Source organism: Anopheles ziemanni, chromosome X (assembly GCF_943734765.1).
Source record: "Anopheles ziemanni chromosome X, idAnoZiCoDA_A2_x.2, whole genome shotgun sequence".
NCBI lineage: Eukaryota > Metazoa > Arthropoda > Insecta > Diptera > Culicidae > Anopheles > Anopheles ziemanni.
This window is the reverse complement of record NC_080707.1, coordinates 12,714,610-12,858,788: the sequence shown is the minus strand read 5'-3', so window position 1 is coordinate 12,858,788 and position 144,179 is coordinate 12,714,610. Positions and strand designations below refer to the sequence as shown.

General features: G+C 46.7%; 3 protein-coding genes across 3 annotated transcripts in view; 1 reads left to right on the top strand and 2 right to left on the bottom strand.

The window, feature by feature from the left end:
• Nucleotides 1–40,424: 40,424 nt before the first annotated feature.
• On the bottom strand, nt 40,425–119,207 carry LOC131291096 (neurogenic locus Notch protein). Its single transcript, XM_058320286.1, has 12 exons — nt 119,114–119,207; nt 87,462–87,540; nt 69,067–69,338; nt 68,774–68,975; nt 60,074–60,207; nt 52,497–53,009; nt 52,243–52,425; nt 43,894–49,295; nt 43,585–43,821; nt 42,514–42,823; nt 42,110–42,442; nt 40,425–42,014 (listed from the first exon to the last, which is right to left on the bottom strand). Exons 1-12 carry the CDS (start codon nt 119,205–119,207, stop codon nt 41,488–41,490), a joined length of 8,286 nt encoding a protein of 2,761 aa, XP_058176269.1. The 3' UTR covers nt 40,425–41,487.
• A 7,314-nt stretch (nt 119,208–126,521) lies between these two features.
• LOC131291294 (outer dynein arm-docking complex subunit 3) lies at nt 126,522–129,729 on the top strand. The gene is made up of 2 exons (XM_058320488.1): nt 126,522–127,702; nt 128,979–129,729. Exons 1-2 carry the CDS (start codon nt 126,522–126,524, stop codon nt 129,727–129,729), a joined length of 1,932 nt encoding a protein of 643 aa, XP_058176471.1.
• Nucleotides 129,730–139,887: 10,158 nt separating this feature from the next.
• LOC131290867 (dihydropyrimidine dehydrogenase [NADP(+)]) overlaps nt 139,888–144,179 on the bottom strand; it is a 6,184-nt gene continuing 1,892 nt past the window's right edge. Inside the window, exons 2-5 of the mRNA XM_058320053.1 lie at nt 142,852–144,154; nt 140,318–141,846; nt 140,095–140,252; nt 139,888–140,024 (exon numbers count right to left, since the gene is read on the bottom strand). Coding sequence (XP_058176036.1) covers nt 139,934–140,024; nt 140,095–140,252; nt 140,318–141,846; nt 142,852–144,154 — 3,081 coding nt within the window. The 3' untranslated portion in view covers nt 139,888–139,933. The remainder of the gene's footprint in view (nt 140,025–140,094; nt 140,253–140,317; nt 141,847–142,851; nt 144,155–144,179) is intronic.

The window sequence follows — 144,179 nt, the reverse complement described above, 5'->3', positions numbered from 1 at the left end:
ATCATTTTCAATGTACAAAATTGAGGTGTAATTAAATGTGTTATATACGCCTATTACTTCTTATATAACTTGTAGGTCGTATCGAAACTGAAAACAGGTAGATTTCTTATTCAAGTGAAATGTTTAAAATGAGTAAAGGTAATACAACTGGACATGTTCAGGACATTTCTGTGACTAAATTAAGTATTTCCACTTTATCAACAAACTGTTCTGAGAATTTTATTTAATAAGTACTAAGCACTTAAATGTAAATTTACAACTGAGTTACATAATTCATCTTTTCCCTAAATACAGAAATATGAAAAAGCGATGTTGAGCGACCTTGTTCTTCATCGAAACGCAATTGAAACAGTTTAGTTGCGAGAAACTCCCATTTTTGAATACTTTAGTGGATGTTTTTTACGAACTAACTTATCACGCAGTTACTGAAACAAGTATTTTTGTGACAAAATAATAAAAACATTGGCTACAAGGATGAGGCCCTCGAAACCTCAGGACTCAAATCATTGCCAATGTCATGGCAGTAGATCTTAAAAAAATGTTTTGTTTCTACTAAAACGTAGAGGTTTTAAAAATTTTGCAAGTTCTGTTAAACCATAATGTCCTTTCAAAAAATTATTAAAAACATTCATTCACTAAACCTCGACCAGGTTCGGCTGTACTTAAATCCAACAGCTTATGTTTGGACACACATTTCCCTTCCCCGGCTGTCGAATCCACTCGAACCCCTATTCCAAACCAAGCCCTAACCCGGCTCCGGATGACTCATCGGTTCGTACGGCCCGCATCGAAACGGCTTCGCCAATCGTAGACGCATCGCGTCCGTTCCCCGACTCCGGAACCCGGCAATTGACATTAGGCAGTTGAGGCGCAGTCCAATCGCAAAACCGAGACGCCGGAGTACGGCCCCAAAAATAAAAACGCACGCACGAAAAATTGCCGAAAAAAGCCAATCCCAGCGAGGCAACGGTTGGTCGGGGGAGGGGGTTGACGAAACCGTCGTCGAGGGGTGGAAAGTCCACCGGTGCGGGTCGAGCGGGGCAGGGGGAAACTAGTCGGGTGGTTCGGAGAGCCCAGAGCCACTCCCCCTTTGCTCGGGCAGCGAATCATCGCGATCGGCTCGAAATTGTGTTATTCTGGCGGGAATTTGATGCTTCCAACCGGTTTGGTGCGACGTCACACGGCACATGTTGCGCGACATGTTGCTCGACATGTTGCGCGACATGTTGCACGAGTTGTCGCGCAACGGTGTGTGTCGCACCACCCCGCAACGTGCAACATTTCACCCTCGTCGCGCTACACTGCGACGCAACAGGACGTAACGACGTTGCGCCACGGGGCGAATTTGCATAATGCAACACAACATAACAATGCGCTTTGTGTTGATTGGGCCGGAAAACGGGCGCAAGGCGATTTAATAAAAACTAATCGAGTTGCTAACCAAATTTCTAGCTAGACGTTCTCTCCTTTTCACCTTCGCTTATCGCCATTTACGATCCACCATTACGTTCCCCCCCGGAATGGTAATTAATTTGCAAATACCTACTTTCCAACCGAAATACTAATTACCGTAAATATCCTGTCATACACACACACGTTCGCATACACCTTCATAAACACAAAGGAAAGATATCCTTTCGCGACAAAATTCCTACCGGTGGGGAAAGAGGCGAGAATTGCGGAAGTCCTTCTAATCACCGGCCATCATTAGCGGCTGTCAGTTAATAGTTAACTCGAGCACTTACGCCCGGAAGTGATAGGCCTACCAGACCCAGGCCCGAGCCCGTTTCAACGTCACCCGAAATGGGCGAAACAATTAAACATTAAATTTAATGTGTAAACATGACGCACGCACGCTAATAACGATAAATTGACAGCGATGCTCGGCGCCCGCCCCCGGGGGAAGAGATGCGAACGGTGTGGGATCTCGGGACTCATTTACAGCTGGTAGCACCTACGGCTATGCCTATCCGGACGAATCCACCACCAGCGAAGGATGCAACTTGACGCCAGGGATTGCCTTCGGTAATCTCTCCACGCAAAAAGAACTCAGGTTCCCCCCTCGGCGAGGTTCGCCTGAATGTAATCTGAAGGGTGATGACTGGCGGAACGACAACTGTGAGGTAATTTTAAGCGTTTCGACCGAGGCCCACGTGCCAGGCCACATCCCCACGACAGGTAGTGGTGGTAAGAACCTCGTACAGCATATGGGCTGTGCGTGCCTTTGCTCCGAAACGCGGTCCGATAATAAAGCAATTGCAACGGAGCCGGTAGGCAGCCACCCACCCAGCCAGGTACGGGGCACGAACCCTTCACCAAACGATGCACATGACACGGGTCCGCAGCTCCCGGCATCCGTATACAGCACACGTCAGCCGGGCAGGCTTTCCGATTCCCGATTTCACGCTTCACTGCACCAAATTACGTCAAATTAGAGACCGGGAGCGATTGTTTTGACAGATGGTACGCCACCCTGGTGAACGTCGAGGTGGGTGGACGCACGTTTTTGAGGTTGAATGTTTTTTTGGTAAGATATTGACCCTCCCCGTAGGTAAGCGAAACCCCAACAATGTCATCATTCTATGACAAACATACCCTCGGAAGGACTATATGGAAGAAGAACCAAATCCAATGTAAAACCAATGGGAACTAACATCGAAAATCTGGAAGAAACTAAGGATATAGCTATGTGCCGTCTACATCTCCATAAGAATATCGTGTACTCATCAAATCACGTCGAGGAACTGGAGTACCTCGGAGCTGGAGTTAAGGAACAGCCTAAGTCCTTTTCTATTCTTAGTAACAATGGCGACACGACGGTTCGGAGTTCCTTTCCAATTACCGGTTAGCCCTACGCTCAACCACGCAAAAACTCAATGCGTTAGTCCTCTGCGTTATATCGGATAGTATCAAGACTTATACGACGATAAACACGAAAACAACACTATAGACAGTATATTCAGAATAGTATGGAGAAGTTCGTTCGATTCTCTGTCTAGGTAGATTCTCGACTAACGTGATGAACACTACAACGACAGCATCAAATGTGCCAATACTAAAACCCTAGGGCTTGTATTCCAAATTATCAAATACTTCGATGATCCAATATGGTTGAAAGCAATCCTGTTTTCTGTAGTCAGAAAAACCTAAGAAACCAGCAGTGCTGGGTGGTCTCCATTATACGTGTGTTTTATGACTCGGAACAAAGAGATCTAGTAATAGTTCAGTGGAATCACACTTAACGATTGTTTGCTACTGCGTTTAGAAGCTCACGATAAATGCTGCAAAGATCCTCATCTTGGTCAAAGATATCCTAGATTTAAGAAATGGGGGTGTGTTTATAAAAAAATTCGCGCACAAATAAACAGTGACCATTGATTAAACAAAGCATCGAACATTAAAGCCTGACCAAATTACGAGTACATTTTTTCCCGAATCGCGACCCAGAGACCCACAAACGACTTTATCAATTCTGACACGACCGGTTCCCCGTTCAGGAATTTTGAATCTCCACCAAATAACCGGTACGAAATCAGGTTGAGCTTTAATATCCAGCACCAAACGCAGATCCTCAAAGCGAGGCTCTTGTTAAGAAATTATTTTTATGGAAACTAACGAACGAAGTCCCGGAGCGAGTCTTAAAGCATTAATTTCAGACTCCACCGGCGGAACCTGTTGGAAATCGGGTTGGAGTTTTAAAGTTCCAACTTTAGAAAAGGGTTCCCATGGGGGGAAATTCTCGTGATGTTTTATTCCGGCTCCCGCGCGGGTTAGGACAACCAGAATGGAGAATAAATATAAACGAACAGTTGTTGGCGCATGCATGTCAATAACAAGTCCTATCTCCGTCCACGCTTCGTTGGCCTTGCCGGAGATAGGGAACGGTTCAAGTGGCGGGCGCTTTTTAAACAGCGAGAGTTATCAAGTACCGGCAATGGGTATTCAGCAAAAAAACAAAGCGCCCCGCTCGGGAAGGTTTCCGAAGGCCTGATGAGCCCGGGCTCCAACTGCCGTCCCATCGAAGCGCCATCGTAATTGTCGGACTGATTAAGAACTTAGCGATGCCATAAAACCTCTTCCACTCCCATATTACACGCGCCCATAAACCGATTATCGACAGCGTCATTGAAACGGAACGAACGATTAACCGTTGCCGCCACCGCAGGACTACTTTCGCATCCCGAATGGGTTCAGCCGAGAGAATGCAGTGAGTGTGCATAAACACGGGCGTACACATACACACATTAAAGTCGTTATATGGCATGCACCGAGGGAGCAGATATAGCTCCGACTATCATAACCGTAAGCGTAACGCTTAAGGCCCTCCGCACCTCTTCTGGAGCTCCAACTCCTGGACAAATCGCTTCAAGTGGTTGTTAGTGAGGAGAGAATATCGTAAAACATAAAATAAAAATGGAATTCCATCGAAGATGTCAGGCATGGTGAAATATGCTTAAACAACTCAACTCCACACCGTCGGTAGTCCAGTGTTCCGGGCTTGGTCATCCAGAGGCATCGACTCACCAACACCTTCGAACATTCCAGCAGTCCACACAAACCGCTCCGCCTCCCTTCTCGGCCTCTTCTGGATGCTTCATAATTAATCCAGGATTCATGGTTTGCATGGATCGGCGTAAGGGAGGCACCAGAACAGCCATGGATTAGCATACCCCGCACCTGTGCCCGACCCTCTAGGTCCCTAACGCCATTCCTTTAATTTACTTTCGGATGAACGTTGTTTATATGGGAAGTATAAAAATCTCATCTCATCAATTTTTCGCCCACGGTAGAGAAACCGTGTTCGACCGATGGCTGATCGAACCCCGAATGCGGAGGTTTTATGGCTGCGAACGAGGTCGTAAACGCCGGGGCCTGACCTCGAAGCGGAGCGGGCGGCCGCGAATTGATTGCCAACCGAATGCAGCTCCACATGCAGAACCGATACCCTTGCACAGCTTAATTATGTGTCACATCTCCTTAATCGCCGGGCGCGCTACGGCCCGGCCTAAGTATGTTTGTCGTGTCGGATAGTTTTACGGCGTGTGCCATAACCGCTCCAGCGGCGGTTGGGTTTTTACTTTAACGGTCCTCCGGGCTGCATGGGAATTATTTTATTTTATTGAGTCGTTGAACCGACGCAATCAACAAATGCATAACGAAGCGCCGGCCTTTAAAAATGGTGTGCGCGAAATAATTGGCTGTTGGCAGGAGTGGAGCCAGCCTCACAATTTAAATCCCCATTTAGGACCTGGACTATGTTTCTACCTTGAGTTCAAACTGGTGACACTCTAGAAGAGTTCTCCAAATTCATGAAACTTGGCGAATGGTTAGCGAAAAAATGCTGATATTCCCAGAACTTCTTTTCACCCAAGAAAAAGGCGGCGACCTTTGTACTCCCTAAGGGAATTAGCTCCATTTTTAACAGCGTTCTACTGACATTTCTAAGGCAGTACAACAATTGCGTTTCCTCTGTTTGTAAATTTAAAAAAAAGTTCAATGAATTTTTGGGCTCTTCAAATTATATTGAGAACATGAACATGAACATATGCAAGAGAAGTTCAATACGCTCATAGTATTTTTTCAAGCAACCAAATTTTGGTTTCTTTCTTTTTGCAACCAATAAATTATTATTATCAACTATTTTTCTACTTCAATTAGTTGATTTATGTTCACTAGACCGAATTCCGTCCTACACTTCTTTTTCAGTTTTAAGTTAAATTACTAATGTTTACTGCCTTTTTCTATTCCATTGGATTTTATTCTATTCTATCTATTTTCAATTGATTCAATAAATTCATCAACAATATAAAGTGATAGGTTATCCACATTTCCTTATCCTCTGTTTGCTTGTTGTTTTATTTGTAACTTTAAAACTTCATCATATTCAACTGAGTAATTTAAACAAGTAAAAACCATTCTCTAACTATCCGAATCTTGCTGTTGATTACGTCGTCCAAATATCGTACCAACGTAGTAGTTTTCTATCTGTGATCATTTCATGATTTTCTACTTCTGTTATCGCCTCCAAATCTATTCTTTTGGTAAAAGAGAATATTTTGAGTAACGTGCAAATGATTATCATTATTATTTGGATTTTTCATGGTCGCACCAAACGTTTCAAATCACTTTACAATGATTAAATCCTTTGTTAAATTTGCACTGCGCTGAGGAAAATAATTTGGAATGCACACTTTTGTACGTGAATAACAGGCGCTATAGCAAAAAACAAATAGACCACAAGAAGGCAAAATAAAATATTTTGTACCAAGGATTTAAAGATGAAAATTAAAAATCATAAGACAATCAACCAAACAATTGAGTACAATATCAAAGTACACTAAAATTGGAACTATAAAAATTATGTTTGATGTCGCTCGCTGTCCATATCCAAAAATAAAAAAAAATAAATGAAAAACAGAAGTGAAAAATAAGAAAGTGAAAATAATATAACCAACCAACCAACAATTTTTAAATAGTTTTTGATTTAAGAAAAACATAATTGCAGTCAAATTACATCAAAATCACCCCTAAAACACAAAAAGAATAACATTTGTTAACCTTAAAATCTCAGGTGTTTTAACAAAATTCACAGATTTGAGTTGCACACATGCAAGAGATGCCACTTGAACAACTCGGTCATATCTGGTGCAATAGCAGCTGACAACCTGTCCCGGAACATGCCCTGCCCGTTCGTTTTCGGCGAACATAAATCACCAGGCTCCACCAGTCACAATCAGCCGTAATAAATCTATCATAATTGAACCGGGTTGATTTTATCAAAATCGCATTAAATTATCATTTTCCCTCGGGGGGGACTAAGCCACAGCAGGCATTTCATTCTCGAGCGGGGGCGTAGTGTATGTGTGCCTCCGAACCTGAAGATTTTGGCTTCCTGTTTTGTGGAGTTGGAGTGAATGTGTGGTGTTTTTTTTAGTTCCTTCTTGTCCTTTGCTTCCCGTTTATCATTTAGTGAATCGCGAAGCACCCAAAATCGACAATGATCATCGCCTTAAGGAAGAATTAAATGGACAGAAGGACACTTTATACCACTTTATGGTTTATTGTTTCATCTCAACGCGATCGTTAAGGTTTTTCGCAAAAAGCGCACGGACAAAAACATTGACCAAAGGGAAATGATGAATTAAATACCCTTAGTTTTCCCGCCGTTTGTTTTTTCGATCATAAATAAAACATATTTCTTTTTGAAACCCCATCTCACTCGCCGTTGGGTTTTTCCTTTCCGTTAATTCCCAGTGGTCAAATTTATCCCGAATCGACTCGGTGTCCTTGCGTGGGTGGATAATAAATACATCCAGCATGTGCGCGCGTGCTCATAAATCCACGTCCAAGACGGTAACGCATCAATTTTCCCCCGATCAATCGGACGATTACGCAAACTCCAAGAAAAACCGACCGACTTTTGCAATTCCAATTTGCAACACGTAAGTGGAAGCTGTTCCTTTACAAGGAGTTTCCATTTTTTTTATTTTTGCGGGCTCCCGAAAAGTACACCTTTCAACCGGGTGAAAGAAAATCGTACCGAAAACCAGTGGTGTAAGCTAAATTGACTTATGGACCGCTTAACGGGCCGACAGACCCTTGACAACACCCCCTGACCCGGAAAGGTTCGGAAGACTATCGAAGATCTATTAGTTTTTAAATCATCCTCCAGGGTGGGTTTCGATCCAGGACTGTCCAATGTTCGGTCAGTTTTCCGGGGCGGGAAAAACAATGGAAAGCGTCCAAAGGGCAAAGAAAGATAAAGAGGTAGTTATCAATAATTCATTAGCGGTCGTTCAATGAATACTAAATTCCTTGCCATCCATCTTTGGAGGGTACAAGGGGTGGGTGGGGGTGTGTAGTCCCACCTACACAGCGGGGACAGTGGGAGATTATTAAAGAAGACATAACTCACCGCTCGTTCTTGCTTAAGAAGGTGGCGAAGTCAAAGGTATTGAAGCATATCGATTCCATTGGAAGGGGAACGCCCTTCGCCGGGGTCGGGGGGAGGAAAGGGAACAGTGATAGGAAGATTATTATACGGTACATTATACAGGATGTGAACACAACAAAGTAGCGAAACCCACACAAACGTCCCGGGGGCTTGTGCGTAAACAATAAATCCTCGCACGTCCATTTTCTCGGAGTGATCCGCAAAGTGAGGAACCCAACCCATCACAGGAAGTTTACATTGTAACGGCAGGTCAACCCTCATATGGGAGGGAGAGAAAGGGTTTCGCTAGCCGCAAATAACGCCGCTGTGGTGCACGTGTTTCGGTTCATTAATCAACAATTACTCTGGGCCCGATGAATGCACCCACGAATACACACACACAGACACTCATCAAACACGCACGTAGATTGATGGATTCTTCCGGCTTCTTCTGCTGCTTCTTGAGCTGCGGTTTGGACCATCGTCCACGAGCAGCGACTCGAGCTGCAGCTTAATTAAGCGAAACCACAAACCAAAGCTGCCGAGATGCGACATTGTTTACGTTTATGGTATGGTGGGCAAAATATTGTCGAAGGCATTGCTTTGCATCGAGGATTAATGCATCATTTCATGTAGACTGTCTCGGCTTAAAGAGCTACCAGGTACATGAAATATTAAAAGAGGTCAGTAAACGATAGAGAGATACCACATTTGTATGATGGTTTTGTCACAAAACGTTAAAATTAAGTCATAGCAACATCTTGTAAGACGCAATAGGACACACAAAAATCTAGACGCGTGGAAAATAAAGACCAATCGTCCGACAATAGCTTAAAATTGATAAAAATGATCGTTTTCTCCCATCTCAGAAGGATAAAAAGAGACGAGTAGGAAACAGGTTCAATCGAATTGTTCTTCGGATCATTTTTCCTTCCTTTTCCTGAACGTTTTACCGCAAAGAGCAGTTTTTTCGCGTTTTTACTGCACTTTTTGTAGTTTCATACTTGTTAAGGACATCGGAAACTGCGGATCTGCTCAATCACTTGTTGAATAGCTCATGTTTTGAAATGGAAATAGAAAAATTAGAATTTTTATAAATCGGAATGAATGAATGCATATAAAATTCAATTGAGAAAAATTAAAGAAAATTAATAAATCCAACCCTTGAAGAGCTGGCTAAAACAACCTTTATCTGTAATAACAGGTAACAAATATCGAAGCTAGCTTCCAAACCACTTTAGCTGAAGACATAACTATGAAATCTAACTGTCCTACTTTTCGTTTAGCTTATAACATTTTTACCGCACTGGGTGATATGGTTTTGACCTGTTTTTATTACCCATATGTCGTTTCAAAGTGTACAAAAAGGTGCGATAAAAATTGTTAGGATTCGGCCAAATAAGCTCAAATAACAAACAATTTAAGGAAACAAATGTTATATTTTTAACTTCCGCTACCGACTTGTCTTTTTCTTTCTTTTCTTGGCATAAGTGACAGTTAGCGTTAGGAATAAAAAGTGTTTCCAATTCAGATTATTATTAAAAAGATTGTATCAATTCTAAGTTCTTCAAAATTAACTACAAAGTGTAAATATGTGTGTCCCAGTGTTAATACAAAAAAATTGTAGCTCGAGAAATCAGGATTGGTTTTCGCAAACAACAGTTCGTTTCCATGTTCAGTTTTGTTTTGATAAAAATGATTCGCAAGTATCGACTATAACTGAGAAAATAATGTAAAAAGACGTCGTTGTATAGAAAAATACGCTTCTGTCATTGAGTGAGATTAATCGTTAAGCAAACAGCTCAGAAGGAGAAAAATGGAAGGTTAACTATATTCTTCGGTAAGATTTGCAAATAAGATTTGCACTTTACTGATCATTAAAACCGTAAATCGAGAAACGACAACTTTTTCGCTTACTTCTCTCAAAACAAAACTCACACATACATTCTGTTACAAACGCTCTTTGTTGACTTAGAAAATTAAAAAAGCATAGAAATTACGGGGTAAAGTAAAGTAAAAAGTAGTAAAAGTAAAAGTAAAGTAAAACAAAAAAATTGCGCTTCTATTGCTTGTTACAGAGTAAATCCTGTAACGCTTGTACCAGTGTTAAAAGAGACATTTTCCCGCTTTCCACCAACAGTGTTAAAAGAGGCGTTTTCCGCTTTCCACCTCATTTTGTTCCATTTTCCTTTCATATATGCTGTTAGAGAAAGTCCGGCCTGGACTTCTAACACATTCTTACAACCCAAGTAAACTCTAAACACAACCAAAATGTCTTTGGAAAAACGGTGTGGAAATGTTTTAGCAAATATAATCTCACAGTTTTCTATGAAAGTTATGGTATGGGACAGTATCTGTATGCATTTGAGGGTTACAAAGGAGAAACAAATAACAAGGGTATAAAATCAACGCTATTAAGAAAATCACTCGAAAATGTAAAATCTTGCACGCATTTAGTACAGGATATGTAATGGGACATCTATGCAAGTAAATACAGTTCTAAAACATGGGCGAATCGAGTCGATCAAGACACTTGAAAAAGGATGTTTAATTTTGTGCCAAAACAAGGACTCAACGTAGATGGTTTAAAAGATTAGGATCCAAAATAAACCTTAAAATAAAAAGGGCTTAAACTAACCACATCAGATATAAAGACTGCGAACTTAAATATTAAAATTAGGGCTATTTGAGCTCGTTTTTCTCGTAATAAAATCTCGTTCTCATAAAAGAGTTACTTTTTCATAGTAAATAGAGTCATTTTTCGTGTTGTTTTTGGTTACGAACACCACAATGCATGATTGATGCCTAACACATTGGGTTTGTCGAAACAATGAACGGACGGTCTCCCTTCTTCGGAAGCGCCGAGTGACAGCAGGCGTTTGGTAAACACTCTCGCAACCGAGATGCATGGAACAAGGCATGTGAAAAAGTACCGGAGTAAGCCCTTGTTGCCATTGTGACCTCTCTAATGACTGGTTTGACAACGTGGAAAGAAGGAAGGAAGGAAGAAAAAAGAAACTAGAACCCACAGGAAAGCGGCACCGGTGGCGTAACATTATCCTGCTCCCGAAAGCACCGGCCCGTCGCTTTCCCATCCTGACCCCTCCGGGGTGATAAATCAATGTTTACGCAAGCAATTGAGCGGTCGGGGTCGGGCGGAACTACTTTCACTCTGTGCAGCAACAGGCCCAGGCGTCCGAGGAATGGGAAAAACGGACCTACAGGAGATGACCGACAAGCCACCGAAATTAATTCGCTTTTCAATTAATAAGTACCCACCGGGAAGTGGGCCCTGCCTGGTGCACGGGGTGATTTTCCGTGGAGGGGTTTTTTTTTCCACAGCCGGTCGGAACCATCGGAGTGGATTTTGCAATTGACCCTCGGCGATGCGTGAAATTTCCCGTGCCGCGTCCGGAAAACCAGCGTGGACACGTTGCGTGTCACCCATCATCGTTTCGGAGTGATAATGATATGGAGATTAATAAATATAAATTTTGTTTTATCTTCCGCGGCGAATCGGTAAATTGTAATTTATTGAATTACAATTCCCGCTCGTGCGGCCGGGAAATCCGGCATCGGGGTTTTCTTTTACCCTCCCCGTCCGCATCTGCATACCGAGCGCCAATGAGGCAGCGGATCGATTAGGCCCGCGGCATAATTCGCACAGATGCGTGTCGTGATGCGCCTCGCCGGGAGTGACATGTTAATTCCGGATTCCCGGAGCCGCCGCGGGCGCACTTTACGATCCGAATTTTGGGCCCGAGCGCTGACATCCGAGGGGCATCTGACGCCCCGACGGTGCCCTGACGAATCGGGGTTTGATGTGGCTTGATGCGCCCTCCCGCCTCCTTGTGCGCGGCGATGATGACGAGCGAGGTGTTACGATAACAACAACACGTACGGGAACCATATTGAATGCGCCACACTGGTAGGAGTTTCTGTAAGTGCACCGATGGTTGTGCAAAATATGCAAGCGTCAAACCCCAGATCTAATAATATCTTTAAAAAAACAAATGAGATTTTCTATGTGGTAAAATTTAACATGAAACTGCAAACACACATGTAAAATGTAAAAAACTTTACAAATAAATTATAAATAAGAAAGATGACAGCAACATTAATTCATCGAAAACTTTTACTCGTCTTTATTTCAGTTGACTGAAAGGCTCTGAACTCATCACACGTTTACACAACTCAAAAAACAAAATAACGCTAACTGACAACCGGTAATGATGCTAGGTAAACAAACTATGCAGAATTGGAAATGAGCTAAATTTGGTCAGAATACTAGTTTTATTACCTTTCAACTTGAATGTTTGACGAAGATTCAAAATGCAAAAAATTGAAGATAGATTACAATGAAAATAATCATATTTTATGGACGAAAAGCTGACGCCCACCCACTTGAACAAGTAACGCAGATAACAAATTTCGGACCCGATCATTTCCTCCTTACACTGAATTAACGAAGTGTCAAACAATTAAAAAAAAAAAAGAGGAAAGATAGTCTACAAAATGGCTGTTGGAAATATAAGTTAAGAAGGTGTCTGGCAGATTCTGGTGTTTAGGAATGCAAGGAAAACCAAAGTAGCGAACAAAGAACTAGAAACTAAATCAAGTGAATTGCTAGATAAGCCAAATGAATTATTTTGACAGATGAATACAAGCAAAACTAGCAAACTGAGGCTCGCTACATGAAGATCTTCCGAAAATTGCTACAAATGCACTAAATAGACTTAAAAAAACTAAAAGACCACTACTTGATTCAAGTTTCATTAACCAATTTACAGAAATTTCGTTAAAAATTGTTTCTCATCATCAATGTGAATGTCACGCGTATTTAAAATTTGGCCAAAAACTCTGTTTGTGCCTTCTTTTTTCCCCTTTCATGTAGTTTCCAAACATTGCAATCCAATATATTTCCTATTTTACCGGTAATAAATAGAAAAGTTAGGTTGTACTAGACTCTGGGAGCTAGGTTGTACTAGACTAGTGAAAACTAGCGTCATCACTACAAGACGTTACTTAGATCCCTTAAAGCAAGATGTGAAAATCGCCCAAAAAGGTTTTCTGAATGTGTAATCCGACAGTTAAAGTTGTTTCATAGTACCTCTTCTAATGTTGAAGTATTATGACCCACTTTGATTCATAAACTTACAACGATTTGCAGCACTGTAAACATGGAGGGGTAATTGTTTGACACCGATTAGGAATAGGATGCGGGATCGAAGTGCCACCGCGTCCGTTCGCTGACGACGAAAACAAAACCTACCGTATCCTCCGATCCTCCCCACCCCTCTCTCCATCAGGCTTTTCCGGAAGGTTGCATTTTCTGTAGTGTCATCTAAAATAATTGAACGCGGCAAATTGTGTGCGCGCACTGCACTTCCGCCTTCTGTAGCCTTCTGTTCGCCGGTGGATAAATTAATGTCGCTTCAGTCGCACACAGCGATAGTGATCGGGTCGAGTGTGGCCACGACATGATACTTTACCTTGGCCGGGGATGACCGACAAACCCCCTAGAGGGGGAGGCCCGCTAGCTCTGCTGCATCACCGTTGAGCCCCGAGGAGCTGGCGAACCAATGTGTCACACCAGGGCTTGGCGAGGAATTAACTTCTTCTCAAGCTGCTCCTGCCGCGAGATAATCCTGCCGGGGAAAAATCCGGCAAATCAGTGGAAAAGCGGTCAGGATTCGTGGCGATGATGTGGCAGAATTTTTATTCAACTCGGCATTAAAAAAATCAGTCACACACACACACACATAGACAAAGCCGTGCTCCGGACTCTATTAAGAGATAGTGGCTGTTTGGGTTACTTGTGCCGGCATCGTGCCGGATGTGAGGCGCAATAAATCATACAATCAAGCCGGTAGAATGATTATTCATGATCCCGGCTCCTGAGGGACCGGACGTATCTTGTTATTTTACTTTCAGCTCTATCTGCTTCCGATTCCGAAGCTGCTCTTCTGCCAATTTTTTTCTTTCTGCCTTTGCGGTTTTTCCGAGTAGCGTGGATTACGCTCGCACTCCTACATTTCTGGAGTCCTTCATGTGTGTTTGTGTGTGTCGTTCTTTAAACTTCCTTCCCTATCCACTATCCGAGTTCGCATGCCGACTGCTTCAGTAGCGGGTGGAAAAAACGCGGGGAATTGTGGAAAATTCGGTCAGAAGATAAATCATACTGAAAGATTGTCACAGACGCGGACTTCCAAACGAATGCTGGGAAGGGGGGGAGTGGAGTGGAAAAGGGTGGCCCGGGGAGGATGTTGTGAGACTGGCACTGCATTAGCCCGTCTTTAATCCATTTATAATCGATAAGGAATTTACATCTGAATGGGTTCCGCATGTCCAGCCGTGGCAGATGGATGAGCGCGTGAGGGGTTGGGTCCACGACCACAACGGTCCAACGGAGCTGGATCCAGTCCTGTCCAAGGGAGTGAATGTTCCATGCGCCCGCATCTGCCCGCATCCAGTAAGCCCGACGTGATTTATTGGTGGCCGGTGAATGACGTGTTCCACGCGTTCTCCCTCGCGCTCGCTGACGCAATTCTCTTTGCCGCCTTCCGGAGTTCCCTTTTTTTTTATATATCCCAGATCGGTACCACAGTGCCTCATGTTCCTCCGTCTTCGTAAGTCGATATACGTGTTGCGGTCAGTCGGGCGAATCTATTCTGGACCAAATCCAACCCCAAAAACTCGATGTTATTTTAAAGACGCATCTGATCACGCATTTGGAAATAAAAGGAACGAGTTAGCGGAAACTGTCCCGTCCAGGGTTCAGCCGACACCCGCGGCGGGGGGTACTAGAGGGCTCCGGGACTAATTTTTCTTTACCCACCCTCTAAACATGTCTCTCTAGGCCCCGATACCATTACCAGACCCAAACGTTGCAAACATCTCCCGAGGAAAACATGTCCCGGGGAAAGGAAAAGATGATTTATCGATTTTGAGTCGATTAGGGAAATTGGATTTGCAGCGTATAGCCACCGATAGGTACGGTCCAGTCCCTGGAACTAACTCTACCGCACTTGGGAAGCGCGTGCCCGAGCTAGTGGAGCTTATAATTTTATGTACATCTACAAACAGGTCCCAGTTTTTGGGAGGGGGACAAGCCACGCTTGCTCCGCCCTGTAAGAGACTCGCTTGCCGCACTCCTGAAGGCGAAACTGTGAAGTTTGCAAAACTTATTCTTCACCAAATACCTTCCGGTCAGTGAGTCTTCAAGAGGGGGTCGTCAACCACAAGACCAAAATCCGTAACCACCGCCAAGGAGTCTATTAATCAACACCTGGCGCTTGTCCGGGAGGCGATAAGGTAGGGTTCACCCATTGGTGGTTATTGACTTGAGGCTGAATGGTTGAATTGATAAAAAAAAACAAGACAAGCTCTCATTTAAATCCGATTAGCAGGATCTGTGCGAAATCAGCTTCCGTGCAGCTCTAACGTGACGGTATTTAGAGTTCATACCCCGAAATCCTTTAGTGCTTAAGCGAAACTAAAGACCGGCGGCGCTATATTTGCGCTATAAACCATTCCTTTTATTCCGATGTCCTCCAGCTTAAGGTGGGCATTTTTTAGTTCCTTAGTTCCACCTCTCCCGCAGCTGGTTGTATCAAACCGTACCATAACCTCCAAGCTCTAGGACGTGCGAAGCATCATAAATTACCAACACATCACACCGCAGCATCCGTTCCATCGACCCCGACATATCGTGTGTGTGTGTATTTACATACACCGTTTCTTTGTCTTGCAGCGCTTTCTTGGGCACGCAGGGAAGATTACTTCCTGTGTCCTTCTGATCGTGCCAACGCGTGTTTGTACAGCGTGGTGTACATAAGTTTTCTTTTTTTCCCTATTCCCATTTCGGTTTCGGCTCGAAAACCGTCATTGTCAGCTTACGCAACAGGGGCACGCATTATTTGCATACGCATGCAACCCCGGGGAACCGCGCTTATCTGTGTCCACCCCTCTCGGGGGTTTCCAACCTCCGTAAGTGGGTTAAGACGCAGCGGAATTGCAATAATGGTGCACTCTTGTTCCTTGCAAGACGTCCCTACTGAACTCGGTAAGCGCATTAAAAAGTGATGTCGTTGTCCCCGCATAAGATCTCCTTGTGTGCGTGTATGTGTGTGTATTCGATTGTTCTCCCTGATGAAATGCAGTCGGAAGTCCTGGAGGTAAAACCGTAAGGGACTCGTCCGCGTCCCCTCGTCGTAAACGCTATCGACGCGCTCAACCTCGTACCTGCGTTCTGTTAATACTCCTGCAGGAGCACGGACAGTATTGAGGACTCCTGCCTACCCTCCTGCCACCCGGCGTTTCCGGACGTTGTGTTCCGCTCGTCAGTTTAAAACTACACCGAACACTTTTACGAAAGTCCTGAACCTGCATTACCAACGGCCAAAGGAAGGGATGGTGATGAGGCCCGATGGGAGAGGGGAAGGTAGGCAAATGGGAGTTGAAGAGATGCTGACACTGATGCAAGGTGTTGATTACAGATCCGTTACAGAACAATTAATGTTCTATTTACCCATTTTAGACACGCAGGCAATTCCGCCATCCCAGGAACGTCATACATCTTCACCACACACACACACACACACACACACGCACACACACAATATAGCAACTTCTCATAGGGATGTATTTTTGCTAAAATACCGGGGGGGAAGGAATCATCGCATTCCATTGCACCTCCGGTGGAAACCTCTTCCCTCCGGAGTAACGATGGCGGAACTTCATCTAGAGAGACACTTCTGACGTTTGGAACTGGACACCCGGTTTGAAACCGAACAAATCAACAAGGATCCTGTCAAGAATATCAACTGCTGCCAAGGAATTCGAGCTCCACTTTAAAGGACTTCCAAAAACGAGCAATTCCTTTTCGATAGCCTACGCATTGGTAGGCCCCGCGGATATACGATGTTGCAATGCAGATGCAGTATTGCACTCCGGGGCTTAAAATGTGGGTGGTTATTAAACAAAAGACGAGGAGAAGAAATAAAGAAGTTCAAGCCAGGACCTCGAACGTAAGAGGAGGGGTCAGTTGCCGGGTAATGTGGATGGCGAGATGGCGAGAACAAAGAGGTCGGAACTCGGAAGAGTTGTACCAGTGGGCAGAGTTTCCCCCTTTTTTTTACCGAGTCCGAGTGTGTTCGATCTTGTTCGGAGGGGGGACTGCGTGAAATCCCAGTGATTGGAGGGAGGTGCCTCCTTCTTCCTCCCCCCCCTCTCCTTCCGGTCACCGATGTCCCAATGCCTTCGGTCATCCTGCAAACGCTGCAACGGATTGCGGAAGCGGTTCACCATGCCCACCAAGAAACCTCACCACCTCGCCAGCACTGCAGTTTTATGCAAATGCTCACTTTTACGAGGGCATTCACCCCTGCTGGCCCCTTGCTGCTGGTGGTGTAAGGTGCGGTGATGCAGCCGCCATTTGCGATCGGATAGATGGAAAGGGTGCGCCAGGAGTTTGATGATTCCGATTCCTGGCCCGGCGTACTCCAAGCCTGGCCGCCCAAAGGCAAACAGTGAGATGAGTAGCTCCTCCTTTCCCCCGCCTCGCACGGAGGGTTTCCCACCCTGGAAAGTGCAAGTGAGATGCACACCCAAGAAAGAGAAACGGGTGAGACTCCTGAAGAGGCGAGGGGTTGCATTGATGCAAATCCGGCGCTATTTTACCCCCGGAGTGCGTATGCGCTTAGGGGCCGACCGACTGCAGCGTGATGTAATTGAATGTTTCATTGTCAACACATCGAGACACACACACACACACACACACACACAGCCGAGTGCGACTATCCATGCGTGTCGAAACGTGCGTCGCTGCGTTGGGCAGAATGTGGCCTGGAGGGAGTTGTGCCGTATCCTTGTGCCGTCCGCTTTATCGCACCACACCCTTTAGGGATGCCGAAAGGCTCAACCGGTCGCTCCCGGCACGCTCCCATTGCCTCTCCGCAGCCTGAACGTCCCACCCACAACCGTTTCGCTATATTATCCTTTTCCCTGCAGAATGGCTTTTAGTGGATGAGAGCGAAAGAAACCCCCGGTGCGATTTGATCCGAAGAAAATTCCCCCCCATCTCTCCCTCGACTCCATGGCACGGGGGAGGTATGTTGGGGGGTTGGGGAGCAGCAGGGGAAGAAATTATGAGCTACGCTGCAACCAGTTGAAGCCATCGCTATCTTCTTCCGGATCGGCCAGGTGGTATTATTGAAACTCGTTTAATCACGCTCGTTCAAGGCATCCCCCACCCTCCCTCCCTTCCTCACTCTCCCATCTCTGCTAAGCACACAGACACGAAGGTAATGGGTATGTTGCCGCACACGACCGCACTGTGGCCAACCATCGTCCTCCCCTCCCACCACCGATGCAACAAAGAAAGCATTTAGTACACAAATCGACACAGTGCCGGAAGCATTTCGTCCTTTCCGGTGTCGCAATATTATCAAGTGAAGCTTAGTAAACCTCAGGTTGGTGAACTAATCCAAATTAATCGGTAGAATCCTAAAAAAATACTCACCAAAGGTTAGCATATGACTGCTTTGGCTGCCAAGCATTTAGAACTATTTTTAGTACAAAACAAATACTAAGGCTGCTCTTAGAACAAATAAGAAATAGGTCAAGCTTTAGAAAGAATACATTTTCACATTTACTGCAGCCTAATTCTACATTAGTACAATGCTATATTAGTTTCTTGGCGAGGTCAGAATTGCCTATCACCAACGCTGTGGATCATTTTCTGTCAATGTGGGAACTGGAAAGCTAATTTAGTACATGCTTTAGTATAATACATTATAATAAAACGTTATTATTAACACGATGACTGCCAAGCGTTTTTGGCAAACTTTTTTAGTACAATCTTTTTTAAATAAAAGTTTTCTATAACATTTAATAAACCAATGATTTTAAAAGGCTAAGCTAAAACTTAGCTTCCCGAAAAATCTATAAATTATAAAATTTAGCAAAGTGCGCTTCAAGTTGTACAATCTCATGTTGCACGCAATCTCAAGTTGCATGCAAGTGTGCTATGCAACCACTAACCTGCTGTTGGAATTGGAAAAACTATCGAAACCAACAATCCCGCAACAGAATAACTGAATTAGCGTCTTCATGATCGGTCCTAGTGAGCTTGGTTCTCGGTTTGAAGTCCATAACTTGCCACGAATGTTAAATTGAAGCATATGTGAAGCATGAACAAAAATGTCGAAGCGTATTTACTTTTGACAAATAGTACCGACAGTTACATAGCATTGATTGCTATAGCAACCAGCTTGATTTGGGAAAGAGTAAAGATACTTGAATTAACAAAAAAAATTTCATGTTGAAATTGTGTTTTGAAGCAATTTAAAATTTTCGCGCGGCACCGGGCCTGGGCCTTATGAAATACGTTCAATAGAGTCAAATAAAAAAAAATACTGAAATATTTAATTGATCCACATTTTTTAACAATAAATATTTCAAAGCTTCCTTAGATTAATATGAAGTCGTACAATACCGATTTAAATGGCTCGACAAGTGACTTGGACGACAAGTGAACAAGTGATAACTGGACTTGGAATAAAATTCCACCTCCTAGAAGATAGCTTTCACATACAAAAAACGCATAGTGCCCGTGTAACCGGGCAAATAAGCTAGTTAATATAAAATATTCTGATAAAATATTTCATTTCTGCTGTCACCCACTTTTGGATGGGACATGACAGTCAACGTATTAACACCATGGGAAAATAGGTATATTTGAACAATGAGCCTTGGTGTTGGCACCTCCAATAGAACGTGACAATAAATTTATCAATTATATATCTTGGTCATGGAGTTCTGAGGACAGGTTTCAGCAAAACCCATTAGCAGCGCTAAAGTTCAGTCAAGCAGTGTAGAGAATGCGTTACATTGCAGAAATGTCAACCGCTACCCTCGACCAGCTAGACCCACCGTTGCAAGATGGCAATTAAGCGGAGGGACGGCACTGCAAATCCGGTGAGATGACGCAGTGTAATTGTTTCAGAAAGTGCAGGAACGTTCCTCCAAGGGACCTGAGCGGGGAAGGAGGTCCGTACGTGCGTACCGAGGGGTTTCCCTCGGGGGTTGTGCGTTCGGATGCGTGTGTCCCCAGCCGGATATTGGTATCCCTGCAACTGACAGTTATTTACTTTCGTTCCGACAGCGCTTGTCATTCCGTGTTGGATGTACTGTCACGTTTTTAGCACGCCGCACGGTAGAAGAAAGAGGTTATCTTGACTGCTTGGGATGCGTCTTTTGGTTCAACTATTTTGAGTGTGATGCAGGTTTTGATTATCGTCTGTCAATGTCGGGGGCCAGAGTACCGTAACATCTACAGTCTTAAAGCCGCTAGCGTTCCTCCAACCCCGTCGGGCACACACTCTGCAGGAAAAGAATTATGCAACCCCAGAATTATGCATCCCTGACCTGACGCACGAATTCAGCATTGAAAACCAGTGGCACCAGCGCGAAACACCTGGCTTCAGAAGGCTCTGTTTTACCCCTTTTTATACCGTTTCGTCAAGAAGAAAAAACAAAGACGCACTCACACGCACACAAACACCAGGGTGGACCAGGTGTTAGTTAAGAAATGCAAATGCGGCGGTTGACAATTGTAAACTCCCGTTATGTTTGTCACCAACGGGTTTTCATTGTGTTCTGGCCTGTTCCTGGCCTGAAGGACACACACTCTTGGGTTCAATCACTTCTGCTCCTCCTGCGAAGGAAACCCTTTTTCTGCCGCAGATCAAGATGTTCTGTCACCATCTATACAAACCCCCGGGGTAGCCACTCTCGGGATTAGCAAATCCTGTGCGCCTACGAACCCAATGTTTCGATGCGACATTAGGACGCGCTTAGGAGATGCCAATCAGGAGTTGGCCAAAACCGATATCGGTAGGAAATAAAACTAGAACTTCGATCGGTAGAACTCGGCTCAGATGTCTGCCGCTACTGCCGCTTCACGGAAAGCCTCATTAATCCTACCAATAACGCCAACCCTCAGGTCCTCGCCATCGCAGGACCAAATACGGTGACAGTCACAACCCGAGTTGGAATCTCCGGAAAAGGGGTTCGAAGTGGAGGTTGAATCCAATTTTACTAAAATTCCACTGTACCCACGAAACTGTACGCCACCAGCTTCGGGGTGCAGGTAGCTGTGATTTGCAGCTGAAGACGTCACTCCAGTGCCTCCCAGCCCAGGGATTAGGTTGATTCGCTGCCGCAACCGCCATAAAGTGTGCTGCCAACAGATCCCCGGGGCAATTGCGGCCCAAATGGTCACTGTCAGTTCCTAAATCGATGCTCTGGTCAGAATGGCACAGAGCTCTCAGCTCGTTCGCAAAGGGATGACGATGACGATTCACTTTTACGACCCCGGCAGTGGGCCGGAGTGTCTGGATTCAATTTTCCACATTTATGATCCACTCTCCCTTCCCTACTTCTCCACCTCCCAACCGAATACCCCTGCTGTCTGTCTGTCCATATCCTCTATCTAGCTGAGGATATTCCCCGACCGAGGCGTGTTCCAGCTAGGCCCGCATGGCAAACTCCGGAACCATATTTTGACGATTTTTACGATAATGTTTGAAATTGATCCTCCGCCTCCACCTCCTCCTCCTCCTTCGGGGGAAAACACCCTCCACCGCACGGGGAAGGGTTGCTGGGATTGGATTTTTCACAGTTAATTCTTAATCCACCATCGAGCACGAGACACAAAAGAAAGGGAAAAACAGACAGACAGAGTCCTATATCGCGGTCGACCGAATCCCGTGGTTCGATTGTGGTTTCCCCCTCTCTGCCATTCCCTTCCTTACCCCGCTACAGGGGGAGGGGGGGAAATGAACCACCGTTTGTGCGAAGATTAAGTGTATGGTGCAAATGTCCAACGTGTGCCCGAGGGGGCGGGCAAAGGGGTGTTAGACACGTTTATAGTTAGAACAGCCATCGCGTGGCGTATGTTTGTGTGTGTGTGTGTGTGTGTATGTGCGTTGCAAAGCGAAATTTACGGTAATACGATTTGTAATATCACCTCACGATAAAAACTAATACCTATTCCATCCATTTCCAGCATCCTGTGGAAGGGCGATTTTTACAACTCCTTCCGTAGAATTGCGTATGTGTATGTGTGTGCGTGTGTGTGTGTGTGTGTGTGTTTTTGTGTGCCGCCTGGTGACATCGTAATTATTTAACGAGGGCTCGCAACTAGTGGTGCAAACGAGTCCTCGCTGTTGCTTGTCCTCACGTTAGATGCGTCTACTAAACATAAGGAAGTATGGGGCTACATGCACCAGAGGTTCATTTATGGAATTGGCTAATACACCATATAAGAATGTCACGACTCTACACGCAAAATTTCACAGAGAAAACAGAGGGGATTAAATCAGAAGTCTTGTAAGATTTTTCTACCTCAGTTTTAGGTGTGAACAACATTTGAAATGAAATTTTACAATCAAGTTATGTTGATGAAGTGCGTCTATGTAAATATTTGATTTTATTAAACGAATTCTGAAAAGAATTTGTTTCATAATCTTTGGTTATGAAAGTTGCTTCTGCTTATGGAGATAAAAACTAAACTAAACTAAAACTTAAATCCTCATTCCAGTGGTTTTATACATCGGTTAGTGTGGCGCAGAATGAACCTTTTTATATCTTAAACAAACATTTGGGCTTTACCAACAAAAAAAACTCCTAAATCAAACTGTTCCAACTCAAGGATAAACAAACTTTGTATCCACAACTAACAAATGATTACTTTTTGACATCTTATATCAACTTATAGAGTATTGCGACATATGTCCAGCATGAATAGTAGCGTCACTGATATATGAGTGACGGGCTACCGAACGTGTTAACCACCTTGTTTTGGTTTCAAAAACTATATAATCACTGTATTTGGCAGTTTTTTAATTAAAAAAGTATAGAAGTGGAGCATTCTGCCGATACGATTTGGGCCATTTAAACCTGCAATATGGTATGAAATGAGTACCACGTCCCCCAAAAGTGGGTGACAGAAGCAACTAGTTCTAAAAATTTTGCGACCCACAAATTAATGAAAATACAACATAAAAACTATAGTAATATTAAAAATTAGTTAGTTGGGAGGCTAAGTCTTTGCTTGGCCTTCGAAAACCATCGGTTTTACAAATGTAACAAACAAAATTTATTTAAAAAAGATTGTACTAAAAAAGTGTGCTAAAAACGCTTGGTATTCAACGTTTTAAATGTTGTTTTGGATTGTTTGTTTTCGAAATAGGAAAGGTGTTGGAGATCTGATCTATGGAAATTTACCTCTCGTGTAAGGAATGTTGCTACTTCACATCACCCTACATTTCCTGACTTAGTTGGTGTAAAACGATTTCACATTCCCAGAAGTGATAAGTGTATAGTGTTCAAAAATTCCTGGACGGATGATAGTGTGCTAAAAATTGCATAAATTTGATAATTTGGTAAATGTTCATCAGTAGTTTTCTAATTTAAATGAAATTACAAACAAGTTTTGAACTTGTGTGCCAACCCAAGAAAATGAAGTTTAACTGTAATAAAAGAACGCTCAGCTAGTTTGCAGCTCCATCAAAGCGAACCTCCTGTTCGGAAAAACCGAGCGTGATGAGAATGTGGCCGCCATTGATGAAACGTTGATGTAATGGATAACGAGAGCTTGGGGGAAGTTTATAGCTGGGCCAGTGCCACACGCCCAACACACATGTCTCCGTCGCTTACACACACGCGCATTTTAATAAAATTTAATTAAATTTAAAATTTTATGCTGCACCAAAATGCGCTTGTTAAACGATAGCGCGCGCAAGGTGACATTTTCTGGCGCAGCATTCCGGAATGCTGCTGAAGCGGTGGGATGGCATCCATTTTTCCCGTTTTTCCGGGCTGTTTTTCTTTAGTACTATTTTTCTGTCGCGGTACTGGTTCCGTTTTCCGATGCAGGGATCAACGCGACTCAACTTACAGAGTTTTGATCTATATAATGGAATGTTTCAAGTGGTAGAAGGGAAAGTTTCATCGACGTAGGGGAGGTTTACAGGTGCATCGGGAAATTTTGCAATCATACAGAAGAATATGACAAATCGAAAGAGGAATCTTACAAACACAATTTCGTAAAACTCAACGTTTGTTGTTAGCAAAGGATGTTCCTTTCGATAGTAAAACGTTTAAAAATCATTGTTTTCATCCAAGAAAGTTGTTTTCAATCAGGAAAGTTGTTTGCAATCAAAACTCAAAACATTCTCTTATTATTTACCTTCTTTATTTCGAGTTGTTATGGTTCTGTCAAACAACAATCCGTCGTGGTAAACAAGAAATGCCTTGTCGATGGGTACCATTCGAAGCGAGGTTCTCGAAGCGAGGATTCGAACGAGAGTAAATTAGTGGATGCAAAAATCAAAGCTAATTTTGTTTATTAAAAAAATACAAAGTAATTATTTAATTTTTCTTACGCGAAAATAGTTGATACCGGTTCAAAGTAAACAAACAAATTACACCAAACGAAAAATTTTGTGAAGTTGAAAACTTGCTCCCTTGACCGGTTGCAAAGCTCCCTGTTTGGTGTACACATCTCCCTTAGTTGTCTGACGTATTCCTCTATATGATTGCAATGTTCTCTCTAACGATTGAATTTATCCTCTATGCTTCCGTCTTATAGATCAAAACCCTGTAATGGAAGATGGGGTGATGTGTGAAGGCTAGGAACACCCCTCCCCTCGCCCTGCGTCTATCCCATCAGTCGCGGAGGTACATCGGAAAGCTCATAATTTTAATTATTTTACGAACAACTCCCCCGTGGTGGTAGCAATTCTCGCCGGGGTTGGCTTTCCGACGCTCAATTTTCGGGCGCCCAATGGACACCGACTGCTGTGACCGAGCGTTGCTCTCATTACCTGCTGCACCAACCAATTTCCTTGTTCAAAGGGTTACCAAGGGTGTTCAAGTTCATTGATGGGCAAGAAAAAGTCCGGATAAAACACGCAAAACCACAACAAGCAAGGGGTGGGAGAAGGGAGAAAACGGGGAGGGCCGCGGGGGTGGGGTAGTTTTCCGCCGAGTTTTGTACTATTTAATGTTCGCTTCTTTGTTCGTCTGTTGTTTTCGGGTTGTAACACCATTCCCCACGACGTCGGAATAAAAGCGAGTTGTAAAAACTTGTTTAATCATCCAACCCTTCACTTCACCTTCCGCTAACTAAGCCAAACCCTTTTCTCCACTCCAAGAACACCATACTTACATGGCAAATAAAGGTCATGAACCGGCACCGACACCACTTAAGACATGACGTTTCGATGTGGGAGGTTATGTTTTTTTTTACTGTATTGGTTGAATTTTTAACTGCCCGATACCAATATTCGCCCTTTTTCTGCGGAGAAGCTTTTTTCCTTTCTTACTTTTTTTTCCAGCACCATCATTGTGGGCTCCCCCATTCTTCCGCCCTCCCTTTAACCTAAGGATCGGGAAAAACGTTAAAAAGGGTTTTTAACCCCTGAAGAGTGGAGCTGTGAAACAAAAACCACATCCGACACACTCCGACTCCATTGAGATGTATTTCCCCCCCCCCCCCCCCCTTCTCTCCCTTTCCACCCCCTCTCCTCAGCAGGGGTGAAAGTTTTCCGCGCAAAAGAAAACCCGTAATAGAACGGATTATCTTTACATTATCGAAAACATCGAACGCCATTGAGACGGAGATTTTTCCCGTTACGGAGATGGTTCGCAGAGGGGTGGTTGGGGTGTGACTTTCCCAGGGGGTAGAAGTTTCCGCTAACTGTGTCATGTTTAGGTTGTTTTCAGTTCAGTTGTTTTTTGTTTAACTTCCCGTTCGCTGCACCAGAACGGATTTGATTACGTTTATGCAGGGAGTGCATTTTTCCGAAAGGAAATCGATACAACTTGCTCGTCTTTCCAGCAAACTGGTTTTCACTTTCCCCCACCCCCTCTACCTACTACTTGGTGGATCATAAATAACGAAAATGTCGCTTCGTCATCAACTCCTTCCACCGAACGTCTCCATTCTCCGGTTTGAATATTTCCACTCAACAACAAACGCCCTCGTTTTTCCTCGTAACCCGTGTTTTTGTTTCTTGTTTACCAATCCATTTAACCCTTTTTAGAGTGTGTTACTATTTAATTTTCAAAACTATCGCATCGCTCTCCCTTCCAAAGCACAGCGTGAAAGTTAAATCTCATCCAGCATCGGACGGAACAAACTGGACTGGAACTACTTTTAAGTTCTACCAAGGAGTGTTTTTCCCTTTTTTTCTCGGCCCGTTGGAACAAAGACCCGCGCGAAAACAGGGGACCAACAAATGAAACGAAGCGGGCACCATTTTGGCGCTGCTTGAACGATAAATCTTTCCATTCAGCTGGACGTCACTTGGTGCCATCCGAAGATACGTGCATGCAAGTGAAGACCTGATTCTTAACGGTCAACGGTCCCTTAGGATGCACGTAAACCACTATTCATGTGTGTGTGTATTTGAATCCTTTTCAAATTTCAACCAGTGCTCTTTTTTTCTTTCCTCAGAAAAATGAGCTATCTTACAATTTTCTTTTCTATTTAATTCCGTTATGCTCCTTTCTTTTCTGCCTCAATTCAATTTGCATTGGATCGAAAAAAACGTACCGCCATAAATTGCGCTGACTTAACACCGTTCCCGCTGGATTAACTCTTCCCTGTATCCAGCATCAAATAAACGTGCTTCAAAATAAATTTAAAAAAAACGAACAACTCATTCTTGCTCGCCAAACTCTAACCAAAACAAGTTAACTTTCCTTCCTCGTTGGCGCCAAGTGCATCCGGAAGAGCCCGCTCGCACTGTTGCAGCTCGCTGTTGCATCAACAAAGAAACCCCCTGGCTGCACGCACAGTGGGTGTTTCGGTGTGCAAACTCATGGAGTTTCTAGGAAACCCAACAATTTATTTTTTAAATTTGATTTTATTAATTTATTAGCAAGTACGTGTTTGAAGTTTGAGGCAGGCCCCGAAAAACCGATACAAAATGGAACATATGATAGCCACATAAAACCGAGTTTAATTTTCATGACGATCTTTTGTTTTTGTACGCCCTTTCGTAAAGCTTTTCTACATTTTCCACAGCACATATTTTCTTTTCTGGTATTTTTTCAACAAAAATCTCTTTTTTATCATAACTTTAAGAATAGCGTTAATAAAATTTATTGAATTTAAACATTTTCCCCACCATTTTATCTTTGGCTTGAAAGGTGTTTTAAGCGATTGAAACTTTTACCTAACAGTAACTGTCAAACGTTCATTTCACTCTTGTGAAACGCAACTTAGCATATCTAAACGCAAAATAAACAAGCAATTTAGATGCCCAACTAAAATTTCACAGGCTAAAAGTTTATCTCACAGCGAAAACGAAATTTGTTTGACAACTTGCTCGACTGACAGCAACACTGTCATCTATCTGCAACCTAACACATTGACTGCAATGAGTTTCTAAATATAAATTTCGTTTCTAAAATAATAAAATCACTTTTTTTGTAAAATTGATTGAATAAACGGTTTACAAAAACCAACTAAGCTTCCCATAGAATGCATTTTTAATTCGTTATAGCTTTTATGTAACATTTTTATTTATCGCACAGCTTTTTACAACAATGATAAAATGTTAAAAATTGAAATTCAATACCCCTTAAGTCTTAAATTAAAGTAAAACAGAAATTAAAAAAAACAGGATGAAATGATCTTTAAGATCCCAGTAGGTGAAAAACCACCGCATCGCACCACAGTGCATCGCCGGGCGCCCGAAGAGCGCGATGAGTTTGCAGGAAAAGCGCGCGTGCTTTTTCCTACTACCTTGCTGCTGACTTTAGCTAAATGGTTGATGTAATAAAGGGTGAAAAGGTTCACGCTCAAGCGAACCCGAGAACGATGCAACCTGTTAGTCATGGCAACCCTTGCCATTTTCTCGAACGCCGGAACGAAATGCCCTGCCGAATGCGGCGATTAGTAGTTGGAAAAACTGCTGCTGCACGCTTCGATCGCCGTTTGCGATGTTTTACCAGAGTTTTTGAGCGAGAAATTTGAAGCGTTCATCGGCAAAAATAAAGAAAAAGGCAGCATGAGGAGCATTTTCTTCAGCCGGCCAATGAAGCAAATCTAATTCAATTATTTATGACGCCCAGAAAAGGGAAACACACAGCATTCCGGTGTCTGCTGCAGCTACCACTACTACTTAGGCGAACAAAGGCGTTAGGATTTTGTGCCGGAAAACGGGGGAAAGGCACGGTCCGAAAAAGCTGGAGCCACGGAAATGTCCGGCGTGTCCAACACCACACTCGACTGGCTGCTTATCGCCCCGCACCCTGTCTTTCTGCGCAACAACTGACTGGTCAGTTTGTCGGTGGAAAAGCCACCGCCACCGTTTTTCCGATTGCACCGGAGGGAAACAAAATAAAAAAAAAACAAAACAAATGACCAAGCAGCAGAGGAACCGAGCGAAAGCTATCTTCGAGCAGCCGGAAGCGGATGGCAGCCCCGGTGACATTCTGTTAGTGATTTCCGTTTTCCGGCTGCTGACGCCATTCCGGCGCGTCGCTGGACACTTTCAGCCGCAGCGGAAAAACCTTAGGTGTCTTCGCACGCACGGTCGGTAGCGTGGGATGGGAGGTAGGGGGGCATTATTTATGGAGAAGATGCGGGGGGGGGGGGGGGGGGGGGGGGAGGGAAGGATCAGCGATGGTATCAGCAGGCCGTAACCGACAGCGTGACACTGTATAGCAAGGAGGTGAAGGAATAAAGAGGAAAAAACAAACGAGGACAAATGAACAGGATAAGAGCCAAGGCGGGGCGCGGTGTGGAACGAGTCAAGGAAGGTGAATAGAGATACATTTTCCAGTAATTGAATCAGCAACAAACAGCCGACTAGATTCGGCTGCGAAATGAATGGTGCCGGCAAAGTAATGTAAGAAACTTTCGGTACTCAATCGAGCAAGCGATAATTTATTGATTAATAAATAACTTCTGGTTAGAATCCAAACCGTTTGGAGATTCACGAACGAGGAAAAAACACCAATACAGACAAAAAAGGATATTCAATGCAGTTAGAAAATGGTGGTCTAATTTTAATTATATCAACAAACAAATGGAAGCTACAAATGGAAATGTTACCAAAAAATTTATTTGCAACAGATAAATGTTTAAATAAATAAATTTATCGAACCAACGGTTATTAAAAAGTAAGCAAAAACTAGGCTAAAAGGTTAGTTTTAGTTATTATTATAAGCTACAACTATATAAGTCAACTAACATATTAGTGTAAAAGGCTGATGTTGATTGCTGCTGTCCTTTGCTTTTTGGGTTAAAACAATTAAGCACCTCTTGTAAAAAGGCGAAAGAATGAAAACCATACAAGTAGTATACCGTAGTATAAATGTAGAGCATTTTTTATTCTATAGAACATGCGATCGTATATCGTCTTTTGTTTTCTTTAACTTCAGAGTTGTTTAGCTTTGTTAAACTGTAACTTTTATCCTCAAGGAGTTAAGCTTTGTATTTTTGTAAAAACGCTGCTATAAAAAGACAATAAGAAAAGTTTAATGATGGACATGTAAAGTTATTCCAAGAAATATATTCTTGTTCAATAAAAAAAACCAAACCAATCAAAAGGCAATGCCTTTATCGATTATGCATATTTGTTTGCTAGCTTTCGATGAGAAGAATAACCGTCACTATAATGTTATGGTTACAATCGAACACGTTAAACAGATGCTGACGTGGCATCGGGGAAATGTAATTGTGAATCATAACTGTAAGTGGTAATTACGACAATTATGTGCAAGGATACAACCACACACTCACACAAAGGAAGACAGTTTCAAGCACCCGAGCGAAAAATGGAACAACCGACAACTGACTCACTTTCGCCCGGTGGAAAATCTGCTGGAAAACGGAAACAAACGGGTAACCTCATCAAGTTTGACCATTTTCATAATAAATCGCTGTTGTTACGAGAGTTTTATCACTTCATTTTTCCGCTCCCCTCCCTCCCTTCCCTACCCACGGAATAAATTGACACGCGAAGCTCGAAGCGAACTGAAGTTTGTCGAAGCGCCGCGACGGGAAAATCGAATTGAACACCCACCCTTCCGCGTCCTGTTTTCCCTCCAACCCCAACCCGTCCTCGCGTGGACGCGTGTGTCAAACACAATGGTTCGTTTCATTACCGAACCGAAATCGAGCGACAAACTTCGAAAGCGAAAACGCTCTATCGAAATTCGATTATCCTCTGCTTCCTTTCCGCTTGGATCTTATATATATCATAAACCCACACACCCAGAGAGAAGGACGTCCAAAGGAAGGACAAGTTTGCAGTCGATTCCGATGGCGGAGTTTTCCTTTGATTTTTCTTTTCTGCCTTCCCCATCGACACCGTGCGGTCCGCCGAAGCAACAGCTCGGGCTGGGTTTATTATTGTTATTGCTATTTCGCTGCACGTCGAACCGTCGAGTTCTTTGTGTCGGGCGGACGCAAGTACGCTTCGGGTTTTCGGTTTTTCCCTTTTTCCCCCGTTTCCGGAAACGAACGATAACACTTGCTCGATGATTTCCCGCATTTCGACTGGTCAATAAGGAAATTCATCCTTCTGATGAAATTATGCTGGAGCACATTTTCCGTTGTTTTTTTTTTGCTTCTGCTCGACCGTTTCGTTGCGTCTTACCTTCTTTTTTCCCAACCACCGGCACAAACGGATGAGCACCGGTCAATGCCGTAACCAGCGACGTCCGGCGAAACAATAATAATATTCCCATTGATTTCGGAGCGAGGAAAATTGCGACCGACAGCCGGGGGGTTTTTCCTATATCCTGCTCGAGTGTCCTGTGTCCTGGCGTCTCAAGCACGTTACTTCAAGCACACACTTCGCTTCGGACACGGGACGCACCAAGGATAGTACATTGTTTGAAGATGAAAATATGGCACTGGAAAAACTTTCCCCAAACCGACCGGGTTATGAAAATCGAATCCTACCTCACCCAACGGCATTTGTTGCAAGCGATCAAGATGAAGGTAACAGATAAAAAAACAAAGATAAACAGTGAACGGTGAAACGGAACATAAAAAGGGTAAGAGGGTGGGTTGTGCGAGATCGGAGCACCACTTGAGTATACCAACCCAGCATAAAAGCGGACAAAGAATCTGTTGCTGGTAAATGGCGCCGGCTAAAGACGTCCCGCCCATATTTTAGTACAAAAAATAATAGTTTTAGAACAAACATTGGGCGAAAAGCGTTGTTGCAAAGTGTCATCAAGTTGGGTGGCAAGTTTTGAGTTGGGCGGTGGGTTAAACATATATGGCGGGGAGGGGCGGGAAGCATACGGGGACATTTGCATACGAGGATGGTTTTTACAACGCCAATGTCCCGTGGATGCGACTCTAAGCCGTAAAGTAAACAGTTTTAGATGGAGTTCTCGTTTGCTTACACGTCCAGAGTGTCCTTTCTGCGAGAGTGATGCTGTCTGTGAAGTTTAAGTTTTTATCGAACTCTTGAAGTTGCTCTTTAACCGTTTCAAAAATAAAATTCTTAAAAACACATTCCTTGCTCAACGGTTGTCTCGATTGTTAGTAAGTTCCGCGGGGATTGCCCTATTTTCAACACCCACTTCATCCAAAATTATTACAACACTAAGTAGGGATGCTCTTATACAGAGTCAATAGCAAACCTAAGATTGTTTACTAAAATTTCTATATATAATTTGGCAGCAATTAAAACTTCTGATCCATTAGCCATTCTAGGGTTGAGTATTGAAGGTTCCAGCGGCCCCAAGCATATTTAAGTTGAATGCCTCAAAAACATATACTATATCGGATTTATGTTTTCATTCTATAGTATCAAAAATTTTAATTTGGATTAAACCATAAATTTTTTATAATCAATCAAATTTAGTTATCTGAATTCAGTATTATTTCCTTCAAATGTTTTGATTTTGCTTATTTCATGTAAAACTATTACCTGTTATTTTTATTATTACTATCAATTTATGTTTTACTTTTAAATTAATCCATTTTTCAATTGTTTTAAAACTGAGAAAAGATAGTTTTGAAATTTTTTGAAAAGGAAATAACATTTCAAGCATTATTTCAATATTTTGAAATGTTTAGGACATTACTATGTCCATTATCGTCAATCTATTAGGAAGATATACCTCTTTTTGATAAAATCTTTATATTGTTATCTCTATAATGTACGTCAGTGCAATAATCTCATATTGTTACGTACAAAAACATGAAAGAAACCTAAAAGTTACTAAACAATGTAAAACTATTACCTGTTATTTTTATTATTACTATCAATTTATGTTTTACTTTTAAATTAATCCACTTTTCAACTGTTTTAAAACTGAGAAAAGATAGTTTTGAAATTTTTTGAAAAGGAAATTGTTGGGAGCCTGTGTGTGTATAGCGCCAATTGCCACTCACAGACGACACGCAATTGTCATCTTGTTGATGTGTGCGCCGGCTTCCCGGAAAGCTCCCATGAGCACTCATCCTCTTTGCTCCTCGACCGTTGGCCAGGACGGTATCGTTTTTAGCTAGACTAAGTTTTAACGTGTGTAATAATTTATTCATTGATGTTGTGTTTTAGATAATAAATTCAGAGCAACACCAAAGATACAAAAGAAATAAAATTTCAAGCATTATTTCAATATTTTGAAATGTTTAGGACATTACTATGTCCATTATCGGCAATCTATTAGGAAGATATACCTCTTCTTTGATAAAATCTTTATATTGTTATCTCTTTAATGTACGTCAGTGCAATAATCTAATATTTTTTGCGAACAAAAACACGAAAGTAACCTAAAAGTTACTAAACAAAACTTGCAGTTCCTAGTACTTCATACAGAAAACCACTCAAAAACAAAAATTGAATCCGAAATTCTTGTTTTAAGCAAAACGGATAAAAAAACACAAAAGAGAACTTAATTTTATTCTTCAAATAACAAAATATATCGAAATTCAAGATAAGAAATAAAACATTGAATAGTTGATGTTATGGTTATGTTACTTTCTGAAGAAGAAAATTGATACTCAATTAAAAAAGGACTTAAAATCATATTCAAATCATTTTGACATCGTTTAAGGTCTCTGGCCCGCAGTTTAAGGTTATTTTTCATCATCTGGACCCTTTCTGGAAACGTGTGTCGACTCCTGCATTAAACGCTTCATGCACTCTGGTGTTGCAGCATTGTTTAGGAGAAATGTTTCACCCATCTACCAATGATCACCACAGCAGATAGTCTTGACCACACTGTTCGGGCAATATAGGCCAGATGTTGTTTGGAATAAGTGATAATAGTAAAATTTAACCTTTTGTTAAACCACTCAGCGTACGTTCTGTACGTTGTAAACGACCAGCTCAAGCTACTAATACGTAGGCAGGGTGAATTAATGACAGTTTAGAATCGTGTCAGCCCTACCCGAACAGGATCATCGCAGTCCGGGGGTGCGTAATGTGGAAAATAAACTCCCAACAGCTAACCGTCGGAGTGGAAGTGGTTTTATGATGATGCAACATTGTGTTCCATCGCTTCACGGAGGGATAAACCTTTGTGATTTGTAAAAAAGTATTAATAAACGATTAAACCACCTATACACTACTCCTATGTGGAGTGGTCTCCGCTGTATGCAGTCTGCCTAACTTCCGGGCGCTTGTTTGAAGCTAGGAAAGGGATTTTTGCAACGCTTTGTCAACGCCATATTGGTGAACTAATTTCCATACGACACAAAACTACTCTCTAACACGACCGTGACACACACACACACATGTGTCCATGATGTAAAAGTAGTAAAAACGAGCATAAACGAAAATGCACCCGCACAGCCGGTGCATTAAAATGAATGTGCAAATAATTTACATAGAACAGCTAACCCCCCTCACTTTTCTCCAGGCCAAGGAGCTGGCGTATGGAAGGGGGGGGGGGGGGGGGGGGGGGGGGGGGGGGGGGGGGGGGGGGGAAAATGCAATTGCATTTGATGGACTCACCGCTCGCCAGCCATTTCTTTGCCGATTGCACTCGGCTGTCATCACCTGATTACATATCGAACCTTGCGTTTCACTCGTGAGTGGAGCAGGGAAAAAGGGTGTTAGGAAACGTCCACCATTAGAGGTGACAGGAGGGGTTCAACAGAGACATAGGGGGGGGGGCATTCGGAAATAAAATTTATGGCCCATATGCAGAATCACACCTACCGTTCGTTGGGGTTTTTCGGTAGGACGCGCCCGGGGTTTAATCCCATGAACATTTACAATCCATCGGGCGCGCGATTTGCAAATCGAGCGTTGACATAAAATAAATTCAAATTACTTTACATTTAAATCACTCCACCTGCCACCCCTGCATCAGCAGCGTGACGGTTTGCCCCGGTGGACTATAATTCCACACGGGATAGATTTACTCTGATGCCGTGATGTCAGAGAGTAAGCCATTCGCAATTGAACAGTATGACTATCACAATCTAAAATACTATAATTATAAAACAATACTAAAATAATAAATCGTTTTACCTAAATTTCGAGAAAAATGGTAATCATGCCAAAGTGAATTTTTTAATAGAGAGGTAAAAAATGTTTAAAAAAACTTGTTTAAAGGAAGAAAACTAACAGCGGTTAGGTTGTTCGCATACGATACAAATTTGTTAGAGAACAGGATTGGTTGTGGTAAAACCAAAACAAAACCATGCAAATCGAAGTTGTTAATCGATTGAAATGAAAAATAGAGCAAAATTGTTAAACAAATTAGTAGAAATCTTAAAGAGACGTAAAAAAGCAAAATTAGATAAGAATCGACGGTAGGAGTCTATAGGAAATGGGGTTTTAAAATCGATTATATAGTGGTTTATGAATGTTTTGGAATTGGTTGGATTTCTCTTTCTTGAGTTATTTTTTTCTGATTTTATATGTTTTCTGATTTAGAATTATAGTTGTATTATGTGGGTTGAGTTCTATTTGCCTAACATAGTGACCCTACATGTAAAACGAAGAACTAAATTTAGATCATAGTTCTAATATCACGTTGAAGCCTTCCATTTGTAAATTTCGGCGTAAAAAGTTAAATTTCCAACAAGTTATGGCGATGCGAACAAGTATAGAAAATAGTGATTGGTTCATGCCTTATAAAATCGATGCCCCCACACCTGATCAGCTCCGTCAATGAACTTAAATCCAGTAGATACCTTATGGAGGTATTCAAGAAGTGCAGCTAATGGCGTCTGTAAAAATATTGAAGAACGACAACCCAAAACCTGCTAGGTAGGGCTAGTTATAGGCCGTTTTGTGGCGAAAGGAGGTACCTTTCTGTGTTCTGCAGCTGACTGCATTTGTCAATTGCTGAGGATTTACAGCTCTACATCGCAACCGCAGGAACCTCCCTGGACTTGCTGGACAAACCAGCTTCCCAAAGGACAGGAAAGGGCTTTATGGGCATGTGGAACACTTGGCACGGCACGGGATTTGTTGAAAAGTCCCGATTTAAAAGCAATTATCCTTGCCACGAGGTTTCACACCCGTGCCTGAACGGGCGATGGCCTACAAGCGGTCAGTTTGGTTGTAATGACTCCTGGTAATTAGGCGCTTGTTAACGCGTTGCTTGGCCGTTTCCTTCTAGCCATCGCTCCCACGCTGGACCCAACCACGGACCGGCACGTGGCCTTCGGAACGTTCCGAACCGGTCGAGTGCGTGCGTGCGTGCGTGCGATTTCCACTACATGCCCCGATTGGATCCACTCCAAGGTCAAGCACCGTGCGACCGCATCCGGACGCCTTTTAATGGATGGGAAGGTTTGTAATTTAATTACTCTCAATCTTGCCGGCATTTGTTCGCTTCCCCCTGCCTGAATGGTCAGCTCTGGCGCTGTCCAGCGTGGACCATTTCGGACCCTCGCTGACCTTCCGGAACGAAATCCCTGTCACGCGGCCGCAGGTTTGCAGGAGTCTGCGACTGATTGATTTATCCACGATAATCGATACCCCGAGCAAGAAAATGCATTTTTGATGCACCGAACGTCCGGTCCCGGTGGTCAGTGGTTGCGTCCCTTCATCACCCTGGTGGGGGAAAAATGACCGGTGGGAACGAAACTGAAGCGACAAGAAGAAATCACGGACCCCTCTCCGGGAAGCGTTTGATGCGGTTGATGAAGCTGTCGAGCGTGAAAGTGTTGTCCGTTTCTACGCATGTACCTTTCGAACGCTGGAAGCGCACGTACCTTAACCTCACGCTTTGGAAAAGGGACGCCGCGCGCGCCGCCAGAGCTGTCAAGTGTTGGCTTTGATTAAACTGTCAAATTCATTTGTCAATGTTTCGGGATGATCCGGGTCGACGGCCGGTAGGAGTGACCATCCCAAGTGGGTCGGCGAGGTAAAGCAGCGCATTTCGCCCACAAGATAAATGAAGACACCAGCCACCGATGTCCCTTGTAGTCTTTGTTTCCACCCTGAAAACATATTTACTGGAGTGCATTCGGAAAACTACTTAGCAAAATTAGTCCCGGTTGGGAGTCCGGCAGCCGGTTCACCATCATCAACTAAGCACTGTGGCAGGGGAGAGGAGGTGAGGGTATTATTCTCCAATGGGTTGCCGTTCCTTCCGTGCCAAGCTGGCGTAGGCGGAACTAAAGGAAGATGGCTTCACCTATCTGGAAGCTAAAGGATAGCGTTTAACCACCAAATTGGTGACGATTAAATGGTGCACAATTGTGGTTTAGGTTTAGCTCCTCCGCTGGCATGGTGATGATCTGTTTTCGGGAGATTCTTGCACTCCTTTGGAAGGAAGTTACGGACAGTCCTTTTTCTGCTACACGTCGACTTTTTGACGGAACGATCATCAACATTTCGCGTTTCCACTGCACAACTCCCAAACTGGGTGTCCTCCCTTCCTCCAAAAGCAAGTCCCGATTGTTGTGGTTGTCATCGTGCCTCTCCCTCTTTTCTTCCTCCCTCACACCCTCCAACGCTGCTCGTCGACGGACATGATTATTGTTTCGTTTTTAGCTTTGCGCCCGAGGCGAACACATCGGGAAAAAACCATTTATCATACTCACTTAGCGGGCTGGCACGGGTTCGGTACCCTTTTTGCCCTCTCCCTCTACCTCCTCCTTCCCTCGCTACACTATTCCATACTGTTCTTCCGGTCAGGAGAGCATCATGTGTGACATGGGCGAACTTTTCATCGTGCTTCGAGTTTAGTGGCGGACGATTATTTATCTTTCCCGATTGTCTCCTCACTTTGACAAACCGTTTTTTCCCTCCCCCACCACACCCTCTCTATCTCTTCCCCACCACGGCGAGATGAATTGACTCGTTTCCTCTCGGACGAAAAACTATCGTGTCCTCGCTCCGGACACCCCTTCGGGCGTCCAATCCCATCGCATCCGTCGCCAATCGTACGTGGAAAATATAATCCATTATCGCTCATTAGACTAAAAGCATGCTCGGAATGGTGTCTCGCACTCCACACGGGGTACACAAGCTTCCCCCCCGCTCTCCTTTCCACACCCCGTTTTCAAGGGGAAATATTTCGTTGTCGATTATTAAATCCGCTCCTCGGATGGATCTTGCGTGGTGCAAAACCGGCACCGGCAAAACAGAAGTCAACTTCAGGCCATCAACACGGCTGGGCCATTGTCTGTTTGGAATGATTCGGTCCCGTGTGTCCAACCGGTGGCTGGCTAGGAAAACAATACACTCGGTCGTTGATTTTCGAAAACGATAACAAAGTCACGAATAACACAACTTGTCATTGGCATGCGTTGCTGAGTGTGGCAGGTGGCTCCACAATAGCTCTACCGGGAACTATCACTCGCACCCCGACAACGTGTAGTTAATATTCGCTGGAGATGTCTTTTTTTATCTACACATTCATGCTTTCGCTGGCAATATCTGGCGCTCCTTCTTGCACGCCCAAGCTCCTTACAAAACTTCGCTTTGTGTACGTATCTACCGTAGAAGTAAGCAGAGCCTTCCGAATCTTAATGCAATGTAGGCAAAATATAGGATGAAACTCTGATACATGTTTGATTCTGCTTTGTTAATTTTTTTCCATCTTAAAACTTGGGTACAAAATTTAGTTTACTTTTTTCAATATTCGCTCTAAAGGCACTTACCGTATGGCGTTTCGTTTCGTGCTGTTGTTACTTCAGGATCCGCGATATGGCCGAAGGATTCAACGAGTGATCACTCACAATAAAATCAATCACTGCACAACACTGATTAAGTTAGCGTGCACTACAACCACTCCGCTGCATTCCCAGACCAGACACTCGAACAACATGCCCCACTGCCCCAACGGAGGTATTTTTTCCCAGCTTAGAAAGTGAAACACCTCTTCACGATAAAACTATCGACAACGATCTGAGGATGCAAGTGTCAAGCGGGCTTACGCTAGGCACGAAGCGCCACGAGTGATAACGCATGCGAAGCCGAGAGTGAGCTAACGATACTAAAACAATAGCACGGTGCTCACGCGGGTGAGATAACGGTACTATGCTTCACTACGCAAGTGTCCTTGAGCGCGTTTTAAGCACGCTTAATCTCGGGAAGTGAAAGTCATGAAATTCAGCTTGATTTATTGAAGATGTTATTTGGTTAAACTTCATAAATGCATTAAACATATTAAGTATAGTACAAATGTAAAGAAACGCTACGGTATAACACTATTATTTACAAACAATTCTAATTTTGTTTTCTCTTAACTTCTTTCCTGTAACACCCATTTTCCAAGCATTTGATGTGAATCTCTCGATTTTATGCAGTGCGAAATTACAAGAAACTTTAGTTTAGTTTTTCCTATGTTCAGCAAAATGCGCAAACATTTGCGCAGAACAAATTGTAACACTCCAAGAAACACTCTCACTCCAACAGAAGGTAGACAATGTGGTAAAATTAGTAAAAATGAGATAAAATAACATTATGATGGCAAAAATATGTTAGGAAAAGAAGTTGTGTAAAGTTCAACAATTTAAATTGGAATTAAAAAGCTTTCGAGGGCAACCGGAAGCTCTCGTTGTTTGAGCTTTGCCGCTAGGTGGCGCTTTCTTTAAGCTGCCGCTAAGAGGTGCGTGTCTAGGGTAAACCCTTTTTGTTAGAAAAGGACCTGCTTCCCATTCCCAACCCTCGTATTTCTTTCAACTTTACAAACAATTCACATTCGGTTATGTTTTTATAAAATATTTTATTTAAAATTCCTGCATCTATTTCACGTTAAACTCCTTCTATTCAACTACGTCTGTCGCGCTTACACATCATGATTATCATCATCAGTTTTGCTAGCGTGTTTCGCTGTGGTGCTACACAAATGCCGTTTCCGGGTCGTTTTCGCAAGTAAAATCCCTTTCCTTTCCTTCTTTCGTCCCTCCCCGCAACCCCACGCTGAAATGAGTGTGCTTCCGGCAAATCCAGAATCGTAATTATGCTATGCTGTTGCTTTTGCACTTTTTCGTGTGCTTGTTGTATCCTGTGTTGCATATTTATGCAAAATGAACTTGAATGGTGAGTTGTATTCTTGCCGGGATTAGGGTTTTGAGTATGGGGGAGGAGAAAGTGGAACGGGTGTTACGTACTCTTTCTGTGCAGTTGCAGTTGATGAAATCGACTCGACCAAGACGTTTGATAAATGCTACTATACCTCACTCTCTCTCTCTCTCTTCGTTCACGAATCTCAGTACGCGAGAACAGACATTAAAATTCGCAATAAAACGAACCAAGCAACTACTAACAATGAGTTTGTGTGTGTGTGTTTGTTTTTAAAGAGATTACGACAAATTCGTTATTCTACACGTTGCTACTCGCTAGTTTTAAAATAGTAAAATGTTTGTAATAATTATTATGCTAGAGTGAAGTGATACGAAGTGTAGTACAAAAATTTAAAAAAAAGGAGGACAGTCGTGAACAAATCTCTTTCTGTATTTTTGTTGAAGGCAAAACTTACAAACCACGCGCGAGGCGAAGGGAAATACGATGGATCGAAACCCGATTCCTTTCGATTCCGACTCGACCTGCGGTGTGTTTTCCTTTCCAAATCCTTCGCCCATGTGCGTCCATCGTCTACCTCACTCCTGTCCTCCTCCGATCTCGTTTTTTCTTTATCTATATTTCCCTTCCAGTTTACATGTCGTCCATTTTGGCGTCTTTTAAGTGCTCCAGTGAAACATTCGTCGCGGAAGAAATGAAGGCAAAACTTGGTGGTTTGACTTGCTTTCTCCACTACCACCACCACTTCTAAAAAATTAGGATGTGGGGCGGGCGTTGTCGAAACGTAAGAAACGGGGGCCTACGATAGGGCGTCCTTAGGTGTCTAAAGGTACTTACTACTATTATATCATATGAGTGTATATGTATGGGTGTGTTTATATGCATGATCGAAAATCTACAGAGTAACTGATTGCTGCGTTTCGAAATGAAACTAATCAAACGCGGGCTGATGGCTTTCACTGCCTCGGACCTTGCTTTTCGAGTATCGTATCGCGCCGTACTAATGCACTAGTACCTGTATCGAAAGAGTCTGTGTGTAGAGAGTGGTTTTTTAAAATATCAAAAAAGTTAAAACATATCCTGGCAAAGGTATGAGAACGTGAGTTGTTGCCTACGAGTAGCCAAAGTACGGTACATAGAGAGAGTGGAGCTTACACAAACAATTAACAAACAGTATATATATGTACAAAAATCTTACATCGCAGTGATGCAGTCGGTGACGCGAGCACCGCCAACTCCTGCCCTTGCTCAGGGCAGGGCCTGAGCAGCTACGGGGAGCCGTGCGGGGTTGGACATACCACACCGCAGCACCGGGTTGTTAAAAAAACAAAGGATCAACGCGTCCTGCTTCCCTTAACTCGCTTCGGCTCGGCCCTTTCGGCTAACCCCGGGGGCTCTCTAACCAAATAAACATTCACTTTACGCTCTGAAGGGAGTGGTGTGGGGAAAAGGGGGCTCTGTTGGCTACACTATTCGCTAAAAGAAAAATAAAGGAGCTAAAACAGACGTCGTCCGAAGTTTCGCGCTTTTCTCTAATATTACATCGTTCTCCGCCTTTGTCGTATCTGGTTTTTGAGTTGTTTTCTCCTTCCTTTGCTCGTCCTGTTTTTACACAACACACCAGGCGCGCGTGGTCAAGTATATATCCAGGGTGATAACCCGCTCCACTTTTAATCACTACCAACCGCGGCTGGTTTTCCGCTTGCGTTGTGCGGATTAAAATATGAAAATATAAAAAAATAAAAAAGCTATTCTTCTAGTACCTAACAAGCATTAATCAGTTTTAAGACTGTCTTATCTCTGTGTGGGAGTGTTTTTGTGTTTGCTTCGAGTATAACTACCGGCGGTGGGTGCCGCCGTCATGAGGACATTTCGTTTAGTATTTTAAAAAAAAATGGGAGGAGAGGCTAGCTCGAGCTCGTGGAAGAAGCTCGGGACAAGCTGGGGCTGCTTCCACTCGAGCACAGCACCAACAAACGCATCATATAACGTGTCTCCTCCTTTGGCCTCGAGTGTGATAATGCTGTGTCATGTGAGCGGTGCTGTTCGGGGCTGGCGGATCTCTCAGATGTAGATCGCCTCGGAGCCCTTGTTGGCCTGGTGGCCGCCGGCGCTCGTCACGTACACGTTGTTCGCCGGCGACTGCACACCCTCGGACCAGTCGGACGTCGAGTGCGGCGAGGAACTTGACCAGTGGCCGGGCGACTCCGGCGAGGGCGTCGGGTAGCTGTCGAGCGTTGGCACCAGATGCTGCGGCGTCACGCCGCCACTGTGCTGACTCGGTGGCGTCAGGTATTGATAGAAGGACGGCTGCTGCTGCTGCTGCTGCTGTTGCTGCTGTTGCTGCTGCTGTACCTGCTGTACCTGCTGCTGTTGCTGCTGCTGCACCTGTTGCACCTGGTGCTGCTGCACCTGCTGTTGCTGCTGCTGAAGCTGCTGCTGCAGCTGCTGGTGCTGTTGATTGTTGAGCTGAGCTTGCTGCTGCTGCTGAACCATCACAAGTACTTGCTGCTGCTGCTGACTCAGCGGTGAAAGGTGGGCCGCGGCCGTGCCGGTATTGTTCTGAGAGGTCGATGCTTGAGATCCTTGACCTGTGTGGGGAGAAACATAAAGCAACAGTTAGACAAATGTGCTTCTTTCACACACAAACCACACAGAGAACGGAAAAAAGGTGGCGTATCCGTACCAGTTGGACTGCAGAATCCGGCCAGCTCGAGACCAGAGGAACCGTTGAAGTTCATCTGCAGACCGGCCAGCATTGCACTGTTGGATGTGTTGTTACCCCCGCCGCCATTGTTGCTGCCCAGCCCGGACAGCTGCTGCACCTGCTGCTGGCCTCCACCGTTGCAGCCTAAGCTGTTGCCGTTCTGCTGCTGGTGCTGCTGCTGCTGTTGCTGGAGGTTGCCGCTGGAGATCATCTGTATGTGTTGCTTCTGCTGCTGTTGCGCGTGCCGCATCGCCTGCATGTGCGTCGGGGACGTCGGCAGGCTGGGGCGCGTTTTCGCCGGCGAAGGCGAACCTGGAACAGGGAAACAAAACAGATGGTGTCAGTACGGCCCCATCTCGTTCGAAGTGTGATGCCTTGCTTACCTATATAGCCCTGAGGCGACAGCGCCATATTGCTCTGGACCGAATGCGGTGGCGATTGGTTGGAGTACGGCGGGCTCAACCCGCTCTCGCCCATTGTGTGCAGGGCCGCATGCATCAGGTTGCCGGTCGGAATCATACCGTTGCCGCCGCCGCCGGTCGCCATCGGGCCACCGTTGTTCAGCTGCGTTCGCTGCTGCTGCTGGCTCATCAGCAGATCGGAGAACTGGTTGCCACCGCCGACAGGGTTGCCCCCGAGCGCGTATCCATAATCGTGCTGGATGCTCTGCAGTGATTGTATCGATTGCGCACTCTGCACAGAGAGAAAGAGAGGATAAAAGAGGGAGTTAATTAGATATCTTTGCAACCCACACTAGTGATGTGCGTATTCTGCGTAGAAATCAATGAGTTAGTGGTATCTTTCTACTGAATTGTTAGACATTCACGAACTCTTTTATGACTTGAATCCTTAGTAATAGAACGACTTAACCATAACTGGTTGACTGGTTAAATAATGCGAGTGTAAACACAATTAAGAACAAAATAAAACTAGTAAAGAGGTTGTTTTTGCTTAAACAACACCTAATTATTCATTATACAATTCTTTTGTAAGAATTGACTGTGGAAAAATGACTCTTCATGAAGTTGACTCTGAGTTGATGCTCGCGTGGAGAGTCCGATTTTGTTGTAACAATAAATGCTTAAACAATTCGTTTCAGTTCCCTAATATCAAAACAACTCATTGAAACACATATTTAGCATATACCAGCTCTTTGATATGGTTCACGAATGCTGACTGATCGCAGTAAAGTTGCTCGCGTCCAAATCCTGATGTTAACAGGGATTCGGATCCCAAAGTAGTGAATAAGTAAGTTAGAAAGTTACGAGTGACTAGTCGTCTAAGATATTTGACTTCGTACAAGAATTACACACAGGGATATAAATCTCACAAGTGTAAATAAACTAGCGAAAAGTACGAAAGAGTAAACTAAAAGATCGGACTCATCGACTGATTCCAAATCAGCGATGAAAAGAGCTATTATTGCTATCACTAAAGTGAGAAAGGGAGCCTACCTTTATGCAGTCTTCGTAGCTGGGAGGTTTCTTTGGCATGAGGCCTCCACCGTTGGCACCGTTGCCGCCCCCACCTCCGGCACCGTTCGGGCTGATCACCTCGAGCTGATGCACCGTCATGGCGTTCGAGTAGAGGCTGACCGAGTCGTACGGGCTGTTGAGGTTGGCCAGCGGCGACTCGACCGAGCTGAGCTGATCGTCCGCCAGACCGAGGTCGGTGAGCGCACTCTGCTGCTGCTGCACCTGTTGCTGTACCTGCTGCTGTTGCACCTGTTGTTGCTGCTGCTGTTGCTGCTGCTGCTGGGTGACCTTCTTGCCACCGTTGGCAGCGTTCTGGGGCTTCTTGGCGACCGCCTTGCGTCGTATGCTGCCGGCGACGAGCTCGTTCACCAGCCCGTTGCTGGCGACGGAGCCGGCGTCCTGCGGGCTGTTCGGGTTCTGGCCGAGCGCCGACGGTCCACTGCCGCCCATGATGGCTGCCGCAGCTGCCGCCGCCGCTGCTGCCGCTGCCGCCGCCGATCCGGCCGCAGCGGACGCGTTCAGCTTCTGCTGGCGTTGCTTCTTCTGCTTGCTCTGCTTCGCCGACGCGATGATCGTCGGGTGGGTGATCATGTGTGCGTGCGTCGGGGACATGATCGTACCCGGGCCAATGCCGACACCTCCGAGGCCACCACCCCCGCCACCACCGCCTCCGCCACCACCACCGCCGGTCGTGCTGTTGCCGCTTCCGGTCGGGATGCTGGTGATCATCTGCGGCGACCGTGGCACATGCTCGTCGAGCAGACGCACGATGTCGTGATGAAGCCGCTCGCTGGCGACGTCGCGTGGCAGCCGGTCCATGTGGTCGGTGATGTCTCGGTTGGCAAAGTTGTCCAGCAGCGCCTTGCACGCCTCGAACGAACCCTCGCGGGCCGCCAGGAACAGAGGCGTCTCGTCCTTGTCGTCCTGCGCGTCCCTGTTGGCGCCGTGCGTGAGCAGGATGTTGACCGCGTCGACGTTGTTCACCGCAGCGGCCCAGTGTAGCGCCGTCTTGCCACTGTTGTCGGCCGCGTTGATGTCTGCATCGGCCGTGATCAGGTCCTCCACCATGCCCTCGATGGCGAGCCGGGCAGCGAGGATGAGCGGCGTGGTGCCGTCGTGCATGCGCGCGTTCAGGTTGGTCGCCCGGTTGCGCAGCAGTATCTGGAACACGCCCATCGCGTCAGCCGCCACCGCTGCGTGCAACGGCGTCCGGCCCGTGTTGTCCTGGCTGTTCGCCTCGGCGCCCGCGTCCAGCAGCCGCTTGGCGGCGTCGGCCCGCGCGTACCGCGCCGCCAGATGAAGCGACGTCTCGCCCGTCTTGTCCATGGTCGCGTTCAGTTCCGCACCCTGCGCCACCAGCTCCGAGATGATCTGTGCCGCCGAGTCGTCCGTCGTGTCGATGTCCTCGCCCGAGTCGAGCCCTCCGCCGCGCACCGCCGCCACCATTAGCGGGGTCATGCCGCACGGCCCACGGATGTCGACGTCCCGCACATCCCCGTCGTGGTGCGTCGGTGGCGTCATCATCGCCGGATGGTCCCGGATGTCAGCCGCCTCGAAGTGCTGTTGCGCCCAAACGCGCGGTTCCGTCTCCTCGTAGTCGGTGATGGCCGTGTGGTCGCTCGAGTAGCCCTGGTCGATCGCCCGCATACGCTTCCGTTGCGTCGGCATCTCCGACTCGTCGTCACTGTTGCACCACTGCTGCGAGTGCCCCATACCACCGTGCACCCCGCCGCCTCCATTCCCCACCACCATGTCCACCATGGATGGGTTCTTGTTGAGGTTGCGCATCTCCTGACCGTCCGGTCGGCGCCTCGACGGGCGCCGCACGTTCGTGTTGGCGGTGAAGAAACCCTCCGGGAACCAGGTGATGCCATGGGCGCGCTTCCGGTTCACCACCAGCACGGTGCAGAACGCGAGCGCCAGCAGGCCGAAGAACCCGCCCAGCACGTAGTTGACGTTCGTCGAGCCCGGCATACCCTCCGGATCGTCCGGGTTGACGCCCTTCACCTGGTAGATGGGGAACTGCTTCGACAGCGAGTGCTTGGAGGCGGTCGCCGCCAGGAACTCGGCCGCCTCGTTCGCCGTCCCGAAGCACTCCGCCCCGCTCATGCCGATGCACTTCCGGTTGTCCAGCTCGAGGTACACCTGGATGCCGGTCTGGCGCGTCTCCGTGTACACGACGTGGTGCTTCCGCCCGAACTCGCTATCGGTGAGGCCCTGCAGCGCGGTGCCGCCCTTCCACGGGTAAATCATCTCCATGCCGGCTGCGTTCCGCTTGATCCGCACGGTCGTGCGCAGCTGGTGGCCGAGGTCACGCAAAAACTGCACTGCCGTCGCGCGGAAGGTGGCCGCGTCCATCAGCAGGATGATCGAGATGGCACCCTCGGCCAGCTGCGCCGGTTCCTTCTCGCTCTCGCAGTCCAACCCGTCCCAGTTGCACTCGGCGTTGTTGCAGCCGTAGTCGCAGAAGCCGTTCGCGTAGTGCTTCTGGCAGTAGGCGTCGTAGATCGGATTGCACGGCTGCAGCTTCTTCTCGCAGTCGCGCCCATCGAACAGGCACTGCACGTTGTTGCACTCCTCGTTGCAGAAGCCGTCCATGAACACCTCCCAGCAGTTGATGCTGGCGGTGCAGTTGCGCCACGGGTTGATGCCGAGCGAGCAGTCGTTGCCGTCGAAGTCGCACGCGTACGTGTTGCACTCCTCGTCGCACCGATGGTTGCCCTGCTTCTCCCGGCAGCCCTTCTTCGCGCACTGCGCCCGCTGGTACTCGAGGTCGATCGCGTAGATGTTCGGCAGGGCCCCGCTGGTCGGCTTACCGCCGCCGACACCGCTGCCCCGCGGCACCTGCCCGCTCGTATCGTACCATCCGGTGTACTGCGTGTCGTACACGTTGCACGTCTTGCCGTTCCACTTCGGCGGGCAGAGGCACTCGAAGTCGCCGAGCTTGTTCTGGCACAGTGCCCCCTTCTCGCACGGGCCCGAGCCGCACTCGTCCAGGATGTCGATCTCGCAGTTGACGCCACTCGTGCCGAGCGGGCAGTCGCACCGGTACCCACCGTCGTCCGCGATCTGGCACAGTCCGTTGATGCACGGGTTCGAGTCGCAGTCGTGCCCGCTGAACTCGCAGTTCTTGCCGTAGTAACCTTCGGCGCACACGCAATGGTGGCCGGACTGGCGCGTCGAACACTGGCCCCCGTTCAGGCACGGGCTGTTGGCGCAGAAATCCACCTTGATCTCGCAGTGCCGGCCCATGTGGCCCGGCTTGCAGTTGCAGTGGTAGTCGTTCACGAGCTGCACGCAATCGAGCGTGCCCGGGTTGGAGCATGGGTTCGATAGGCACTCGTTGATGTCGCCCTCGCAGCGGGCACCGACGAAGCCGGGCGGGCAGCGGCACTCAAACCCGCCGACCTTGTCCACGCAGCTGCCGTTGTTGTGGCACGCGCCCGGCGTGCAGTCGTCCGTGTTGATCTCGCACAGCACGCCGATGGTGCCGGGCGGGCAGGAGCACTTGTACCCGTTCACCAGATCGTGGCAGATGCCGCCGTTGCGGCACGGGTTCGGCTTGCACTCGTCGATGTTCAGCTCGCAGTTCCGACCCTGGAACCCGGCCCGGCACATACACCGGTACGAGCCGACCCGGTTCTGGCACGTACCCCCGTTCCGGCACGGCTGCGACTCGCACTCGTTGATCTCCTGATGGCAGTACGAGCCGGTGTAGCCGTGATTGCACCGACACCGGTGCGAGTTGCCGAAGTCCTCGCACGTCCCATTGTGGCAGAGGTGCTTCACGTCGACGCCCTTGCGCGTGGCCGCGTCCTTGCACGACACCATCTCGACGTCGCACAGCTTCCCGGTCCAGCCGGCCGCACACTGGCACTGGTAGGTGTTGTCCTGCTGGCTGCACGTCGCCCCGTTCTCGCACGGTGTCTGCGCGCACCAGTCGACGTAGTCCATGCACTGCTTGCCGGTGTAGCCGTACGAGCAGTGGCAGGTGTAGTCGTTCTCGTAGTCGTGGCACGTCGCCCCGTTCCGGCACGGCTGCGAGTCGCACTTGTTGATGCGATACTGGCAGTTCGAGCCGGTGTAGCCGGTCTCGCACGAGCAGTTGTAGCTGTTGATGCCGTCGATGCAGGTGCCACCGTTCATGCACGAGCTCTCCGTGCAGTCCTCGTCGTTGGTCTGGCAGTTCATGCCGCTGAAGCCGAGCGGGCAGGTGCATGTGTACGAGTTGACGTACTGGTTGCAGGTGGCCCCGTTCTGGCACGGCATCGACAGGCACTCGTTGATGTCGACCTCGCAGTGCTTGCCCTCGAACCCGTCCACGCACAGGCACGTGTAGTCGCCGATCCCGTCCAGGCAGGTGCCACCGTTCTGGCACGGGAACGACGCGCAGTCGTCGGTGTTGATCGTGCAGTCGCGCCCCTCGTAGCCCTTCGCGCAGATGCAGTGGTATGAGCCGTTCGTGTTGCGGCAGGTCGCCCCGTGACGGCACGGCGATGACAGCGCACACTCGTTGATGTCCTCGTCGCACAGCCGGCCGGTGTAGCCGAGCGTGCACGAGCAGGCGAAGTCGAGATAGTTCGGGCTCGGCGAGCACTTGGCACCGTTGCGGCAGCGGTTCGGCAGGCACGGGTCCATCTTCGACTCGCAGTCGCGCCCGGTGTAGGGGCCACGGCACACGCACTTGTAGCCATTGACCAGATCGATGCAAGAGCCGCCGTTGCGACACGGGTTGGCCACGCAGTCGTCCACGTTGATCTCGCAGTTGCGCCCCGTGTAGCCGGGCATGCACTGGCAGGTGTACGAGTTGAGGCCATCGCGGCAGATACCACCGTGCTGGCACGGGTTCGAGCCGCACTCGTCGATGTCGATCTCGCAGCGCCGTCCACCGTAGCCTGGTGGGCAGTGGCAGATGAACTGGTTGACGCCGTCCTCACACCGACCACCGTTGATGCACGGGTTCGAGGCACACTCGTCCACGTCGCTGAGACAGCGCGCGTCGAAGTAGCCGCGCGGGCACTCGCACCGGAACCCATTCACCAGGTCCATGCACACACCTCCGTTGGCGCACGGGTCCGACGCGCACTCGTTGATGTTCGTCTCGCAGTGGAAGCCGGTGTAGCCCGGTACGCACTGACACGTGTAGCGGTTGATGCCGTCGATGCACTTCGCCCCATTCCGACACGGGTTGCTGTGGCACTCGTTCACGTTGACTTCGCAGTTCGGTCCGGACGTGCCCGGTTGGCAGCGGCAGACGTACGCACCGACCAGGTCCTCGCAGTGTCCGCCGAACAGGCACGGGTTGGACTCGCACTCGTTGATCTGGATCTGGCACAGGTAGCCGGTGTAGCCCGGGCTGCACAGGCAGGTGAACGAGTTGTCCCCGTCGATGCAGGCACCCCGGTGGCACGGGTTCGACTGGCAGTCGTTGATGTTCGTCTCGCACGACAGCCCCGTGTAGCCGGGTTGGCACTCGCACGTATAGCCGGCGATCGAGTCGTGGCAGATGCCTCCGTTCCGGCACGGCTGCGACATGCAGTCGTCGATGTTGATCTGACACCGCAGCCCCGAGAAGCCGATGGCGCACGTGCACTTGAACGAGTTCACCATATCGCGGCAGATGCCACCGTTCAGACACGGGTTCGTCGCGCACTCATCGATGTCAATCTCGCACTGCGTGCCGGTGTATCCTACAAAAAGAAGACAAGCAAAGCATCGATCAGAAAAAACGGCATCTCGAGGAGGAACAACACAAGTCCTCACGACTCCAAAGAAGTATCTGAATCCAACGCAAGTCTTTAACCTAACTAAGCTTTAGTCTACAGAACTTGGATCATTGTGGCTATTCGATACCAAAGCCGTTCTTCTACAACGTCATCTCGTGATCTAAACACGAGGAACAACATTCTCAACCTAGGCTCCAGCTGATCCGTTTCTTGTTACGCAATCCAATTCGTAACAAGGATTCTAATCAAGTGTCACTCTGTATTTGCCGAATCGATCTTCCACAATTGTAACCTCTGGAGCCACATAGCAATATCTGAATTTAGTCCTGATCCTCCCAAGTATGGACCTTCCCTAACTGATCCATGTGAGCGTATCTTTTCATCAACGATCTTAACCGATTGATTGAGAAACAAAGCCGTTCTTCTACAATCTTAACACCCCCAATCCAATTCTAGATAAGGATCTTAATCTAAATCGATTCTGGTACCTTATTAATTGGGTCACTGTGAGTTAGAAGCTATAGCCGTAGTTGTACTATCTTAACACAGGGAGCTAATAGAGCAAATCCTCTATCTAGTCCTGATCCTCACAAATGTGGGTCTTAATCCAAGTCGACTCTCTTATCTAGCTCGCTAAATTAGGTCAATGTGAGCATGTCTCTTTAGAAACTCAATAGAGATGAATGCACTTGTGAGCCACGAGCGACTACCAACTCGACATCAATTCGCTAGGCATACCAAACACTCAGCGATTAGAGATTCCCAAATCCTCTCCGGTATTTGGGATGAAATACCAAAGACTGCCGCTCGAAGACATTCTTCTTGTTTGTTCCTACACCCAAATGTGCGCCTGTCAAATATTGCGTTCTGCGGTTCCGTGAGAACACGAACGACGTTTGGCGGATCTAATACGGACGTTCTTATTCCGCGGAATTCGTCTCCATCGTCGGTCAAACATACTGGTCGTGGGCCTCTGGTACAAATAACTTTTTGCCCGTTCCATCATATCGCAAATAAGCTGGTGAAAATTGGAAGGGAAAAATCGCTGTCGCATCCTGGGCTGGGCATGGGAATGGGCCGCCCGGGGAATGCGACCGAGGCGGATTCCCGCCGGGTGCGTACATCGCCGTGGTATGTGCGCTATTTCCCTTCAGGCGAAGGTCCAGAACGTGCCACGGGTACGGACTTTGCGGGCAAGCGCAAGCCACACGCCCGAACCACACTCCCGCTTGTGGATGTGTGAGAGTATGTACACGAAAGCGAAAGAGAGCTCGATGGAGCGCACCGGAGATCATCATCATTAAAAGAAAGGCGAATCTTTGCGATTTTAGACATTCCGTCAACCAGCGGATCGGTGACACGGTGAGGAAAACAAACACACACACTCACACAAACTCGATGTGAGCGTCCAGCTTCCTGCTTCTAACGCACCCTCTGTATGTGTGTGTGTGTGTGTGTGGGTATGTGTTTTTCCCAAACGTTTCTTTAAACGGCAAACGTTTAAACGGATGCCAGTATCCTGCCTTGGTCAGTCGAAACGCATGACAAACGATGCAGAAGGTAAATGCACGAGAGACGATGACCAAGCACGGCAGGAAAGACAGAAACTTGCGCAAACGAACATACTGGAACATACAAACACACACACACACACACCTTCGGTACAATTATCTGCCAAAGAAGAGCATGGCAGCATAACAGGAATAAATCTCATTGCCGATGTCGTTCGTCGGGTTTGGCAGACATCCCGTGGATGGCAAGGCACGGCATGTTAGAGAACCGATGCAATTGACATGGGGGGAAAAAGAAGGTACAGATACCCAAACGCACGGCGCTCGGTGGTGAGAAAAATCTCCGCCCGCAAAAAGGGGGCTGCGTAGGTTCGCCACCATCGTTTAAACTGGAACGATGAGGCGGGAAAGGCGCTCGGGTAAGAGGGCGGAACGCATAAAATACATCCCAACGTGCCATCGTCGCTGACCGCAGCACATACGCCGTCGTCGCTCGGGATTGCGCCCGCGGTACGTGAGCTGTATGTAAATCCTCTCCGCCAGCGGACGTCTCGATGTTGTGCAGAACGTATTTAACGGCATATCTAGTGCGGAGGATCACCGACTCAAGGGGACAGTTGGCGAATAGATTCTGGAGGGTTTTTATCGCAAGATCTCCCCACCAGTGGCTATTCTCGGCCCTTATCGAGGTCCCGAACATGGATCCGGTGGCGAACCACCGATATGGAAGGCCGATCTGCTCTTACAAGAAGCACATCTAGAGCGATCTAAATTCTCGTTCGTCAAGCATGGATCCCTCAGGAGCAACAAAGTACTGGTGTTGAACCTTGGGGAGGCGGACCTGAGTGTGTTCTAGAACTGGGAGAAAAACCTGATTTCCACCAACCTAGCGCCCGGGACCTACTTAAGGGTGGAGTCGTTCGCGCCTCTCAACGTGACGCGATCATTTGTTAATATCCGACGCGAAGGCTGAGCTGGGCTCGACTCGGCTTGGCGAGTGGGTGGGTGGTTTGGGTGGGTTCAAATGCAAATGCAAAAACTGTCTATGTTGCGCGTAGGCGTCGGGTGGAGCGGAGTCTAACTGTCGCTCGCGCTGTACAGCAAACTCGGCCCCGGGGAAATAACCGGTTTAGTGCGATGGCGACTCCGTTCGCTCGAACGCTTGCTGAATTGGTGGTGTGTTTTCTTAGGGGTGTTTTGCTTTTGAGGTTTCTGCACGTGGCCTGCTGCTATGAGCCTGATTCTATCGAGTTCGGGGTGGGAGATAACCCGTTGCTAACCGTCGTTGTCGCTGATGGGACCGTTAGCTCGTTTTTAGTGGACTCGTTACAGATACGATTGGAAGCTACAGCAGCGGCGTGCTGTACCGGGTTTGAGGACGATAGAAATGGTGAACGTACCTGGCATGCACACGCAACGGAAGGTTCCTGGGTCGTCCAGGCAGCTGCCCTGGTTCTGGCACGGATGGGACTCGCACTCGTTGACGTTCGTCTCGCACCGCGGCCCGGTGAACCCTTGCGAGCAGTTGCAGGCGAACGAACCGGGCGTGTTGACGCAGATACCATTGTGCTCGCACGGGGAACCTGGGAAGAGAGAGAGGTTAGAAGCAGAGTTCCGGTGTGGTGCTGAGGAGGAGTCGCACCGGATACCGTACCTTGGTCGCACTCGTCGATGTCCTCCGAGCAGTCGATGCCCTTGTAGCCGACGGCGCACGAGCACGTGAAGGAGCCGTTGATCGGGCTGGTGTCGCAGATGGCGTCCGCGTGGCACGGGTTCGAGGTGCAGGCGTCATCCAGATGGCACAGCAGGCCCGTCTTGCCGGGCGTACAGCGGCAGTAGAAGCTGCCGACACCGTCGATGCAGGTCGCACCGTTGAAGCAGGCCGCATCGACGCAGTCGTCGATGTTGTTGCTGCAGTCCGGCCCGTTCCAGCCGTTCACGCAGATGCAGTTGTAGCTGCCGTGCGTGTTGGTGCAGGTCGCCCCGTTCTGGCAGATCGACGGCCGCAGCGCACACTCGTCCACGTCGTTCTCGCAGAACTCGCCGGTGAAGCTGGACGGGCAGCTGCAGTGGTAGGCGTTGATGCCGTCCACGCACGTGCCCCCGTTCTGGCACAGGTTGCCCGGGCAGTCGTCGGTGTTCTCCTCGCAGTTTTTACCCTGGAAGCCTGGTGGCGGAAGACACGGAGAAAGGAGACGTTTTAGATCACAACGATATATAGTACAAAAGACTTGGCTTACGTCAAGCGACGAACTTCCCCCCCAAAGCACTGTCAAACATCAAACAAACGCTCCAGCCTAGACCAGCTGAAGTAAGGAGTGACATTTTAATAACAGTACCCTGCCCGCCCTCTCCCCCTCACGAGCTCTTGTTTCGTCTCTTCATTGGATGCGCAAACATTCGGGGCACCTTTATTAGCTCAGCCGATGCGGATGGATGCCGACTCACAAACAGGACAAGCAAGGTTCCAAACCGATGCGGTTTCCCATATGCTTCAAGGCTAGATAAACACCCTAACTAGCGGCAAACAGTTCTAAAACCGAACACACAACCCGAACCCGTCACTTACGGGGTTTTTTTTTTCTTCCTCCCGCAACAACGGGTGTCTGTGTTCAAGCGAAGCATATTAGTGCATCTCTCGGGCTCATTTTACAGCGATGCCTGTCTCTCGGGAGTCCACAAGGGTCGTGTAAACCCACACCACCAATCGGGAACTATGATCTATTTTTTATTCGTTGCGCGTTTGTGTTTGTGTGTGTGGGAGACAACAGCACACCACACGCGTTTGCAAGATTATTACAGACATTCATGTTGGGAGAGGTGAAATGAAGAAAAGAAAACAACAACAACAACAACAACAACAACGATCCGATGTAGTATTAAATATTTCGACCACGCATTTGTTCACTTTTCGCACAGCGTAGATCGTTGATATTCACGTGTTTGTGTGTCTGTGTGTTTGGGAGAGAAGGGAAGAAGGAGAAACGGTGGTGGCTTCCCATCGTCCTTTTTTTTAAGGGGGTAAAAGTCGTAATAATGATAACGACAATATAGGACGAATCGTCATCGACATCGTCATCTGCATAGTGGCCTGGGTACCAACCTGGTTGGTTGGAAAGTGTCTGCAGATAAGCGCGCTGCACACGCACGCACGTTCGATTCCTTTCCAGGCGGGCCCGACAGTGAGAACGAAAGCCACCAACATACAATATCCGGCGCGAACATAGACGCGGAGAGAGCGGAGTAGGGTGGTGGAAATTAAACATAAAAAAGCATAGGAGAGCGAGAGAGAAGAAGAGATGTATAGAGAGAGAGAGAGAGTGAGAGAGAGAAAGGGGGTTAAAAACAATGCTAAGGTAAACGCAAACCGAGCCGAACCTCGATGGTAGGAGCATGCCGAACCGATTCACGGCATATAAACATAATCTCGCGTACAGACACACGCACACATGGACGCGCAAAGGAGCGGAGGGGTTGCAAAGGGAAGGGTGGGCAGCATAAAGCAACAGCATCAATAGCAGCAGCGTCGTTCAACAGTTTGTGCGCAGCCTGCGGAACAGTTTCCCACGGTTTCGTATCTGGCCGTATACGAGCGGCCTTCCTCTACTCTCTCCCTCTCTCTCTCTCTTGGTGTTTGCGTGTGTGTGTTTTTGTCTCCCTCGCACACCGTGTGGTCACTGGCGACGCCTTCCCCCGAAGAAGTGAAGTGATCTCGTTGCGTTCCTCCACCATCACCACCAGCGATTCGATCGAACGTTCACCAGGATCTCGCGAGCTGTTCCAGGAACAAGGGCCGCTTCATCCCCGAGAGCAAGGCAAGTCCAGGTCTCACCCCCGTCTTCAGCTGTGCCTAGGCAGTGGTTGGAGTTCATCCATCCGTTATAATCGCTTCCTCTCGCTGCGCACGTCATTCTAGCCATCACCTATCACGCACACAAACCCAAAATACCCTGGGAGAGGGGGAGAGGAAACAATGACGGGCATCGCCATTCATCCGTTAACGGATGAATCGCCCTCTGTTTGATACGAATGAACGCGCATGTTGATCCGCAACGGATCAATCGGATCGGAACTGTGTGTGAGAGAGTTGGTCCACTCTCTTCTCTGCCGACAAAAAAACATCAGACACACACACACACTCGGAAAAGAACCTCATGCGACCATTCGGAGACATATAACCGTTAATTCTATTGCGCTTGCTTGTTTTTTCCTCTTGCTATGGCATTTTTGATACCGAGCTGCAGTTGCGTTGAGAAGAAAGCAGGAAACGAACCCGATCAAATGATGGTAGGTTCCGCAAAATGAACCAAATAGAACCACCGAGGTCCAGAGAAGATGATTGCTGTGGACAGAACCAATACAGATGTTGAGGGATGCGTTCGGGGCGTCTTTTGATTGCAACATCGACCGTCTCCATTTGTAATTTCTGGTGCCGGGACTCCCTTCTCTATGTAAACTTCTCTGGCGTGAAGCAATGTTCCCTCACAACAATTAAGGTAACTGGGTAGCTCGTTCTAACCCTAACTGAGCGTCGGAATCCAGTGTTTTTCGGTCACACTCGGACTGACAACGCACACCAGAGACGTGACCAACTCCAGCACGCCAGGAATTATGTGCAGCTGCGTCGTTTGCGGGGTTGGCAAAGCGTATGCAAAAAGAAGTGAAAGAAGGTTAGAAGGGCCTCATCCTACAACTACTGGTGGTTGGTTGCTTGTTGAAGACTTGCAGGATGTGTGCCAGGGGTAAACAAATCTCTGCAGACAAAGCAGAACCCGGCCGAAAACCCGAAATACGCAAACTGGAAAAATCCTTTCCAAATCGCAAACAAACATCTATGAGCTGGACGGGTTGGGGGATGCAAAGGTTGGAAGCTCAGGTAGGAGACACACAAACGACACCCGATACACCGGTGCATCTTCGTCAACATCGCTACCTTCCACTTTCCAACGCACCTACCACAGAACCTTACGGGAAGAACACTTGCAAAAATGGGAATGGTGCGGGGTGCGGGTGAGGCATGGGCGAAGGATTAGGGATGCCTTTTTTCCCTTCCATTTGCCCTCAGCCTCAGTGCTATTGTGTCCATAACGCTTTCAAATGCACTCTGCTGCACTCTGCGAGATGATTTTAGTGCATTATTCCTTGTCTATTTTGTATCCTTTTGGAAGTTTTTTACATCTTTTTGTATTTTTTGATGACATCAAACATACAACCTAAACCTTTACAAACGTTTGCGGGGTTTAATTTCACCGTTTCGAGGGGATAAAAAATTAAAAACCAAAAATAAGGGTTCGTCGCTTGCTGACCGGGGCAAATCTTTCGTATAAAATATCGATAAACTCACTTCAAACGGGCGCCAGCGTGTACCAAACGCACGGTAAAGTGCACGGTTGATGTGTTTTCCTCCCTTCCCCCCCCATTCTGCCCCCTTTCCCCCCTCTTCCTTCCCTTTCCCCGGAGAAAAGAAGATAATGTTGCCCGCCAGCGTAATGGGTGTAATTGCACACGCTGGGTCCACTGGTTAAAAGTATGATTGAATTCTGCGGTTCTTCGTCCCCCTCCCCTCCCCCCTCTCCCATCACACCAATGCGGCAAGGGGAAAAGCAAGCAAGAAAAATCCGCCTTACGGATGACTAACCTTTTGGCCAGCATCGGATAGTCCTGCATCCCCATCCTGAGGGACGGGGGTGGGGGAGGACGTGTAGGGGCGGTAATCCACATAACCGATGGCGCACGTTTCCACCGCGGGCGTCTTTGGTGAAGAAAAATTCGAACTAAAACACAAACACACACAAACACACGAGTGGACAAGGGAACGAAATGCGGTCAGGATAATAAATGTGTCCACGGTGGGGGGGAGAGGAGGGGAGACTCTGGTTCTCGCTTCGTGACGCCCGGAAGGCAGCATCGTGTGTGCTTGTGTGTGTGTGTGTGTATGTTCTGGGGCGCGAGTTCACTGATCACTTCAAGCGAAAAACAAAAAAAACGTTCGGAATTCGACCGACGCTGGACCGGAGAGACTCCCGGAAGCTCCCGGAAGTTGCGCCATGGATCGGTTCCCTGAATCCGCGGAGGTAAAGAAGCCATTCTCACCGGAATCGGTTCGTGCTTCGTGAGGCACGATGTTGCCGGGAGCGCGCTAGGAAGAATCTTCGCACGGTTCGCAAACCACGGATCGGTGATCCTTCCCAGCCGCGCCATACCATTCCATCACTTCCGGTCCCAGAGCACCGCTCCGTACCAACAACAACGACAACACCCCGGTTGTAAATTGGGGTTGTAATCTTGGGATTCCCAATTGTTTGCACATCCTCCTAATAATGCCGAGAAGCTGAGCCGGGCCACAAGTCGCTCAACTCACAGATCCAATAAAACCAACCCCACTCGCCCTCCTCATTCCCCCCCCCCCCCCCCCCCCCCACCCATCTAAGCCAGCCGAATGACGAAGCTTGGGAAAAATGTTGCGGTGCCCAAAAACGGTCGCCCGGAAAAGATCCATAAAATGAGTTTTCCCGAGGCCCCGCCGGGAAGGCGATGAGGCGCACTACCAAACACAAAAAGAGAAGAAGAAGAAGAAGAAGAAATGAAAAACACAGACAGGCCAAACACCACATGTCGTCATATCGACGGGCAGGCCTGGAACAAACACCTCACCGTCGTGCTTCGTCGTCGTCCCCGGGGACTCTCGTGGGACTTTTCGGTGTGCAAGAGGGGGTTTGAGGGAAAGGGTGGAGGCTCTAGAGAGAGGCCTTAGAAAGCGCGGACAACCCCAACCATCAGCCGAGTGCTGCTGCTGCTGCGTGGACGCGAAAAAGGGCACACACGGATGGAAAAAAAGGGAGAGAAGGAAAAAAAATGAAAAATGCAGCGGGAACGGAGCGCCAAGGAAAGTGTAAGTGAGACGGGTGACTCTCTCTCTCCCACTCTCTCTCTCTCTCTCCGGTGGGAACCGAACGATTTTCGTTGCATGCAGACGAACAGGAAAAAATAAAAACCTAAAAAGAAAAAAAAACGCCACACGAACGAGGAACGTACAATCTCGGCACAAAGTCAATCAAAGCACGGGCTGGGGAGTGGGGAAGCGGAAGGGGGCTGCTGGATGCTGGACGGAGATGGATGGTTCGCTTTTGGGGACGGCCGGGACCGTAGTTTTTTTTTATTTCGGGACTGGGTGGGCCCAAGCTTTAACGGAGAGTTTCGGAATGAAAGTCGAATCGAATCGAATCGAAATATGTTGGGCAAGCAAATGAGCGGCCGAGCGGCCGAGGGGCAAAAAAAAAAGAAACAAAATACAACCGAGAGTGACGGTGATGATGATGATGATGATGATGATGATAATGATGACGACGACGATGAGCTGTTCGTGATTACCTCGGGCCATATTTCGATCTTTGCCAATTGTCTCGGACTTGGCTTCCCGGTTAAAACGTTCCGTGAAGCAAAGGAGGAAGAGGAAGAGCGGGAGGGAGGGCTTGGAGAACATGGGGGAAAATCCAACGAGATAGGGGGTGGGGGTGTGATTAGGGAGGCGAGGGTTGCGTGTGCGAAGCAAAATCTTTCTAAAGACGTGAATAACATTTAAAAACATTCAGCTCTTACAAACGACACGAGCACGGGGGAGGAGGGGTTGGTTACAAGAAAATCTTTCCCTCCCACATCCCTCCTCCCTTCCCCTAGGCCTAGGAAGAGGAAGATCCGTCTCCGGACACTCTTAAAAGAGAAATAAAAAGGGCTCCCAGTTTTTGATTGCATAAAACAAACCGAAAGCAAAAATGTCCGCGAAAGGAAAAAATCCATCACAATATCACTTTTCACACACACACACACGCACGTTACCGAACGGGGTTTTCTTTGACGTCACCACCTTAACGACACCTGGTTGATTGCCGAACTTTTCCGACGTGTTGAATTGTTGCTGTCACTCGTATTTAGCTCTTTTCCGGTTTTTGTGTTTTGTTTTTCCTTGCCATTTTTCACTCGTGCGGTTTAATCGTTGATGGGTGCGCAGGAGGGGGTTCCATTTTGTTTGGTGGTTGATTGCTGTTGTTGCTGCTGCTGCTGCTGCTAGGTTGATCGTGGTTTTGGTTGATTGTTGCCTGCTTTTCCCCCCCTTCGCTTTAATATTAGAATATTCCACCGCAAGGAATCACTGTTGAACATCGATCAATTTACAGGGTACAATGCAATGAGAGATGGACCCCTTCCCCCTCCCCTCTGCCTCCCTTCAACATCTTCTGACCCTCCCGATTTCCTTGCAACAAAATCAAAACGCGAAATGAAGCGCAACCGAACCCATCCATCCGGGATGAAAAAGGAACAACAACCACAATTGAAATGAGATTCACCAATGATGGATGATGATTTCATCGATTTGCAGCCAAAACCAGGGGGGGTGTGTGTGTGTGTGTGTGTAAGCGCGCGTGCGGGGGTGATTGTTCAATTAAAATGCAAAGTGCACAGCGCGAGCGACGAGAGATGAAAGGTTTTCGTGCAACAAACTTGCAAAAAGGTGGTGCGAAACCAAAGGATACAATGAAATCAACAGCAAGTTGATAGCCTCGGAGGGAGGGAGAGTGAGAGAGAGAGAGAAAAAAAAACCAAAGACACACACACACACAATGAGCAATGGGCAATGATCGCAGCATGAAGCCCAGTCTTTTCTTTTGTGTGGGCAGCGGACGGCTTAAAGAAAAGCTGCGGAAAGATTTATAAGCCACCACTCCCCCCCGCTGGCACCAGAGGATCTTCTAGATGGGTGCGCATGTGTGTGTGTGTGTGTGTGTGTGCTTTTTTATCGCCTTCTCATAATTCTTCCTCGGTTGAAATCTTTTGCCCGACGGATGATGAATCAAAAAATGAGACGCGGCTCCGAACGGGCGCACGCCAAAGACGATACGAGGCCGATGGCGGGGCGGAAGGGGGTGAACCGCGGGTGGTGAACCGCAATCACCTTGAATCCTTGAATGTGCCAAAGTAACCCCGCTCTCCGATGACGCCGCAACGCCCTGTCAGCGCTTTTCACACCCCGAGCGATCAATTAGGGGCAACAATGTTGCATTTGAATTGAATATTATACATCTCTCTCTCTATCTCTCTTTTGCTCTTTTTTTAAACACACACACACACACAGAATCGAACTTTCCTTCCAACGGGAAACATCTTTAGTTGCAGCGCGGGAAGGAATTTCCCAATTTGTTTTTTTTTCTTCCGCCCGGACGCTGGCGTACTTACCGGGAGGACATTTGCATTCGTAGGAGTACTTCGTCGACTGCTTGCAGGTGCCACCGTTCTGGCACGGCGACGGTGAGCACGGAATGTAGCCCGATTCGCAGTTCTTGCCGGTGTAGCCCGGTTCGCACATGCACCTGTGGAAGTAGAGGATGAGAATCGTTACTAAGCAAATAGTGGTAAAGTTTTTAACGAGGTCCTTGCTCATTCGAAACAGATTTTACGGCACGATAACGTTCACGACTACGTTATAAAGTAAATGAAGTCATAAATAAATAAGTACATAAAGTAATAAATAAATAAATAAATAAATAAAGAAGTCAATAAATTCATTAACAATTTAATGTGATAGGTAACTTACATTTCCTTTTGCACAATTTGAATGTTTCAGTCAATCAGATATTAAAACTTTATTATCTGAACATGATCAATCTGAATAAAGCAATCTGAACATGTTAAAAAGGCATTCGTTCTGTGAGTTATGGCCCTCCAAATCATAAACGAACCAGATAAATTGAAAATTACTCATTTTAATTCATTTCTGTGGTAAATTTGAAGGCCATGGTTTTTAAAGTCGCTCTCAAATTTATAAATCAATTTGAACAACGATGAGGAAAGTAATTTAAAAGGGTAATAATGCAGACTTTTGCTGGTGGCCCGTAAATTGAGAGCATTTAAAGCCAAACAGAAAGGAAACAAGACAGACGAAAACATATTCTGCCAAGGCTTTAAGGGTGAAAATTAACAACGGTTAAGTAAAATAAAGGATATCAAAAATAACTTAGATCAGAGTATACCACAGCGAAAATAAATAAAATCTGTGATTACTTTTTCGGCCGCACCCAGGGCAAATTAATTTATCGAAAAGAATAAACGAAAAGGTCTGCAAACGTAAAATAAGTATCTGAAGACGAGCACGAAGACAAAATTTATGACGAATTAACAACATGCGAAGGTTAGTAACTATGTGTCAAATTAAAAAAAGAATAAATACAACTCACAACATTGTGACACATGACAAGACAACAGTATCAACCATGAAATTTGTATAATTTATGTTGAGAATTGGTAACAGCATCAACAACAAGATATGTCATAGTTAGGCTCTTAAATATTGTGAATAAAAATGCACATCTATACCATGAATAAACTATTATATACATTTATTTCCACGACACATTAAATAATAACTAAAAAAAGACATTTACAACCAATAAGCGAAAACATTTAGTGTATATGTCGTAAAGCTCTACTGGTTTAGTTAGCAATAACGAAAATATTTTTTAATTTCGAACTTTTATCCCTCAACAGCTGTATTTGGCTGTAAAGAACAAAATAAAGGAAAATGAAAAGTAAGAGAGCCTATTTTAAAAACGATGATGATGCAATCTTGAGTCCCTTGTACAAATAAAGAAAAATAGTCGTTGGCTGACGAGAAGTTATAGAAAATTGCAAAAAGGAAAAAAAGATTGTGAAAGCAATTTAAAATGCGATCTTTCTACAACACTTGTTTGTTTGGGTTTGATAACTCACCTTTGGCAAACAAAACTAATCATGGTCAAAGTAAAAAAGCCAATTTGGGAAGCGGAAATTTAAGACAAATGATAAAAGATTGTTTTGTTTCGATGTCGATATTTCGTTAGAAATATTTTCTTCTCGGTTCATGAAGGTTCGCTTGTGAATCATATTTTCTTTGGTTCGTACGAGGACGACTCATTCACACGCGAAGAAGTGCCTCCGGTGGTAGAACATAAACACACACACACACACGAACCCGCAAACACATTCGACTCGGACAGAAGCTTGCAACGATGCTGAAAGGACGGGGAATCGAAATTTTATCACGTTTCCCAACCTCCCCGACCATCGGGCCCACATTCTACGACGTGCGCGCGCGCGTGAACGCACGCAGCCAAAGGGTTCACAACAGCGTAACGCTTGGTGGAGGAAGGAGAGAGAGAGAGAAAAAACGGGTGGCGTCGGCGGTGGCGGGGTCCATTTTCCCGCATAAGGGCAGGCGGACAGGCCGGGTCCGGGACAAACGGAAGCACTAAAAGGAAACTTGCTCCGCTGCGTCGGAGCCCGCTTGGCCGCAGCAGCAGCGCTTTTAAGCGACGTTTAGCGCACGCCAAACAAAACCGGGACGAAGAATCGATCGGATGGCAGGGCGACATATCTTCGGGCCCGCTTTTGCCATTTTAGGCACACACATAGTCGATGGTGAAGAAAAAACAGCGCAACGAGAAGGAAAACGCTGAGAAATGCATTCCCGGCCCGTGCACGCACTAATGCCCCGGGCGGTAGGCGCACACTGGGCCGGACCGGTGGCCAAATTGTGGTGGACAAAAGTAAACCATAATTAAAAATGATAAAAATTATTAAAACACCAAAAATATTTCATTCTAATACATGCGAACCGAACAACTTAAGGATCAATCCATCGTGCAAAGTAATTGATTTCCATCGATCAGGAAACCCAGCGCACCAGTGTGCACAGTGGCAAACACTCTCCGGCGAGTCCTATTTTGGACGCAAACGATCCGGTCGCCTTTTCTCCTTGGCCTCGAACCGGCGGACGGGCTCTTTTTTTCTCCATTCGCTTCCTCCTGTGCGCCAACCGAGCGAAGGTAGTATGGTTTCCAAACGTCCAAAACCACCGACGGGACGCGAAGACGGTGAAGAAAACGAGGATAGCAAAAAGGCAACACCATCTAAAGAAGTAGAGCTGCTGCTGCTACCGAAGAACGCCAAAGGGACGGAATTAATCAGACTGCTGAATTAGGAAACTTGCAGTGCGACGCAACGAACCGGGCGATATGGCGAGGACAACACACACACACACACACACACACACACACACACACACACACGGCATACTCCCAGGGTTTTCTGCTTCTCATTCTACCATGGGGAAAAGAGGGAAAAAGGGCAGAGGGACGTGAATGTCCTTAGAGACCGCAACCGTCCTGCGGGTCGAAGCTTAAGAACAATCTGTAGGAAAAACTCACGCACCTATGCTTTTACCTTCTTTTTCATTTTTCCCATCTCCGGTTTGTGCAAAATTCAACAACAGAAGATAAATACGGCTTGAAGAACCGTCAAACAATAAATACTTGAGGAAGAAATTCAACATTTTGATTTGATATGATCCAAAGCTCCGAATCGTTTTGATTGAGTTCTAGAACCAGAGTCCGGATTCCGATCTCTTGGCTTCCGGATCTAACATGAATACAATGCAGAGGGAGAATCCGTTTTCACATCGCATAAGATCAGCATAACTGTCATGATTTTATCCCTCTTCAATCCCGGATCTGATCAAGAATCGGATTCGTCAGGATTCGGAGCTATCTATCTCCAGAAATATTTGTTATTCTTTTTCTTAACATTTTGATACAAGTATTTTCTAGAGTTGTGTAAATCAGATTTAGATTCATAAATCTCTGCGTTTTAGGGATTCATGAATCTTTCGTCGACAGATTCACGAATCCCAAAGACACACAAACCGATTAAAAGTCATCAACCAAAAATGGATAGAGGGACCCCTTTGTTTTTTTTTTGTAGTCGCATGGTCCACGCCAATGGAAAGATCGTGGAGATTCGTGACAGATCCATGAAAGATTCATGGAGATTCATTACGGTTTCAAAAGGTTCATTAAGCTTCGAACATTCGAATTCGCATTCATGAATCCATCTGAATGAATCTTAGGTGAAAGATTTATATTAATGAATCTCGTTAAAAGATTCAATAAACTTGTAATTCGCTTAAGCATATCAATTCAGTATTCCTGTTTTCCAATTACGACAAAAAGTGCAGTAGTTTTTGGATGATTATCGAGTAAAAGTTATTTTTCATCATTTCTCAACACACAAGAGGACTAATGAAGGATTTTTGTGAATGGTTATTCGTTTTTATATGTACATTTTACTAGCTTTTTCGGCAACTGGTGCTTCTTTCTGGTCAGGGACGTCCCGTTTTTGCATTGTTTATTGACGTTCCCTGTTATTGCAAACACCTTCCAAGCGCGGGCGGTGTTATATATACAAAAAAATAAAACTTTTCAATTATGACTACGCACAGTGGGGTAAAAACTGGGTGAAGGAAAAAAAAGAAAGGAAAACCCAAAAAAGCAAGCCCAAAACATTGGGAACGCTAGAGGGGGAAAACAATTGGGAACGCACACATTTCTTATTTTTTGTTATCATTTGCCGAAAATGTGCCATCGTGCGGCGAAAAGGGTTTCGTTCAAATAGAAGCTTTTTTATTTTGTTTTTCAAGCACATTTATACAAATAAACTTAAGTGGGTACGGGAAATTCGTGTATGTGTGAGTGTGCAGAATGGATGCGTTTCTGTTGTGCGATAGAATTTTTGCTTTGTACGTATTTTTCATATTATTTTTTACGCAAACTGGTGGTAAAATAACATTTTGAAAGTTATAATGCAAAAAATTTTCCTATTTCGAACTATTTTTTCTCTAGCTTCATTAAAACTCGACCACAGCACAACAGTTGCGCAACGTTGCGTGAATGAAAAAAACATTCTACCACGGCCCGGCTGGGTGTGGAAAAGTGGCGAAAAGGAAAATATTTTTTCTGCACAACGCGCACAAAAAAGCTGCTTCCATCGATGTTGTTCTTTCAACCAGACAGCTCGGTTTGTTACGTCCAGCCAGCTTTTTTTTCGCAAACAAAAATGTGCACACATCGCAGTGGTGGTGACTGCGTCTAATAGGTTTCTAAATATAGACTTGCTCGATTCTTCCTCCTCCTGATGCCAGGAGGATGGAGGCCTGAAATTAGCGCTCCTTATCAGCCACCGATGGAAAGCAACCCTCTTTACTTTCCTTGTTGGGCGGTCGACTTTTTTTCGTTTGTCGCCCGATGTTTCCCAGCTCCACCAAGCTTATCGGTGCGATCTCGCGATCGAAAGTGAGATTCTTCGGCAAGCGGCCACGACAAGATGATTGGCGCGTTCGGCGTCGTTGCAGAGGCAATCCGCGCTGGTTTTGGGGCGGCCGGAGGTTGGAAAAATTTGTAGACCGATTTGTACCGACCGCAAACACCCCAATATGGAGGCTACGACCAAGGGCCTGAACGGTTTCGTGTCTTCCCAAGCGACACCCGGCGATCGAATCGTTACACCGTACGATGGCGATGCACGGTTGATTGTTTTCCGCCTCTCACCCGGACACCTGGTGCTCAGAACTCAGGTGCGCGCTTAGGCCGAGATTGATTTTCCAACACGGACAGGACCAACGGACACGGCAACTCTGCACTTACGGGGGAAAAAGCGGAAAACAAAACGAGACGGCCTTCGAACGGTAGCCGCGCAACAACGGTCGACATTTCGGACAGGCCGCGTATCATCGCATCTCACATCCGAGGAGAAGGACGGGAAGAGAACGAGGAGTCCCTCGAGAGGGGGTTTAATTGCACGGTACCATTTACAATTTTCAAATCTCAGCTGCCAGCTGCCCGGGTGTCGGTGTGTCCGGTGGTCAACCGGGATGACATGTAAATTGCTAGGACTCGATGGGTCCGGTGTGAGCAAGACCTGGGCGTCTCGTCCACGTCCAGGTCTCCTTCGGCACTAGGAAATGACTACCGTTTCTTCCCGCTTTCGTGCGGAGGAAATAGCTTAAGATTAAATTATAAACCGCGACGTGTAAAGTGTTGGATAACAGAGGCAGCGACCGGGGAAGCGGAGATGCCGAGGTTCGACACTCCAACTCGTAACACTTTCGGAATCCCAATCCGTTGATCTTGGACACTGTGACTAAACTTTCTTTTATGTTAAGTACGCGTAAATATATCAAAAGTTTCGGAGTAGCACAGAACTTACTATCCAGGTCCCAAACTTCAACTTCACTAGAGACCTTTAGACTTTTAAAAGAAGAAGATCCAGACTATGGCTAAACATTATTTTATATTGATTTTGGAGTGGGGTACAACTTCCAAATATCTAAATCAATATATAGCCTTAGACTATGACATTCCAAACTTCTGATCAAGTTGATCCAGGCTTTGGGTAAAGAATACTTCATATTAAGAACGCGTACATCAGAAGTTTTGGAGCCTTAGACTATCATCCTTTAAAATCGTAATCCAATATGATCTTGGAACTATCTTCAATGTTAACATAGAGTGCATCAGAAGTTCTACAGTGACAGTGAGAGAATTTTTCAAATTGGAGTACACCCTTATACTATGAGGAGGACTATAGTACCTTCCAGATCCAATGCTCTAACTCCGTTGAAAGCCTTTGAAATGCTAATTCAAGTTGATCCAGACATACACCAGAAATGCTGCAGAAGCGAACAACTTCTAAATTTCCCAAATTTAAATATACCCTTAGATCTGACTGGGACTATACGTTCCAGGTTCGACGGGTAATATTTTTGTCGTTGCTCAATGTTTAACAACCTCTTCCACTGGTCGAGGCTCGAGGCAGGGCCCGAATCGGACAGTGCAAACACTAGGCAGTAATAAAGGAAAAACGGTTTTCAAAAACATTAACATACACTCGGCAGTCGGAGACCCTGGCTTCGAGTGGTCCCGAGAGCGTCGAGTGGGGGCCCGACCCAAAAGGGTGCTCTTCTCCACTGATTGACAACTGCCCAAACACACACACACACACACACACACACACACACACACACACACACGCCTGGATTGAGCTGGGAATTTGTGTCCCAAAAGGAAACGGGACCCCGGGCGCACGAGGGATGAAAGCTAATAAAACACACATGTAGACGGGGCAGCGGATGGGGATTGGTGCGGGGCTGGGAAGGGTTGCTGAGTATGCTTCATCTCGCGCATCTGGGCAGAGGGAGGGTGGGTGGGGAGGGGGATTGGGAAGAGACAGAAGGGAGGAAAGCTACCCAACCCCTGAAACAACCTTAACCTCCCGAATCATAGGCCAAAACGCGTGGTGGTGGTGGCTTTTGGGAGTCGGAGATCATCGTCATCAGCATCGCAAGCAGCAGCAGCATCATCAGCGCCAGCGCAGGAGAGGTAAAACTCCTCGTGCGCGGCTACCTTTCACCGTGGTTCTTCTTCATCCTTTTTGCTTGTTCCATTCCTCGTGTTTTCCTTCGGTACTTTGGCTTTCAAACGCTTTTGCGATGCGATGATGGCAGCGAACAAGTCGAGAGCATACGGCGAATGGGTTTTACGTGTGCCTGGTTTGCCTGGACCTGGACGGGGGTAGTGATGGAGGGAGCATGAGGCGTGTGTAAACGCTCGCGCTCGAACGAATGGCCGTTTGTTTTTTTTTCTGTTTTTTCGGTGGAGAAGCTCTGGAAGCGTCAGACAGAATCCAGGAAGTCGAGGCGCAAGATAGGCGCGATAGGCGAGCGAGGTGCGCGCGTGAGGCGAACAGCGTACGTCAACACACATCTCCGCGCGTACTCCACCCGTCGCTTCCTCCTTCCATCGGCACGGACCAAGGATGATCAAGCAAGAAAACGGCGGTGGAAACGCTGAAAGCTTTGCAGCGCACCCGGGTGGGTAAATTGCTGTACACCCGAACCAAGCGGCATCCCCCACCTGAAGAGAGCACCAGCTGCCGATTGGGCCCGAGTCAATGAACTGGGCCGAAAACGGGGTGGAAGTTATGAATCTCTGCCGAATCTCTGGCCGCCGACCGAGCACTTAGCGCATTCTTGTGCCGAGCAAATCCATAATGGATAGGTGGCGGCGCACTACGGGACCGCTAGGCAGGCTATCAGTACAGGCGGAGTAAGTGGATCTATTCCGAACTGACCGCGGCAAAGCCTCCAGTAGCCGCGAAAGACCAGAGGCACGATTGGGATAGCTCCAACCATGCACGAATGGAACCTTGGAATGTCCATGTGGACAATAGTTCAAGTACCACAAAGTTCAGGAACCAACTCTAAGCCAGATCCCCCAAAAACCTAGCAAAACCAGCACCAAATGAGGTGGAAGGTGTTCAAATTTCAATCACAGAATGATTCTCCAAAGCTACTTCTCCCCCCTTTTTTCATTCCCTGTCCGTATACCTTTCTGTCCTCATGTCCTACGGCGCTGTCCACCTGTTGCCCATACGTTCGAGATGCAAACGCGTCCCTGCCATGAGCTGAGGGGAGGTTTGGCATGAAATCGTTTACAGCTTCTGCCAACCATTGGCCGTTCTAATTCGGCACAAGTACGCTGTAGCTGCGAAGACCGGTGGAGAGCGAACGATCTGATACCGATCGCTTCGTTTCATCTCTCCTCTGGAACCTGGAAACTCGGGTCGAGGATGATAATTGCAGCCCGTCGCGGGAAACAGGCCACCGGTTGCAATTTACGTGGCCAAGGAGGGGGGCATCAGAGAACTGCCTCAATAAAGCGGAACGCTGATGCTTTGCGCTTTGTGTGGAGAGAGCGCCATGGTTTCGCGTCCATGGTTAATATTTTATAGACTACCGATGATAAACATGTCATGTGGGTGAGCGGCGCAATTTATGGGTGGTTTAAAGTGCCTCCGTAGGATGCTACTGAACCGGCAGTCCTCGGGTATAGCGCTGCTGTATGTTAAAATGAGTCCCAACTCCAACGGGTTGTGCTACCCCGGTTCCCATTGGACCATCTGGTGTGGGGCTTAATTGATGTACAGCTCTGAACTGATGCTACTGACCCTCGTAGTCCGTGGACGTTATCGTGCCAGACGCTAGCTTTCTATCTAACCAATGCTACTTACTGGTAGGATCCGTGGGTGTTCACGCATTTGCCGTTGTTCTCGCATGGGTTCTTGACGCACTCGTCGATGTCGTCCGCGCAGTGGAGCCCTCGGAAGCCCTTCGGACAGAAGCACTTGACGTGACCGTTCGGTGAGAGCGTACAGGTGCCGCCATTCCGGCACGGTGACGACGCGCACAGGTTCTGCTTGTCGCAGTGTTTGCCTGCAAACGTTTCGGAAAGAGTTTAGGAAGTCAGTACCACAATCGGGAGCTGGGGGAGGAGGAGATGGGTTGGTTTCGCGTCGCAACTCACCCGAGTAGCCGGTCGCACACACGCAGGTATAGTCGTCCAGGGTCTTCAGCTTGCAGTTGCCACCGTTGTTGCACGGCGAGGAGTCGCACGCGTTCTTCACCGGTATCTCGCAGAGGCTCGCGGTGTAGCCGATCGGGCACCGGCACGAGAACGAGGGGATGCCGTCGCGGAAGGTGGTCTCGCAGCTGCCACCGTTCTGGCACCGCGGACCGGCCGCCGTGTGGCACGGGTTCGGGAAGTCGCAGAAGTCACCGGTATAGCGCGCCGTACAGCTGCAACGAAAGAGAGAGGGTAAAGGAAAGCAAACGGTTAGTGTATTGCACATAAAGTGATGCATTTTATGTCGGTCCCACGGTGTGAGCTACCCTTGAAGACATAGTCCATATCCCGAGCTCGATTATGGCGCCGCCGGAACCCCCTCCTCCCCAAAAAGGCTTAGCGTGGCAAGACCACACACGAGTACACATATAATTTCGTTCTCATTCTCCGCCACACTTTGGACAACATCCAATTTGTCTACACACAGGAGTCGGGGAGCAATGTCTACCGGTACCATCTTCTGAACCATGACGTAGTACGAGCCCAAATCTGACAGGTAAGTACCTCATAGAGAAGTGGGTTCTTTGTTGAAAGCGAAGAAGAAAAACATTCCTTCCGCTCTGAGGGCGTTAGGTCTTCTGGTGGAAAGGGAGAAGAGAGCTAAGTCCAAATTTATCATAGATCCTCCCCAGGCAAGAAAAAAATACCCCAAAGCGAATGGATGCAAGCGGCCGTAATGGCGACACCCCGGTTGTGAAGGATGGTTCAAATTTGTCAACCGCAGATCGAGATTGGTCAGGTTCTCACCATCTCTGCGATGGTCGCCGTGTGCCTGGGAAACCAAAAAACAAAAACGACGTTACCGATTATATTGTAACCGCTCCGCGCGTTGCGCAAAAACAGACAAATTAAACCAAACGACTTGCGCAGCCCGGGAAAATGTGGAAAAACACCCGGACAATTAGTCTGGTGCGCACTAACGCTTCGCACTAACAGAAGTGAAAGTGTACAGCTGGCGAACCCCGGTCGAGAATGGGCTTCCAATGTCGAAAGGTCTAAACGAAAACCCAATCCCAAGTGTGTGTGACCCTAAAGTGGCCGAGAAATTGGCATCCGCCGATGTCCGGGAGTCGCTGGGGCGACTCCTGAGAAAGCTGATTGTGTAAACACACGATTGCAATTTTCCCCGCGTGATGAGAACTGTAGGAACTCGACGTATCCAAATGCTTTTCCCAGGAACCCGAGCAGGTTCTACCACCCGTCGGAGTGAGGCGAATTGGAGAATTCCTTTGTCTTCGAGTTTGGCAAGATCGGCGAATCCCTTGGGAAAACCTTGGACGGAAAATATTCTCCCAGCCCGCGAGCGAGATTAAGCGCGCTTTTCCCATTACCTGAACATATTCGATCACCACCGATCATTACCCGCCGATGTGTCGCAGGTGAAACCACATTGTGTGCGCTGCAAGGAGAGGCGTGCTGACTAATCGAAAACTCTGCCGGCGCACCATTAGCGCACCGTCAGGGTTCCCTCTTTCTAGGGAAGAACCTAATCCGAAAACCAGCGCCGCCAGAGATTCGCTTTGTCTGTCGTCTGTCGATTCGTAGAAACCATCGCCTATTAGAGCAAACTCCAGCCGCTCGATGGGCGGTCAAGTACAGCCAGCAGATCGAGCGTGGCATCAGGCATCAGCATCAGCATCAGCTCGTCACTCTTCGGATGAGAACTGCTGCCTATTACACTTTTCACGAATTAACTCCCCACGCGGCGGATCCGATGATCCACGGCTCGGTACGGAAGCACTCGGAGAAAGGGGGCGGAAAAAAACAGCGGCGTGCAGCAGAAAAACTGAGGGGCGCGCGCTCGCACAAGTACAAAACAACATCTCGTGGGGAATTGGACACGGGCCCTCTTTCTGTTTCCGACACCATGGTGCCCCCCCTTCGGCCTTTTTTCTCCGTTCCTTCTCATTGCTCCCGTTCTTTTGCGCGTCCTCAGTCTTTTGCACGTTGGGTGGTATGGTATGTGTGTGTGTGTGTCCGGGTACGTGTATTATTAACCACCAGGGGGGCGCCACCGGAATCCGACGGGAATCTGGCCATGGATTGGGAAGTTCCTACAGGAGCACCACAGCGCTTATAGGCGTGATATGCCGTCGTTAGGGCCTACAGATGAAAGGCTGCTGGATGCTGAGCTATTCTAATGTTTCTTCCGTACGGCGGAACGGAAGCAGATTGAGTGGTACCCGGGTCGATAAGTAGAGTAGAATGCTTTAGACAGCGGGGGACTACGATAGAACAGGTAGTTAGTGCTTGTACATAATATCCCGCAACCGCAGGGGTTTGTATTCCCAGAGTTCAACATCGTCACCTGGCGCACCGTGTCACTACTTGAGGAGTAACCCTTCTGGACCCTTGAGGTCCCTCGATATTCCCTCATTTTGAATCTGGCAGGGGTGGTTCCTGCATTCGAACTCTTCTGAACGCTTGAGATCTCTGGGATCTGGGATCAGGAAGGAAACTACGCAACTGTAAACACCACCGAGATATAGAAGAAGCCATTGGGATGGTTCAAGAAAACCGAGCGACCAAACTTGTTCCACCTCGCATTGCTCGATTGTCGTCGTCGTCGTCGTCGCCGTATCCCAAAAAAGGGAGACAAGTGCACATCGTGCCAAAACTGGTGACAGCGTCATCGGAACCCCGGGACGCCTCCCTGGAGGATTCTCCGCAACCAGAACGGACAAGCGCACGGGAATTTCGGGCTGCATTTGTGGTTTTCCCTTCCCCCCGTTGGCGCACACCGTAAACACACGGAACACGATTTCCTTTCGAGCCGTCACACCGAAGCAAACGATATTCAATCTGTGTGGGACCCCCGGTAGGTCCGGCAAGGTTGGAAAAAGTTGCCCTTGATGTGATTTCTGGTGTACTCCAACGTTTTGTGTAATGTTGAATGATGTCACTCCTTTAGGATTGAAAAGGGAAGTCAACTTAAAATATTATTGATGACTCGTAGAATTATGCGTATTTGGTACTCGAGACGACCTTAACGGTCTCTTTCTCAAAACCATCGACTAAGTCATTCCTTCTAACCATGTACATTACATTCTTTAACACGAGTCCTATTCAGCATTTCAATTCTCGTTTAATTCGTTTTGCGAATTTGTGTCATTACTCCATGTTTTCAGTGTCAGTTCTTTGGGTAATTATAGCCTTTAACCTCTGGTATATTAGATTCAAATTTAAAATGATTACCTTCAAGTAATTCAACTTTCTAACCTTCGATTTGTTTGGAAAACGTAACATACTAAAATGTCCAACTGTTTTCCATCCAATCCTTCAACGGTATCTTAAATCGCAATGAGGCTTATTTTGTTCCCAACCCTTGAGAAGTTTCCCAAAAAAAAACAGTAGGGATCTCTCGAGGCACGTACCCGAATAAAAAAAAACAGGAAGCAAAACATCTGGTAAATCATCCCTTACCATCGCATCTCTCTAGCGGTCGTCGTTGCCTTCTAACGCCTGGATAATATAACGTCCGGCGCGGGTTTCGCGGATACGCCTGAGTCATCCACCCATCGGCAGGCGACGAATTGTCAACATCTGTACCGCACATTTCGCAGCCAAACCCTAACGCAACGGAGTAGTGCGCCGTCGGCAAGTGGCTGTCGAAGCAGTTGATGATCGGTTGGTGGCTGTCTCCAAACATCTCATTTTTTCTCATCTGCAGAAGGCGCGGGATACAACCGGGAATGGTTTTTATTTGGAAGATGAAGAAACGGGGAAGATGGGAAACATCAAAAGGCAAATGCAGGCGCGCACTTCCTTCGGAATTTTGTCGACACGATGCTGTGATGCCGCGTCTTTTTATTTCACCATCTCTCTCTCTCTCTCTCTTTCTCTCTCCCTTCGCAATCTCCTTTCTACCGTGGGCTAAGATTGTCTGCCCGAAGACAGCGGCGGGCTCCGGGCTCCGACGGACACAAACTAATTTTATGACTTTTCCGGTTGGATGCCATTCCGGTTCGGAGGTTGACTTTGGGGAGTTATTTTCTTCATGTCGACGAGTATAGACTGTGCCTTGTCTCTTCTCATTTGGTGGTGGTTTCGTATGGGAAAGTACTCTACACCGCCAGCGTCTGTGTTTTCCCCGCGTCGTTCTTTTTTCCCGCGTCGTCCGTTTTCCATTTTCAAAATCCATTAATTAAAAGCATGATTAACACTCCTGGTGACGGATGCCGTTCACACACGCGGTGTTTGCACATCGCTGCTGAGCGAAACAGGGAAAATTTGCTTAAATTGTACCATAACGCAAGTGGCATTATCAGTTTGTAATGTTCGTTTAACACGTTGACTGCCATGGCTATCATTTTTGAAAGCCAGCTGTCATTTGTTCTAAAAAGTTTTCGTCGCATGAATAAATGAAAATGTATCTTAAAAATTGTAGTAATATTTAATATCAATTCTTTGGGAACCCAAGATTTTGTTTAGCCTTTAAAACCCGTCGGTTTAAAAAATGTTATAAGCAAATTATATTAAAAACGGTTGTACTAAAAATTTGTGCTAAAAACGCTTGACAGTAAACGTGTTAAAGTTCAACATCGAGCGAATACGGCAGAGTCGGCGGTGAGAATCTTTTCGTGCGACTTCCGCAAGGGTTTCATGAAGAAGAAAAGCAAACAAAAAAAAGCAACACGGGGGGAAAGGAACCCCCGATGGCCACCAGGTTGAACAGCCATCGTTGCGAGCAGCAGAAACTCAACACCGCCGGACTCTCTTCAGCGTCAATCGATCGGAACCAATTTCCATCAACAGCCGATGACGGGGCAACAATATGCATCGAACCAGATTCGCTTCGCTTCCAGCAGAAAGAGCTCTCGAGATCTTGGCAACTGGAGCAACGGGGTTCTTGTCCAGGCGCTGTAAGAGGATACATTTGCACCCATCCCGGGATCGAACTCTGGGAAGGATTCCCTTGTTGCCGGACCTTCCTCGGCCGTCCAAAGCGAGTGTCATATTTCCCTACCTACGCTCGCAGGAGTGAGCTGCGATTAAAGGGTTCTTTATTAAATATTTAGCCAACATTAAGGCCACACGGGCAAAGCAACAGACAGGCATTCTCACACAGCGCTTTTCCTTCGTTTTTTATTGATTTCTTTACCTTCCACCTCGATGTCTTGTCGTCAACCCCGCACGCCCAAACGGAACGGAAGCCATACTTGCGTTCGGTTGGTCCGGTTTTTTTTTTTACTTACGGCCAAACTCCACCCTTCTTTACCCGTACATCAAGCTCAGGGTAAGGAGAAGCGAGCACGGAGGAAAACTCCTATGCATAAAAGATTGCAATCAGACAGCAGCGAAGTGCCGTTGCTGACCGGAGGCGTTTGAAATGTTTGGCCCTGAAGCGCTCTCCAGCCCAGTGTGTGGGCGATAGCAAATGCTGTTGGTGCCCCGCTGAAGGGATGCCCACCTTCCGGCGAATGGGTATGTGTCCGGGTCAGCGGTGTCTATCGCGAGCTACCGCGAAACGGCGCAGATAACATGCCCACGCCGAACAGCGGTTCATCGCATCGAGACAACACTTTTCATCGCAACCGATGGGATGTTCGAGGAAGGAAGGAAGAAAGGGGGTCGGGGAGGGGGTGAAATGGAGTGATAAATACGGTAGGCATTACAGGGACGTTCGGCGATACGATAACATTTAACACGCTGGCCAAGCTGTTTTAGTACACTTTTTAGTACAACTTTTTTTTTGTTTAAAATTGGTTATAAAATTCGTAAAAACTAACATTTTTCGAAAAACAAGCAAAAAGTTAAGCTATTTTCATTAAAAACCAAACTGTTTGTAATGCACTTAAATGGAAAATAAACAACAATAACAATTACAATACGGAACATCACGAATTTGAAACATCCCCTTCTTACCGTCTGCTTTCTAACTGTTTAATCATTTTGAGCACATAATTAGTTAATTAAAGAAATGTTTCTTTGATTCTTTAAGTCTAAAAACTAAACAGCTTGAAGTCCCAAAAGTGGGTGACAGCAGAAATTAGTTCTAAAAGGTTTTTGACCCATAAATGAATGAAAATGCAACACAAAAACTATAGTTATATTAAAAACAATTCCTCTGAGAAGTTCTTTGCTTGACCTTCGAAAATCGTCGATTTAACAAATGTTATGAACAAATTTTATTAAAAAAGATTGTACTAAAAAAGCGTGCTAAAAAGCTTGGCAGTCAATGTGAAGAGCTGAACTTTTTCAAAAGTTGTTTTCCAATTTGTTCTTGCAATTCTAAGTAATTGTAAAACGGTTTTGGCAGTAGATGAACACAAGAACACAATTAATTTTTTATTTTGTTACTAGACTTTGCCACTTCGTTTTACTTTTCTCTCAGACTTTAAAGCTTACTTTAAAACGAAGGTTAAAATGATTCCCGTGAAATAGCAAAATGGCGGACGGAACCATTGTAAAGGATAGGGTAAGGGAAAGGTGTGGTGGGGGTAAGGGAAGAGTCAGTTCCAAACGATGGCAGTGTCCGATAGCAATTAAGCTGATCCCGCAGCGCGCGCGCCAATAATAAAAACAATAACGATGACATGATTGCAGTGTGCGAGCGAGAAAAAAAACCGGGAAGCAAACACGGGAGGAAGACGGCGGACTTTAACGACCCCCGGGGGGAAGGGTTGTAAAACCCAGGCAATGGCATAGGCAATTTTCCTGGCCGCCACCGTTTCCTGGCGGCACGTTCGGTAGACGCGACGTGAAATTCTTCGTGCGTGATTTGGATGATCCTCCTTTAATCGATCGGACAAACGGTCACAGAAGTTAATAAAAAAGGGAAGGAGCGACTTTGGGCTTTGTGGTTCAAGCTATCGGATTTCGGCCGCCCGCACGAACCCTTTCACCTCGTGGCACAGAACGCCATTTTGCTTTTTGTATGCTTTGTAAAACCAAACTGTCAAAATTGGCAAAACCGCAATCAAGATGCGAGTTGGAAGTTAATTAAATGATTGGATTACGGTACCATCTCCCACCGACTCCCCGGCGGTCAATATTTACGGCCGAGCATAAATCAATGCACACCCCGAAAAGCGTTTTATTGCTCGGCGTTCACCCAACATATTCACTCGCGAGCGCGTATAATATACGCCGCCATATACGAGCGAATAATCATCAACAAATAATAATCCGTACGGCACCGGCATACCCTCAGGGTGGGGGGAGGTATTAAGCGGATATGCAACGAATCGACTAAGCCCGGTGTATGTTCCCTTGTATGCCCCCGGGAGGGAAGCGAATCGGGAGTGAGAAAGCCGTGAATAAAAACGCTCACGCTAATGAGGGGCAATCTCTGACGACGACGAGTTGCAAAGGCAGAAAGAAGAGGGAACTTGGGGGGATGGGGGGGGGAGAACTTTTACGACCAAATGTTAAAAAATGTCACCGCAAAAGTTGCCTTCCTCCCCTCCCCCCCCACTATCCCTACATAACGCGCGGATGGAGTTCTCTTTCGTGGTTTTTCCAGAATTATCTTAAGCCGTTAAGTGCAGGCTCGCGGGCGCGGTCAATGGCCGGGCCCGGTCGGTTTTGTAAAGCGGATTGGCGGTTGCGCACAGCACACGCCGGTTTGGGACCGAGAATTGTTGAGAAAGTTTTTATAAAATACAAAGAACCAAAAAATAAACACACAAATGGACAACCGATTAGCAGAAGATTTGTTTTTTTCTTTGGGGGGTTCTTAAGACATCACTCGACCCAGGAATTTGTCACCGCTCGCATTGTTTCGTTATCTCGTGAGGGTATGAAATCATCACCTGAAGGTGGGTTCCACATTCGAGCTTTGCGATCGGTTTTAGTTTCACCTTCCATTTGTCCAGATCGTTTTGCAAACTGTTCCAGAGAACCTGAACGAAGAAACCTAGAAATTAAACGAAGTTGAACAAACAAACACTCTCAGTTGCCTATCCTTTCACTCGGCTGACAATTATGACCGAAGATAGCAAGATCGGGAGCGGTGCATCATAAAAAATCATAATTAACTGATTTCGGTCGTAGGGCTTCGGTAAATTCACACGAAAGCGTGTCTTCTCACGATCGAAAGGGCATGAAGTAAGGGAAATCGAAAGAACCGAATCTGATGCGACCGCAAGCAAACTGGAGTAATATAGTTTAACGTTCTGAGCTGTTGTTGTCGTTAGCAGAAGTGAATGTTTTGTGGCTTCAAAACAATATCAGGATGTGATCGGATGGAAAAATGCTTGCCCATGTTCAAGATTTCTTCTTATGTTCGCGATATGATGGATAATTCGATATTAAAACCAGACTTAAAACCGTAACGGTCGAACGCCTGCAAAGATCCCTTCTGCCAACTCCCAATACCTTCAAGTTTTCTTGAGCTCTAAATCATTTCTATTAGTTTGTTAAAATCCTTTTATATATTAGCAAAAAGGATGTATCAATCAACTATAAAAGCAAACAAACTTCCTTTCGTTATGCCAATATCTCAGGTTTAGAATTCTTGTTGCACAGTGTTGTTTAAACTTTATTAAAACGCTCTGTTCCTTTCTTTACCAGGTGAAATACGCAGTTTGAATTCCTTTCAGCTTTTATTTTTTCATAATTTAAAATGTTAATAAAAAAACTGTGTGCGCTAGAAAGCTACAATACTAATTTCATATTTTTAAGTTTACAAATGACCCCACGAATTGGGATTGAAGTTGCTTTTTTTCCTTATTTTGTTTCCATATTTTTTTCATTTTCCATCGGTTGTTTCCGTCCGGTGCTTTATTCCATTATTTTATACGCGACCGTTAAACATTGGGGTTATTTTCAATCTTTGAGCTCAATGTATGATGTCATTTATTCGTTATTTATTTAGTATGGTGTCATTCATATTTGCAAAAAAAATTGTTTTATGTTTTATTGTTGCTTAGTGCATTTTATTTATAGCGCACACATTGTACATTATGCATTTTATAAATATAAAAAATGAAAATAACACAAAATCCACTCTTATTTACTTTACACCGAGCAAGCGGAATAATCTTCAATAATAGAAAAGTCAAAATAAGCACTAAAAAGCAAAACAGGGGTAGTCAACTTGCTTCTTGGACCTGATCAAACAGAAAAATCCGAATGTTTTGCTTCAGATGTCATTTTGGATTTTACGAAAGTGGTGTTTTGCAAACATATTTAGTCGATTTTGAGTCATTCGAAAATTTAGTTGCGGCCAAAATGACCGCAGTTTGGATTTGAGTGTTAACTGACAAGAGAAATATATGTTCGACAATTTTACTTCTTATCGTACCGTTTAACAAAAGTAAAAAAAATTACTAAATCGTTCTTCTAGATTGGTAAACTCTTGAATATATTTGCCCAAGCAGAAGAAATTCAATAACGTTATCAAGATGAGTAACAAGAGAGGTCCATGAAAATCTATTTTCTGCACCGCCATTGTTTTGGCAGTTCGTTTGAAAAGTGTTTACAAACATTCTTGCATTATGTAGAAGATCGTCGCCAGGATCTTTTACGCAAAATAAGTAACGGAATATTCAGTTAGTAAAATATATTTCATTTCAAGTAGCTCATGAAAGGTAAACAAAATTCCAATTAACTAACTTCCAAAAATATTCCCAAGGTTCTTGGCTGTTTACATGGTGTGCTTCGACCGCTTTTTCCACTTATCTTGGACGTTTTACTATAGTAAGCTTCTCACAGAAGACGAACGTATTTAAAATCCTTCTTGAGTGCGCTCTAGACATCAAGATTCCGGAAAATTAAAGAGACCATTTTTAAGAAAGGACAGTTAGTCTATTTGTTCACCACCGAGACATACTTTCGGCGTTGAAAAATTCTACGCTTCCCGGTCGTCATTAGCATTGCGTTTGTCGGGATCAACGTGGAGCAAAGGAATGGAGCCGTGTGTTTTGGTGCCGTTTACGGAGCCGAAGAAAATGGGGATGCTGCCGGAGCCAAATATGAAGAAATAAATTGCAATCGGTAATGCCGAGACGGCGTTGGGGAACGACTTAGTCGCCGAGCCCCGTAGATGGTTCTGCCGCTGTTGCGCTTTGGCGAGGAGGCATCTTCTTCGGCGCTGGGCTTTTGTTTCGCTTCAGTCGCCCGGTTTGGAGGTTTGTTCCTTTGCAGTCCGGGACCATGGAAGACCATTTGCCGAATGGCCCCAAACTAATCATTAAAACCCCCCACCCCAACGGGCCCCCTCCTTCCCGTGGCGGAGGAGACAGCTCAGGACAGGACCTAGCCGTGGGTTTTATGTCTGTTTATGCGATCGGGCATCTCTCTCTTCCAGCTTCAACTCGACTGAGAGATCGGCTGTCTGTTGCAAACGATTGTTGCCGCCGGCGGTTCATGCACACAGGTCCCCCCCCTCCACCTCTTCTTCCCATGCCTAACCTCTTCGGAGGATGTACTCTGCTTTGGATTTTGTCGTCCACCGTCCGTTTGTGTTTTTCCCTGTCCGTTCCCTTATTTCGTTTTTCTCTTCCTTTCCACGTTGTTCAGCTTGATGGCCGCATTCGTTATCTATCTCTCGTGTTTCCTCCCCCATTCCCCCCCCCCACCCCGGGGAAGGAAAGCGAACGAGTGAGGCCCATCTCGGGACTTAAATAAAAAAAAAACCCCGGACGGGAGCCTCGGGGGAGAACGCGATGCACCGGCCGTATTACGGTTTGCCCTAATAAGGACATGCGAAGATCGGAAAACAAAGGGACGACCTGGGACGACAGAGGTTCGCTTTCTAACGAGCCCCGCCGCACGAGAGAAGGCCAAGGGAGAATCAAATGCGAGAACTTTCCGGCGAATTCTACCCGAAAGGCGCGTGTGGGTGGAAGGAAAAGCGCTGCCAAAGCCTGGGAGGGGGGGGGGGGGGACGGTGGCGATGTCGATGAGAACGGATGACGATCGGCGGACAATCATTTTCGTCTGGATTCCTGTGTGCGCGGATTCGGACTTTGGCCGCTTTTTCGCTTCCTTCCTTTCGTGTTTCTTTTTCCCCATTTTGCTGAAAAGGCACGTGGAAAAGCGCTACTGTGGTGGTCAACGGGATCAGGGGGGAGGGGAGGGCAAGGGCCCCACACACACACACGCACGCACATCAGAAAGGGCTGTGGGTTGGGAAGAACGAAAGAAACCCCGTCTCGCGCCCGGGAAGGGAAGCAACTATGATGAAACACGCACGTATGTATCGGCGTATGTGTGTGCATGCCGAAGCGGTACAAGTACCGAATGCCAAAAACCGGGCCCCATGTTAGGATTTCAGTGCCCAAATTCGGCCCAAATAAATCTCCTCCGGGCGAACGAATAAACGAAGAACTACAATGACAGCGTTAAGCGACGAACCGGTTTTTTATTTTATTTGAGAGACACATTGTGTATTATTTTTTGCTTTCCCCTATCTCTATTTCTCTCTCTCTCTCTACCACACACTCTTGCAGTCTTGTTTATCAGGTACCTGTTGCATCTCCAGCAACATCAAGTACATGTAAGTGGTATGGCATTTAACACATTCACTGCCAATCGTTTTTAGTACACTTTTTAGTACAACCTTTTTTCATTAAATTTTGTTTATAACATATTTGTCAAACCGACGGTTTTCGAAGGCCAAGCAAAGACTTTGGTTCCAAAAGAACTTGTTTTTAATATTACTATAGTTATTATATTGTATTCTCATTTATTTATTGGTCAACAACTTTTTAGAACTAATTGCTGCTGTCAGCAACTTTTGGTTTGTTGGAATCGGTAAGTTTAAAAAGCTCGTGGTGATGCTTTATCGGTTCCTCGGTTTCCGGAAGCTGTTCTCCCGTCATAATTCATCAAATTGCGAGGTTTATACTACCTCAAGTTCGTTCGGTTGTAAATAAAATAATTTCAATCCCAAGTGATGTAAGGGTTGTGTTTGAAGCATCAAGGAATAACATGCCTGCCGCGGTGTAGATCGACTTCTGATTCGGCGAATTTATATCCGAACCATCGCAACAATGGGAGGCTGCTGCGAATGGTTCATTTGTTTTGCTGCTTCGCTCATTTATTGCGCTTATAAGTCGTCCGCCCGGAGGGCTCTCCAGCTCAAAAGGGTTCTGGCGCTGCGCAGTTGCTGCCGCTGCGGCGACTCTCTTCTGCCGGCGTCGGCGTGCAAAATAAATAAATTATGCAGGGCCCGGTACCTTGCCGGGGCGATGCTTGTCTGTCGCGAAACGGCAAACGAAATGTACGAAAGGAAAAGCCGAACAGGAATCACGGAGCGGAGGGCGGAAAACACCGTCCACACACATGACCATAATCGACGGCGAAAAGCACAACCATCCTTCCTTCCCAGGCGCTGTCCTTCGGAAGGGGTTCCTTTTCCTCGGTTGTCTTGGGTTTTTATGTTGTTATGTTTTTGTTTTACCGAGTATGCATGTTTTCTTGGCCATATTTTCTCCGGTCGCCGTTTTTCCGTTCCTTTACTCTTCGGCCCACCCTATATGCGATGCGTTTCTTTTTGTTTTCTTGTCTGTGTCATTCGAGATTATTTTGCAAAAGCCGAGAAGAACAACAACGCTGCATCTATTATCGAGCCTTTTTTATTTTTACTTTCAAGTTTTTCATAACGAAACGTTGACAAGCGTTCGTTCAATTCGAATTATCTTTCAGAAAAAAGGGTGTTCCCTCGTCGTTTGATAAAAAAAAAACTAGGATAGATGGTTTCACTTTTGGGAAATAATCTCTCACGAGCACTTGAACGAACAATTACGCATGTGGCACCCATAATTCCACCCCTGAGATACCGAGATCGCAGTCGGGAAAACTCGAACGAAAAAGGAAACCATCTGTCAGCGAGTCGGCGAGATTGAGGGTTGAGAAGAACTTGGAAAAATTGAATCGTGTGAAACTATCATCGCGCCGAGCTCGAAGGGATGCGCTTCAAGTGGAATCTGAAGAGGAAAACCCCTTTAGCCAGTTTACTTTGGAATTTCTTTAATTTAAATTAATTTTTCCTTCCGATTTTTGTTCCTGAATAACATTTAATTTGCTCTGCAAAGTATTGCACTGTACTCAACTCAATTTCGGAGATATTTTTAGTAGCCTTAAAACAACACAAAGTAGCCTTAAAACATCGCTTCGGGCGAGAGGCTAGTCGATAATATATTCAATAAAATTATAATGCCCATCCCAAGCGAATCCAGCGCAGGAAAGGGAAAGAGGATTACGAAGAAGGCAGCGTTAAGGCGATTGTCACATTATGGCATACCAATAAACATAAAAAATCATAAACTACACTCATCATAATCATTTCTCGATAAGATTCTTCCGTCGATTCCACCCTTTTGGGAAAATCGGTTTCTTGGCGTGTGAAATCGAAAACCCGTGCGGGATCAAGAGTTGGTTCAAATTTCTTCTCCATTCTCCAACGGCTGCATATTACGGGACGGGGGGAAACAACATCCTATTACCATACACACATAGACATAAACGCAAGTTTCGGGTTCCCAAAAACGGGGGGGGGGGGGGACACATTACGGAGCAGAAGTGGTAGAATCAACCTCTGCCCAAAAACGCACCTTTTTTCCTTAAACTTGTTCGGTTTTTGTCGCCGAGAAGAACACCACCGCGAAAATGATTTAAATGATAAAACACAAACTAATAAAATAAGAAAACGAAATAACATAAAACACACACGCCCATTATGACAAACGGCGAAGTTCTGGCGCGCATCTCGGAACGGAGGGGGGGCGGTGTATAGCAACAAGTATCAAGGCAGTCGGAAACCGGATCGTCGTATCTTCACCTGGCTCCAGGAACAAAAAAAAAGGAAACAACAAACAAATGTGGGAGAAGAAGGGTGGGTATTTTGTCTTTTCGAGGGGATGCAGAGAGGACAAGCGAAGGGATGGATTAACAAAAATGAAAACATAAAAATGCTTTCGTTCGATGGCGTGCTGCGCGAAGACGAGAGACATAAGACACACCACCCACGTATGGGACAGGCGTACGGATCCAACAGGCTTAAAAACACACACACACATGCATGCACACAGAAACACATATGCGTGTATGAGGTAAGATGAGTTGCCCAATGTTGTTTTTAACCAATATTATTTTATTCATCTTTTACTTCTTTACTCAAGTGTAAGTTGCTTTTGAAATTAAGATGGAAAACATTGAAATCAAGAATTATGCAAAAAAAGGAAACAAAACTAAAAACCTATAAACAGAAAACGAAAGCAGGGAAGGATGTGTGTTGGATTAAAGAAATATCTTCCAGTTTGAACAAACAAGGAAGATTTTCTTATTACGGCAAGCGAATGACAGTACAAGAAAACAAGAAGTTATAAAATGATTAAAAATAAAATAACAAGACCAAAGTGAAACTGCCAAAAGACCATTCGACGTGCGCTAACTGTCCCAAAAGAATTGTATTCATTGTAGAGGACAATGTAAAAGACACTGCAAACGTAAACGTAAAACGCGATGCGAAAAAGGATCTCACAACAATCGAAGGATGGCGGCGGCGGAAAGATGCTGCTGCGCTAAGAGCATGCAATAAATTTTGATTTACTCGCACGGGCACAAAACAAACCGGGAGAAAAGTGGTGGGGGGGGATTCGCGCGCGAATGATCTCCAGCAGGGACACGTTCCACACCTACGCCAAACTAAAAGAAATGGTGGAGTGGACCAACCGAACCACACACACGCCAATAAAGGCCATCCTCCGGCGCGCTTGTCCACGTTTTTCCCCGCCCGCGAGCGGGCCCTCGACAACCCTTCGGCGGGATTGTCCCGCTTCCCTCTTTACGCTCTTTTCCGGCCATGTATTTCAGTTTTAGCCATTTTAAAAGCTTGTTCATAAATAATTATATTCACGTCGGCCACGGGCTAATTTGAATAATTTATCGACATGCCCGGCGGACGCACCGACACACATACCTTTTCACGTCTGTTCTGTTCCCTCTCTCTCTCTCTCATTCTCTCTCTTTTCGAGGTCTTTTTTTATTCCTTAACATTCTGTTCCATGGCTTTCGGTTTATTAACACGTTGCGTACCAAGCGTTTTAGCACAATTTTTAGTACAATTTTTCTAATTACAATTTGTTTATAATATTTGTTAAACCGATTGTTTTCGAAGGCCAAGCAAAAACTTAGCTTCCCAAAATATTTATATAAAATATAACAATAATTTTTATGTTGCATTTTCATTTATTTATAGGTCAAAAACTTTGTTGTACTAAAACTGCCGTCACCCATATTTGGGTGACGCGGTACGCAACGTGTTAATAGTGTTTGACTCAATCGTGGTAACGTTTTCCACAGTGTTTTCTGTTTTTGTTCGTTACATGGCATGGGCGTTTTACTTTTTATAATCACCGCAAGCTTCCAATGCACACGAGGACGAGCGAAACGGGACCGGGAGTAAAGTCCCGGCGATTTTACTGTTTTCCTCCACTTGATCACTCTGATTTTACCTCTTCCTCCACGTTGTACTTTATTGCTTACAACTATTTAGTTCTGAAAGGATTAAGGTGGCGTAAAAAGTGGAAAGCGGGAGGAAAAGGAGCACCGCAGGGACGTAAACATATGAAGGAAAACCAATAAAACGAGCGATTTCCAATTGCTACTAGATTTGTGATTATCCCCACAAGGTCATGAGTTATGTTTGTTATACCATAACCCAGTTTGTTTTGCGATTTTAACCTAGTTTTTCTATCATTTAGCAACAAAATGATTGTTTATTGTCTATTACAACAGAGATGTACTACATGAGATTCATTGAACAAAAGAATCCACCGATTTTGACACATTTCAAGTTCGCAAATCTAGTTTTTGTTTGGTTTTCGAAAAACTTTGGTTTAATAAGTTTTATAATTTTATTTCAGTTAAACTGATTGTACTAAAAACTGTTCTACAGCCCATTACCGGAGCCGTCACTGCTTCAATTGAAAAGAATTAAAGTAAAACAATCAAAAAGTAATAATTAAGGATACCAAAACACGAAAAGTGGCTTTTCACTTCCTGGTGTGTTATAGAAATCGTAAAGAAATGAGTGAATTATATTTTCCTACATCTCAAAGGTACCTCAAATAAAACTTGAACAAGTGTTTGAGAAGTTTTCCAACGCGTAAAATGAATGACCAAAAGCGAAAGTTCAAGAGTATTTTTTGTGAGTGTTATATTTAGTTAGTACGCTAAAACGCTAAATTCATCCAATTCCAGTTTTAACAAACATATCTGATCCTATGTTCCGAGAGTGCACACTTTTGTCCTCCTTTACTGTTCTCTTGGCCATAAGCATGAAACCTGCCTGTTGCCACTTGTCTTCGGTTTCATTCCGTTTGCCTAATACGAATATCTGCGAATCGTTCAAGCTCATCCGAGGGTCGCAATCCCGAAATCACAAAAATGCCCAACCCAACGGCATCCGAAAAAACTGCATCGTATGAGCTGTGCAGCGGCACACATGCACACCATTTGCATGCAGACACACCCGTGCTGGAGCCGCGGGATGGGATGACGCGCAGAGGGGTTGACACGGAATTTATTGCCATTATCGTTTGTGTTAGCGAGCGGTTATGAACGTTGTTTTGTTTGCCATCATTATTCGTCGCATGCGGGGACGGGACGAACGCGTGTGCGGTTTATGGATGTTTTTGGAAGTTTTTTGGGGGATCTTACTGGATGCGGACTCAAAATTAAAAAAAAAAACACAAAAAAACAGAGAAGATGAGGGTGCACAAAAAGAATGCAACGAACGTAAACACACCGCCATAAGAAACCATGTCGGCATTGGGAAGTCTCTTCAGCGCAAAATTGATGCAAGTCAGAGAGAGAGTTTAAGATTTGTGTGTTCTCCACCCCTTCCTTTCGGGCTGACAAGTGCTGCTGGGCTGTCGGTGTCGGTTTTCAGCGGGGTTTGAATTGCGTTTGCCGTACCGGAACACGCGAACGGTAGCGCAGCGATTAGCAAATACTGACGATTTACCCTTACAGAGATGAGTTCATCGGCAGCTTTTAGCGTTCAATTAAGATTGTTGTAAAGCAAGATTTATTTATCTTTTAATTATGCAACCATGTGGAAGGAAATGGAAGATTAATTAAGACGGCACAATGGAAAATTAACATGTCGACATGTGACAGCAGCAATCATAATCCACCATTTATATAATACTAATACAGATATAAAGTACAAGCCTAAAGTAACTACCAAAATGTATCCTCTGGGAAGTCCAGTCTTTGCTTGGTTTAAGAAATCCGTTGGTTTGCTAAATTTCTTAACCAATCTTATTCAAAACAGTTTGTACTAAAAACATGTACTAGAACAACGTTTTCACACGTTATCTACAAAGCAGTTTTAGAACCAGATTTAGGTTTTAGAATTGGTTGGTATTTGCGTTACCAACTACCACTTGTTTTAACATGTCGACTGCCCTTTTTAATAGCCAGCTGTCATTAGTTCTAAAAAGCTGTTACCCCATGATTAAATGGAAATGCATCATAAAAACTATAGTTATATTTAAAAACAACAAGTGGAAAAACAAAACAAGTCTTAGCCTTCGGAAACCGTCAGTTTAACGCTTTCAACGCCAAGCGTTTTTAGAACATTTCTTTAGTACAATCATTTTTGATGAAATTTTGATGTCAAACGAATATTGAGATTTGTTTTCAAACAATTAACAAATAGACCAAGCTATCCTAAGAATAAATTTGTACATTTATAATAGCCTACCACGGTATTAGTTTAATAATACATTAGTTTCGTGACAAGTTCCGGATTGCCTGTCACCCACTATATGGGTCATTGGCAGCGAACGGGTCAATAAACGTTATAAACCAATTTTATCAAAATATATTGTACTAAAAAAGTGAGCTAAAACCGCTTGGCAGTCAACGTTGTTAAACAAATAACAATAAGACTACGCTTCCCTTACGATAAAGTTCTCTAGCCTACTCCTGTAGGGAGCTTGCTAATATATTACTGCACTATTAATGTATTATATCAGTGTAAAAGGCTGATGAGGATTGCTGCTGTCACCCGCAAAACGAATGACGTGGCAGACAACGTGTTAATTAAACCCCCAACTGGAAAGAAATATCAAGTTGACGGAGATGGCGAACAGGAAAATTTAAAACTAATATGTTTTAGCTTATCTTGGTTTCATCTCTACGAAAAATATGGTAGTAGGCTTGTTCATAACATTAAAATCAAGCGTGAGCGCGTCATTTTCTTCAACGCTTTACCATTTTGACGACCCGGAAAACGCTTCCAAAAATATTGCTAAACATTTCCGTTGGTAATTGTAACCGCTTTTCCGCCCATCGTTCGGAAGGAATGTCAAGACGCTGCGCCGGTGGTTACTTACTTGCAGTAGGAGGCGCCGTTCGGTCGGCTGATACACGTTCCGCCATGTTTGCAGGGCGATGGTGAGCACGAGAGGAAGCCTGAAAGCAAAAAGGGGATAAGAGAGTGGTTAGATCATGTTCATGCAGTTTCCCGGAACATCTCCTCCAAACCCGAAACCGAACATCCGCGCAGTTTGTGACGGATGTTTGCGCGCTATATATGCTATATCTCCTACCCCCCACTAACCGCCCCCGGTGGTGTTTTGGGGTGGTTTTGCACGTTTTGCGCCCGTGGTTTCGCATGAAAATTCCCATTTTTTAATGCTCGTTCTTTTCCCTTCTCTAATGAGAACTCCGTTGTGCGACAACAAAACGGTTTCAGATTCGGATTGCGGGCGCGCGCGCGCACGCACCCCGCGTGCTAAATTGCTGTCAACTGATCCAACCTCGCCCCGCTTTCTTGACCCATCCCCACCCCCCCCCAGGGTTCTTTCTCCTGGAGTGGCGTTTTGCGGCAGATCCCGGATGAGCGGTATTAGCTTTCACAAATTGGAATTCATAAACGGCATGTTCTCGGAACGCCGTCCGCGCGCCCGTTTGAGTCCAAACGCACACACACACAGGCACACATGGGTACACAGGATAAGCATGTACGCGAGTGCGAGCATAAACCCATTCATTCCCCCCCGTATTCTCCTTTTCTTTTAGATGCAAAAATGGAAATAAAATAAACAACACAGATGAAAGTGCGTTCTCAACTCCCGCTGCCGGACCAAACATTCCCCCCCTCTCCACACTCACTCAGTCACCGAACGTTCGATGCGTCAGAGCATTTGTGTGTGTGTGTGTGAAAGATGTGGTCCATATCGCGACATATGAGGTGCATCACAAACCGCGAGCTCTCCATCGAAACTTATGGTAACCATTGCCGAAGGGAGATGGATTACTGCGAGGACGCAGGAGGAGGGGTTTGGGGAACGGGGGAAGCCGTGCCGGAACGGTTCGCGGACACCGAATTTGCTGACACCAATATCGCAATGGTCGCGCCACACGCTGCCGGTCATTTCCATCGCCAATTCCGGATAATTGGCCGGAATTCTGCCGACACAAGATTCGCCAAGTGTGCCCCCCCCCCCTTGGCCGTTGTTCATGTGCTATGCATGTGCTTGTGGGCCCTTGATGCCTTATGTGTCGTGCTAGAAGCGCGTGCCAACACCCACAGTGTGCGCACGCTCGCGTTTCCAAAACGCAACAGGTCTCCGTGATGGAGGAAGGGCAGGGGGAAGAGGATTAAGCGGGTGAAATGTTGCTACAACAGGATACCGCCGGCTGCTATCGAGACGGTGGCAGTCTAGGTTTGCAGTTAACGAATTGGAACTTTGCAATAAATCGCCGTCTGGCAAAAGTAAATCAATTGAAAACAATATTTCAAGAATTGCAGTCCGTAACCAAAATGCACTTTTGAAAAAAAAAAAAGTATTTTATTTATTATGATTGTACACGCCCACCTTTAGTAAGATATTAGATTCATATAGACCGTGTCGAAATTGACAACATTTTGATCTCTTCATAAACGATCTTTATTTAACCATCCCGGACCAAACACTAGTAACACAATAAAAAACATTGAATAACTTATAATACTCGTAAATTAACTTTTCAGAACTATATTCTGGATGATTCTGGACAACCAACTAACATTTAATGACCACTACTAATTTGTGATAGACAAGGAATAGCGTATACTGAGCCTTATTACGAGAAATGCTAACGACTTAACACGTTAACTGCCAAGCGTTTTTAGTACACTTTTCTTAATACACTCTTTTTTGATTATTTTTCTTTCAAATAGTGTATAAAACCGACAGTATTCAAACGCTGAGCGAAGACTTAGCATCCAAAAGAATTAGTTTTTTGCATTTTCATTTCAACTTTTTAGAACTAATGAACTTGCGTTCATGTTTCATTAAAGAAAATTAGTGATTTTTCGTTTATTTTCATGATGTTTGTAAACCAAGATTTAAATACGAATTTTTAATTTAAACAAACAGAACAGTCCCTCAAACATCTACATCAAGTGATACATCTCTTTCAACAACCCAAGAAGGGAATGAAAAGCGATTGAAAAGGAAATAAATAGCCAATTAGAAAAGGTTAATATTTAACATCCATCCGGGCTTAGAAAATCAAAAATATCTCACACAGAAAGCAAATTATAGTGTGTAAAGAGCGTCACCCATACTTAAAGTGACGTTTCAATACCACTGAAGTTCGATTGAAAAGAATTACACCATTCGTTTCTTTATAAACACAAAAATAACTTGGGAAAAAACAACGGCTCAGTGTTCTAAAAGGAAGGAACGCTCCGGAACATGCAATTGATAAACGTCTTTTGACTCAGCAGAGTGCGTCGGATGACGTAATGGGTCTCGTTCTTTCCCGTATGACGTTTGCGTTTAACTAATAGAGTGTGAAACACCGTGTGCAATTATTATTTCGTTAAATTGTATCAGAAACCCTCGAAGATGGTCGAGAAAAAAAAAGAAACGGAGAGCAATGGAGGTTGGTTCCCAGGATCAGGGGGCTCGTGCGTTGCTGGTTTCCAGCGACTCCACTTGACGAACCATCACACTTTAGTAATTGTTATTCCCGCGGCCCTTTTTTTTGTTGTTTCTCACCACAAGGTTAAAATCATCAAAGACAAAACGGAAAACCATTGACACAATAAAAAAATAAACCGGGCAAAGGATCGATCCAATCATCTGAGCCGCGGGTTCACAGCAGATTCCGATACGTAACGAGTTGAAAAAAAAAATCATTCGCTCATTCCTGGATGCTGATGATTTTCTTGTCGTTGATATTTTCTTTGCTCTTTAAACGCCCGATATGTTGTTTACTTTGTACATTCGATACGAAATGATTTCCTTTGTCAACAGGCGGGGGTTTGTTTTGGGGGGAGGGGGGGGGGGGGGGGGGGGGGGCGCAAAGTAGATAATTATGGGCCCCGGCGTCCGGCAAACCAAAACTCCACAATCCCCCCCCCCCCTCGCCCCTCCTGATGGGTTCTAAACGGAACGGAAAAAAGAATTTACAAATGACGTAAACCACCCGCTCCAACCCCTTTTGCCCTCCGAGGGACGGGGGGTGGAAAAAGGAGGGGAAAAATCGCCGGCAAAAATGCCGTACAGAACCACGTCACACAAGCAACACACCAAAAAAAAAAACATTCGAACGCACTCGAGAATGGAAAAATGTCTCGAGAACGGAGCGGAGCCTGGGAAAATCCCGGCCCGAAAATGTGCACTGTGCACGAACACATGCACTTTTCCCACCAGTGCCAGTGGGAAAGCCGGGCGTCGGTGTCGTACGGTGGTTGGGTGTTTTTATTTTTGACCCAACGGGATGCGGAAAAACGCTTCGGGAGGGGGAAGGAAAAACGGGAAAGCTCGGTTCGAAAACGCACGAAGATGAAGAGCCATTAACAGAGATGCTTGGAGAGCCGCGCGGGGGGTGTTGGTGGATGGGTCCAAGGCAGCATAACCGAGCATAGGATTGGTGCACTTACTCCCTACCACCCTTCCTCCTCTCCCCCTCTCCATTGGACGAAAAAAAAACGCAGCAGAAAACAATCTCATGGGTGCAGTTTGGTGTCATCTTGCGCTTCCTCCCCTCCCCCCCGTTCCGCACCCTCCCCATAACCATCATTCATATTTCGGTGCGCATCTCCCTTTGCAGCTCCAGACGGCACATGTGGTATACTTCTCCCCCCTTCCACTCCTCCGTCGGCCGTTTTCCTTATGTTTTTCTTTTCCTACTTTTTCTTCCACTTTGGACCCCGTTAACAAGTGTGTGCGCCGGCCCGTTCCGTTGCGTTTGCTCCGATTTCCGAACAATCCCATTCATCGAAAGCGCACGGTGTGTCAAGACCGTGCCGCGGCTACTGGGCTTACTCCTTCATATCCCGGCGCGGGACCCTTTTCATGCCGTTCTTTTGCGTTTTGTTTTCTTTTTGTAAACGTAAAAGAGACACGCCATTGCAGATAGATCGTTGTTTTTTTTATTTTTTTTTTTGGGAAAGCGCGTTGTTTATTTCATTTTGACACACATGGTCCGCAGAGGAAAAGTGCTAAAAGATCTCAGTACCATCGGGAGGGGATGTTTTTTTATTTCAAAACATGAGAAACAATTCTTTCGACAGAACCGAGTTCTGCATTATTATGAATAAAATATTTCCAAAACACAACTAGCAGAAACGCATTGGAAACCTTTCTTCCGACTTGCCAAATGACTGAAATCTGCGTGCGAGCGTTTGTGAATTTGTATGTGTTCGTGCGTGCGCACTTTCGTGGGTTTTCTTTCGCGCCCGGTTTCCCGGCGGGTGCACCAGGATTAACTCCCAGTTCCGTGCAAGAGAAAACCCTCAGCCCGGCCTCAAGGGCCCCGAGATGTCGATGTGTTTGTGTACGTCGCTGTGTGTACACGAGACGGGACCGGATTGAAAAAGGGCCTGAGGGCCGTACCAAAAGAGGGAGAGAGAGGGGGGGGGGGGATGGGAGAGACGCCAAAATATACACACACCGAGCAACACAGCAAACGAACAGCTGAAAACAAACTCGTGGGAAAATGTCTCTCCGCCACTTGTTGGCATCAATCTGGATGAAATTAACGGGCCGAAAGGAAAAGGGAGAAAGAAACTCTCCTTGCGCTGCACGAGAAAGAGAGAGAGGGAGAGCAAGTGAGAGAGAGAGAGAGAGAAAAAGGAAAAGTGGGTAACGCAAGATGGAAAAAAGAGAGATAGAAAAAATAATTGTGCTACGAATGAGGAAAAGGGAAGTGAAGGGTAAAAGGAAAACAGAAGGAAGAATGCGAGCAAACGGAATAGAAAGAAAGAGAGCGATAAACGACGCTCTAATGAGCAAGAGCGAGAAGAATGGAAACCGAAAGGAGTGGGGAGGGGAAAACAAGAGAGTATGCGAGCGGTAGGAGTGTGAGTGTAATATCAAATCTCGTCCCTTGGTCTCCAGAGGGTCGGGCGAGGAAGAATTGGACAAGCGAACGATCGAACAAAAAGGGAAACCGCGAACGACAAATGTCTATCAAAACGGAATGGAAGAAAACGGGCATCATCCATTACGGTTGCCGCGTGAGAGAGTGTTGCCCGCGGGGCCGAGAGAGAGAGAGAGAGAGAAAGAGCGAGAGAAGAGTGAGTGGGAGAGCGATAGAGAGAAAGCAAACAAGAGGAAAACGACACAAACCCATGGGCACAACCAAACATGAGAAGAATGCAGGCAATGGTTCGATGGTTAGGCAAAGTAGGAAAATTATTACACCAAGGACGAAACGACGGGCGGCTGAACAGACTATACGGGCACACGTACCAATATACACACACATATAAATACATACTTGTGTAAAAACTATTCAGTCCTACCATATTACATGGATTAAAGAACAACGGGCCACGCGGGAGACAAGAAAAACTTCCGTTAAAGACACTTCTGGAGATTCTGGGGTGGAGGAGAAGGTGGTGGAGGAGGTAAGGGTGTCGAAGAAAAGATATCCATGAACATTGAAAACTTTTTTTTCCAACCCGAGACTAGAGGAATGTGCAACGATCGTCAGGAAGTGAGCACACACGGGGTAGATATATGAGAACTTGGGAGCTCATTTCACCAACAACGCGCGGGTGTCCTGTAAACTGAGACGGGACCTTCGCTGTTCGGCAAACATCCAGGAAGCGGCCCCTGAAAACATAATCTACCCGAGGAGTTCTCGGCACCTCTGACGCAAGTGCTAGCCGACCTGAGCCGCTGCCAGCTATAGCTGCTAGGGAGGAGTTCGTAGATTAGGTTTCGGGCACAGCTGGAGAACGGGTCCACTGGCTATATGACGACCGAATCATCCGTTCGGAGTATACCCTAAAAAGACATTCATTTTGTCACACGGGAGTAGGGAGAAACGAACGAAACATGCGGCAGAACAGGGTAGAGGCAGAGTGTAGACGATCCAACACACCAGATACAGGCCTAAAATGAAAAATTAAAATTAAACCCATTTCCCGAGCAGTCAGTCGCAGGAGTCACCGAGCCACTTGTGGCGTTTGACACTCGGTGTCCGTTCCGGTGTGCGTATCGTTCGTAAGTGTGAATAACCCCATAAATAACTGTGGTCCCCTTTTCGCTCTGTTCCGCGCCGACGCTGACTCTTTCTCTCTCTCTATTTTTCTGTTCCTCGCATGTGGGGTTCTAGCTCCTGGCGACAACACATCCAGTGGCGTCTGCGTGGACCGGGAGGTAATGGGAATATATGGTATGTATCCGTCGATGAGCCCCCTGGCAGATGTCTCCAATGGGATAAGCTCAAGGGATGCCGCCTGTGATGGCGACGACACAGCAGCTTAGGTGGCTATCGTAGCAAAGATAAATAAGATATGATTGCCCCATCCTGGACCATGGAGACTATCTATATCTAGAGCGATTGTTGGCGTGACGAATCGTTTGGGAATTAAACAGAATTACGCCAGTGGATAGGATATCAAGACATACAACGTATGGCATACGAAGGACCTTATTGAAAACATTCTAGCACAACTGTAGACACAAACTTCCTTTCACAAACAGGAAGAGCTCGCACGGGTACCTGCGACCAGCGTCTAATGTCTCAAACTAGTCCAAATTTGGAAAGGTTGCAATGTTGCGCTGAATGGAAGCGGGAAGGGTGTCCCACCTGGCAGGGGACAATGATGCACGATTTGCTTTCTAAAATATGTCGATCGCACTCACGACGATCGCTCGCGAGAAGAAAGGCACTCTGGTGTCTCCGCTCGTGGTGTCCCGGGACGTGAGCCATCGCAGCATCGACATCACCCTTCTCCCGCGCCCAAACTCTACGCGGACAGTGGAGCATATTTAATATGTAGTACACCATCGCGTGCACAACACAATCCCCTGCCCACCGAACCTGCTTTCTCACTCTTTCCAACCAGAGGCATTGCCTTCCATCGCCCATCCAAAAAAATAAAAACCCCCCCCCCCCCCAAACACAGATGCTGAGATAAGTCGTGAGTCAACATCGCGCGCATTTGGGATTTGCGTTTGACATGGAATTAAAATCTAATTTACATTTTATGGAAAAACAGGCGATTGTGCGCTGGTGACTTTTGGCCACGAATTCGTTTGGATCAGCCAAAAACGATGGCGTACAGATGGTGGACAGCGCCTACATTATGGTATGGTTCGAGAAACTGAACCTCTGCGCCTCGTTAGATGATCCTGTGGCCAATGGCCTCGAAGTGTTTGGCGAACCTGAACTACTCAGGCACCGGCAAATGGGAGCGTTAGACATTGTGGCACAAGAGTTGCCAACAGGAGCGGGAGTTTGCCTCGAACTCCCCTAGGTATAATTATGCTCACAAGTATGTTCGACATCAATTAATTTCTTTCTTCTCTCTGCCGCGGCGGCGCATCGATCGTCGCGTGGAACAGATCTGTCGGGAAAAGATCGTCATCTTTATACGGCGTGTTTTCTCACCCCGCCGATTCCCATCGCAAGTACGTTGGGAGGTAGGAGATCCGGCCGCAGCAAAGCCGGTATTAATTACGTATAAATAAATTGTAATTTAATTAACTTCTCCAGCCTCACCGAGACTCACGCTACGCGCTCCGCTTAGTTGCCGGGCGGGATCTCTGCAGCGCCTCGTGTTCTCCAATGGGGCATGGGGAGAGTCGCCGCCGCCGCCGGAGCTGCAAGTGGCATGGACCAGAACGTAATGAAGTGCTGCCAGTGCACGACAGGCCGCGCAGACGGGTTTGGGCGCGCGCGCGCGCGTTCGCTCGCGATCCGGCTGTAAGGCGGTATAAGGCAATAAACCAGAGCAATAGCCGGAGAGCCCCGGCTGCAACGGACAGCCCAGCGGTGTCATGGGAACTGAGTACGGTTTCCCGGCGCTACTCCACCACCGCCACCTGGTACTCCCGAGGGTCGCCCTGTTACATTGCCGAGTAGGTCTCAACCGAGCGTGACCGGGAACTGGCGAGAGACGATGGGGACCCAGGGCATAGACATACTGCCGTTAGGGGCCCTTCTCACACCAACTCACGATCCGACCAGGTGGAACGGCTGGGTGCGGAAGGGTTTCGGTCGCAACCATCGGTTCAAACTGTGTGGCTGTAGCTGAGAGATTCGTGCAATTATGGTAATTAATTAAGTGAACTAGTTGCAAGCGAAGTATGGGACAGCCTATACCAGCGATCGGGGCCTCAGAAAACCGCCCGGTTACAGGTCTCTCACATCACATCGGCCACATCGTTATATGTTGAGCAAACAAGGGGGAGGGCTCCTCCAACGCGGGGCGGGGATTATGGCTAGGAGAATCGGGGCCATCGTCACACGAAGGCAGGCAAAGCCAATGTGCGAAAGGCAAAAGGAAGTATACTAAGACGCTGGAGTCTAACGAGTTGTTGGATGCAATCCAATGCTATCATCCCAAAATATAAACTCACGCGGAAACAGCCTAAATCTAGCTCAGATCCGGTGGCGATGACAATGATTTGGTCGTGAATTGCAAGCAAAATCCTGTCCGTACATGCACGGGTCACTTCCTACAGTCTTATCAAGCCATAAGCGGCCCGTGCAGGCGCTGGGAACTAACGCTCCGGATGCGGTTAGCCGCGGTGTCCTCGAGAGTCCCGGAGCCGCAGACCGCAGCACAAACAACGAGCAAGCGTACTTCGCCGGCTTCCCGGCTCGTCCGTCCGTAGGGCTTCCCAGAAGATTACAAAGTCCGTGCTCTGCTGCACCTTCCGACTCGCACACCATAACGCTGGAGGAGCGATTGGATCGGGAGGAAGTCGATAGTAGAGGGAGTCTCTGCTCTCTGCTCAAAACTTCGGGAGAAGGTCGTTTTCACACGCGATAATGATGCTGTCAACAGTTGACGTCTAGCGACCCCGCTGAAGTATTCGGGAGTGAACTGGAGCGCGGACTTGGGCGCGCGGTTATTAGGCTTATTTTAAGGCGCAGCTGATTAATCTCCCGGAGCGATTGACGGACAAGGAAGAGGATAACAATGAAACCGCAGGCACATGGCAGCGGGCAGCGGGAGATGACGATAGGCGGCCACTGATGGTCCCGCACTCTGGCCCGGCCAATGCGGTTATGGCCCTCCCCCCGTTCCTTCCCGCTTCGGGAGGTCTGATAAGAGGCAACCTTCATATGAGTACTTTCGACCGAACTAGTTCCCCCTCACCGAGCGATGCGTTAGAACGGACGCTATCAGGTTCGCACGCCCACGGCCTTTTACCATCCACGGGTGACCGCTCTCTCAGTACACCCCACCCCATATGAACGCTGTATCCAGGTTCATACAGGAAACTGTGCTGGCGCAATCCGACGTCACAAAACCGACACATCACGTTGCGACATGTTGGGGTTTTAATCTCCACTTGGATTCTACGTACTAAAGTGCACTCAAGAAGGTTTTACCAAGGCGTACGTCCATGTACGTGAAATATAACCTCACATATCAGGGGAAGTACCTCTTCCACCAGAGATCATCAGATCTTCTTATTGATTGACAATCGGCGGCACGCCGACGGCAGCATGAGGCATCGGACCAATCAACTACAACTTCCCCCCCTCACCTCGGACCCCCTCCTATACCCCGCTCTTTCACCCACATCCTAATACACAGTTTGGGAAGATCCACGCCATATATTGAGAATCTTTCATATGGCGACGGCGCCGACGATCAACGAGTTAATTGAATTGACTCTCACCTCCCCCCCCCCCCCTCCCACTCCCCCTCTCTACACTCTCCCTTCCTGTCAATTGGAGTAGCGCAGACCGTCCGATCGGCAACGAAATTCGATTGCCCCGGGTCAGTGTCTAACATCATTGTCGCACCCTGGGGCGGGGGGGGGAACTTCTGCGTCTGGGTAATGTCTTCATAACACCATACACCCACCAGTAAAACAACCAAATACCGTTAGCGCTAGTCGAAATTAGTTCATCCGATACTGTTTGCCTCTATTTCAGTTACATTCCGTTGAGTTCCATTCAAATTTAAATTTGGGATCTAACCGTTCGAATCGGAGAGGAAGCAAGGAGGCATGGTGTTTGGAGTTGGAGTTACCGTATGGGATAAACACGGTAAAATATGTTGGAAGTTCCAAACTTTTCCATGTTCTATTTCCGTTCTCATCTCATTTGTACCACATGTGTTTTATATATTCTTCTTTACTTTGCCATTTTATTCCGCGCGTTCTCCATCTTTCCCTTCCCCGTTTCATCATCCTATTCGCACCAAGATACTCGCAAAACATGTGGCGCCAGGGTGCGGATTTTTTTTTTTTCGGGAAGTCTGGATTGCAATTGGGCTGGCGACAACACAAATTAAACCAAGCAACAGCTTCCAACCCGCGGACACCCTCGACCGAAATGAAGAAAAACCGGCACATGCGTAACGATCATCACCGCTTCCCATCACCATCACAACCCCCCCTGAGCCTATTGCTTTATGATGCATTTGAGATGATGTTAGGTGCATCGGGGCATGAGTTATTGCATTATTTTTTTTCATTCAAGCTGGTTTAATCTCGGGTGCTTTACAAGCTTCGGAACCGCACAGGCTGACGCTAATTACGAACTGATGCCGTTGCACTTGTACCGAAAATTTAATTAAACAAAAACCTTCAAAAAAACACGCAGAAGGGGAGCTCCGGTGGAAGAAGTGGAACCCGCCGAGCGCCGAACGATGCAATGCAATTGCCTTCCCCCTCGCTACTCCACCCCTCTCCCCTCTAGCGGGTGTCACATCGATACACTTTTCTCAAGTCCAAAAGAAGCGAATGGGTTCGTCGCCTTCGACTGCGACTACGAAGGAAAGGAAGGTGCACAGAATCCAGTAGCTCATTACAGATTTTTGGTTGCTTGCGAGAGACTAATTAATTTTGTAACTCAGTGGAGGAGGAAGAAGAAGAACAAGGACAGGTGGTGGTAACACAACACTAATATCTCCCCGCAATGAGAGTGGTAATGTAAGTGGAATCAATCTTTCCCTTCTACCTTGCACGTGTGTGTCTGTGTCTATAAGGGCAAAACGAGCCGACGAACGCGACCTCGCTTCGAATCGAAAATTATTTTAATTTTTCCACTGACATACATACGAACCCAGGTACCTCCCTACCCCCCGCCGGAGCTTTCACTGAGTACTGTGAGGACAATTGCGGCAGGTGTTGCGCGTTTTGCGGCTTGGCCGTTGCATCTCGAAAGCAAAAATAATCAACAACAACCGCAAATAACCAAAAAAAAAAAATAGCATAACATGATCGGAAGGGCGTACAGAGGGGGTACAGGAACGCAGCACGCGGTGGCGTGGCGTACATCGCGCGCACGGTTGTCGGTTGCGCAAAAGATCCACCGAAAAAATCGCATTTAAAATAACACCAAAAACGCGCGCGCGAGAGAGAAAAGGGTGTTTGTGTGTGCGTGTTGAAAGGTTGCGCAACAGTACATAAAAATAATGGTAATAATAAGACCGCGGTCACAGAAGCACAAAAAAAAGCACGCACCCCCCTCAGAGAACCAGGGAGATCGAGGGAGATGAAAAATCAACCGTTACGCCGCGGTGTGTGAGAGCCTATTTGTTTTCGTTTTGGGTTTTTCTTACTCTTTTTTCCTTCCCTTCCTGGATGCAGTTTCCCACTGAACCCGTGGGGGGTGGGGGAAGAGCAGCAACACTGGCGGGGTAGCGCAATCCCGAAAGGCTTCCCAAAAATAGCAAACAAACAAACAAGGCGCCACCTTAACGTAACAAGCAAGCGGGGATCATATAAAGTTCGTCTTTCTCATCGGTGCGCGCCCCGGTGGCCGCGGCCTTAATTAGTTTCCCTGGCGGAGGGGACGGACGTTGGTGGAGAGGTTATAGGGGAATTGCGCGACAACGCACCATTGCACCACATCGCCCAAAAACACAAACGCCGGAGAAAGGCCGGACATGCAGAGTGCCGTTTTGTCGTAGTCATTTTCTCATCTGTAATTGCGCAACCAGGTGTGATTGCCAATCGGATGTTCGGTGGTTGTGGTTGACGTGAATCAGGAGGTTCTCCCATCGAAAGCGTCCCGAAGAACCTCGGAATGTGCTATTCGCAGTGGTAGATACATTATGCCGCAATATCCGGACTAGCTCTAGCCACTCCAGGAGTTTCCAACTGATGGATAATGTTGGATGGTTGTGGTTTACCTGAATTAGGAGGTCCTCGCACCAATCCCGACCCGAAGAACCTCGGAATAACCTATTCGCAGCGGTTGAGGCATTGAGGATATGCCTCAACATCCCGACTAGTGCTAGTCACTCCAGGAAGATCCAACCGATGGATATCGACATGGAGTTAGCATCGATTAGCACTCCATCGGACGTCAAAGTGGTGACAGGTTCTAGCCCGCTTTGCCTTTGGTGTCCGAAAAGCCGCCCGAAACTCAAGATGACATAAGCGAGGCGGGCGATCTCCAATCAATTTGAAACGCTCGGGCGGCAGAATCATCCCTGTCGGGATTGCACTGACCCCAACTCCGCCTCGCAGCCGTCCCCGCTCCGGCCGTCGAAGTTCAGCCGTCGGAGTTTATGCTAATGAAAACGGCAAACTCCAGCAGGTGGGTTCCTCGCAGAGGCGTCGCGTCGTCGACTTCACAGCCAGCCGCGGCGCGGCGTTTTGCTATATGAAGCGGAACCAAAACATTTTTCGTCCGTATCCTCCTCCGTGGCGGGTGTTTGCGCTTGTGATTAGCACCCTCGATGAAGAGGCACTACTCTGGCGTATGGCAACCACACACGACCGGTTGAGTTTGTGGCGTATCGCCTACCGGAGTACCGTTAGCCCTAGCTCGGAAGCCACAGTCGCTAATGGTTCATACCTCATGGTAACTAGGGAAACCGAAGCGCAAACACCTTGTCATGCATCCCGAGGCCTAACCAAGCCCGAGTCGGTACTTCCAACAGTGGAATTGCATGAGGCATGTTCAGATACTGTACTGCCTAGGACTGTACATGCTTAAAACACTGTTTTATCTCTGGGACTACACATTTAGAGGAGTTCTGAAGTGACTGAAGGAAGCCAACTTCCTGATCTGACCTAAAGCATCATACGAACCCCAAATCAACAACGAGGTTTGTGCATGATTACCTCAGCGAACCTGGTGGGATCGACACCTTTTAGTATCTTTTCTCCAACTCCCCCTTTCTCTTTCTCTCTCACTATCTTTTTCTTCCACCAACCGTCACCGACCATGTGGATGTTTGCCGAACTTATCAAACAAATATTTATTGATATGTAAATAACCTCTAGCCGGTCGCGCACGCCACCAGCGACGAAAACACACTTTCTTCGCGCGTCCGATACCGAACTCACACGCCGGGGCTGGGGGGACACACCTATGCTACCGTCAAAAACCACGGCGTGTATGAAACAATTTCATTCATTCGCATCAATTAGAGGACGCGTCAGGCGTCGAACAACGCGTTTGTTTGGCTTTCCCAGTCCGGTCGTGTGGATTCTTTTTTTTCGTCACTGATGTCTCCAACAGAAGATACGACAAGTTGGTTCTAGGGGAGTCCTGCTACAGTTGTTCGATAAGTACCTGCAGTGTGTGCCTTTCAATATCTCGGCGAGGTGTCTAAATCCATGACTTTCCTTAAGGATTCAATTCTCCCTTGGGTTCCACATGGAACGAAACTGAACTAAGTGTTGTGTGCAAGGCGTAACGGTATCAGAGAGTGGCAAAGAGATTCCAACACTCCAGCTGCGTTTTCCGGGCGAATTATTTATTCAACCACACGACCACGTCTTGGAGCATTCCTGCAGGCGGCGAGACCTGCCCGACGGATTAAAAACTGGGTGCGCCGCGAGCAGGTGAGTAAACATCTAGTGCCGGACTAGACACACACACACACACAGAGGTATGGCCAAGAACTGTCATTTTGGGGGGGAAATGTCCGTACTTTTCTTGACTTTCTGATAAAATTGCGTACACCACTGTACTCGGCCACAATTTGGAACGCTGCACCGTAAATGCACAATTGTACGTCAACGGTCGTGCGACCCCTCGTTTCCCTGGGCTGGAACTTCCGCACCTCTTCCCCCTTCTCCCTTACCCAACACCCTTGCTATTCCCTATCGAAACGTATGCCCCGACGAAGGCCTTTATGGATGGATCTTTGTTTGAAATTGTTCTACTCCATTTCGCGGTGTCACTCCGGTGTGTGTGTGTGTGCGTGTGTGTCTGTTTGTTTGTGACGCCGAAAGAAAGAAGGAAAGGCCGGGCCCTTTCCTATGCAAACGAGCATAGGAGTCACACACGCACACACGCTCGCGCGCTCGTCATTTGACCGGCGGGCAGATGTTGGTGTTGTGTGCGCAAGAGGGTTTCGCACCGGGCACATCCGGTCGGTCGGCGAAGGGAATGGTAAGACCCTCCCACCCACTTGTTGCCGATGCGAGCATAAATGTGTAACGAGACAACAAACCGCGCGCGCGGGATTGGTGAGCGTCACCCTTAACACTAGAATTCAAATCGGGGTCAGTTTGACCCTAACGCAATTTTAGATTTCAATATCTCGAAAACGGCTGAATATTTTTACAAAAAAAAGGCTTTTCTTAAAATCCAAAGCCCAACATCTAAAGCAAAAATTTCAGATTTTTCTGTTCGACTAGCTCCGAAAACCAACTTTGACTATCCCTAGAATGCTTTTTAGAGGTCATTTTGACCCCTATTTTTAAAATGCTACAACTTCACTATGTTTGAAAATTGTTCCAATCCGTAAACTGTTACTTTTTTCTACATTTGTTGACTATCTTTTAATGTTTTTGGTTTTTCGATGCATTTCTTCATCATTCCGCTAGCTCGGTGTAACGCAAAAACGGTCGAAATTAAGTTTTTTCAGCATTTATTTATTTTAAATCTATGATGTAATCCAAGAAAAAAAGTATGCGCTAGAAAGTTAGTATGTTGAGCAACATTTCAAAAATAAAATTAAATATTTGCCATTACAAATTACGTCATAAATTGGGCTCAAAGATAAAAAAAATAACGCCAATTCTCATAGTAACGTATCGCCGCATAACGCTTCGAAATGCTCGCGTACGGAATAACGGACCAAAGCACATGACGGAAACAACGTATTGAAAAATGTTAAAATCTACAGCTTCTAGGCCAATTTGTGACGTCATTTGTTATCTTAAAAATATCAAATTATGTTTTAAAGGTGGCATAACACAGAAGCAAAATAAAAGTTGAGCAATTTTGCAAAAATAAAAGTTGAAAAGGATTAAAATTCAATTCACATCAATCTTTCTTGCTTTACATCAAGGTAGCGGAATGATGAAGTGGTACATCAAAAAATTAAAAACGCCAAATGATAGCCAATAAATGTAACTTTTAAGAATATAGCATATTAAACTTATAGCGTTTTAAAAATAGGGATCCAAATTACCTTTAAAAAGCATTCGGGGAAGTTTCCAAAGCAATGTATTCTAGTGTTAACCGGCAATAATTAGTCCGTAAAGTGGATGTGCGGCATGCTTTTCGAAACCCTGCGCATCCCACGCGATGCCAAACATATGCAGAACACCCCCGAAAATTACCAAACGGCGAACATGAAAGAGACACTTCTCGAATGGACTAAACGAAACGAATGCTAATGAAATATCAACATTGCAGCGTATAAAAAGCACACACACACCAGGGACAGCTCAGCCCAGGCAGCAACAATCAAATGCATTTATCTGGACTCGTCTTGGTCTGGTCGCCGGTTATTGAAGGCACACGGGAAGAGACCCGCCAGATATTGCCCGCATCCGTGCGTTGCATTTTCCCATTCCGCGGCCCGGAACGCACATTAAAGCGAAGATAACGACTGCGGCAACAACGGCAACGCACAGTAAAACAACCCCTAACGGCTCGGGCGGCAAGTAAATAAATAAATAAAATAAATGCCAACCAAAATGGGCCCCTCCACACACACACACACACGGACGCACGCACGCAACAAGGTTCGGTTCGGGAACATAAGACATGACGCCGCGCTACTTAATTGTATGCAAATTTCTGCTGCAGACCACATTCGCTGAACAGCGACAGACACTCCCCCTCTCCCCTACCACCCTAACTCGAACCCGATCCGTCTGCATCAGGAGCATGTTTTCCCTGCCCTTGGCTCCCGCTTCATTTAGCCGTCCAGATGACGAATTGAACGCAAAAGTGTCTCATAAGAACCCCCCGCGCGACGGTTTCGGTTTCGATTTCAACCCGGAGTAATGTAAACACTTGGACACATTGTCATGGAAGAGCAAGATGAATGACAAACGGAGCCTCAGCTTCAGAGTTATATAGTTTGTCGCAAGACTGACGGAAAACTTAGTCAAAATAGAAAACATCAAATTGATTTTATCGAAAGCAGGTGGTATTGTCGCTATGGCACCAAGTTTTGAAATAGCTCATCAACTTTTGTCTTTAACGCACCTGAGTTTGTCTTTAACTCATCCGCTTTTGTCTCTTGCAGAAAACATGAAAAATAAAAATGGTAATTGTGGTTTTTGTAGATAACTACACTGTAACAACAATAAAGAGTACACATTTATTCTTTAAAGCTACCTTGTGTCATTTACCAGGTATATTTTACTGATTACAAGAACAGCTTTTGTTTGCGCGTTCCGAAATTCGCACAGAAGCGGTCAAATCAGAGATATAAACTAGCTTTCATAGCTACTAAACGTCACTTGTTTTGTTAGTTTCCAATCGCTGCCGCAAATTATGCAAATGTTGGCCAGCAACAATCTTTTAATTTGTTACAAATTCTACCTCATTTCGTTTTTATAGACAGCTTCATAACATAATGTTTAGTATAATTAAATTTCTTCATGTTTATATTCATTCTAAATAACCAAATTAGATAGAGGTGGTGGGGACAAACTTAGGTGACTTAGATACAGAAAGTGTTTTTAGTAGAGGAAAAAAAGGTGGCAACGGCTATCAATTCATCTAATTATTGTTTTGTCAAACAAACAACAAAGAACATGTTAATTAAACTCTTTATAACAAGGTACAGGTTTCTCGTGTTATATTGTAAAATGAAATTTTATTTATTTTACATTGTAGTACTGTGTCTAAATAGGGATTTGAAACCTTTTTTAAAGTTTGTATACAAGCAGTACAAGAGGTCTGTTTATGATCCATAATATAATTGAATTAAATTAAAACCCTTTCGAGTACCGATGCCTTATCCATTATTTATGTTTTATTTTAAATGAAAGTACGTAAGTTTTAGAGAACTTAATCATATTTCGCCAGCTTTGAACATTTTCATAGATATTTCTTAAACCGAAAAAAAATTGTCGCAATTTTGAAGTGAGTAAGGCTTGGAAGTTATTTCGGTTTATTGAAACTATGACGGCGTCCTTACTATTGAACGTGATAGGCAATTTCGATAAGGGCTGAAAGGGCGCGTAACGCTGTACGGCCCCGTGTGTTACTCCCGGAAGAGGGTCGAGTTGGGGCTATCATCCTTCCCTTCCCTCCTCTCCTTCACGTCGCTTTTTCCTTCGCCCCGACAAGCTTTGGGTGTCATGGCACACGACCGAATCAGTGTTTTCTTCATGTTTTTTTTGGCGACAGTTCGTTATCACGCTGTGCAAATGTGTCTCATCTATCATCACCCCTAGTGGGTCCCGTATGTCGTACCAGCACACACACACGCACAAACCATGATCGAAGGGTGCAAACGGGTCCTCACGGGGACGCTTCTTGAGGCGCAAAAATGTCCACGAAACGGTCGGCGGGCGAACGAAGGGATGACGGTGCGGAAATATCGAAAACTGCTGAACTGGTGACATACCAGCCTACCCGCCGGGGTGTTTGTGTGCGTACGTGTGTGCACTTTTCACGATAATTTCATGATAACTTCAGCGGAACTGGAATTATGCCATTCATCATAACTGGCGGGGCGGTTTTGCGCTGCGCAGGAATATCGATGGCGTTCAAAGCTGGTTACCCTTCCCTCCGGAACATCTTTTTGCATCACCTTCGTCCTTCCCCCGTCCCACATACTTCCTAGACCTTTTTTTTAAACGCTGACATTAGAACAAGTTGCTGAACTCACCTTCAAACCATTTTTTCGTAACCGAAGATGTGCAAAGTTAATTGCATTTAACTAATTTTTTAACACGCTGGCATGCCAAGCGTTTTTAGCACACTTTTTTAGTACAATCTTTTTTGATGAAATTTGTTTAAAACTTTTATTAAACCGACGTTTATCGACGTTTTAAGCTTCCCAAAGTACTTTTTTTTTATATTACTCTAGTTTTTATAAAAACATAAAAAAAAAAAAAAAGATAAGAACGAGAAACGGATGTCCATATATTTTCGAACAAATTTCGTGATTCAGAAACAAAATAATATTTCCCATGTATTCAATGCCTGTTGATTCCTATAAATAATATTAATATTCACCAAAGTTCGATGCCCGGAAATTCCTATATTGATTAATGTTATAAGAAAAAAACCAAATCGGTATCCCACATGTTTCGACAAATGTATGATCACTGCACTGGGAAAATAAAGTTTCTTCGTGAAAATTGCGTTAGAAAAAATGGTTAACCATTGCCTTTCACCCGCTTCTACACATTCGCATTGTTTCGTTCTGCACACCACCATCTTCCCATCAGCTCGTGGAGCATCGCGGGACCACGGGGAGGATGGGGGTGAAAACAGTTTATTTTTACAAATGGGAGACGACATTTTATCAGCTTTCCCACCCGAAAAAGAAAAACGTTGCCAAAATCTTGTTACGCCGAAGCCGATTTTCCCAGGCCGAGATCGCGCTGTGTGTTAGCGATAAAAGCGATGGGAAAGATTGGCTGTTTTGTCAACCCCAGTGTGTTTTTTTTTTCTGGTGGTGGACAAAAGTGTTGCCAAAAAAGCGAAAAATTTAACAACAAAAAACCATCACAACAACGAGATCCAAAATGTAACATCAAATCGATTGAGCATAGCACTTGATTTTTTTTTCGTTGTGTCCCCCAAATAAAGGAAGGGTTGAAGGGGCAGGGGTGGAACGTTGGGGGGTGGTTTTAGGCGCTCGAAAGCAATTAAAATGCTTCACGTTGATTAAAAACGACCCCCACAAACCTCCGTCCCAAAGGGAAGGGGGTAAAAAAACGAACCACCCCCACTAACGAAAGCGGGGAGGGTTTAGGCTGGAGGAAGGGGGTGTCCAAGACGTCGTGCGTTCGGTCAATCAACAGGCAAAAGGCGGGCAGCATTCGATCCGCGCGAACCTGATTCCCAGATCGCAGATGGCAACGAACGAAAAATGAAAAGAAGTAAAGTCAACCATCTTCTTTATTGACCACTTGAAGCTGGATGACGTTGGACATTTTCTCGGTTTCCATCCCCTTCAATTTTGTTTGCGTGCGTGCGACCCGAAAAAGGCGCAAAACAAAAAAAACTTTGTAGGCCAATCTTTATCCGATCCGATCCGATTCCGATCCGATCCCCCCCCCCCCGACGGCGAAAAAGGTCGATAAAAATTCGATCACAATTGCGTTTCGGTGTGGGCGGGAAATTGGTGTCGATTTTTCCCGGCCAGTTTTCCCCCCCAAAAGCTATCTATTCCCTTCTAATAACTCCCGGAAAAGTATGTCCAACAATGAGAAAAAAAAACCCCACCTTAATTGTATCTCGTTTCGCCGGAAAGGCAAACCTCAAACACCAACTCGAATCGCTCAAACGAAGTGCCATAAAATCTTTTTATAAATGATTTATTTGTTTGGTTTCTTAATTTTCCATCTTTACCTTTTGCACTCGCATAGGGTGCTGGATTGCGAAAATGGTTTTCCTCAGCTACAAAGTCCGAAAAGGTACGGATCGGCATAAATCATCGGGTGTAAAATTTACGCGAAGCTAGTAGTAGCACTGCGCGAGCTGAGCAGGAAATTAGCGGCACACGCGCGTTCGATCGTTAAAAGGAGCAGAACGGCGGATCAATGATTTCGCAGTCGTAAAATAAAATAAACTAAAAAACAAACCAAAACCCCCTTTGCGCCCCGAAACGCGGATGGAGTAAGCGAGTGCGAGCGAGTTTTAAAAGAACGTTTTAACGACCAACTATCGGAGAAGCTGCAACCTTCACAAAACTGCATTGTACAGTGTGCCCGGGAGGCTCGGAGAACAAAGAACCATCGACTCGGGTTCGGTTCCTGTGGGCGGATATGTAATATGAAAAAAGACAAAAAAGCATAAAGGATAGCTAACAGAGGACCAAAAAGATGGTTAGAAGCAGAAGGAAGTGAAAAAAAGGAGCGATCCTTCGCCCCTCGGGCTCGGTTTCGAACCACTTACGGCGCTCGAAAGAACGAAAGAAACGAACGATCACGCATCACTTACATTCCAAATTTGCTAAAAAAAAAATGTAAAAGGAAAGAACAGTACACAAAACTCAACGAGAGGGAGAAAGATAAGAAGATAGGACAAAAAAGATGGTAAAAGAGTGAAGAAGTACTCGAAAAAACTTTGTTGGCGCTCGGACGAACATCGGGCAAAGGGGAAAAGATGATGAACAAGGAAAAGGCATTAAACCAAATCAAATGAAGCGAAGGAAATGTACTGAGGGGGGGAAAAAGGACGAACCCCGAAGGGAAACAAGTGAGCAAGAACGAACGAAACGAACGGCATAGCGAAGGAACGAGAGAAAAACAGCAGGAAAATGTGGCAAAGAGACGCTCGGTCACTGGTGTAATGATGCACGGCATAGGAAAACATTCCGCAGATCTCTGGTGGGATCGGCGTATTATCTTTCCTTTTGCACTGCGCCTTCTCAAGCCAACGCACGATGGGATACGGTAGAACAATCAAGCGAATGTTTTTTTTTTTTTATTAATTTTTCGACGATTTTGTTTGCTTTTAACCAAAACTGAAACAAAATCATGAAAAAAATCAATTTCTAAATTGGAAAACAAGATGACACCACTGCAGTATAAGCATCGGTTGGTACTAGAAATGTATGCAGTCATGTGACGTTCTTTTATCTATTCATTAGCAATAGAAAATTTTGTTTTCTTTCTTAATTTTCCATTAAATTCATTTTGTTTTAATGCTTGAAGTTGTTCGATTGAAAACATCGTATTTACATTACTAAAATATATCTTTTAAGTAAAAACTCTCATTTTTTTAAAGCGATTAAACCACACGTTTTTGAAAATTGCGTAAACAATAACAAAAAATGACACATTTCATCACTTTATCAACTTTAGTATAGCACAACTACAATTTTGAGCAATGTATTGAACTGATACTTACTATCTAACTATCATTTAAGCTAGTTACCACTAACATGTAAACACTTCCATTCGTTTTCCTGTAACATCCGCGTCTTCTCCCACCGTGCAGCCAAACCGCTCGAAACTGGCGGAAGGAGTTTTATTTTTCCGGGATCGCATCCGTAATTAATCGGGCCAAGGAGAAGGCGGACACGGGCCGAGCAAGGTGTTATTGCAAGGTGATTAGCCACCATTTGGCAACGAATGTTTTCGTTGAGTGGTCGCGATACATCCATCACTCTGTTGCGTTCTCTCGTTTCATCATTGCAGCGTTTGTGTTAAAAGTTCTGAATTAAAATTTAAGGTGATTTGGAATTGCATAAACGAAGCGTATTGCATCCAGTGACGCATGAGGAATGTCCGATCGCTATAAGAAGAGGTTGCTCACTGTTAGAGCACCGTCAGCAGACAGCATCGCAAGGAAACAATAAGAGAAAAATCCCCCCAAAGGTATGGTTGGGGTATTAGTGCTCACTAAGCAGAGGGGAAACAACATAGCAACATAAGCCTGCGCACGCTGGCTCGGGAAACCATTGTATGCAAAACAAGTCCCCTCGGTTGCGCAGATGCGGGTCGGGTACGGTTCATAAATACACACGGTTGAAGCGCACGGCATAAACACGTACGCGGCGCGGGGAGCGATCAAAATTTTGCCATTAAAAAAAAACAACCCCAACGTCCCCTCGCAATCGTCGTTGGAATCGTCGTCCCGGGGCGATCTTGCGACGATGAGTTATGCGATATGGCTACGGAGTAACCATTCGTGGCGTCGTCCTCTCATCATCATCGCCCAAAAGCCAGCAGCTCCGAAGAACGTGACGATCAGGCGCGCGATGTGAGATGAATATTTTTTCTCCTCCCCCCCCTCCCGGGAGAATGCTTATTATTAGCTTCGGTCCGCACCGGAGTGAGTCAGAAAAAAGCTGCGCGACCAATGGCGGGCGTAATATGTGGCGACGTTTATGGAATCTGCAAATCCTGTTTCGGCCCCTGTGCAAACATATCGAGGCAGTGGAACAAAAAAAAACCATCTAGCATTTGGTACAACCGAAAAAGAAATGATAGATAAATTGTTGAAAAATACAAAACCAATCGGTGGGTTTTTCACACTCGAGAACAACGCGCAAAGGCAATGAGTTGAGGGTCAAAAAATAACATTAATGTAAAACAAAATAAAACAAGAGAGAGAACGAGAGAGGTAGGGAGGAAACGAGAAACAAAACGCAACGAAAAACGGAAAACTATTAGCCTAATGCGCGCATACAGTGTTGCCTAATGGAGCGCAGCCGGGTTGGAAGGAAAAGAAAAAGCAAGAGAAAAAAGCAAGGAAAAATTGATAAGGACCACGAAAGGCAGACACGAATACGGGGACGAGGGATAAAAAGATGCTTAAAAGTGGGGGAATGAAACAGCAAAGGGAAACAACCAAGAAGCGAACATAAAACGCAAAGGAGAAAAATCTATCAAATAAACACACACACATTGGACGATCACGGACGAGAAGCAAGGCAAAGGAAGGAAAGAAATATGGAAAAAGAAATAAAGTAAAGAAACGATATCGAATCGAAAATGAAGCAGACAAGCTTAGAGGGAAAGAAGTAAGGAGCAAACAAAAAAAAAGGACTGAAAGGTGCAAACAGAACAGAACAACCAAAGGGCGTCTCGAGCTTTGGCCACGAGAAACGCGTGAGAAAGAGAAACGACGCCAATGGGAGAAGGAGGAAATATAAAAAAAAAACCAAAGCGACATAGCGTAGCCGAAAACAGGAACGGCAAAGTGAATAAAGAAACGATCGGTGGCGAGGAGAAAGGTGCGCGAAAAGGTAAGCGCGGAGAAAGAAGGAAAAGGGGAAGAGAAAATGGGAAGGGAAAGAGAAATAAAAGTAGGAGAAAGAGAGAGAACAAGAAAGAAAGAAGGAAAGAAAGAGAGAGAGAGAGGTAAATCATAGACGCAAGAATTCAGCCCGAGTTTTTCAATCCGCTTCGCCTGCGGCGGTTCGTTGCCATCGCGATCGAGCCGGGGTGGTGGTGTTCTGCTTTGTTCTCTTTTTCTTTCGGCATTCTCTCGTTCTCCCTTTCGTTCGCTAGTTCTCTTTATTTCCCATTCGTGAGCTTTTCACACTGTCCCCAATTATAGGAGGGCAAACCGAGATCTCGGGACCAGAGTGCGTGCGTGGTTCGATGTTGTCTAGCGCAATTGTAGGCGAGGAAATTTTCTAGCCACGCAAAAGAAAAACATTAAACTCAGCTAAAAGGGGGAGAAGGAGGGATAAGGAAAATTTTAAAAGAGATTTTCCCCTTAGCCCCAACCGAGCGTGCTAGGGGCGTTCTTTCGGTCGCCCTTTTTTCTCTCTCCAGATCGCACTCTCTTAGCCGTCGAGGGTCGGAGCACTGGAAAGGAAAAGCCAATTCCGGAAGGCAAAGAAAAAATAAACCACACACACACACACACACACACACAAAAGCACAAATAAACCGGAGGGTTGCCAGAAGGAAAAGTAAATCCATCGGAAAGCCACCTAAAAACATTCCCAACTTCTAACTTGCACGTGCATTAGCAATGGAAAATTCCTTTATGGCGAATTCCATAAAAAGTTATAAAAAAAGGGAAAAATGTGAAAAATGGGAAAAACAAAATAAAAGAAAATGAATTGACCACACCGAAAACAAAACTGGCAAATCCGAAGCAAAACAATAGATAACGAGATGAAAGCAAGGGCCAAAAGCAGGCTCAGGGACCGATTGTCTTACGGGTCTCGGAGTAAGCGATTTATCCACTTTCGACGATGCATCACTCCATTTCGGTGCGTTTGTGTGCAAGTGTGTGTGTGTAAAAAATATTACACCGGACAGTCCTTTTCCTTTTTATTCCCCCTTTACGGTTTTGTCGGGAAATAAAACGAAAATCCCGATCTCGTTTCTCGGGCCCGCGTTGTTGTACGTGTACGTGGTATAGGAGACGACGTACCTTGATCGAAGAGCGAACGAGAGGAACGCCGGAGACAAACCGCGGTCCGGGTGTTGGTGACCCGGATTGAATTTCGCAACAGGGCGAGAGCGGCGAGAGTTTTACAGCGAAAAGGGACAATTTTCCTTCGCCCCGGGGGTAGCGGAGAATTAAGAAGGAGGTGAAAAGAAGTGCAGAAGGTAGACACATACACACACTTGCTTGGGTTTGCCATCGGTCCATGCCATCAGAGGTAGCATCACTCGGAAGTTCGATCGCTTTAAAAAGAGGGGATAGGCCAGTTTGACTTAATTTTGCGAAGGAAAATAATGAAAATCGGAGTAAAATCAATACAATAAAACATTGCTTCTTTCAAACCTACGTCAGAGCATTTTTCATCCACGTCGTACGAATTGTAGTTGTTACAATCGAGATAGGCAGCGCTGGGAGACTTCAACGCCATTTGGTAGAATTTTAGGTTGGAAAACAAGAATGAGTAGATACGATATTTTTGTTCCAAAAAAGAACACTTCTAGCCAACGAAAGCCACCTCTTCCATCTCCCTTACGCGCCTACTTTTTTCCCCCGTGTTCCAACCAACGTTCCAACGCCCAACGCAAAACGTTCGACTGCAACGGGCGCGCAAGCGACGAACCCACGGTCCGTTCCGACGCAAATGGCGTTTGGAAGCGTGCGGTGGATAAAATATTATGGAACATATCGCAGTACAACAACAAACGATGCTGGATGCTGGATTGGACCATATGCGTAGGCGGCTGATGGTGTTGCGGGAAACGTGGTGGTGTTTTTCACCGATCCAATTGCTTCGGAGGCACTGATAGGAAGAAAGGGGGGAGGGAAGAAAAACAGAAACAAAAACGAAAAGAAACTGCGCGAAAACGACGAAATGCAGAAATATGAAGAGAAGCATACAAGCAGCAAACGGAAACCGTGGCAATAAAACAAAAAAAAAAAGGAACCGATGGAGTAAAAAACAAAACCGCGCGCGCGCGCGGACAGAATCGGAAATGGTTTCGAGAGCACGGCCCACCCCGAAAAAAAAGAATCAGAGGTAGACCTCGGCGTGGACAACATTATTGCAGATTTATGCTAATATATGCACGTGAGACCGAGATATACATATAAGTATACATATATATATGTATGTAAGCCAAACTTAAGCATTTATCCCACAGGCATTAAGGACCCAGCGCGCAGTGAGAGCCTTCTTGCGGATCATCGCTATCTTAACTTACCACTTTTCCTTCGCGCGACTGACATTTCGGAAATCGGAGAGTTTAAAAACAAAACACCAACCAAGCGCGGGGTTTATCGCACTCGGAATCATTTTTCCAGCCCGGTTTTTCTGCGAAAGTAAGGTCAATCTTCTGCATAACCGTACTCTGCTTTACCACACACACACACACACACACACACACACACAAATCGAGCGAAAGTCATTTGTCATGCGAACTTCAGAATTGAGGAAAAGTAGAACTAGAAAACCGACTCTGGGGATAAATTTAACTAACACAAACATGGTAAAAGAGGTAATAAAAAAGGGATCTAAACGCTCGGAATAACCTAAAAGAAATGTCTTCCCGCGAGGAGGAGAGGAAAGAAGAAGAAAAAATCCCTCCCCCCCCCCGGTGGCCGGAGAGCGAGAAAGATCAAAAGGCAGCCACGCGAGCTCGGAGTGAACAAACCTATCCAACAAATGGAGAAATAGGAAAAAAAAACACACAAACAAAAAAGTAGAATCGAGACCAGCCGAGGAGGCTCGGGTGCTGCGCGATTTGGTGGAGCTGGTTTTGAGCTGGCTTGTAAGCCAACCCAACCACTTGGTCAGCGCTCCGAATCGGCGCTCGCTCGCGACGCGGCTTAAAAGGGCGACCTACATATTTTTACTTTATTTCTCATTTGACTTTTACGCCGCCATGTTCCCTGGCGGCGCTCGTGGCTTCGTCGGAGTCGTCGTCATCGTCGTCGTTTGCGCGGTGTTGTCCGGTTGCGAGAAAAAACGACGTCGTCGTGACGGCAGCGAAAAGCGCAGGGCGGAGTGTAATGGCGTCGTTGGAGTTAAGGAAAGGCGACGCGCGAGATTCGTATGGACATCAGGGTCTAGGGAAGATGTACACACTGGCACCACAGTACGAACTAGGAACCCACACAGCAGCCTCCTCTTAGTTCCAGGCGAAGCATTTGTTTATCGCTCTAAATACACCGTAAAAATCCACCCTTGCTATCCTTCACCTTTGTGGTAGGAGCCTCTGAAGACAAGGAATAAGAATCCAAACCGAACTCAAGCTGGAACTCCGAAGTTGGAGTCGCTCCAGTGCAGCATCAGACTTCAAATCCCCGTCTTTTGAAAGTGTAGCAAGCGACCTATCACACCCATACAGTCACAGAGGTCTTTTTTTGGGGGGAGGTTTACAATGAAAATATATATGATCGTGTAGCGCTATCCCTGCCTGGATCAATGTCGGGAGTTCAACTTACACGTTCCCCAAAAAAATCAGTGCGAAGACACAAACAGGAGTTTACAAAGAGCTTGCTCCATTTTTAATTCTGGGCAAATTCAGAGATGGGTGTGTTAAAGCTTTATTTGTGGTGCAGCAGGCGATCAAATCATCATCCCCCCCGAACAACCTTGCCACGGGAGCGTGAGGGCTATAACCACCACCGTGTCGTGGTGGAGCTCTCGAAGAACCTCCGGGACACACAGACACACACATACACGCAGGAAGGTGTGCGTGCGTTTCATTCAGCGGAGGTCCATTCACTACCGATGGGGTAACAGTATGCTGGATGCTGGTCTCAACCTCACAGGATGCTGCCATATGCGGGAGGGTAAGATGGAAACGAGAGGGGAAGATTTCATGTTTCTCAGGCAGCAGCTGTAGCAGTTGCGGAGGAGCCGAACCGAGCCGCAAAACAAGCACCAAGAAAACCTGTTTTATAAAGCCTACCAAACAGGCGGTCCACTCCTACCGATCCGAACGGTGGTCAAAAGGTTGCTGTGCTCGCTCCGCTCGGCTCCGATCGCGACCGCACACACATGTGTACGTGACCACCTTGCATCTACGCGCGCTCGCTTTGCTGGCCCAGCAACTCTCCCAGCATCCCTTCTAGATGACGCAGCACACGGTGCTCGAATGGAAAGCAACATACATCCGGATAAGTCGTCCGTCCATCGTTAATGCGAGTACTTTACCAAAATGTAAAGGGTTTGCTTACCACAGCACCGGAGAAGAAAACCACTCACCGCTAGGTTAATAGCCTTGTTTCTCTTCGGTGGCGTCATGTCCAACCTGGCAAACCCACACTGGAGCGGGACTCGCCCGAAACCCCAAGCTTTTCGGAGAGGTGACTCTACTCAATTAAAGACCTTCCAGAGGGTTCGGAACTTGTCCTCCAAAGTGGGACTTGCTCCACAGGGCAATTCTATAGTATTTCGGTCCTTGAGGTTGGGAGTTCCAAACAGTTCCAGACTTTGGTATCAAGCAAGACATGAAGTTTTTTTTCGAATACTTGATCAGGAATTAACATATCAAGCCATCAATTAGTCCTCACTTAAGCAAATTATTCATTTAAATCGTCGCCACGAAGTACTTAAGACAATTTATGGCGATTCCGAACAATTTTTACAAAGTTCTGACAACACACCTCCTCCATAATGGTCTCAGGAGGGTGGCGATTAAGCCCCACTAAAATATTTGGCAATTGAGTATTTTATTGGCAACAGAGCAAAATAAATCCTTCCAATAAGCAACAAAATTGGGAGGAAGAAAAAAAACATTAACAACCAGGCACAGGCAACATATAACAGGCATCTTATGTTCGTTCCTTCCGTTCAGTGCTTCACCTCGGTGTTCGCACTGGAGTGCGCCACGCGAACCGAAGACGATAAATATGCTACCGCGAACGAATGATGATGGGCCGCTGATGGACGTGGGCCGGATGATGCGCCGGGACCATCACACCATTGACACTCGGAATGTAATAAAATATTATACGGCAGGCGAGGCGAAAGCGCGTCGACTCCGGCAGCTAGGAACCACCAAAGACCTCCATCGGCGAGCGTGTTCAGAAGCCCATCAGAAAACTGGATAATTTATGGCGGACGTCAAAGTCTCGTAAATGGGCAGCCGCGTTCTGAGTCACCGAAAACCCGCGCGAATATAATTGAACCGCGCTCGGGGGAGCTCGCAGGAGTCATATCATCTTTGAATTAACCGCCTCGGGCGCGGTTTTTCATTCCGCGATGAAGTTGTAATACCGCAAAAAAAGGGTAAAGCGTTTGCAGGGATCGTAAATCATAATCGAATCGAATCGGCGATGATCCCACACTCACACACGGGGCACCTTGGCTGTGCGCGTGGCAAACATTTGGCTAATTCGAATTTGATCAGCTAAAAGTTTTATGCCCCTCTCCCGGGGAGGGAAATAACATCTCATTAGAACCCGCTGACAGTAAGCTCAAAATATACGATCAAAATGACGTAAATCAAACCAGCGCTCTAGCAGAGCCCCAATCTCTGAAGGCGAACCACCGACATTTGGGACTGCATGTTTCTGCTTCTTCCCGCTTGGCTTTGGCAGGTTTCTGGGCATGCGGAGACAAATTATAACTAAATCCAAATGAACGCAAAGGCGCATTCGCCGGCCGTTAAATGGTCGCCCATATTGAGGAATTAGCATACGGAACAACCTAGGACAACCAACAGCGTCCAACCAAATCCAGCATCTCTCGGGGAGATATGCGCTGGGGAAAGGTGGAAATGGAAATACCGAACCAATCGTGTCGTGAACCGGAGTGCGGAAAAAGGTGAAAAGTGAGCCTCCGCTTATACGAGCTGAGTGCTCTGCAGCGGGACTTGACCATCATAAATCTTAACCACACGAGCACACACACACACACGCGCCGCTAGCTATAAACCAAAATGGTAAAGTACCGAACGCGAGGGAAATAATAATAAACGGATGAAGGAAGAACATAGCCAAACGAGAGGAGAGGGACGTGAGTATATGGGCTGATAATAATTCCAAAACGACGCAGCCGAGAGCTCCTTATCCGTCGCAAGACGCGGGGAGCAGGGGAATTAATGCGTTATTGGCTATATTGATGTTTGTACCCATTCCGCTTTAGGCAGACTCCAGCTCCCAGCGTTGTTGGGCCAGCTCCAAAGCGGAGAGAGCAATAAAAGCAGCTAGCAATCACCGTGAAACAGTGCACGCTTACGGCGATTGGCCACCATGGTCTAATATATGCAAATCCCCATCCACCCAGAGTTGGGGGACCCATAGTTCGCAGACGAAATTATGCCGATGTTGTGGTGTCCAGTCCGCCGTTAGGGAACGGTGGAGAACCATGTTAGCCCCGGGTGATCGTAAAAGGATGTCGCGACCGCTCCCACGAGTCGCACTGCAGCTCCAGCTGGAAACGCCTTCCGTCCTTCAGGTGCCAGACATCCTGCTGCCCGGGAGGTGCTTTACGTTTTATTGCAGTTTTCGTGTCCCACCACCTTGTTGTTCGGATCCGGAAGGAGTCTGAATCCGCTTAACAACGACGTTAATGAGTAATCCTTCCTCCACGCGGTGGGTAAAAAGTGGTTCGGAACCGTCGCTCTCATGGTATCTCTATCGGAACGATAATTGTAATCTTCCAAACTCATATCCCAGCCGGATGCGAAGCCGCTAGGAATATTCCCACAGCCTCAATAACCAACGCCGCTGGAACTCCGCGAAAGCCGGAACGAATTCGGACCACCACTAGAACATCCGTCGTAAAAATCTCATCTTTCACGCGCAGATCTAATTTTCTGAGAGATAGTCATAGGCATAGACACTTATCCAGTACCAGGATGTCTGTCGGAGTTCGAAGAAAACGGTATTAAAACCTTGTGAGACGTGACGAGGATGGAAAACGGAGAAGGAAAAACGATCGCGACCACATCTGGAGGTCGTTTAAGGATAATTTTATGGGTTTTTGTTTCTTTTTTCTGCGCATCGGAGACTCATCCTCGTAACGCATAATGCACGCGTTTTCGAGTAGAACATTGGAAGATGTCGAGGGGGAAAAAAAACACTCCCTCATAAATGCATATGCCGATGCAGTGAGGAGTGAAGTAAAATGCATTCGGGGGTCGGTGGTTGGTGTTGGTGAGAGCGCAGCGCAGCCAAGCGCACCGAACAGGATGCGGAACCCCTGCAGAGGGTGCCGACAGGCATACGATCCTGCCGGAGGATTCTCCTCCGTTTTGGCAGTTTTCCTTCGTTTCGTTTTTCTCAAACACTTTTTTCACCAGTAAGATCGTTGCGCATATGGGTTCAGAGCCGCGGCGAAACACACACCACGCACACAGACACAACAGGGACAACGTAACATGAAGGAACAAGGAAGTCGCCGACAAACTCCCGTCCCATGTGTGTACGAGTGTATTTGTGCGAGTGCGTGTGCTTTACGAAGCTGCCGGTAAAGGACGCAACGGAGCAAGGACGAACTGTGGCTCGCGCGCGCGCGCACACACACATACAGACACACCACCGTTATCCAGACGCAAGGCGTAACACCTGGAACCCGCTTTTTACGACCAGATGGTTAGCAATAGCGCGTTCCCGGGCACGCGGTGCTTATCGTTTGCAGGGGACCTGCAGCCTGTTTTTTGTTTTTCGGTTCTTTGCTTCTTCCAAAAATCTCAGAGTTGAGGACGAGTTTTATGGGTTTTTGGTTTTTTAGTGCCCACCGGTCTTCTTCTGAAGAAGGCTGTGATTGGAGGTAGGAAGCAGAACACACAATGACACACACATATCACACACATATTCAAATGCGTATGCAAGGACACTTGACAGGCAGGTATAAAGCGGAGTTGGACTATGGTATTTGGAATGTGGAAATCGGAGTTCTGGGGTGAGTTTTTTTTACTAGAATTCAAATTCCTTAGGTTCTTCCGTAAGTGAAATGTTCCACATGTCGTTTGGCTACATGTTGGAAGCTTAAGAGTTCCATTCTACCACGCAAAAAGCGTTTTTTTACGTTTGCAGTGTACTCTGGGAATGTAGCCTGACGTCAGAGTAAGATGGTGACGTCTTTAACGTGATGGTTTATTCTTTTGAAGGCTTACGATTCATTTGGGAACTCTAGTCCTCTATCAAGAATGAATTTCCATCGATTTTGTAGTCGTAGGTATATCCTGTCAGACCGGACTTAGTTGGTTCCTTAACTTTAGTATTCTGGACTGTATAGAATATAGTCCGATTGGGCGTGGATGTTTAATTTACAGTAAATCCTCGTTCTTTTCCCTGAATCCTGAAACCATCCGGGACTGATCCAACGTCCGAGGTTCGCACTACTTACCGGATGCGCTGCCGATGAGTCCGCACAGTACGATGCCGAGGCCGATAACGATGGCGGTCGGCCGGCTGATAGTGTTCGAACGCGGGTTCGTCATCGTCGGGCGTCACTGGCGGGAGGAAAATGCGCTTTTCCTCCCCCGGGGGCCAGCCGTTGGTTGACTCGTGGAACCACCTGGGGAGTGCTCTGGTTCTGTTCTGGTACGGGGTCGATCGCCGACTCGCTATCTTTCACACTCGCTCTGTCTCGCCCGCCCCCCGGTTGTCCTTAACGGGTCGAGCTCCGATTTCCGTTGGGGTCGTTTGTTGCTTTCGCTGCTGCGATTTTTCCCAATTTTCCTCTCTCTCTCTCTCTCTCTCTCTTTCTTTTTCTTTTTGATCACTTTCTCTCCTCCGTTGAGCCTTAGCAGCTGTGTCCGGGAGTCAAACTGCTTGCTGCCGCTTTCTCACTCCGCCACGAACGCACGCAAACCGGAAGGTGGGGCACATACTCGCGCGCACACACACACGCGTCGCACACATCCATCCATGAGTATCCTTTGTTACCCCCCTGTTTCTTCCCTTTCCCCCTGCTGGCACACCACCCTGGTGTGTGAGTGTGTGTGTGGGGGGGGGGAGGGCCCGTTGGATTTGGTGTTAGGGAGTTAGCTTAATCCAGTGATCGTTTCTGCGTAAGTGGCACATTGCAATGCGCCCCGGGGGGCACACGTACACGGAGGATAGCCGAGAGGACGGAGGACACTCACATACATACACGATTGAAAAATAATAAAAAAAAAACACACACGCACACAGCAACAACACACACAAAGACGGGTATCTAAAGACCCTCAACTACGCGTCGACGCGACGATAGACACTGCACAATATTTCCTTTTCCCTTCCAGTGCTTTCTGCTCTTGCTTGCGATGACAGTTGTCCTCACTGGTAATATGAAATTGATTAAAATACTTTGAAGGAAAACAAATGCAGGGATGAACGAAACGGTTTGCCACTGGAAACACCTCTGCCTTCATGCAATATCATTAGCAAAACTTGTTTCGCCCCTCGGTTACACTATCGAAGAAGAAAAAAAAAAGACGGCACAAGCCACCGAGACGCTAGCGCCCTCTGTCGGGCGTTGCCTTTTACGGGCTTCTCTTTGTCGCACTATCGAGCAGTTATTTTGGTTGTGCCGATGGATTGTCGTTGGATTTTTAATTATAACGTTGTTGGAAGATATCGCGAACGAAAAGGAGAGTTAACTTGGAGCCCTTTTTATTGAACATTTGTTTATAAAGGAAAAAGCCCAATGCAGGCTGCGCTATACGCAAGTACTAGAAATTAGGTGCCCATGTTATCTGCCCCTTTTCGGATCACGTTTTCTCCTCAACACCTCAAATTACCCGAATTTGGGCGATTGGATTTTGGGGAAACCGGAAGTGACACACTCGCGCCCGAGGATATTTTCTACCGCGGGCTGCCTTCGACTCATCACACGAAGGACATATGGTATCCTTTATGGTTCAAAAAGGAAGCCAACGGTTTTGGGCTCCACGTGGCTTCGGGCTGGTTCTGGTTGACGCGTCGAGAAACATTTTCTGTTTGTTGTCGGTTGATTGTGGACTTTTGTGATGTGTTTTTTTTCCGTTTCGTTTCTTCTTCCCTTCATTTCAATTAAACCATTTTCATTCAACACAGACCACACAGAGCACACACAAACACAGTCTACCACTTGTCCGTCCGAATGCGAAAGGACACACGTTAGGGTTGATGGAAGAGTAGAGCGGGTAAAATGTGTGTGTGTGTGTGGGGGTTTTTTTTTCTTTCCATTCCTTGCGAGAAAAGCCCTTTTGCTTGGGACAATTCTTCGGGACGATTTGCAGCTGGGACTTGAGATTTGTTTTTCTATTCAACTCGATGCACGCACAGACACACCCGTTCACGCATGGCCATCTACACACGGTCAGATGGTGGCTTTCGTCGGCTGCACTATTGACAAAGGACACCCGGAATGACAATACGGTACAAAGGGCACACGCCGTAACCGACTTACTCATACACTGTGTGCTGTGTGTGCCCGTTTCGGTTGTCCAGGACCTAGAGGCTGCTTTCACACCACACGCACATGCACACACACACACACACAGTTGGTACACACGAGCTATGGAGCTGGAGGAGGTGTGGTTGGGTAAAGGATAAATCCTAGGCTAACATAGATTCGGTTCGTACGCGCATCCCAGGTCAACATTCAGCTTAGCTTCACCGATGAACAAACTCCGCAAGGAAGAGCCTTTGTTGGGGCCTTTCCAGGGGGACCAAATGACACCTTGCCGCCTGCATATACCGTATCGGGGGCGAAACAAGGCACACACGCACAGGGAACACAAGGGTGCACTAGCAGCGATGCAATTTTTTTTTTCTCGTACCGTATCGATAACAGCTGCCTGAGGAAAACACCGCACTGTCACACATTTAATTGAACCCATGCAAACAAAAGTAAGGTAAAACAATAGCTACACCACACCATTCGCTAGTACCCTCGCACAGGGAACCGTCGTGTGCTGTCGCGTTCGCGGCTCGATACACACTCAGCCGAGCAGCGTCGCTGTCCGAACGCCAGCCGCACCATACCAGCGCACGCTCAAAACCGGTACCGAAGGCGTATCCGCACGCGTAGCGGTGCGTTCGGCTTCGGTGGCTGTGTGCGTTCCGTCCGGCGCTGCATGCACACCAGCGCCCTTTAAGCTACACCGCGCTGTACGCGGAGCGTGTGAACCACTTGCGCTGCGCGGTCAGCCATGTGTGCGTGCGGACGTGCCGTGCTTCTCTCCGGGAGAGATTTCTCTCGCATTTCTCTCTCTCTCTCTCCCCGGCGACAAAAAGGACTTTAAGGGACCTCGCTGCAAAGCATTCCGCGTAACGGATTGGCTCGCAAGCTCGGTTCACGCTGGGTTCATGCGCGTTCATTCCGCCAATGGCAACGGAAGTGCCTTTAAAACTCGATGGCGCAGGAGAAATTCAATTGAAGGTTTAAACTTTCTTGAGGACAACATTGGGTCACGATAAAGACATGAGTTTGTTGTCGAAACACTGACTGATAAACTAAAAACAACCAAGATTTTAAGCAGAATGGGATTTAATCTTCAGCTACCTTGTTTTTCGTTCTACCATTTTCGGTATGTTCCGTTAAAAAGGCGTGTAAAATACAGTAACAGTTGACCTAGGACAAAACCACTTGCAAGCAGAGCCATGCCGCAAGGGCGATTGCATTGTACGGGTCCTTTCATTGGTTACTGGCTGCACTCAAGATGGCTGCCCTTTGGATGGCGGAGCTGATCCCAAGCCTATCGTAATAGTCGATGATGATTTGAGGGCAGTGTTTTAAAAATTGATTTTTTCGATCCCTCACCTAGTAGGTGGGATGATTGAGACGGGTGTTTAGAATATCCGTAGGTCGTAAATCATTCGTGAAACGTGTAGCAAAATGCTGTTGGTGGACTGTCTGCTCGGTGGCCCTTGATGGAGTGACCACGGTAGAATTCGTTGGTGTTTCACAACATTTTTTTTTTATGCGTAGCCCCCGGCACATTCATCGGTACACGCACGCACACACACACACACATACATACACACAGGGCTATGAAAGGCTTACTTTGTGTTACCTATTTTCATCAGGGATTGATGCCTGGATGCTTCACATAGCCCATAGGCTGCGGGACCCTATGCTTTCCATTTCATTCGCACGCTCGTAGGGTCTCATAGGCCCGGCCGTGGTACCGTTGTGCCGTTGTTGGGCTGCAAGTCGGTGGTTGTGTGGCCAAGCGAGCCAGCCCCGCACCCCTGACCTGCTGACGGTCTTAAATTGTCCGGTTCTTCCGCACGATGCCGAATCGAAGGGGTCGATGGCAGTAACCGGTTTTTTTTTTTATTCGTTCCTCTTACTTCTCGCTGTACGGAAATGAACCAACCCAAACGACCCGCCGTATGGCGCTGTCCCGCTCCGGCCCGTCGCAGAATGTTTGCCCCCTGTCTCTGTTCCACCGCTGGCTTCCCGTCTGCGTCACGGCAAAAGCTCTGTTTCGAGAGTTTCAATTCGAGATCGAGATGAAAATTGCCATCCCGCGTCGCGCATATGCTTCGCGCCGCGTTCCGTATACCGAACGTTTATAGGGAGTTTATTTTTTTTCTCCCTCTCTCCCCCTCTGTCTTACTTACCAACATGTGTCAGGTCCTATTCTACCCGCTTAACCGCGAAGGTGGAGACTACGACGTGCCATGGCTTCGCAGTTTCGATCAACTCCATGGCGATGGTGGCCAGCATTATATACGCGCGATATACCTTTCTCTATCCTACCCACTACCCAATGCGTTCGCGGCACGACCCCTCGCGACAATGTGAGCCTTTGCGCGACCATCTTTTTGAGATCGTCCCATGGCATGTCTTCTTCTCCCTGCGCCGGACTCGGCCGGGCTTGCTGGCGTCGTCGATTTTATGTTATGTTAAATTCGGATTCCCTTTACTCTTGTGGTCGTGTACATGCGTGTTTGTATTCACCCCGGACCACGCAATCGTCGCATACTGCAGGATTAGAATCAGGAGCACTAATAACGGTAGTCTAGGCCGATGGTGACGTTCAAGGTCCGGAACGAAATGCCTATCAGCACGATAAGCGGTGGAAGGCTATTCCAAACAAAAACGTCCCAACGCTCTACTATGCTCAACATCGTCTCCGTTTGCTCAAATATAAGATTGTAACAATCTGCAAATTGTATCCCTTCGAATTCTCTCAACATCATCAACATGCCGGACCATAGCCATCAAATTATCGACTTGCTTTTCACGATCACTTTTCAGATCTGCAGTATGAGATCAAAGACTTAACCAGACCTGATCGGAATCTGACTTAAATCGCACCATCAGCATTTCTATCTGGTTGCAGTCATTAGGTTCCTACACCAAGCCTCGCAAGTGAAATAAACAAACGGGCAACATGAGACTGCCGCGAGTTGGAAAATGTCTTAAACAAGAACCTTCATGCGTTGGGCATTGAACAATATTTATTTACATTTCATGGTGCACAGCGGACCTCACATATGCATCGCCTCCGGGTGGCTTTGCTGCGAGTATGGCGTATTGTTTATGAAATCCTGGATGGAGGAAAATTAAAGCCACATCGAGGCGGACACCACGGTAAAGTTGTGCTCTCTTTGTTGCCTTTCTTAGTGCAACGGTTGGATTGCACTCGCTGTACCTCCAATGTACAAATGGAAGGAGGGAAGGAGTGTTATTCATGGGCAGCAAAAATAAAACTGAAACAATAATAAAAAGCCTAATGTGCATTAGAGAACTAACTGTCAAAAAAACCAACCACATTCATGCCTTTGCGTCGGCACGCAACCACTGCGTGTAACCAGCAGGTATAGAAGCCAAAAGTCTGCTGCAACATGTAACGCTAAATTCTGGCCGACTCGGTAGGGGAACAGGTTTCCCAAACATTGCGACCAACTGTTGACTGCGCGACGCAGACGCAGCGCAACGCATCCTTCCGCCCGCAAAAAGGGCAGATAGCGCCGAGCGGCGTGTTAAATCACTTCAACTTTTATGGCTGTATTTAACGGATGAACTCTCGGATAACGGATGAATCGTTGCGCCGTGAATTCACATTATAATGTTTGTCGGATAAATTCGATCCGCCACAAACGACACGCACACATCCGCAAACGCGTTGCGCGCGTTGACGAAGGGCGAATCGTAGAGTTCATAACTTGGTTGAATGAAAAATCGCGGCAGCATGACGTTTGAATTGAAAGCATGGCACCGGAACCGTTTTTGATTATTTTAAAATAAAGACTACTGGTAAAACTCTGTACCTGCTATAAAAGGTTATGTCTTCATGTCCCAAATCCTCCACATGGGTCGTCGACTAATTTTATTAATCAAACTTTAATGCCATCGAATGAACAGCAAAGCCCCAACGGTTAATTCAAATGAATCATTTGAATGCTTTCTTGGTTCCGAAAAATTATCCGCAACGAAAAAAACTTTTTTTCCCAAATGCTTGACTTGTGAATTGGTGTTCGATTGTTGATTGTTAAAGCTATGTCAATACCAGAGGCTGCCAAACTAGGTTCATGGAAAACCACTACATTATAAAAATTAACGCTGCTAGAGTAAAAGTACCAATTTTAGCCCACTTAGGAAAGGGTAACAACAAAAGAAATTTTTGCATTAATTGTACCGATCATATTACGATAAACTGGGTGCGATAATGTAGAGTAGCTATCTAAGCATGCATTAAAATAAATATTTTCGAGTTTAGTTGATGTTTTCACTGAAAATTTATCAATTTCCGAACACATTTTTTGTTGCTATTTTGGCTCACTTTGGTTCTATTTTAGCCCACCTATGTGCCAGCATTTTTCCTCATAAAAAATGCTTATTTTATGTGTTTTATCGTTTTAATAATCTTTAAAATAATTTAGAAACTGCTATTTACAAATGTTAAATAGGTGAGTTTAAATTTTTCGTTTGATATTTTAATTTCCACTTTTTGGCAGGATGATCGGATTTTCGATTAGAAAATTTCAGACAACTAAATGTCAGTGTCAGAATGCATACAAATTTCGTTTCAGTCGAAATCAGCTTTCCTTGCATCTATTTTGGCCCACTTGTACATCGAAATTAAAATTATGTCTCGTGCTCAAAAACTTCGAGTAACGTTTTTATAATTCTTAAAAACATACAAAGCTAAGAACAACATTACTTCCGATTTTTCTTCGCAGTGGTTGCTTATATCTCAAGGTGGGCGAACTATCTGCTTAGAGCGTCGTCGTTTTTAACGATTTTGTCGAAAAATATTGATGCAATTACTCCCAAATATGGATAACTAGAATAAATCGATATTAACACTATAAAAAAGTTAGTGTAATAATTGATCTCCTTTCTAGTGGGCAAAAATTACATACATGGTCCCTCACTGACTCTATCAAAACCTAGCTGTAAAAGCACCATTAACCGAACGACATGTTTTAAAAAAAAGTAAATATACTTCAATTTTAAGATTTTAAGATGTGATCTCTTGTATTCAAAATGTGTAACATGAAAAAAGGAATCTTTAAATAATAATAAGCTTTGTTTTTTTTAGACGTTAAGCATAGACGTTGCTTACTCAGAAAAGGTACCAATGAATGGAGAAAATACGAACGATTTTCTTCCAGCACGATTTGTTTGGCGACCCCTGTTTTAATTGGAAAGAAGTGAGGAGGTTCGCCGCTGGGTGCCAATAGCAACCGATTCAACAAGCCCTTCCCGTGAGCAGGCTGTTGGATCGATACGTGCCCTATCGAGGCCAGTTCGACAGTTCGGTTGCAAACAGTTTGCTGGCGAGACGCGCTAGCCTTTTGGGGCAGGTAGCAGGCAACTAGTCAGGATGTCCACGCCAAAGCCGATCCTGAACGCGGAGAACCTGGCGCTCACGAACAAGAAGATCGGTGAGCTGAAGAAGAAGGTGATGCTGGCCGAGGGCCAGAAGAAGGCGTACACGGAGGAGTGGAGCGACAAGAAGAAGTCGCAGAACGATCGGATGGGCGAGCTGCGGAAGGAGGTGCGCGACCTGACGAACAAGCTGTCCTACCTGCACAACCCGACCAGCGCCAAGGCGCAGAAGAACGTGCAGGAGATCAAGCGGCGCGTGCCGCTGCCACCGGGGGCGAAGTCGGTGGGGGACGCGCTCCGCATCGTCGACCTGAAGGTGATCGACCTGCACAAGCAGACGGACGTGACGCAGGACCGGATACGGAAGCGCGAGCGCCACTTCAAGCAGCTGGTCGAGCAGTACCAGGCACTGATGGGCTACCGGGACGCGAAGAGCGACGGCTCCAACCCGCCGGAGACGATCGAGGAGGACGCGAACCGGAAGCTGATCACGCGGCTGGAGAACGAGATCCACCGGACGACGGTGCAGTGGATGGAGGCGGAGCACATACGGAAGAAGTACCGCGGCATCAAGTCGTCGCTGATGCGCGACGCGGAGAAGTTCGAGAGCTCGCTGCTGGAGCTGGAGCAGGCGATCACCGAGCAGCAGGCGGAGATCAACAAGCTCGAGGAGGTGCACAAGGAGGCGGTGCAGATGCGCGACAGCACCAAGACGATCCTGCAGCGCCAGGAGCAGACGACGCACTACTCGAACAAGGCGCGCGAAAAGCAGGCGCAGGACTTCCGGCGCCAGGTGGAGGAACGTAAGCTCGAGCTCGAGCGGCTGGAGCGGAAGATCTTCTCCTCCGGCAAAACGCTCATTCACCAGGAGAGCATCCTGTCCGGCTCGGGCGAGCATGGCCGGGGCGGGGACGGGGCCGACGACGGCAGCAGCCTGCACGACAAGGATGGTGCGTCCGAGATGGAGCAGAAGTTCAAGAAGCTGATGCAGGCGACTGGCGTCAGTGCGGCGGGAGAGGTAGTCGACCGGTTCCTGGCCCAGCGCGAGGCGTCCGCCCGACTCACCTATCTGCGCACGGTGACGGAGAACGAGAAGAAGCAGCTGGAGGCCCAGCGCGAGCTCATGAAGGCCCAGTTGGACGCGTTCAAGTTCGCCGACGTTAAGGATAGCGACGTGTAAGTAGCGTGTGACACGACTTGCCAGGACTACATGAGATCTTATTCCAAATTTCTGACTACGGGAGGTGTTAGAGTAATAGAGCAACTCAGAATTAATCACCCACACAACACGAAGTCGTATTAAGTTGAGTAAATTGAATCTCATATTAGTATATTTCGAATCGGAATCGCATTATGCATAGACAATGTACGAGCAATGTATATTCTTTGTTGCATATGATGCCGATTATGAATGTAATACGATTTTCTTTATGCATGCGTATAGATGAACGAGCAATGTACGGCTAATGTATATCGTAAGTCGTATATGATGCCGACTTAGAAAATATACGACTAAACATATACATTTTGAACAATGTACGGTTAGCGTCTCCACTTTTGTACGTATAGGGATTATTTTTGCATCGTTTATGATTCAATCATATTGCATAGAAGTACGATTATTTCAAGTTGATATTCGATTTACATGCATATGTGTTATGTGGGCACGTACCTTCTTTCGTGGTTCCTATCCTTCCTTGATACCCTAAAATATTGCATCCGTAGCACGTACTATCAGAGCGTTCCTTGCTGAAACAATTCAAAGCAAAGCATCATGCCATACAGTATTACAAATCTCATGTGCCAAATGTTGTAGTTCCACGCATAGGGAAACTACCAGATACTCCAAATGTCTTATCCGAATTATTTATACCTCAAAAAGATGTTCTATATTCCAAAAAAGCAATGAAGAGAACCCTCCCATCTCCCATTACCTGGTTCTAGCCCCCGGGTTTCTATCTCTAGATATTCATTAATACCAAAGTACCTTGCATTCTATTCATGCTGTAGAAGATCCGTGCGCCTACACATGGTTCGAGAACAACATTCGAGGTTCTCAGTTTTCCAGGGTTAAGGTATCGTTTTCCTGATAAGGAGGTACAGTACGTTCTTGGTTTTTGTGATCAGAATCACCTACATATCATATATTTCTAACATGGCCGAATTGAATGTAATTGAATTGGATTCTGGATCTTGGATTATATTTACCTTGCACCAAAAAGGTACTGTGAGATCTCCACGAACGATACTCAAATTTCTACGCCTTCGGATATGGTACAAATCATTCAGAACTATGCTATCTGAACACCTTGAAGATCCCTTGTAGGTTCGGAAATAGCAAAAAGCTGAATCTGGTACTGATTCTCCCAACAGTAGTCCTTATCCGTTTGAAGTCTCGTTCCTTTTTAACGTAATTATTTCGTTCCTTTCCTTCCGCCTACAACATCCACAGCAACCAGGAGGAGCTGGAGAAGATCAAGAACTCGATCGAGGAGCAGAAGCAGCGGCGCGAGGAGTGCGATAAGGCGATCGAGTACACCCGGAACGTGTTCGACACGATCAAGGATGCGCTGATCGAGCTGCTGCTGAAGCTGCGCGAGATCGAGGAAAGCCTGGATACGGCCTCGCCGTACGGTCGCCGGACGCCGCTCAAGCCGGCCGAGCTGAAGGACATCAGCTCGGGCAAGCTGGCCGTCGAGGAGCTCGGCAATCTGCTCGAGGAGCGCATCAAGCTCGGGCTGATCGCCAGCGGCCAGCTGACCGCCGACGTTGACAGCGGTCTCTCCGAGGACGAGGGCGAAACCGGCTCGGGCGCACCGTCCACGTCGGCGGCGGCTCCGGTGACACTGTCCACGCCTTCCCCACCGCAACCACAGCAGCAGCCGCAACAGCAACAGTTGTCACCCGTTCCGGCTGGCCCCCCGGGGTCGGCAGCCGGCAGCACGTCGGCGCTGTCCACCTCGTCTCCGGCGGAGGACCGCGAGAAACCCCCGGCCTATCCGCCGGTGTACATGAACCTGATCGCGGGCCGCACCACGACGCAGATCTCCTCGACCTCGCCCGGCCAGGGCACGACGGTGGTGCTGTCCGACGACGAGGGTGATGTGCCGTCACGCAGCTATCTGAAGCGCCAGGCGAACATGATCATCGAAGCGAAGTCCCGGCGCAAAGGATTCCGCATGCCGGTCCCGAAGCGGCGCTAGAAACCGTCCCCTAATAAGAGAAGGAGGTTATAATAAAACTGAATGGAATTAAACAACTCTTGCAAAGAAAAATAAACCCCAATCGTCAATGTAAAACCTGTTTCGGCAAAGCTGTCAACATGTTTCAAAATATCTACGAATCCGGTTTGTTATAATATAAATATATAATTTATTATACTCAACAAGATTCCTTACGCCTTACCCTTTAGCGCTTCGTCAACGCTGAACTTCACAGCTGATTCCCCTTTTTAGCAATTTTTTATGTTAATAGTTGACGAAGTTAATTTTCTGTAAAATAATATACATAATTGTACGTTTCATACATCAGCTTTTTTTATTCTTATCTTTCAAAAATGTTGTTTTAATTTAGCTTCCTTTATGATTATTTATATGTTTCGGATCATGCAGTCGAAATAAAACGCAACAACAAGAGTTTGATTAGTTCATTGCCGCACGTCGCAGTGCGTCCGCTTTTCTTGTATCGTATTTCCATTCTTCGTCTGTTGCACAGTTAACAAACGCTTCATATGTACACGGTCTAAACACGGTGGTGCATTGATCGAAATCTCTGTTCGCAATTCAGTTCAGCTCAATCGGTCATTCCCTATCGTTTGTATCGTTAGCTCAAATAGCTTCCTCTTCTCCTCTCTTTACGTTGCCAGCATCGTAGAAACCGAGATCATCGCGAGCGGATTAACTATTGCTGGTTCTAGAAACCACCTTTAAACAACCCCCAACCCACTCTACCCCCGCTTTCCTCCATCTCTTTCTATATCTCTGGCCCTGCAGCACATCGTTACATCGATATAATATACACAGTAGTGCCTCGAACGGGAGGCTTTTCCTATCGGTTTGCAGCTAGTTTGCCTCCTTTTCCTCGGTTTCAGTCGCACGGATCCATCTCGTCCGCCATCCGAAGGCGCACACGATTTGGGCGTTTTTTTTTCTTCAGGAAAAGGATACGAGGAAAAGGAAGCAAACGTCAACCGGAAAACGCTACCGTAAACACGGCGTTCGACAGAAACGTTGAACAATTCTCGGTGCTTGTCCCATCGCCTAACGCTACCCTCTACTAGAGCCCTTGCAATCGCGCGCCAACCCTCCATTTCCTAAAATTGACAGTACGGTATACACGGGACATCAGCTATTTTGTCGATCCGGCTCCTACGCTAAGAAGCAAGTCGACGGCACGAGGCCCGCCTTTAGTAATCCCTGTGTGTTATTTTAGTTTGCTGCCGGTTCCGTAACCCCGCATCCTGGGCCAACCCCACTTGGCGGCCGCAAGTTGACTACGCGCCCTAATAAACCTAATCCCAGTTCAGTTTGGTTCGCCTTTCACTTGGTTTCGTTGCAGTGTTTTTAAGCCCATTTCCCTCCCGTGCGACATTCGCTAGTTTTGTTAGCAATTAATTTCCTAAAAGTTTGATCGTCTGTTGGTCGGTTCCAAATTCATGCTAGATTTATTTCATTAACACCCCCGCTTGCGGCTGCGTGTTGTTTTAAGTTCATTGTTTTTTTTGTCTAACGCATCACCCCCTCTTATACTTCCATTCGTTCGCCTATCAGCCTTCTTTTTGGCTCAGTCGTCGTCTCACACTATTACTTATGCCAGGTTTATCACATCCCGTTGGCAGTGATGGGATTTGGAGTAAATGTTGTTTTAAATTAATATAAATCTATGTAGGTTCCGTTTATCAGTCCGTTTTATCGTTTAACTAGGCAAACGCGTATCGAAGAAACATAAAAAAAAACAAACAAAAACAAAAAAGAAAATGGTAATGGACAGAACCGTTTCGCGCTTAATGAAATGACAGGGGCAATTTCGTGTGCGTGTGTGTATGTAGGTGGATGATTTGATGAGCAATGCTGAACTTCTTTGTGGTTACTTTCATTACTGGGCGTCAATAATCGAAGGCTAATATGAATGTAAAATTTCCTAACTGTGCCCGCGGCGAAAAAGGAACTATTTTGAGCAAAACCAATGTTAGATTAGGGTCAAAGTAAACGAGAACAAACCTTTCGCCGCTAGCGATAATCCTATGCCTCCGCCGCTTGACGCTTAATTCATTTTTAGTTCAGTATTTGTACGAGAAAAAAGTAAAATAATAATAATAATAATAATAATAAGCCTTCGGCTTAAGTTTTACGTAAACGCGATCCTTAACCATTAACGTCCGAAGCTTGGTTTTGGCTAATCATCCTCTCCCAGCTATCGCACCATGCGTACTTTTTATGTATCTTATTTCTTTTGCGACTAGTCCTCTAGTGTTATTCTAGCATTGGAACAATTGTATAAAATAAACGTTCCCTTGTTTTTCGCTACTCAGGTTAATATATAATGTGTATAACGCTTTTAGGAATAGTAGAATAATAAAAAAATATCTAATTTATAGTAATAAAAACAAAAAAAGAAAACAAAAACCTCTCTTTAGAAGAGTCTCTAGAACAAGGGGCTAACACACTGGAACTTCCAACCTTTCTTTTAGTAACATTTGTTGTTCGAAGAGTCTTGGATGGTTAATCGTTTCGCTATGGAGAGGCCCGGGGTACCGTGAACCTCTCCATTCGGGCTTAGTAAGTCCGAATGCGCAAGAATTGAAGGTAAAAATAAGACAGTGTATCAAGGAGCAGAATCATAAACGAAAGAAGAGTATGCACATGACCAGTACGTTTTTTGCTAATTCGAAATTAATTCATCTTTGTATTCTAATGTTGGTAAGGACAAGGGATGATAACAAAAAAAGACCATGTTTGCCTCACCTATTGAATTCATTCACTTACAGTTCATTTTCCTATCTCGGAAGTGATTTATGTATCTTTAAACAAAAACCGAATTGTATGAGAAAATGTGGCATTGTTTGCTTTTACTGTCGCCGATGGCAATGTAATGTTTGAGGTAAAATGGTGTGGAAATTAATATCAGCTTCACTTCATCGCAAGTGAATTTTTCTTGAAATTTAGATTCGTCATTGCCAAAGCAATTTTTATGTTGTCTAGTTAGTCTATTAGTAAAAACAATGAAATATTTGAGGTAAACTGATTTGGAAATAAACATAAGCTTCGTTGCCAGTGAATGTTCTCGGGAATTTAGATTTGATCATGCTTGCCTCACCTATTGCATTCATTCACCTACAGTTTGTTTTCCTATCTCGAAAGTGTTTTATGTATCTTTAAACAAATACCGAATTGTATGAGAATAATGTGGCATTGTTTGCTTTTACTGTCGCCGATGGCAATGTAATGTTTGAGGTAAAATGGTTTGCAAACTCAACTTCACTTCATCGCAAGTGAATTTTTCTTGAAATTTAGATTCGCTATTGCCGAAGCAATTTTAATGTGGTCTAGTCTAATTTAATTACCTTTTAAAAATAAAACGTTTGAGGTAAACTGAATTGGTAATAGATATAAGCTTCGTTGCCAGTGAATGTTCTATGGAATTTAGATTTGTTATCGCCGAAATACATAATTTATGGCTATTTGATTCAGGAATATGAGAAAAAAAAACTTTGCATTGTTACTGAGCTTACATGCCTGTTGTAGAGCTTAAGGAATTTGCTGACCCTTGTGGAGAACTATTACATCGCCAGTCGGCAGAGTCACTAAACAGTCGCCGATAGTTATGGAACTGGAGGCTGACGACGAGGAGCTGGATGCTGATGAAATGGACGAGGACCGGCTCCTGGGCAGGTAGCCACTCTCGCCATCCGCGGTATCGTCGTCAGTAATGTTCTGCTCCGCTGCCGTCGCGGCACGCCTGCGCCGATAGCGCCGCTGGTCGGAGTAGTTCGTCGCGCCCCGCGGTCGCAGGTTCCGCGAATGGTTTCCGCTGGACCTGGTCGCCCTGTAGGAGCGCTCCTGAACGTCGACGGAACTAGTACTCACCACCGGTTGACTGTTTGCGACTGGTCGGGGCGCTTGTACGGTGCGGCTTGAAGTTCCCGTCTGCGGTCCAAGCATCATCTACAAATAAAAGACCATCAGAAAGGGAAATTAATATTGTATTCAAGAAGAGGCAGGGCAGCCGAGAATGATCGTACGAACCCGACAGTTGCATAGGCAACCGAGAATGGTGCAACACAATCAATTTCGAAACTCTATCAACAACTTGTGTATGAGAAAATGTGGTTACATATCAAGAAACATACTTGACCATTGCTATCATAGGGTAAGTAAGCAGCTGCTGGGCGGGGTCCTAAGCTTTCAAGAGGCATTTGCCAATATTTTGTTCAACTTTTAATGCTGGAATTACTTTGGCAAAAAGTTGATTGTCTTATCAAATGCGTACTTCCGAATGCAAGTAAATGAAAAATATGAAAGTGTAAGAAAGCTGCAACTGAACTATTATGTTTTAATAAACAACAGGTCACCAAACGTAGCCTTATTAGTATTTACTTTTGTTTAAATAAAAATATTTGTTTTTTTTTATTCATGCCGTCCTTCTTGAACAAATAAATATATAAAAAAAAACATTGACGTAATGACGTATGTTAAAATGATCAGCTTAAAGCTTTTAATAAAGACGAATATTCGCATGCTAATTTGAGACTGATATATGTCCAGTAGCCTCAAACTAGTTTGAGCACTTTTGTAATAAATGTTCATTAGTCTCAAACTAGTCTGAGAATGTTCTTCTTCAATCAAAATTTACTGATAATAAAAGCTGATGAAAGGATTAGCAAAACAAAGGGCACATTTCCCAATATAGAAATAACGCCTAAAATTGTATGAACTTCTGTTTCGTTCAAACATTTTACAAAAAGAACGTGTCAGTTTTAAAACGACTGATAAGACATTAATTTGAAAAGTAAAAACAAAATAATCGTCAATCTTCGTTACATTCAAAAATACTCGAAAGAAATAGCAATGAGGTAATGTTGTTTGAACTTTAAATAAGTTAAAGTATGTATGATAAATGTAGCGCATGTTTTTACGGCTATCAACTTACAGTCGCTTAGGGGCCCCTAGAACACTTAATCTCTCTTTGATTATGGATAGACATTATTGTACTTTTAAGTTGAAGCATTGGTAACATTCTCACTGATCAATTGAAAACAAATATATATATTTACCAAACTAGGCGAGAGAGGGAAAACAAAAGGACTATTTTGCCGTCTATAACTTTCGTTCTTGTTGATTGAATGAAAAAAAAATTGATGGCATTAAATTTCCAAACTAACTAGCGGAAAGAAAAATAGTTGGAGTCATACATACCACACCGACACCGTTGTTCAGCTTTTTCTTCTTTCCTCGTCCATTGCTGATATCATGGGCGCTCATGCGTCGTTTCACAATTCGCGCTACCCGGGGAACCATCGTTGGCGCATCCGGATCCGTGTAAAACGGATTGTTGCTTCCGCGATAGTCCGGCGGTGGGGGAAAGATCTCATCCATGGCGCAGGTGTGCATGGAAGGATGTATCGGCAGCTTGTACCGCGGCGGATACTTCCGGCGGTTCGATGAGGCCACCACTTTCTCACCGTCCATTCCCGCAGCAGAACCGCTTCCATTTACCATAGCATCAAGCTGTTCTGCGGTCGGTGTGGCGCTCCACTGTCGCATCTCCTCCGACCACGGGTCCGCCCGAGGATCCGGCGTCGAGAACGGCGGCTGGCTGTACGCGATGCCTGTCATGCGCTCACGCGTCATGGCATCCGTTGTGAAGCTCCGCTCGAGGTTCCTAAATGGAAAATAAAGGAGAATCACATTATGAGCATACAACGAGTCAACTCGCGCGTAAAAAAACAAACGGTGGCAACGTACACCCGTGGCAGGAAGTGAAGCGTCGGTCTCTCCTTGCGCAGTACATTCTCGGTGATTGTCATCCCACGAGGAAAGTAAAAGGAGGTCTTCGGTGGGGCTTCGATCGTTCGGAGCGTCCACATCTCCTGGCCTAAAGCCAAGCCCACCTCCGGGCCGTTCACGAATAACTTGCTATTCGCTTTCAGCCAGGTAGCGATTACTTCCCGTCGTAAGTTAGGTGCTAGACAGGTGAACTGGAAAGAGAAAATAAAATATGTTTCAAGCCAAGCTGTATAGATAGAAGAGGGGGCAAACATTTTTCTTTCTATGGGTTGTTCTAATTATTGTCAACGCGATATCAACTACTGGCACATAATTAAAGGCTTCTTACTTAACCAAGACATTTGCCAGCCACTGTTTTACCTTTGCTTGTTAGCCAGGGAGAATGAGAACATTTCCCGTGTAATCCCAACTCCCGACAAATCTAGGATATGAATCAGACATACCTCATGCCTTTACATACGGTTACAAACCTATCCTACTAACGAATATTACTAACAAAATTAAACTTAGACAGGAAGAAGTACGCTGGCAAACAAATAGGAGACATTGTTTTCTTCAAGATATGCAAAACACGCTAAGACACAAAATCAAATCAGACATCCAATACCTAAGAAATGATCCTTGACTCTGATAATTTGTGTGTCGTTCGTTTTTAAATGTAAAATTATGGCAATCCTGCCACTACGAACTAACGATAACTTATTAACCATCTATAGAGAGAAATGTGACATTTAAAAAATATGTTGGAAAAGCAAATAATAACACAAGAAACAACCACAGCTAGTACGAATATAAAGCACATTAAACACATTTTTGGCCTATCGTAACTCCATCGACAAGCAAGCAAACAGTATTTTTACAGTCAATACAGTATCATAGCTGTCATTAAAACCATGCCCGGAAAAAATCTATGGTATGGACAACGTAAACAGTAGTTCTATGGACAGGTTTCCTAAAAAAAGTATACGTTTTCCACACATTTATCTTCAATTCCTATCGAAAGCTACGCCATACCGTGCTCTTATATGTGATGGTAAAATAACGCACTGTAAAAAAAAAAACAAACCGATATCAAATTACGATAGGTTATACATTACTTACATGCTCCGGCATTTGCAGCGTTCGCAAGTTGTCCTCGATGAACGGAACGATGGCGCGGTTCAGATCGAAGAGACGGTGGCCGTTGCGCATGATTAGGTTGAATAGCACCAGGTGCAACAGGTCGGACACGCTCAGTACTAGGCGCCGCACGAACTCATGACCGTGATTGCAGATCGAGCATAGAAATAGATAGTGCCGGTCGCCGGGAAAGATGGGATACTGCAGGCTGCGGATGCAGCGTCCGTGGAACCACTGTTCGCACCAGTTGCACTGTATCATCTCCTTCATCCAGTCGCCGTCCGCACCGCAATAGCAATAGTGGCCGGCCGAGTTTACCTGGTGATACAGGTCCCAATCCAGCTTGTGCATATCGTACGGCAGCTGGGCCATGCTCGTCAGCGGGGTTAGCGGAGTTAGCTGCTCGTCGAACACCATGAATTTGCTGCGCTGCTCCAATGCCGATGCCGATTGCTCGCCGCTCGGGGGCGTCGTGCAGCGGCAGCAAAACCACGGTCCATTCGTACCGTCGCCGCCGTTGTTGCCGTCGTCGTCATCGTCGTCGTCGTAGTCATCCAGCACAATCGTCTCGTGGTTGAGAGTTTCGTGGCACAGTGGGTGGTACCCACGGTAGCAGCCTTCGCACACTTTCACGACCTGATACATCTTGTGCTCTTTGCACACCACGCACGTTGCACTGCCTTTATGTGCAACGACATTGTAGCCACTCCCGGACGCCCCAGCTTCATCGCTCCTCCCGGAGCCGTTCTCCGTTTCGATCTTTTCCACATCGTCGGATGTACCCTTTCCTTCGTCGTCCAACCTGGTTAGATGCTCGAAGGCGGACCACCGTTCGGTGCCGTCATCGAACTGTACCAGGCACTTGCGCTCACCGATGGCAATGATCGTGCCCAGGAAGAACCGGTCGAGCTCGACGACGTGAACCAGCACCTCGTCCGACAGGCCGAATTGTCCATGATGGCGGCGCAGATCCGGCATCGCCTCCATCAGCGGGAAGTGATTGTTAATGCATATATTTATCCGTGACGTGTTGTCCGTTGTGGGAGGGGTCATAATTGTAATCGAACCACCAGTCCCCGGATGCGGCAAGTGGTGGTGATGGTGATGATGGTGATGTTGTTCCTGTTTTGGCGAACCACAGTAAGCTGTGAACGATGGAAAGATTTGTTGGTTAGAAATAGCAACAAACATAGGTTTGCGGTCTACGATACGTGAAGCGGTTCTTGTATATTATCCGCATCCAACTTGGAGGCAAAAGCAAAGCTCTCCGAACAAAACCACAAAACATAATTTTGTACGTATCGCTACCAACAAGCAAAGTTAAGATAATAGATAAACCTCCGCATTCCGGTGATCCTGACTGCGTTGCGCTTGCGGCTGGTTTCGGTTGCTGCTGTGAGACTCCCGGCGGTTCTACCACCTCCTGTATGATAAACTTCCGGTTCGACGGTTGGTTCGTGGTGCTGATGCCACTGGCGACCGAAATGTTTTCTGTTGAAGGCGGCACGCTGGACGAGCTGGTTTGTATGGATACCACCGCGCTATGGTGCCGGATTTCGATCGGTGACTTTGTTTGCGACATTTCGGGTGTGAAAAACTATGGCGCGCAGGAAGTAACTCTGAAATATGGCAAGAAGAAGGTTTAATGCCCGTGTTGAGGCACTGGGGACATGCAGGACGTGAGCGTGAGATTCGACGGAAGGCGTACCGGTCAGCTTTGCCATCCGGCGATGTCCGCCACGACCGACCAAAGGGATTCGGGAACAAGCGGGCCAAATAACAGCTGCTGCTGCTGCTGCTGCTTCACAAACCAAAGGCGCTCGCCTGTTGTCTGCACTAGCATGCTACCTTCTCCGTCAGCAGCTTCCCTTATTCACGTGCCTAACTAGTGTTAACAAACGCTGCATCCATTCACGGACAACATGTCGGTCTCGTTCGCACGAGTTATATTCGGATGGATTTTGATTGAATAACGTTACCGAACAGAAAATGCCCTATTTTGATAGCAGTTTGTTTGATGGAGTCTAGCTGCGCTTTTTTCTTTCTTTTGTGGTGGCACACTGCCTTAATTTTCTAGGAAACTAAAAACCCTTGCTCGTCGCCTTGCCCTAGCGCACCACCTTCATTCGCTTTCATTGGATGTTCGAGCTAGACTGCGCATCTTTTCCACCATCGGAACGACAAGCTGTTTACCTGCAATCGAAAGTGAAAAACGCACGTCGTTTAGAGCACCGGTTGCTCGTGTCAGTCGCCGCGGTTCGTAGAACTTTTCTGACACCCTGATGCCGTCGGCCGGACATTGGCTGTATTCAACATGCGCAGCGAACCAACATACGACATGAGAGCGGGAAATGTACACCGTATTCGTATTCGGTAGAATAAGCCGGTGCGATTGACATGGCAGCTCGGTACATACGTTTACACCGCAGCCAATATGCGACTGCGGTAGTTGTTTGCACAAACATTTTGAATAATATTTGTATTCCTCAACATGCTATCAACATAAATGTAATATGTTCTTTACAATCTCAATCTCGTTTAACATGGCCGAAGCGGTCGTAATTTCATTTAATTAGGATCTTCACAATTAACTTACTTGATTGATAAGAAACCGAAGAGTTTCTGATGAGAACGAGCACAAAATCACACGTCAAATTTATATGAAACACATTTTTGTTGCGTAATTAGCGAACTAGCCGAGAGCACTGCTCAATAACGAATGTAATACGAAGTTTCGTCCGACTGGGAATGAAATGCAACCAAAATTCTACAGAATTCGACTGCTGTTCCCAGCCTGTGCTACTCGATAGGGTGTGCGAGCGATTGTAACAGGAGATAGATGTTTATAATGCCGGTTGCGAGGTTCTCTCGTTGAGGGTCGTATAACTTGTCTGTCTCTTTTTGACACCATATTGGTACGCTTGCATGTCACAATGTGCTGTAAACTGACATACGACACTAGCGCGGGAAACAAGAATCGCTTGTTTTTAGAACAACTGGTACTAAATGGCTTGTCAATATCAAAATGTGTACCAAGGTGTGTACATGAAATGGTGTACCGGGTGAATATTTCATTGCTTTTAAAAAAAAACTGTTTCTATTGAATTTATTTCATTCGATGCTTATGCTAACGTATAAAAAGGATTGCAAAGGATATATGTTTGTTTTATTTAACTTCAAATGAATTTGCTTAGAAAAAATCGCTAGTAACTTGCATCGAAACTCGAATTGTGGCAGGCTTGGCCGGTGGGCGGGTTGACCAACACTTGATTGGCTGCTGCTACTACTGCGATGGGCTCAGGGCATGCACGGCTACCGGTACCTTGCCAGGATGGCCACGCTTGATGACGTGGGGAATTTGTTTCGGCACCATGCTGCAAGACGAAAAAGGGAAAAGGGAAAATCGTGAATTGGGTTCCGTGTGTTGGTGTCGCCTGTACGGACCTGATACAATCGATGATGGGACAAACGGAGAGGCACAGATTGCAGCCGGTACAATCGTCGTTGACGTGCGGTAAGTGCGTCACCGGGTCGAACTCGATCGCCTGATAGCCGGAGTCGGCACAGGTCATGTAGCACTTGCCGCAGTTGATGCACAGGTCCTGTTGGGTGGAGGGCGGGGTGAATAAGTCTTGCGTTTTATCGCCCGTTTGCTGGAGGTACTTACATCGTCGATGAGTGCCACCACCTGCTTGGAGTTGTCTAGCTTCTTGTAGTCACCGATCCGAGGTAACGCTAGGCCGAGCACGTCCTTTACCTTGGGCACGGGTGCGGTGGTGGTTGAGGCACTGTGTCCATTGGTGCCATTGGTATTCTCTACCTCCGAGCACGGATCCCACAGTGCACCGTGTTGCTGCCGGAGCTGGGCCAGCTTTTCCTCACGTTCTTTTTTGTACTGGCCAAAGTGGAGCAGGGGCTTGCCGTCGGCGCCTCGGAGCGGGGCCACCGGTTTACCCTTCTGCAGCTTGGCCGTCGGGGGAGACTGACCGTCCCAGGGTAGCGCCTCCGGGGGTGGGTTAGCCCGCAGGTAGAGGAGTGCCTTGAGCCCGAGCACATAGTCCTCGATGACGGTGAAGTCCTGATTCTGCACGGACGAGCAGATCTGCAGGATGGGGGCGCCGCACTGCAGGAACTGTAAGGCCACGTCGGCCGAGTCGATGCCTCCGATGCCGCAGATCGGGAAGCCGGGCAGCTTGTTGGCGATGAGCGAGACGGCACGCAGGGCTTGCGGGCGCGTCGCATTGCCGGACACGCCTCCGTACGTGGTGTGCTTGGCGGCGCCGACCGCCGGCCACGGTGAGCCGTCCGCCCGGAGCGACATCAACCCCTGCACGGTGTTGATGGCCGACACGCCGTCCGCCTTGCCCCGCTGGGCTGCCTGCGCGATCGACACGATGTCGGTGATGTTGGGCGTCAGCTTGACGAAGAAGGGAATGCGCACGGCGGCCCGGACCCACTGCGAGATGTGGTAGACGAGCTCCGGGTCCTGGCCGCACGCCAACCCCATGCCCGACTCGCCCATCCCGTGCGGGCAGGACAGGTTCAGCTCGAGCATGTCGGCCCCGGCGGCTTCGGCGCGCGTCGCCAGCTCCTCCCAGTCGGCCCGGTTGTACGTGCACATGATGCTGGCGATGAGCACCTTGGTCGGGAAGTCGCGCTTCAGCTCGGTGACGCCCGCCAGCCAGTAGTCGGCGCACTTCTCCGAGATGAGCTCGATGTTGAGGAAGGCGCCCTGCTGCGGCCCGTAGTTCTGGCCGGCCGTCACGCCGCGCACGATGCGCGGGCTCACGTTGGTCACCGTGTCCTTGTCGAGGGCGAACGTCTTCGTCACCGCGAAGCCCCAGCCCTGCTCGAACGCGCGCCGTATCATGGCGGTGCTGGTGGTGGGCGGCGCCGACGCCAGCCCGAACGGGTTCTCGAACCGAACGCCGCACACCTCGACGGACAGGTCGACCTGGTCGATGGCGGTGTAGAAGAGCGGCAGCTCCGGGCGGGTGTCGAACGGCAGGCCCTGCAGGTAGCAGTGCATGTACCAGGCCGCCGTCTTGCCGTCGTTCACCGACTCGACCGTCGTTTCGGCCGCTCCCGCCAGATCGCCGCCGCAGAAGACGGCCGGCAGAGTGGTCTGCTGGGTGCGGGGGTCCACTTCCGGCAAGCCCCACCGATTCATCTTGAGTCCGTCCAGCGCGGCCACGGCTGTGGAGAGCACAAACAAAGCACAAAAACATGGCCATTATTAAGCCAATCCGGAGTCAGTTAAAAAGAACTGTTTAGTTTTTACAGGATTAACACTAACTGTACCAGCGCGTCAACTTGACATAAATTCGGCCTTTAATTGGCAATATTTCCGTGGCGGAATCTGTTCCTTTTACAAATTTGTTTTTCAATCACATACTCTTCCATTTTTTGAGAAAGAGACATGCTACATTTAATAATACCAGCTGAGTCAATTTGACTCAAATATTAAAGCCCCTTTGATAACTTTTTATCTAATGAATATAGTTTGATTTTCGTTTTTGTAGCTACGACCTTTCATCACTTGGTGTAAGGATCGGGTAAAAAAAACCATTGTTCGGGTAAAAAAAAAAAATCTTTCATGGATCTGTCACGAATCTGCACAATTCATCCATTGGAGTGGATCATGCGACTAAAAAAAACTGTAACGGTCCCTCTACCCATTTTTGGGCCATCATTTTTAATCGGTTGATGTATCGTTCGGATTCATGAATCTCTCATCCAAAGATTCATGAATCTCCAAAACATAAAGAATCATTCAGATTCCTGAATCTGAATCTGAATTACACTACTCTAGTTACAATGGTAAACGCAAGAGGTTATTAGTGATGTGCGTACTGAGTACGAATGAGTGATTGATTTGAATCATACTATTGAATGAGTGAGTAAAAGAGTTACTAGTCGCCGTAGAGATCCAAAACCCAAGAAGAGATTCGAATCCCAAGTAAGGATCTCTCATTTCTTCGACTCTCTTTGGCAACTTGCAACTCTTTTACTCGCTCATTCATTCTTTTGGGGTTCGAATCCCGGTCAAGGATTTAAATATCTGTGACGATTAATAACTTATTTTACACGATTCAAATCACAAAAGAGTTACTTAAGGATTCGAATCCTCGTGACGATTGTTCACTCTGATTCAAATCTTTAAAAAGAGTTGTTATTCTCATTATTCTAGAGGTAACTCACTGTCAGGATCGTAGAGCCCGGAGCCAAACGCCGAAATGACGTAGTTCGCCTTGAGGCGCGTGACCTGATCCGGATCGTCGACCCAGTTGCCCGCCTCGTCCTGCTCGGTGCGATAGAACTCCATCGCCGCGATTCGACCCGCGCGCACGATCACCTCCTTCGGCGCCATGAACGGGATGAACTCGCACCGCTCCTCCCGCGCCAGCTCCACCTCCTCCGGCACGGCTCGGATGTTGTTGTTGCCCTTCCGGAACACCACAAACACCTTGCGGGCGCCACACCGCAGCGCCGACGTTGCGCAGTCGAAGGCGGTATCTCCAGCGCCCAGCACGATCACGTTGCCGGTGAGCACCGGGAGCCGGGTGGCGGCGGTCTGCTTGCAGGCGCACAGTCCCGGTTTGCTGCCGTCCGCCACCTGCGGCAGGAAGCTCTTCGAGGTGTAGAAGCCCTGCTCCTCGGTCAGGCCGGCAAACACTGGGTCGATCTTCGGCTCCGGCAGTCCGATGCCGAGGAACACGGCGTCGGCACCGCCGCCCTCCAGCAGCCCGCGCACGGTGAGATCCTTGGCGGACAGGGAGCGGCCTAGCTCGAACTTGACGCCCAAGTCCTTCACCAGCTGCACCTCGAAGTTGACCACGTCCACCGGCAGGCGGTACTGCGGGATCTCGGCCGAGCTGAGCCCGCCCAGGTAGCTGCGCCGCTCGTACACCGTCACGTCCCGGTATCCCAGCCGCCCGAGGAAGGTGGCGCAGGACAGCGACGCCGGCCCACCTCCCAGCAGCGCGATACGCTTGTCCGGATGCCTGAGTGGCGCCACGTTCGGTGGCACGATCTGCCGCAGTCCCATTCGCTTGAACACCTCCGTCGCGAACTGCTGCAGCCCGCCGATGTTGATCGGTCCCTCCTCCACCGCGGCCAGGTTGCAGCCGCCCACGCACAGGTCACTCGTCGGGCACACCATGCCGCAGGTCAGCCCGAGCGGGTTGTCCGAGAAGATGGCCTTCGCCGCACCGTAGTAGTTCCGGTTGGCGATGCTCGTGATGAAGCTCTTGATGTCCAGCTGCGTGGGGCAGCTCTTCTGGCACGGCGCGTCGGCACACTTGAGGCAACGGGCCGCCTCGCGCAGGGCGCCCCGCTCCGACAGCGTCGTGTGCTTGATGTCCGAGAAGTCATTGGTGAGCGGCGTGCAGCTAGTACACGACCGGTCCGTGTTTCGCTTCCAGTGCTTCTTCACCTTCTTCGTCACAGTCGTCGGAACCAGCGAGCAGTTCTGCTTCACGCGCGGATTGAGAGCAAGCAAGCTCTGCGAAGGAGGACCAACCAAAAAA

Bases quoted from the DNA above. Each gene is read 5' to 3' on its own strand.
- LOC131291294 (XM_058320488.1), top strand. From the start codon at position 126,522: ATGTCCACGCCAAAGCCGATCCTGAACGCGGAGAACCTGGCGCTCACG. The intron at 127,703-128,978 runs GTAAGTAGCGTG...CAACATCCACAG, and splicing joins GACGTTAAGGATAGCGACGT to CAACCAGGAGGAGCTGGAGA.
- LOC131291096 (XM_058320286.1), bottom strand. From the start codon at position 119,207: ATGACGAACCCGCGTTCGAACACTATCAGCCGGCCGACCGCCATCGTT. The intron at 69,339-87,461 runs GTAAGTAACCAC...CTTTCGTTGCAG, and splicing joins AACGGCGCCTCCTACTGCAA to CTGTACGGCGCGCTATACCG. The intron at 42,824-43,584 runs GTAGGCTCCCTT...CTCTCTGTGCAG, and splicing joins GCTACGAAGACTGCATAAAG to AGTGCGCAATCGATACAATC.